Raw genomic sequence first — 121,896 nt, forward strand, 5'->3', positions numbered from 1 at the left:
CCTCAGGGCCTCCTGACTGACAGGTTAAGGGTGGCAGCTAATACTCACCAGATGTCCGCCCGCTGGTCTGGGCCAGGCAGCCTTGTTGGATTCTCGATCCATTGCTGCTGGCTCTTTTTCAGTAAACTGTGACTTATATGTGCCGGTTCGATGGAATTTTGGAGGTGACTTGGTTTTTACTCACACAATTAATGAGCTGCAGGAGATTCCCAACTGTGCAGCGGCTCCAGAGCCAGAACAGCGCCCCACCCTGCACCCGCCACCCCCGCCTCCTTCCCGCCTAAGGCGCAGCGGCGGGGGCGGAGCCTGCGTAGGTGGGGAAGGAGCCTGCGGCGGTGGGGGAGGAGGAAGAAAACCCTGAGTCTTTTAAGAAAACAAGGAATGATTGTGAAGTTGGGAAGGAGACGGAAAGTAGTATGTGGCCAGGAGACTGGGGTGGAGGAAAAGGTCTGGGGTCCCGAGGAGAAGGGATGGAAATGCTGGGCACTTCGCCCCCAGGAGCAGGGCCCGGCCTGGGGGGAGGGGCAGCCCGGAGGGGCGGGGGCAGGACGACACTCGGTGTTCATTCCCTCCTTGGACCCTATGGATGCGGCTGCTTGACACATTGGGTCGCCCTCGGGCTCCAGGTCCCCGTGGCGTGGACTGTGGGCACCCAGTTGGGTCCGGTCCTCCTGGCCCCGCTTCTACGACAGGACTGTCCCTGGGCGGAGCGCGGCGGTGAAGCCAGAATGGAACCTGCGGGGCGGAAGGCGGCGGAATGGGGCGCGGGGGGCGCACTGGGACGGGGCCCAAGGCGCCCACGGGGGTTCAGAACCTTCCCGAGGGTGGGTGCCGCCACGCCCTGTTCAGCTGCCCTCCCGTGTACCAGGCAAGGCAAGGCCAGGGACAGGAAAAGGGGACTCGAGCTACAGAGTGATGCTGGGCGAATGGGGAGGGGGGGGTCACGTGGGTCGAGGAGGGAGCAGGAAATGCTGCCAACGCCCAACCCCCACCCCACAGTCCCCGCCCTCCCTGGGAAGAGGGCCCCAGCCCAGGGTCGCCCTGTGGAACAGGGACGTTCACGGAGGGTCACGACCCACAGGTGACTGGATACCCCAACTCCGCTCACACCGCTTTCCCAGGCAAACCCTCCAACACCCCCCAGCTCTCCCCCTGGGCCTGCCCAGCAGCTTTACCAGAGGGTCACACCCCGCAGTCCAGGCACTCACTTCCCCAATGAACAATCGGACAAAGGCCACAGGCTTTATTGGAGGAGAAGGACCTGCAGGTTGGGGGAAGGGAGGATCTATCATTCTGACTCACGGAAGCCGGAAGTCGCTGCCACCGGGTGGGAGTGGGAGGGGTGGTGGAATATTACAAGAAATACAGCCCCGGGAGTGAGGGAGCCTTAACCGAGGGATGGCAGCAATGCTGTGACACTACTGAGGTGTTTTCACTGAATAAATTCCCTTCCTGTCTCTACCCCTCACCCTGCACTCCCACCCCCGCCACCCTGCCCCCCAAACGGGGGCGGGGGGAGAGGGGGTTGCAGGCAGTTGTCCGGGCCGAGGCCAAGGGTTGGCCTGATGGAAGCCCGGGTTATAAAGGAACTAGCAGTAGGGCTGGGGCGGGGCCAAAGGAGGGCCTGGCCAATGAGGTGCGCAGAAATGGAGAGGGCGGGCTGCAAAAGCTCTCAGATATAAGGGTGCGCAGTCCGCAGACTTGGAAGGAATTTGCGCGTCTTTGTCGTTGCGAGCTGCGTCTGCCTTGGAGCTCGATGGGGAGCAGCTGTCCGTCGCTTTGGAGTCTGAGGGGCTGCGCTTGCTGCCGGCACCGTCACCGGTGAGTTCCTGGGAGCCCGCGGCGGCCGCCAAGCTGGGCTGGGCCTGGGGAGGCCTTTCCCTCCTGGAGCTGTTCGTCCCAGGGTGGCCTCGTCGGCTGCTTTCTTTTTTTCCGATTTATTTTTTTTATTGGAAAGCAAGCTCTGGTTCCCGGGATCCCTGGGCCATAGCGTGGCCTGGCTGCGCCCCTCCCCCTCTATCCTCCTCAATTTCCTCCTGCGTGGAGCCTCTGGCCCATAGTGATCATGGCGCCACCTAGCGACTGGTCCTCGTTGTCCTTGTTCTGGTGTTCCAAATATGTATTCTTGTTGGGCCTTTATTAGGTAGGATAATTGATATATATATATATTTTTTGGTGCCCTTGACCGGAATCGAACCTGGGACCCTTCAGCCCACAGGGCGACGCTCAGTCCACTGAGCCAAACCGGTCAGGGCAAGTGTGTGCCCTTTAAGATAGGGTGATAGGCCATGGGGTGAAGAGCCCTGGGTGGTGTAAGGCCCACCGGGTGGGGGTGGGAGTGGGGGGGGTGAAATATTACAAGAATTACAGCCCCGGGAGTGAGAGGGCCTTAACCGTGGGATGGCAGCAATGCTGTGAGGTGTTTTCACTGAATAAATTCCCTTCTTGTCTATACGCCCTCACCCTGCACTTCCACCCCCAAAACAGGGAAAAAAACAGGCCAAATCTGTGGACGCAGACGGGGGCGGTAGAGATGCCCCGCCAAGGCAGGGTGGGGCACCTCGTCGGTCTGGTCTGCTGGGGAGGGGCATAGACAGCCCAGCAAACACCTCCTAGGCTCCGCCCCTTCCCAGACACCAAGAGATGGGGGGGGCGTGCTACACTGATCAGGAAACAGCTAGGCTCCGCCCCTGCCCAGACACCGCGAGATCAGGGAACACTCACTCGAGATCCCCGGACAGGGCACCGGCACAGTGCTGCACTGACCCGGAAAACGTAGGCTCTGCCCCTGCCCCGACATTCTGAGTTCCCGGGGAGAGGGGGGCCGGGGCGGGGCCGGGGCGGGGCGGGGCGGGGCGGAAATACACAAACCAGGAAAAAGCAGGCTGCGGCCCTGTCAGGGCCTGAACACTCCTGAGTGCGGGTCAAAATGGAGAGGTCTGGGTCTGAAGGTGTCAGCCCCGTTTTATTGCTCTTACTTCTGCTTTGGGAACCCGCCGCTACACGTTGTGAGTTGGGGAAATGGAATTTGGGGCGGGGAACCGACAGTGGGTTGGGGAACCTTCCCACCGGGTGGGGCTCAGACCCCTCCACTATCATCTCTGCTGACGCCTTTCAGTCTCGCGGCGTCTGCTTAGCTGGCTGTCTCTGTCCAGGTGAGAGGGACAAAAATGAGCCTGTGACTTGTCACAAATAGTCCTGGGAGAAGGGACCCGGAGGAAGATGGGAGAGAGGGCGAAGCCCCTTCCTCCACCGGAGCTGAGACAGCCCGCCCCACCCACCCGCCTCACTAACGGCCTCTGCAAAGTGGGAGCCCGAGCCCCTGCCATCTGCACGCGAACAGGACAAGGGCTGCCCGGCCATCAGGGGGTTCGCTTGCTGTCCAGAATGTGGGAGGGGCGCTTAGTTACCTTTATTCCCACCCCTGCGTTCCTCCCTCACAGGTGCTCCCTCTCTGGGCTACACATTCACAGTCACTCCTAATGGACAACCGTGGTGTGAAATTCAAGGCCAGGTCAATGGGAACACATTTCTTCATTATACCTGTGGTGGCGACAAGGTCAGACTCATCAGTGTTCTGGAGATGAATGCCACACAGGCCTGGAGTGAACAGAGAGACGCTCTGCAGTACGTGGTGGAAGAGCTCAAGAAGACCCTGCTGGACATTAAAGCAGAGATTCCTGCAACCAGCGGTAAGTTTACAAAACCCAGGGTGGAGGCAGAACAGAGGTGTAGGGTGAGGGATCAGTTGTGTTTATGTAAATGTGGGAAGTCCATCCCACCCAAGAGCCTCAGGAGTCAGTGTAGGACACAGAGGACAGAGCAGGACCAGGAGAGCAGAGGGGAGCAGAGGGCTGGACACCAGGTGGGGACAAAGGCTGTCAAGACCCAAGACTGACCTCTTCCCCATGGTGCTGGGGACAGGTCCTCTCTCCCTGCAGGGCAGCATGATGTGTGAGCAGGAATCCAATGTACTCACCGCTGCATCCTGGGAGTTTGGATTGGATGGACAGATATCTCTCCGCTTTGACACAAAGAATGGACACTGGACAGTGCTGCACGGTGAAGGCAGATTGTTAAAGCAAACATTGGCGAGTGACAGAGCTATGACCGGTCTCCTTGTTAGGACCTCAAGTGGAGACTGTAGGAAGTGGCTTCAACAAGTTTTGTGTCCCCTGAGCACACAAGGTAACTCTACAGAGGAAATGAAGTTGTAGGTCCCTTGAAATGACATTCACACTGTGTGTGTGTCTGTGTGTTGTGTGTGGTTTGAGAAAGTGACCCATCCACCACAGTGAGGGATTTTTGGAGAATAAGGGCCATAGGTATGTTTTGCGATCCCTCCTTTAACACCACCTCACATCAGCCCTGCGAGGATTCTCTGCCACCTCCCTCAGGTGTCACCTCCTCTTCTGTCCCAGCAGGAGTGATTATTGTAACCCTTGCTTCCCCCGTTAGCTGTGTGAGCCCCAAGGGGCCGGGGCCCATCTCCTCTCTTTGCTCCAACCCCAGGATCTCTCACTTTGGCTGCCACAGGTAGTGGGTAGAATCTGCACAATAGGATGACCTGGGACAGCAGGGGCTGAGGGGCATCTCCATGGAATTGGGTTCTGCACGGTTGTCACTCTCGTGTTTCCATTACAGCTGCACCAACCACTGCCACGACCAGAACCAACACGCCCATCCCTTCGGTCCTCCCTGTGATCCTCATCTGCGCAATCATAGTTGGCATCTTAGCCTGGGCCTTTAAGTAACAGGTACTGAGGGCTTCATTATGTGGGAAATGAGGGACAGATGGCCTGGGGTGAGGACAGGAGAAGATGAATTCCCAGCCTGACCCCTGATTCCGCCCCCCTTAAACTTCTCCCCCTGGAAATTAGACCAGGAGACTAACACATGTTATCACTTCACAGCAATAAGTTGCACAAGCTCAGCCCTGAGTGCTGCTGTCTCCTCACTGTTGATGCCAGTGGGAAGGGGAGGGGCTCCCACCAAAGCTTAAGGCCTGTAGATGCTGAAGGGGTTTAGGGACTTAGGTCCTGATTCAGGTTCTCAGTTTGGGATAGTGTTTTTGGGCCCAGGATGGGTGGTGTGGGGACAGCAGGCACGGCAGGGACAGTGCTCACGTTCAGGTGAGAGCAGCATGCTGGCGCCATGTGATGTGTCCAGGGGAAGGGGAATACCCAGGGGGCTAAGAGGAGAGTGGCCTGGGTCTAAGCCCAGGAAGAGGTGGAAGGCCTTGCAGACCCAACTCGAAAGGTGGAGTTCACAGAGAGTGGCTCTAAAAGGCCCAGTAAGCGGGGAGGCAAACCTTAAGGTTAGAAGGAGGCCTGGGATTCCTGGCTGAGCCCTGGTGTAATCACCTGACAGCCAGCCTTTTCCACATGCCAGATCCTGAGTTACTGAGGGGCCCCTATGGATAGGGCAGGGCTGGGCTGGTCATACTGAGAGCTCTGTGTGCTGCTGGGTAAGAGGCTGGGAGAGAAAGGAAGAGAAGGGTGTTTGTCTGCAACACTCCCCAAGCTGTCAGGAGTCAGGATGGGCCTTCCTGTCCATCAGAGCTCCCACCAGATCCTTAGACCCTCCCACCCCCCGGAGCATCAGATCTGAGTGAAGGGAGCAGGTTGAGTCATTACTCACTTTAGTCCTGAGCTCAAAACGTCTGTCTGTCAGGGCTGGGGTGACTCTGATGTACAAAGGGTGGGCAGAGCTTGGTATGGGCTGCTGGTCCCAGGGCAGGGGTGGCAAGTTCAGGGAAAGATGTGACTCTAGTGAGGGCAGGGCTGTGGAGATGGGGAGAGTGGGGTTCTGTAGCCCCAGATCGGACCCAAGGTTTCCTGAGCCACTGGGACCAACACTCGCCCTTTTCTGCAGGCTGCCTATGCGATAAGACCAGGAAGGCCCTGGTGTGTGGACCATCTCAGCGACTCTGCCTTTGCTTGGCTGCCTCTGCATGACCTGCTGCTCAGTTTTAGGACACCAGGAGTTCAAACCTTCCGCCCAGAGACCAGGGTCTGATCAGGATGAGACAGTAGATGCAGCATCTCACGTCCATTGCATTGCTGATTATCCTCTCTGGTGCCTTTTAAACATCATGTCACGTTCTGTGGTCCTAAGAGATGTAATTCCTACATTTAAACATTAATAGCTTCAATGAGAAATCTCAACAAAGAGAACATTTTCCATCTTCTTGTGGAAGATCAGAGACATCTCTGCATGTATTGTTTTCAAGCAGATAATATTGCCAAAAAGTGCCAGACCTTAGGGCTTCTTTCTGTATCCTCAAAACAGTCATGTAGGCAGCAGAGGCGACATGCTGGGGAAGGTGGAAGACTGTGAAGGTGGAAGACCAGTCTGCGGAAGAGACTACTTTTGTTGTTGACGAAAGAGCAACTTTGTGAAAGAGGCTAAGAAAGTGCCACTGGTGGCAACACGTATCAGCTCAGCACAGCCAATCAGTGGACCACAAATGTAGTAGTAGAACATACTTACGCCAACTCACCAGGCTGGGAAAACCATTCATATACATTGTGACCTGTATAATCATGCAGAAGAACGGAGCAGGACTACACACGGAGAGTTCTTACTTCTGAGGCAGCTCTACTGACATCCTCAGCGCCTTCGGACTGTCCATCTGACTGACCTCCTCATCCACCTGGGCTCTGTCTCCTCTGTCCCAACATTTCTCTCCGATCTTCTAGCCACCAGCCATGAATTCAGTGAACAACTTTATTTACAACTGTTTCTATTGCTAGCTTATATCAGTATGATGAAATTTAAATAAATATCTTTATATTGTAAAAAAGTTAATTACTTTGGAGTTTTGTATTCTTTTTTTAGATAATTTTTTAGTTTATCTGAGCCAAACGACAAATACCAGCAGCAAGATCTCAAATCCTGAGAATAAGGTGTTTTTTTTTTTTTTCTGTCTAATGGTCTTCAGGTCCATCCATGCTGTCTTAAAAGGTAAAGTTTCCTCTTCCTCATCCTCATCCTCCCTTTTTGCTGATCCTCACCAGAGGATATTTTCCCATTTAATTTTATAGAGTGTGGAAGGGAGGGGGAAGAGAGAGGAGAGAGAGAGAGAAACATTGATGAGAAAAACACATCAATTGGTTGCCTCATACATGTGCCCCCACCAGAGCCAAGGAACAAAACTACAACCGAGGAATTGAACCTGTGACCCCTCCATGCTCGGGCCAGTGCTCTACCACTGAAACACACAGGCCAGGGCAAGATTTCCTTCTTTTTTATGGCCAAGTAGTGTTCCATTGTGTAAATGTACCACATGTTTTTATCCCCTCATCTTCTGGTGGGCACTTGGGCTATTGTAAGTAGCACTGCAATTAACATAGGGGTGCATATATTCTTTCCAACCAGTGTTTCAGGTTTGCTTGGATAATATATTCCCAGAAGTGGAATCATGGGGTTATAAGGCAGTTCCACGTCTAATTGTTTGAGATATGGAGATTTGTTTTATAACCCAGTAGAGAACTCACAGCATTTCACTGTTCCTCCATGTTAGGGGTAAGTATTAGCAGTGATTCTGCTAGAACTTCTTGTGGAAACAGAGAATGTAAGGGTCATGTGGGGAGCTGATATAGGGTTAACCCTCAGACTGACCTGTGGGCAAAGTCACAAACAATTCCCAGCTTAGAGGGCACAGTCCTCTTAGCATAATTAGACTTGACCTTATGAGGCTCTCTAAATCTTATCTGGGAAGCTAATGGGCTGAGGGAAGTGCAGGAAGTGTAACTATGGTCAAAACAAGTGAAACTCACAAGAACTGTGTAACTATAGAAACCACTACCTTGTTTACCTCTCACTATAAAATAAAGGCTCAGCTTGCCTTGGGATCTTTCTCTGTGGCCTCAGCCAGGCACAGGGAAGATCCACGGACACTGAAGAGAGCTAGAGAGTTCTGAACGCTGTCTCCGTGTAAAACATTCTTCGCCGACTCCGTCCACACCTTTGGGAACCCCTGGACCGCTGGGGCTGGCCCCCAGCAGGGTCACTCTTCAGTTAGCAGGCATCTTGTATTGGTCTCAAACATTACCCTGATGCTTTGCATGCAAACAAATGTTCTGGGACTTAACCAATGAGAATCTTATGATTTCTCCAATTCCCCCACCCAACACAGTGACTTTCCTGTGATCCCTCCCCCTACTCACCTCCTTCAGTGAGAAGTAAGTCTTCACAACAGAAACATTCCTACTTGTCAAAGTTGTATTTCCCCACAGACAAAGGATCAGTATTCAGAATATGTAATGAACTACAAATAATTCAGTCTGATTCTCCTAAAGCATTTGGGCAAATGCTTTGAGCCATTCACAGATGATGAATAAACCTTTAAAAAGATTGAACATGCCCAGGCCAGTGTGGCTCAGATAGTTGGGCGTTGTCTTATGGATGGAGAGGTCAGGGCCCGTGCCTGGGTTGGGAGTTCACTCCAGGTGGGGGGGCACCTGTGGTGTTGAACAGTGTATTCAGTGCACAGGGGAGGCAACCAATCTCACACCAATGTTTCTCTCTTTCTCTCTCTATCGCTCTCTCTTCCTTTCAAGAATAGTATGTCTTCAGGTGAGAATTAAAAAAAAAAAGATCCCCAGCCAGTTTGGCTGAGTGGATAGAGGGTAAGCTTGCAGAATGAAGGATTCTGAGTTTGATTCTGTTCAAGAGCATGTACCTCGGTTTCAGCCCTAGCCCTGGTCAGGGTGGGTAGGAGGCAACCAATCAATGTATCTCTCATATCAATGTCTCTCTGTCCCTCTTCCTCCCTTCCACTCTCTCTAGAAATGGGAAAATATCCTCAGGTGAGAATTAACAAAAAATAATGAAAATAAAAAGATTGAAGGTGCCCCAGATCATCAAGATAAAATGAACAATGGGATATCCATCCATGGATGGATGGATACCTGACAGCTTGGATACCCATGACACTGACAAAATTTCAATATCTCTGTAAGAAGTGGTAGGCAGGAAATGGAATGCCAGCCATTCTCTTACACTGTTAGTAGGAGAATAATTAAGTCACTCCTTTCACATACGTGCATGTCACCACATCCTGATAGCGGATGAGAGTTTCTTCTGCTACTCAGAAGTGCCAGTGTTACTTCCAGGCTGGCAAATGTGGACCAAAAGCATCTAGTATGTGGTTGTTTATTCTAGTGTTATGTGTCAGCAAAGGATGAACAATAAGTTCCCTACTGAAGTAGAATATATTTTTCAATGTTGTTTAAAGATTTCTGTTTCTCCCTACTGAAGGCAAAATAACCTGAACTCTCAAAAAATAAAAAAACCAAAATGCCTAATGAAATAAACTTTTCAGATATATATTTGAGGACTACTGGTTGATGTACAATAATATTAGCCACATAAGTCTAAATGTATGCACAGACATTTAAACATTTTACAGGCCAACAAAAAGGGCAAGTAAAAAACCATAACCCACATCTTCTGAGTATCAAGGAAACAAAAAATTCCTAAAGCCATCAGTTCCTTTGAGTCTGAAGGACATTATCAGAACAACTGATGAAATTTGAATGGGGTCAAGGACTGGATTGCAGTGATGTGTTGATGCGCACTCTATCTTGGTGGTTGTGTTGAGGTGATATTGGAGAGAGTCCTGGTTTGTAGGAGATACACACTAATGTATCGGCATCAGGACATCACAAAACGGGGACCTCAGTGTGACAGGTTCCTGTCCTATGGCTCAGGAAGAGAAGTTCTCTGCACAGGACCACAACTTCTGTTCCAGTCTGTGCTTGAGAAGGCTTTATAGTTATTAAAAATGGGACCTTAAGAAAATCATGATTTTCGGAATTTGATATAAGAAAATAGCTAACTCAACAAACACAACGCAGGTCCTGTTCCCTTCTCACCTTTCTGTGCTCCAGCCTTGTCAGGGGCTCCCTCCTCCACCTCATCAGCATGGCCAGCCCCGGCCTTCTAGAGAGAAAGAAGCTCAGGCCTGGAATGGGAGGTGTGCAGACTCTCATAGATCTTGAGCCCACTGTGATGCAGGAGCTTCCAGGTAACCAAGTCAGAAAAGGGCTTTCGACCAAGTCGTGTGTATGTGTGTGTGTGTGTGTGTGTGTGTGTGTGTGTGTGTTTTCCTCCTTTTCTGACCCATTTCACATCCTGAAATCTCCAATACCCCAAGGCCAAGCCACTGCCTTATTTGCTCTTCCTACCATCTTGACTAGGCTTTCTGTTCACAGACCACAAGGATGTGAATGGATGGAGAGAGAGAGAGATGAGAGATGATAGATAGATAGATAGATAGATAGATAGATAGATAGATAGATGATAGATAGATAGATAGATAGATAGATAGATTAGATAGATAGATAGACTTATTATAAAGTATTGGCTCACCTGATTATGGTGACTGTCAAGTGTAGGCCGGCATACTAGATCCCAGGAGAGCCAGTGGTGCACAGGAATTCTGAAGACAGTCTGCTGAAAAATTCTTTTTTGGGGGGCGGAGGGGAGTGGATGGAGGGTGGAAGGAAATCAATCTTACTCTCCTTTTCAGGCCTTCAACTGATTTGACAAGGCCTACCAACATGGGGAGGACAATCCCCTTAACTCCAAGTGCACCAACTTATTAGATGTCCCCAGACTAAATTAGTCATCTCCTCTCCCCTCCCCTGTGTCCTAACACCCTAGTCCACAGTCAGAATATCACACCTGCTGAGAGGCGCTTGTATATTTTGTGTGCCATACTTCATGTAGTTATTGGAAATACAGTGTGTCCCTTTGTCAAATGTGTAAAACAGAGTACAGTAGTCTGGACATGCTGGTACTCGATCAATCGGTGCTAACTTGAATTCCCTTGGGGAACAGGAGGTGAAAGAGGGTTCTCTTCAGGTGTGGGTCTCACTGTAAACGTAATCACCCTTGGCAAACCATCCTGACTCCATGCTTACAACCCCACCTCAGTTCACCACTAACATCACTCCAGCCATCCCCAATAGGGAAACCCTAATGCATTCTTGCCTTGGCTCTTGTCATCCTTAAAAAAGTCTACCCCGTAAACACGTCTAACTGAATGATAACCAGACATCTGCTGTCCTTCTCAGTACAATATGAGCTCCATGAGGACACAGCACAACCCCTGTTCATCTTTACACCCCTGTACCTGATAGTGACTGTCACATAATGAGTCAGTAAATATGGGGGCGACATGTGCTGCCTGGGGAAAGTAGGTGCTGAGGGAGGTGTCTTTTTTATTTGACGGGGCTTTGGTTTTTTCTTTGTTTTAGTACCACCGTTACAGTCCTCAGCCATTCTGTCAAATACAAAGGTCATCATATTGATCATTTCCGTCTTCTTCTGCATCTGCCTGGGCATCCTGGTCCTTTGGAAATTAGGCATTGAGGAAGGTGAGAAGCAGGCTGGCCTCTGACCGTTGGGCAGGACATAGTCTGTTAAGGACTTTGGAGATGTGAGCCATGGTCTCCCCAAGCTCCTATCCCCTTCCCATCTCTACATAGAAACAATGCACTTTCTTAGTGCTGAGCCCCCACACTCCACAGTAGCCATTGGAAATCATGTATACGAAAGTGTAAGGGGCCCTCCGTATGCTGCAGTCCGCCATTACTGAGCCCGTCCCTGCCGCGGTGCCTCCGCCAACGAAGCAGCCCGTGCGGGGCAGGTGGCGTTTATTGGGGCAGCCAGCAGGCTGCAGCGGGCTTTGCTGAGGCAGCCAGTGCGCTGTGGGCCGCCGTCCGTGTCCCCTGGAGTCCGCTAAGAGTGCGGCATTCCGTACTCTGGAGGCCGCCATTGCTGGTGCAGAACACGAAGCCGCCATTCCTGAGGCCGGAAGTCCGTACAGCGAGGGTGTGGAGTGCTGCGAGAGGGCGCCCTTGCGGAGACCCTCCGTACGCTGCAGTCCGCCATTACTGAGCCCGTCCCTGCCGCGGTGCCTCCGCCAACGAAGCAGCCCGTGCGGGGCAGGTGGCGTTTATTGGAGCAGCCAGCAGGCTGTAGCGGGCTTTGCTGAGGCAGCCAGTGCGCTGTGGGCCGCCGTCCGTGTCCCCTGGAGCCCGCTAAGAGTGCGGCATTCCGTACCCTGGAGGCCGCCATTGCTGGTGCAGAACACGGCCCGGAAGCCGCCATTCCTGAGGCCGGTAGTCCGTACAGCGAGGGTGTCGGGTGCCGCGGGACCAGGCGACGTCTGGAGAGTCCGCTCTTATGGAGGCATTCAGTTCTCTGGAGGCCGCCTTACCCTGCCTGGTCTCCGCGAATGAGGCAGCCAGTATGGGACAGGTCGCCTTTGCTGAGGTCACTGGTTGCTAGCTACTAGGTTACTGGTTTCTAGTCACCGGGCTGCTGGTAACCAGTCCACTGGGTTAAGGATTATCACTTGCTAGTTTCTAGGTCACTAATTACCAGGTACTGGTTGCCAGGTCACTAGGTTACAAAGGTTCCTAGTTGCTAGCTACTAGGGTACTAATTACTGTGTTCCTAGTTCGTAGCTACTAGGTTGCTTGACAGTATTTACTAGGCTACTGGTTACTGGTTCCTATGTTACTGGTTACTAGTTTCCAGGTGACTGGTTACCAGTTTGTTAGGTGAAGTATTACATCTACGCATCTATATCAGTGATGGCGAATCTTTTGAGCTCGGCGTGTCAAAATTTTGAAAAACCCTAACTTAACTGATACCGTGTCACATATAGAAATATTTATAATTTTTTTTTATATTTGCAACCATAGTAAAAAAAAAAGATTCATATTTTTTTAAAATATATTTTATTGATTTTTTACAGAGAGGAAGGGAGAGAGATAGAGAGCCAGAAACATCGATGAGAGAGAAACATCGATCAGCTGCCTCCTGCACATCTCCTACTGGGGATGTGCCCGCAACCCAGGTAAATGCCCTTGACCGGAATCGAACCTGGGACCTTTCAGTCCACAGGCCGACACTCTATCCACTGAGCCAAATCGGTTTCGGCAAGATTCATATTTTTGATATTTATTTTATATATTTAAATGCCATTTAACAAAGAAAAATCAACCAAAACTATGTATAAAATGAACAAAAACAGAAAAACAATGTACATTTAGGAAAAAATAATAATAAAGACAATGATAATCAAATGGTACGAAAACTAGAAATTAGTGACTTTTTTGGTGCTGAAGTTTGTCTGCTAATTCTTCTATTGCAGGTTCATACTTGGTACACTTCAAGGCCAAGGAAGTGCCACTAACTTCATCTGTTAGCCGGTTTCTTTTGTTTGTTTTAGTATTATTTAATGCTGAGAACAAAGTCTCACAAAAATATGTTGATGAAAAAATTGTTAGCAAAGCCATCGCTAGATTTTTTATGTCCCTAAAAGTGTCAGGTACTCTGTTCCAAGCACTCAAAATTTCTTGTTCATAGTTGCACTCTTCTTCATTATTCCAACGATTTCGTTCCAGATTTTCAAGTTTCGACCTTAAGTCGACAAACACATGAGTCCAAATGCTACCTTGAAAATCTGCAAGTTGCATCTCTAAATTGTCAATTTGCATCCATTGGAAATCCTTTAATTCCAAAGTACTGTAAACAACTACATCCGGATACTTAATTATTTTAATGGTCTGTTCTAGGCTTCTAAATTGATCAAATCTTTCGCTGAACTGTTCAAATAACGAGTTTACTATATTCTGGTACATAAGTATGGACTCCATTACACTCATTGTAATGGCCTTCTCAAAAATACTTTTTTATCCGAGGAAAATACTTACAAGTTTTAGTTTCAATATCTCGCTTGAAAATTTTAAGTTTACTTTCAAAAGATTTGATGTATCCAAACATAACATCAATACTTTTGCCAAAACCTTGTAATTTTAAGTTCATTTCATTCATATGAACAGAGAGCTCTGTAAAAAACATCAAATTGCTGACCCACTTATGATCATTGATCTGAGGAAAGTTTGCCATATCCTTCTTCTCAATAAAGACTGTAATTTCTTCAAAGCACTCCACAAATTGCTCAAGTACTTTACCTCGACTCAGCCATCTCACATTATTGAACATCAGTAGTCCACTGTAGGTTGAATCAACTTCCTGTAAAAGTGCAGAAAATTCTCGCTTGTGAAGGGGTCGAGAAGCTATAAAATTCACAATTTTTGTTACAACTGACATGAAATCATTCAATTCTGAGAATCCAGATTTGGCACACAACACCTCCTGATGGATAATGCAATGAAAAGGTACAAGTGGATGTCTAATAGCTTCCATAAGCAATTTCAGGAATCCCACATTTTTTCCCACCATATTTGGTGCCCCATCTGTCCTGACTGACACAATTTTAGAGATATCAATGTTTAGGTCACTGAATGTTTTTATAACAACCTTATATATATCGTTTCCTGATGTACTTATTGGCACTGATTCTAACTTTATCAACTCTCCTCTCATTGTGAGACCATCAGGATATCTAGCAATAATGGCCAACCGTGCATTTGATGACATCAGCAAGAGAAATTGAAAAATATTTACAACTATTTAAGTCTTTTTTTAATTGATGTACATTTTTTGTTAAGATCTATTATTCTGATAGTATTTCTACTGAGTGCTAACTCAGAAATTTTTTTAATAATAATATCTTTATTTTTCATATCGTGAAATAGAGCTGGTGCACATCTTAGAATTGTTTCCTTAATAAATTCTCCGTCACTGAGGGCTTTTCCATGCTGAGCTATGGAGTGAGCAATACAGTAACTTGCTGATGTTAAATTTGTAGAGCATCTTACAAATTTAATGATGGAATTTAATTGACTTTTATAGAGGTGTAGCTGCCTAGAAATGTATTCCTTCCTTTCATCGATACTTTTTTCTAGAGCTGACAATGATTAGTTTCAAAATGTCTCATTACATTCCACGTTCTGCTTACTACCATTTCATTACACAGTATGCACAATGATCTGTTGTTTCTGTCAACAATCCCCTACATCTCGATGCATATGTCTTGAAAGGGTCGGCTACTGCTACTTCCACTTCCTTTATCATTCAATCTTGCTTTTTTATTTTTTTGATTCTCCATCACAAGGCTGCAAAAATAAATAAATATAAATCATGCGTTTTTTATAAAAGGTTGATAGGTTTCTTACCTATTAACTTTTTTGCAGTGTTGTTGCACTGACTCCTGGTGCAAAACAATTCAGAGATAGTATGTATAGCCAACAAATATATGGTGTTGTAATCAATTATCCAACACTAAGAATGTCTCGTCGAGCACTGTTGTGTGGTAAATGATTTTCCTTCCACGTCCCACGTGGTTCAGGGTTCAGGATCTGAAAGCGGAGCCGCACACAAATGAAAGAAAAGAGACAAGAGATAATTTGGAAATATTGGGGGACCAGGTGGGCAAGTCCAACTCAAGAGGAAGGACTTCCCCCGAGGACTGCCGCTGTTGCTTAGGCCTCACCAAGCTTTTATTGATTTGGGATACACCCATAGCTTAGCCCTTAGGCAGGTAAGTTCCAGTAACAGACAGACTATCTCATCGACAAGGATTTACATGAGTATCTAATCAATAAGGAATTAAATGAATTAAGGTGGGGAGGATGCTTCAGCTAGCATTACCTAGATTAACTGGGTGGTGCACAGCTCCGACCTTTGCTAGGGCTTCGAAAGTCACCAGCTTTTGGGGGTCTCTACTATGCTTTTCTGCTAGTGAAGACAATAGGTGGTCTCCCACACTGTTGCACTGTATATCCTTTTCTTCTAACCCTCCCACTCCTGTCTCCTAACGAACATGGTGATGAAGTACGTCCATTTGCCAAATACACCCAAACACACTAGAAGCTTACCCAGGCACATGTTGACAATAACGAGGTTGTTTCCAGAATCGGGCATTTTGTCACTCGAGTAAAAATAAAATGTCATGAGTAAAGATTAATCTCTATAGTGCAATTCTTAAACCTTTTTATATTAATGTCAATATTGGAACAATGTATCTTGAATGTTTTCTTTTTTTAATTAAATCTTTATTGTTCAGATTATTACATTTGTTCCTCTTTTTTCCCCCCATAGCTCCCCTCCACCCGGTTCCCACCCCACCCTTCACCCTCACTCCCCACCCACTGTCCTCATCCATAGGTGCACGATTTTTATCCGGTCTCTTCCCGCATCCCCCACTCCCCTCCCCCCCCCAGCCACCCAAGAATAGTCCGTTCACTTCCTTTCTATGCCCCTGATTCTATTATAATCACCAGTTTATTCTGTTCATCAGTGTTATGCCCAGATTTCAGGATCCCCATGAGACCACACCAGGGAGCCAGCCGAGTCTTATGCAAAAGCAGAGAGTCTTTTATTCAAACCCGGGTTTGGCTCCCCTACCCTCCTTACTGACGCAGCGGCAAGTGGCAGAGAGAGAGCCAGCCCTGTGGGGAGAGGGGTTTTATAGGGGGTTGGAGTAAGGGGAGGAGAAAAGACTGTGGGCCCTGCCGATTGGCTAGGCGCAAGTCGGTGTCTTGTTACACAGGATGTGGTCATATCTATGGCGCGCACTTCCCTTGATTGTCATTGGTTAGTTTAAAGAAGTCCTGGGTGTGGCTAGCAGAGGCTTGGACTTCCGGGAGGAAGCTTCTTGCTGAGCACATGGCTGCTGACCAAAATGGAGGATTCAGGGCAAGATGGAGGGCATAGCCTTCGCCCTTTCAATCAGATTATTTATTCACTTGATTTTTAGATTCACTTGTTGATAGATGTGTATTTGTTGCTCATAATTTGTATCTTTACCTTTTTCTTCTTCATCATCTTCTTAAAGGATACCTTTCAGCATTTCATATAATACTGGTTTGGTGGTAATGAACTCCTTTAGCTTTTTCTTATTTGTGAAGCTCTTTATCTGACCTTCAATTCTGAATGATAGCTTTGCTGGATAAAGTAATCTTGGTTGTAGGTTCTTGGTATTCATCACAGACAGTCCTGTTTCTCCTGTATGAGTCTGGGTCCCCAGAGACTCGCTTGGAACTGGAGCTCAGAGCTTGAGACTCCCTCCCGATTGAAAAAGACAACCGTGTCCTCAGCCGCCAGCCGTGTCCACATGCGCCTCTGTACCTTTGTATTTTACTTCCGCACTGTACCTCCTCTGAGTCTCGGTATGCTTTTCTCTTTCCTTCTAGTTGTAGAATTTCCACTCAGCCAGCCTTCCTGTGGTTCTGGATGATGTCCGTTCTGTCTTTTAGTTGTATTTTTGAAGTGGTTGTGCGAGGCAGCAAACTCCGGTGTTTACCTATGGCATAGGTCCTATGCCGCCATCTTGGTTTCTCTCTCGTATCTTGGATGTTTTCACTATGTATCTTTGCTATGCAACACCGATGTACACATTTAAATCCGGTTTTAGACTTGCATTATTGATCATGAGTAACGTGAGTAATAATATTACTCAAGTGATGCCCAACTCTGGCCGTTGCGAGAGACAAATATTTGAATTATGCAATTTTTTGTTTCTGTCAATCCGTGTCACCCAAAATGAGTTCACATGTCACCTCTGACATGTGTGTCATAGGTTCGCCATCACTGGGATAGAGACTGCTATTTTTCTATACAGTTATTTATTTACTAGAGGCCCAGTGCACAAATTCGTGCACCAGTGGGGTCCCTCAACCTGGCCTGCGGGATCTGGCTGAAACTGGATCTCTGACATCCCCCAATGGGTTCCAGATTGCGAGAAGGCACAGGCCAGGCCAACGGACCTGACTGATCGGCCAGACCCCAGCAGCAAGCTAACCTACCGGTGGGAGCATCTACCCACTGGTGGTCAGTGCACATCATAGTGAGTGGTTGAGTGGCCTTAGCATGTAATTAGCATATTACACTTTTATTGGTTGAATGGACGACCGAACACTTAGCATATTAGGCTTTTATTATACAGTAGGGCCTTGACTTACGAGTTTAATTCATTCCGTGACGGAGCTCATAACTCAAATTACTCGTATGTCAAATCACTGTGACGTTCACTGCGCCAACTAGCGGTGGGGTATCTGAAACTGGCTCGTAACCCGAATTTTTTTGAGCTTGCAACTCAAAGCAAAAAATCGGCCAAGAGACGGCTCTTGTCTCAAAAAAACTCGTTAGTCAGGACACTCGTAAATCAAGGCCCCACTGTATAGGATTTTTGCCCTTCTAAAAATACCTTTAACAGTGTACAATACAGAACATTCAAGTGTGCAATCTAAAACTTCCCAGGCATGCTAAAAAGTAAAAAAAAAATGTGATCCACAATCAAGAAACAAATATGAATCAGTAAGCACTGACTCAGAAATAAACAAGACTCAGAAGTTGCCATAGGCGGCAAGGACTCTCCAGTATAGCCTCCTCTGGGTGCCATTTTCATATGCCTTATTATGTCATTTAAACACCTCCTCTTCATCTTCTATAATTTAACTAAAGGCCTGGTAAATGAATTCGTACACTGGTGGGGTCCCTTGGCCTGGCCTGCATTATCTCCCAAAGGGGTCCTGGATTGTGAGAAGGCACAGGCCAGGCCGAGGGACCCCATCGGTGCACATGTGGGCCAGAGAGGGACCACTGGGGGGTTCCAGGGCATGTCCAGCCATCTTGCCCAGTCCCGATTGGCTGGACCCCAGCAGCAAGCTAACCTATTGGTCGGAGCGTCTGGCTCCTGGTGGTCAGTTTGCATCATACCTACCAGTGGAATGGTAGAACGGTTGCTTAGGCTTTTATATATATAGATGGAAGGCCACTCCACAGTCTGTAGAGATAGTTCATCAGGTCCCCATATTGGGCTGTGTTCATATTTCTAGTTTTGTTTGTGGAAACTGTTACGGAGCGAGTCCCAGAGATAGACCACTGACTCACTACAATTTCAGAGCAAGCAAGCGTTTATTGATTACAGATTCAAATCTGGGCTCGCGCCTCTGCAGACGCAGCTGCAGGCAATCACCAGGCCAAGAGCAAAAGCTTAGAGGGGCAGTCCCTCCTTTTATTTCCCTCCTCATCCTAAGGTCCACAAAGGTCGATTTGTCAGGTCTCTATTGGCTGGAGGTTTCTGCCCCGGCTGGGTGCCAGGTGGTTTGGCCCCGGCTTCAGGCCAACAGGAACTTCTCGTTATTCATCCGGCACAGGGGAACTTGCGGTTTCTGTCTGTTTATCCTCTGAGTGCCTACAAACTTGTGAATTCTTGGTTAGGCAAGTTTTCCATTCTATTCTAAGCTGCCCCCCCGCCCTTTACCGGGTAATTTTCCACTGTGACCTGAGTTGACCTTGTGTACTCAGTACTTTTCCACTACAGAGACCTGAGTAAATGTGACTACTGAATTTTATATTTTCAGCAGCACTGTGTTACCCAAATACATATCTCAGGAACCTAATATGGAAACGATCAGGGGCTGGAGGTAAAGGACTGAGGACGGTGCCTTTTGGTTCCCCAGTTGAGCTAGTCCATGCATCGGGAGCAGTCCCGGAAGTCACAAGAAATTGTGGAGAGCCCCTTCTCCCCCAGAGATCATACCCTTTGAATAGATGCCCTCAGCAGGTCCAGCTGGTTAGTAGTAAAAAAAAAGGGGGGTTTGGCTTTATTGACTGTGCCAGGCAGTGGCTAATTGGAGGCTTCAGTATAATATTGTGAAGACACTAAGATTCCAGAGTTCTCTGTTATCCTGTCTCGTTTCTGGATTGATACAACCATCATTTTCCCTCAAACCTTGTTTTCTCCTTTTGGATCCTAGAATGCTGATGCTGCAAATGAACAGGTGAGACCCCTGCATGCCACCTGTGGAAGGAAGTGCAGTGAGAGTCAGCATGCATCTGGTTAGTGGAACTGCCCAGATGAATATATGCAAAGCCAGTGCTGACCGACGCACAGCTTTACATGTCATAATGCTAGAAGTGTCTGCAGTAGGTTTACTCCCAGACGAGAGCAGGGGAGCATCTGTTGTGTTGAGGTGAGGAGTATTAGGGAGTGAAATTGAGAAGCCCTGGTAGGTTGGTAGTCGTCATTCCCATTATTAATTTATAAAGACTGAAATGAAGAAATATAACAGAATAAGTTGTATTTTTTTTAAAGAAAGTTTGGCTTTGATATAAGCCCTACACTGACTCAAGGGTGCCTGGCCAAGAACCACTGTTTAGAACACGAGCAGAGTGGGCATTTTGGGCGCTTCTGACCGTCTCATGTGGAGTCACTGTTCGCCAGGGAAGGCATGTCAAGTACTGTGTGAAGACCGAGGGAATGGTGTGTAAGGCACCACACAAAACCACAGCCTGGGCACCTGCATAAGGACTCCATCTGGACACCGATGTGAGTGGGGCCTCCGCTCCCGGTGGGCAGTAAGGACTGGGGGTCCGACCTCCCCATGCTGGAGCCTGGCTGCAGCGCGGGCAATGCTCAGAGCCCTGCGGGACTTCCCCCAGGACGGGTGCGGCCGCCTGCGGTGTGACCCCCACCTGGTTCTCTCTCCACCCGCGGACCCTCCAGTGGCTGGGAGGCTGCGCCTGATGATCGCTTCTAAGGAAGGCTCCCCCTCTGGGTGTGTGAGCTGCGTGTGATTCTATTGGCTCCCCGGGGAGGTCTCCCCTAATAAACCTGGCATCTGGGACTCAGAGGGGCCATGGGAAGACGCCCAGTGTGTGCTCATGTGCTCCAGCCATCCCGGGCACCAGTGCAGCCTGCGGGGCGAGGGCTGCCCATCCCAGGAAACAGGAGGCCCTGCAGCCTTGGGACTGGCAGTCAGAGAGTGAGGGCGGCTCAGGAGGGGACAGCTGGGCATCACAGGCAGGCCGCCCCTCGGAGGCCACATGTCCTCAGACTTGTGGGGAGCTGATATAGGGTTAAGCCTCAGACTGACCTGTTGGTAAAGTCACAAACAATTCCCAGCTTAGAGGGCACAGTCCTCTTAGCATTAGGCTTGATCTTATGAGGCTGTCTAGATCTTATCTGCGAAGCTAATGGGCTGAGGGAAGTGCAGGAAGTAGCCAAAACAAGTGAAACTCACAAGAACTGTGTAACTATGGAAACCACTACCTTGTTTACCTCTCACTATAAAATAAAGGCTCAGCTTGCCTTGCCATCTTTCTCTGTGGCCTCAGCCAGGCACAGGGAAGATCCATGGAGGCTAAGGAAAGCTAGAGAGTTCTGAACGCTGCCTCCGTGTAAGACATTCTTCGCCAACTCCGTCCATACCTTTCGGAACCCCTGGACCGCTGGGGCTGGACCCCGGCACAGACTATGCATTGAACTTGGATTTTTATAGGAAACAGCCAAGGAGCAGCAGCCCCTGCAGGTCCCTGTGAGTGAGCCGTGGGCATAGGCCCTCCACATAGACCTGCACGGTGACCCCAAACATTGGTCGTGATCAGCGTCAGAAGAAATCGGCCTGCAGCCCCTCCAAGAACTGCCCTCCCTTCCAGCGCCATCTGCAAGCCATGGCCAGGCCAGCCCGGGCCTCAGCGTTCCTGCACACATGCCCCGGGTGGAACTGGGTTCCGTCCACCACCTGGTCCTCCAGGTCGGATTGATCTCCCAGCCCGACCCAGCCTGCAAGTCCACCCTCAATGCCAGCAGGGCTCTGTCTGAACAGGCACTGGCTTTGGAAACCTGTGCTTTCGAGACACTTTATTTAATCGATTTCTGGCTCCTGGTGGGTAAAGGCAAAGTGCTCCCTGGCTCCTGACAGCTCCTCAGAATGCCCAGCGCCCCTGCTTCTCACTGCCCCTCCTTCCTGGTGACCTTGGGGTGCCCTTGAGCATGCAGCCCCACCCGCTCTCTTGCCAGCACCAGCATCAGGAGGTAACCAGGGCTCTGAGCACCATAAAGAATGTCAGGTCCCTGGAAGCCCCGGACATGAACGCTCTGCAGAGAAACGGGTAGGAGACCTCTGTGTGTGACTGTCCTTTCAGTTCAAGTACAAACCACACACGTAAAGAAGCCAGTGCAGTGAGAGGCAGGAAATAGAGCCTAGAGCAGCGCTGGCGAACCTTTTGAGCTCAGAGTGTCAGCATTTTGAAACACCCTAACTTAACTCTGGTGCCGTGTCACATATAGAAATTTTTTGTTATTTGCAACCGTAGTAAAAGATTTATATTTTTGATAATAAATGCCATTTAACAAAAATCAACCAAAAAATTGAGTTCGCGTGTTACCTCTGACACGTGTATCATAGGTTCGGCATCACTGGCCTAGAGCTTGCCTTAGCTGTTGAAGGCATGTGTGTGCGTGCAAACACATGTATAGCTGTTTGTGTGTGGAGAATGTGCGCTGATGTGCATGTGTGGATGTGTGCCTGTGTTGCTGTGTGTGTACACGTGTGCATGTGTGTTGTGCTTTGCATGTCTGTGTGTTAGAGTGTGCTTGTGAGCTGCGTGTGTTAGGTGTGTGAATACGTGCAGATCTTCCGTTCTGCTGTTTTCCTGACAGCAGCCTGCACATCGGTATGGGTCACACCGCCTCCGCTGCCCCTACAACCCAATCCGGGATCCTGGGGGAAATCCCACAGCAGCAGAGCCTCCTTCCTGGCACCACAGGCTGGGGAGCCTTGACAGGGGTCACCTGGGGTCTGCAGCTTTTGACCCAGGCCAACCTACTCCCAGCCCCAAGTCTGAGTGGGGCTCCCCTTTTCATGCTCCCCTGTCATGCAGGCGGAGGTGGGTGTTGGGTGACAGGCCTGCCCTGCGGAGGAGGCTGCCCTGCCCTGAGGAGGTCTGTCCTGCCCCTCAGCGCCCGGGCTGCTTTCCCTTTCTAACTGCATCTAACCCCTGTGCACAGCCTCTGGGTCTCAGCCCGCTCCCAGGCGGACACACACAACATCTGGCTGGCAGGCCCTTTAACCCAGGACACTGCCGCCTGTGTCAGGCTCTGGGGCTGCTGCCAGGGCTGATTCCCGCCCTGCCCTGCCCTGCCCTGCCCTGCCCCACACAGGCCTCTGTGGACAGGACAGACCAGAAGCTGCTCTGAGCCTTCCTGGGAGAGAGAGGCCAGGGGAGCCCGGAGGCCGGTGGCAGGGAGTGCTGTTGTACTCCGTCCTCCGGCACAGGGACGTTAGGGGGCCCTAGCACAGTGCTGATCTGCCAGAAGGGACTTCTCCTTTTTCAAATGATTTCACAAACAAGTAAATGGGACAAAAACTGCTTATTGTAAAGAAATACCACTGGCTCCTTGTGTGGCTCTTTGTGTCTCCCTGTTCCAGTCTCCCAGTGCTGGACCCCACTCCCTGGGGTCAGGGTGGGTCTCCCAGACTCTGCATCTCCAGCTAAGCCGCAGCAAGCAGGCCCTCTGCAGAGGTGTGTTGCACTGCTTCCCACGTGAAGGTGACCTTAGTGACAAGCTCAATGTCTGCTGCCTTCCTGGAGTCGTTGGCCAAGGATATGACTCTGCTGCCACCTGGTGGGGAAAGTTAGAATCGCATGTGATCACCTGTGGGCTGGGCACCCACTAGAGAGGGTCGATCCATCACCCTCATGAACTGGACAGGACGGCAATCTGATCCTCAGAAGGGTTGTTAAACCTGCCCGAGGTCACACAGCACTCATCAGCAGACCAGGACTACCCTGGCTTCCTCAGTGCCTCCTGACTGACAGGTTAAGGGTGACACCTAACACTCACCAGGGAGGGTGAGTCCTGCCTAGGGGTCAGGCAGATGGGGTGGGTCCTGGCCAGGCCATCACCAGTGGGGAACACCAGACAACTGACTCAGCTCTGAAACCTGGATCTCGCAGCTAACAGTCGAGCCCCTTGCAAGCTTCGGAGGGGGTTAAATGGGGGGTCACCAGGCTCCAATGTGGTTGGCACAGGACCTGGCACACAGTAGGTGCTCAGTGAATGCTTTTCCTGCTACTGCTGCTTAAGGTGGAAACCAGGGCCCACGAGGGGATGTGGTTCATTCTTGCTCCACAACCACGTGACTACATTCAAGTCTCATCTTGGGTGGGAGGAGAGGGTGACCCTGGGATCAGAGAGGCAGCTTCAGAGAGACCTCTCCCTGGTCATTCCTGTGCCCAGGGAGGCGGCCACTGCTATTCCAGAATCTCCTAAGGTTGCCTGGCCACAGGCATCACCTGGGGAATTATTAAGAGCACAGACTCCTGGCCTCCAGCCCTGACACTTCCATCCGGGGGGTCTGGGTGGGGCCTGGGAATCTATGTTTATAAAGCACTCAGGGAGGGTCGCAAAGACCAGCAGTTTTGGGGGACACTGGCCATCCTCATCTTTATGGTTTTTGTAATGGGAACAGCCAGGTACCCAAGAGGGTGTGGGGCCTGGCTCTGGTGGCCCAGGACTGTCTGGGATGCCCCTGAGGGGAGAGTGACTAGAGATGGATGAGGTGAGGGTGAGGGAGGGCCGGCCAGCTGAGACCCGGCAGCAGCAGGTGTGCAGCTCTGAACCCGCCCAGGTGATGCGCTCCAGGTCTCACCAGGGAGACTAGGTGACCTGGAAGGAGGAGGGGGAGGGTGCAGAGTGTCCTCTGGGTTCTTCCTGCAACAGCCCCGAGGACTGATGCTGGGCAGGAACCTCTGATGGTGTCAGACTCCCCGCTGGAGCTGGAAGAGCCAATGTGTGGGTCTGAGGAAGTCGGGGAGCCTTCCAGGGTTAGCGGCTCCCACGGTTCCTCTGTTTGGGCTTGGGCCCCAGCACTCCCTGCAAATCCCCAAGGAGCATGACCCAGGATTCTGAGAGCCTAGCGCCACTGTCACCAGCAGGCCCGCCCAGCCGAAAGCAGTGTCTTCAGGCCGCAGTAGTCAGCTCAGCCCCCAAATACACAGGTGGGGGCCTCAAACAGCAGACGTTTATGGCCTCACAGTCTGGAAGCTAGAAGTCCAAGATCAAGGTGTCTTCATGGCTGGTTTCCCTGAGGCCTCTCGCCTTGACTTGCACTTGGCTGTTGCCTCCCTGTGTCCTCACCTGGTTGTACCTCTGTGTGTGTCTGTGTGTGTGTCCTAATCTCTTCTTATAGGGACACCCATCCTGTTGGAATAGGGTCCACCTAGTGACCTTCATTTAACCTGAACCATCTCCAAATACAGCCACACCCTGAGGTGCTTAGGGTTCCAACTGGGGGACACAGCTCAGCCCACGACAAGGCCTAAGCAAGAACTGCAGTGACCACAAGACCCCGGGCCTCTAAGGACAGCTCAGTTATGGCTGCAGCCGGACCCAACAGGACCCCAACCCCCTACTTTTGGTTTCATGACACACCAGGCTGCACAAAAGTGAAGGCGTCTCTAAGGACAGCCAGTCTGAGGCTGTAGTGGTAAAGTGGAAAAAAGTTAACTAGAAGAGGACATTCTGCCGGGAGAAGGGGTGAGCCTGCAAGCGGGCCGCGTCAGAACAAAGTCTTGCAAGCGAGACTTATTGTTCCAAGGCAGAACTTTCCTTAACGTGATGAATAGTCCATGAGGGCATAGAAAGTTCAGGGGAGGGTGCACTGCTGCCGGTGGAAAGAGTCTTTGTATAATATAGGAAATTAATAGTGTAATGAATAACTTAGCTTTGATGATTTCATAAAGCATGTTTGTTAATCATTGTTACTTGCTGTACCCCATTGTTAATCATTGTCACCTGCTGCACTCCATTGTTGTTTGCTGTGCTCACTCTCAATAAAAGCCAGAAGGCATCAGAGGGTCTTGGCTATTCGCCTGAGCGAGCGGTAGCCCTCTGCTTCTCCGTATCCTGTCGTCCGACTCATCTCTGCGCCTCCGTTCACCAAGAACATCAATAGAGGCAGACTCGGACTCGGGAGGAGCGAGGAGGGAGGAGACTCCGGCCCCAGCCCCAAAGCAGAGGCCACTTTTGCCTCCCACAGGGGGCACCCCATGTTTTTTATGGATATGGATTAACTGGCAGGAGTGGGGGCCTTCCTGCTGGAAGGAGGGGGTGGTGGGGGTAGGAGGATTCTGGGGAAACTCCCACAGGGGTGAGGGGACCAAGCACAGAGTGATGGAGACACACGGGGTGTGTGCATGTGTGCATCTGTGTCTGTGTGTGTTTGCTGCTTTCCACTTAAAATGACAGCGCACGGTGTCACTGCGTGTGGAAAAGGAATCACTTTGGGAAATTTTTTTTCCGTGTGTCCTCCCTTCTGGGGATCTAGTTCAGTGGTCGGCAAACTCATTAGTCAACAGAGCCAAATATCAACAGTACTTCTTCAAAATAGACTCGCCCAGGCCGAAAACCGACTTCTGCGCATGAGCCATGAAGTTTCAATTGCACTGTACGTGCGCGCCCACACGTGTATTTTGTGGAAGAGCCACACTCAAGTGGCCAAAGAGCCGCATGTGGCTCACGAGCCGCAGTTTGCCGACCACAGGTCTAGTTTATTCCATAAAAAGGGAGGGCACCATCGAAGGGTTGTCTACTGGGCTCCCTGGGAGAGACCCATGTGCCCACAATGTCCCCTGGCTTCCCCATCTGGCCACCCACCTCACCCTCTCTGTGGTCACGGTGCACCTGCCAGGGCCCCTGGCTGAGCCACCCCTGCCCTGAGTCTGTGGGCCCCCAGGCCTTGTCTCCTCCCCACTTAGAGAGTCCCATGAACACTGAGGCATCTTGCTCCTGGTGGGGGCGCTCAGCTCCAGTCTCCCCAAGCCCCTGAAGACTCCGTGCCTTTTCCATTGGGGGGGGGGGAGGCAGTGAACAGCCCAGATGTGTGTTGCCTCTGCTTCCCACTGTGTGCACCCATGAAGCTGACCCTAGTGACAGGCTCAATGTGTGCTGCTCAGAGTGTCCAAGGCCAAGGAAAGGACTCTGCTGCCCCCTGGTGGTGAGTGTTGGAATCGCATGTGGTCATCTGTGGGCCGGGCACCCCTAGAGTGTCCAGTCCACCACCCTCATGGACTGGTGGGGACGGCAATCTGCTCCTCAGAGGGGTGATAAACCTGCCCGAGGTCGCACAGCAAGTCGTCAGCAGCCCAGGACTACCCTGGCTCCTCAGTGCCTCCTGACTGACAGGTTAAGGGTGGCAGCTAATGCTCACCAGATGTCCTCCCGCTGGTCTGGGCCAGGCAGCCTTGTTGGATTCTCGATCCATTGCCGCTGGCTCTTTTTCAGGAAACTGTGACTTATATGTGCCGGTTCGACGGAATTTTGGATGTGACTTGGTTTTTACTCACACAACTAATGAGCTGCAGGAGATTCCCAGCTGTGCAGCGGCTCCAGAGCCAGAACAGCGCCCCATCCTGCACCCGCCACCCCCGCCTTCTTCTCCGCCTCCGCCTCCTCCCGGCCTAACGCGCAGGGGCGGGGGCGGAGCCTGCGGCGGTGGGGGCGGAGCCTGCGGCGGTGGGGGCGGGGCCTGCGGCGGTGGGGGGCGGGGCCTGCGGCAGTGGGGGCGGGGCCTGCGGCAGTCGGGGCGGAGGCAGAAAACCCTGAGTCTTTCAAGAAAAGAAGGAATGATTGTGAAGTTGGGAAGGAGACGGAAAGTAGTATGTGGCCAGGAGACTGGGGTGGAGGGAAACGGTCTGAGGTCCCGGGGAGAAGGGATGGGAATGCTGGGCACTTCGCCCCCAGGAGCAGGGCCCGGCCTGGGGAGGGGCAGCCCGGAGGGGCGGGGGCAGGACGACACTCGGGATTCAGTCCCTCCTTGGACCCTATGGATGCGGCTCCTTGACACATTGGGTCGCCCTCGGGCTCCAGGTCCCCGTGGCGTGGACTGTGGGCACCCAGTTGGGTCCGGTCCTCCTGGCCCCGCTTCTACGACAGGACTGTCCCTGGGCGGAGCGCGGCGGTGAAGCCAGAATGGAACCTGCGGGGCGGAAGGCGGCGGAATGGGGCGCGGGGGGCGCACTGGGACGGGGCCCAAGGCGCCCACGGGGGTTCAGAACCTTCCCGAGGGTGGGTGCCGCCACGCCCTGTTCAGCTGCCCTCCCGTGTACCAGGCAAGGCGAGGCCAGGGACAGGAAAAGGGGACTTGGGCTACAGAGTGATGCTGGGCGAAGGGGCGGGGAGTCGGGGAGGGAGCAGGAAATGCTGCCAAAGCCCAACCCCCACCCCACAGCTCCCGCCCTCCCTGGGAAGAGGGCCCTGGCCCAGGGTCGTCCTGGGGACCAGGGATGTTCACGGAGGGTCACGACCCACAGGTGACTGGATACCCCAACTCCGCTCACACCGCTTTCCTAGGCAAACCCTCTGACACCCCCCTGCTCTCCCCCTGGGCCTTCCCAGCAGCTTTGCCAGAGGGTCACACCCCGCAGTCCAGGCACTCACTTCCCCAGACTCACCGAAGCCACTGCCCCTCCCTAGTCACTGCTCCTCCCCCAGCCCAGCCGCTGAATCGCTGTCCACTTCACAAGACCTCCCATGTATAAGTGGTTCTATTTGGCCTGTGGGTTCAGGCTGGAGTGAATGTGAGAAGATGTGGGACCCACAGGGAGGCCAGTGCTCCCCTCCTTTCTGTAGACTGGATTCTTTGCCCCAAGGAGCCCACCAGGGACACCCCGTGAAGCTATGGGTGTGAGCTGAGTCCTGCTGGTGCAACATTTCTGGTGTCAGGATCAATCCCCCTGCATTTGTTTTCTTTCTTTTTCTATTTTTATTAAGACACTAGAGGCCCGGTGCCCAAAATTCATGCACGATGGGGTCCCTAGGCCTGGTGGGCGATCAGGGCCAGGCCGATAAGGGCCCTGAGGCCCCTGTGGGGTCTGGAGAGGGGGTGAAGGTCGCCAGGCGGGTGCAGAAGGAACAGACGCCAGACCCAATGCTGCCCTCTGCACCCCCTATCCCATGGTTCCGAGTCTCTCCCCTCCTTCCCTCTGAGCAGTGCTTCCACGGGGGAGGGGGTGTAGTGAGGGGAGCAGCAGGGAGAGGTTTCCATACCCAGTTTGGAATGTGCAGGAGGCAGCCAATCAATGATTCTCCATCATCATTGATGTTTCTATCTCTATTCCCTCTCTGAAATCAATCAAATATATATTTTTAAATACAAAGTTTTTAGAGGAAGACAGGTAGGGCAAGGGAGCTATTGACAGGGGGCATGTGAGATCTCGCTCACATTTCAGATAGGATAACATCAGGTGGTCCTCAGGGGTGACAGGTGAGCACTGGCAGAGGGTGGGGCAGGGCACTGCGGGCTGAGGAACGGGCTGTAATGACTGGGAAGGGCTGTGACAGTGACACGGAGCGGGTGCTGGGCCATCGCTGGGACCATTCATCCCCAAGAGGTTTCGATTCCGGAAGGAGGAGCCGTCCTTTCTTAGCCTAAAGGTGAGGCAGCGGCAGGAGTGGGCTGCCTGCTCCCCCGCAAATGTAAACGCACAAGGTGTCAGTCAGCAGCCAAGTCAGTGCCCAGCCAGGCCCGGTAGCTGTGTGCTGCCACCTTGTGGCTGTGCTGCGGCGCTATTGGCCAGAGGCCGAGCCACGCCCCTCCAAGCACACTAGCACAGGAAGCAGCCGGCAGGAAGCGGGAAGGTGGCCCCAAGCCAGTGTTCCGTAAGAGGGTGTGGGGCGGGGGGGGAGGGGAGCTGAGTTGGAAGTGAGGAGGCCTGAAGGTCGCCGTTGGAGGGAGCTGCGTCTGCCTTGGAGCTCGATGGGGAGCAGCGGTCGGTCGCTTTGGAGCAGCCGTGGGCAAACTACAGCCCGCGGGCCGGATCCGGCCCGTTTGAAATGAATAAAACTAAATAAAAAAAAAGACCGTACCCTTTTATGTAATGATGTTTACTTTGAATTTATATTAGTTCACACAAACACTCCATCCATGCTTTTGTTCCGGCCCTCCGGTCCAGTTTAAGAACCCATTGTGGCCCCCGAGTCAAAAAGTTTGCTCACCCCTGCTGGAGTCTGAGGGGCTTGGCCCGGAATGGGCGCTGGGATATTCCGCCCCTAAGGAACTCACAAGTCTTGTCCCAGCACCTTGTAGCAGTGGAACGTCATTTCTGGATACGCACTTTTTCTGAGGGTCGAGATGCAGGGGTCTGGGTCTGAAGGTGTCAGCCCGGTCTTCTTGCTCGTGCTTCTGCTTTGGGAACCCGCTGCTCCCCGCTGTGAGTTGGGAAATTGAATCCGGAGGAGGAAAGCTGATGGGCGGGGAGCCCACGATGGGGGTGGGGCACAGACCCCTCGGGGATCACCTCTGCGGGCGCCTTTCAGTCCCCGGGCGTCTGCATACCTGGCTGCCTCTGTCCAGGTAAGAAGGACGGAAATGAGCCTGTGACTTGTCACAAATAGTCCTGGGCGAAGGGACCAGGAGGAAGGTGGGAGAGAGGACGAAGCCGCGACAGCACGCCCCACCCACCCGCCTCACTAAAGGCCTCTGCAAAGTGGGAGCCGAGCCCCTGCCATCTGCACGTGAACAGGACAAGGACCACCCGGCCATCAGGGGGTCGCTTGCTGTCCAGATGGGGGAGGGGCGCTCAGTTACCTTTATTCCCACCCCTGCATTCCTCCCTCACAGGTGCTCCCTCTCTGGGCTACAAATTCAGTCACTCCTAATGGACAACCGTGGTGTGAAATTCAAGGCCAGGTCAATGGGAACACATTTGTTCATTATACCTGTGGTGGCGACAAGGTCAGACTCATCACTGTTCTGGAGATGAATGCCACACAGGCCTGGAGTGAACAGAGAGACGCTCTGCAGTACGTGGTGGAAGAGCTCAAGAAGACCCTGCTGGACATTAGAGCAGAGATTCCTGCAACCAGAGGTACGTTTACAAACCCAGGGTGGAGGCAGAACAGAGGTGTAGGGTGAGGGATCAGTTGTGTTTATGTAAATGTGGGAAGTCCATCCCACCCAAGAGCCTCAGGAGTCAGTGTAGGACACAGTACAAGCAGAAGGCTGGACACCAGTGGGGACAAAGGCTGTGTCAAGACCCAAGGCTGACCTCTTTCCCATGGGGCTGGGGACAGGTCCTCTCTCCCTGCAGGGCAGCATGATGTGTGAGCAGGAATCCAATGGACGCACCAGCGCATCCTGGGAGTTTGGATTGGATGGACAGATATCTCTCCGCTTTGACACAAAGAATGGACACTGGACAGTGCTGCACGGTGAAGGCAGACTGTTAAAGCAAACATTGGCGAGTGACAGAGCTACGACCGATTTCCTTGTTAGGATCTAACTGGAGACTGTAGGAAGTGGCTTCAACAAGTTTTGTGTCCCCTGAGCACACAAGGTAACTCTACAGAGGAAATGAAGTTGTAGGTCCCATGAAATAGACAGTCACACTGTGTGTGTGTCTGTGTGTTGTGTGTGGTTGGAGAAAGTGACCCATCCACCACGGTGAGGGATTTTTTGAGAATAAGGGCCATAGGTATGTTCTGCGATCCCTCCGTTGGTTTCTCACTTCCTCACGTCTCTGCCTGCACATGACCTTGGACCACTCACCTTTTCCTTGTCCTGTTCCCTCTTCTCAGCATCATGTGTCTTCATCTCACCTGGGCTACTTCTGGAAATCCTTTAACACCACCTCACATCAGCCCTGGGAGGATTCTCTGCCACCTCCCTCAGGTGTCACCTCCTCTTCTGTCCCAGCAGGAGTGATTGTTGTAACCCTTGCTTCCCCCGTTAGCTGTGTGAGCCCCAAGGGGCCGGGGCCCATCTCCTCTCTTTGCTCCAACCCCAGGCTCTGTCACTGTGGCTGCCACACGTTGAGGGTAGAAACTGCACAATAGGATGACCTGGGACAGCAGAGGCTGAGGGGCATCTCCATGGAATTGGGTTCTGCACGGCTGTCACTCTCCTGTTTCCATTACAGCTGCACCAACCACTGCCACAGCCACAGTCCCGTCCAAGGCCACAACCAACACGCCCATCCCTTCGGTCCTCCCTGTGATCCCCACCTGTGCAATCATAGCTGGCATCTTAGGCTGGGCCTTTAAGTAACAGGTACTGAGGGCTTCATTATGTGGGAAATGAGGGACAGATGGCCTGGGGTGAGGACAGGGAAAGATGAATTCCCAGCCTGACCCCTGATCCCGCCCCCCTTAAACTTCTCCTCCTGGAAATTAGACCAGGAGACTAACAGATGTTATCACTTCACAGCAATAAGTTGCACAAGCTCAGCCCTGAGTGCTGCTGTCTCCTCACTGTTGATGCCAGTGGGAAAGGGAGGGGCTCCCACCGAGGCTTCAGGCCTGTAGATGCTGAAGGGGTTTAGGGATTTCAGTCCTGATTCAGGTTCTCTGTTTGGGAGAGTGTGTTTGGGCCCAGGATGGGTGGTGTGGGGTCAGCAGGTACACGGCAGGGGCAGTGCTCACGTTCAGGTGAGAGCAGCATGCTGGGGCCATGTGATGTGTCCAGGGGAAGGGGAATACCCAGGGGGTTAAGAGGAGGGTGGCCTGGGTCTAAGCCCAGGAAGAGTTGGAAGGCCTTGCAGACCCAACTCGAAAAGCCGGAGTTCACAGAAAGTGGCTCTGAAAGGCCCAGTAAGGGGGGAGGCAAACAGTAAGGACTACTTAAGGAGGCAAACTGTAGCTGGACATTTGTAAACAAGGATCTGAAGTCCTGCCAAGAAGAAGTGAATGTTCACCGCGTGACTTGCAAGTGAGTCACGCTGGGTCAAGATTGCACATAATCTTGAGTTCCCAGAACATTTACCTCCCTGAGAAAAGAGAAGATTAAAAAGTCCTGGGTAGAGCAGAAAAGGGAAAGCACAGCAAGTGTCTTCAATGCGCTATTGTAATATAGAACAAAATAAAATTTTGTTGATTAACTGCTGACACACTAACCTCGTGCGAAACCCCAATAAAAGCAATGGTTGAGGGTACAGAGTTTGCTACATGCCTGAGCGAGCTGTAGCCCTCTGCCCGGCATCAATCGCTTGTGTGCTCGTCTTACCTCTGCGTCTTCGGTTCATTAAACATCCCTCAACAGCAAACCTTAAGGTTAGAAGGAGGCCTGGGATTCCTGGCTGAGCCCTGGTGTAATCACCTGACAGCCAGCCTCCTCCACATGCCAGATCCGGAGCCACTGAGGGGCCCCTATGAATAGGGCAGGGCTGGGCCCGTCATACTGAGAGCTCTGTGTGCTGCTGGGTAAGAGGCTGGGAGAGAAAGGAAAAAAGGGGTGTTTGTCTGCAACCCTCCCCAAGCTGTCAGGTGTCAGGATGGTCCTTCCTGTCCATCAGAGCTCCCACCAGGTCCTTAGACCCTCCCACCCTCCCGGAGCATCAAACCTGAGTGAAGGGAGCAGATTGAGTCATTACTCACTTTAGTCCTGAGCTCAAAACATCTGTCAGGGCTGGGGTGACTCTGATGTGCAAAAGGTGGGCAGAGCTTGGTACAGGCTGCTGGCCCAGGGCAGGGGTGGCAGGTTCAGGGAAAGATGTGACTCTAGTGAGGACGGGGCTGGAGATGGGGAGAGTGGGGTTCTGTAGCCCCAGAACAGACTCAGGGTTTCCTCAGGCACTGGGACCAACACCCGCCCTTTTCTGCAGGCTGCCTATGCGATGGGACCAAGAAGGCCCTGGTGTGTGGACCATCTCAGCGACTCTGCCTTTGCTTGGCTGCCTCTGCATGACCTGCTGCTCATTTTTAGAACCTCAGGAGTTCAAACCTTCAGAGACCAGGGTCAGATCAGGATGAGACGGTAGATGCAGCATCTACCAGGGTTGCTGCGTCAGCTGCTTTTTTTTAAATTGGAAAGCAAGCTCTGGGCTTCCCGGGATCCATGGGCCTTAGCATAGCCTCCAGGCCTCCCTGCGCCCCTCCTCCTCCTCCTGTGTGGAGCCTCTGGTCCCTGGTGATCAGTGCGCCTCCTAGCGACTGGTCCTGGTCTGGGGTTCCTTGTTATGGTTGTTTGGGCCTTTATTAGATAGGATAATGGACGCTGTTATGCCCAGAGTTCGGGGTCCCCAATAATCCACCACCAGGGAGCCTTTTCCAATGCAAAAGCAAAGGGTCTTTTATTCAAGCCCAGGACTTGGTCCCCCTCCTGCCTCTATTACTGGATGCAAGAGAGAGCCCCAAGTTCCAAGAGAACAAAGAATTTATAGGGCTTGGGGTGGGGTTGGGGGGCATACTCTGACCACTGATTTGGTCAATTCTGGTTGGTTGAGTGAGGGCCAGGGGCTAGTGACACAAGGGCAGGGTGCAGCTAGGGTCTGGTTATACAAAGACAGGGGTGGCCAGCATACTCTTGGCCTTGGGCTAGTTTTCCCCACTTTCCCATTGGCCGAGATAAGGGCAGGCTGAGTAACTGATATATTCTGCAGAGGGGTTAAGGACACAGCTATCAGTCCTGTTCTGTCCTTTCAGACACAACACTGTATTCGTTTCCAATGTGTAACATAATGAAGTGTCAGATGTGCCTCCTAATAACTCTCAGTTCACAATACAGTGTTATCAGCCGCAGTCCCCATGCCCTCCCTCCCCATGACGGGTTTAGTTTATCCCTGGAGTGTGTGCCCTTTAAGATAGGGCGATAGGCCATGGGGTGGCGAGCCCTGAGTGGTGTAAGGCCCACCGGGTGGTGTAAGGCCCACGGGGTGGGGGCGGGAGTGGGGGTGAAATATTACAATTACAGCCCCGGGAGTGAGGGGGCCTTAACCCAGGGATGGCAGCAATGCTGTGACACCATGGAGGTGTTTTCACTGAATAAATTCCCTTCCTGTCTCTACCCCTCACCTGGCACTCGCACCCCCTCAACCTCTCCCCCGCCCACCCCCGAAACCGGAAAAAAAACAGGCCTCGCCGAAACCGGTTTGGAGCATCGGCCTGCGGACTGAAGGGTTCCGGGTTCGATTCAGGTCAAGGGCATGTACCTGGGTTGCGGGCACATCCCCAGTGGGAGATGTGCAGGGGGCAGCTGATCGATGTTTCTCTCTCATCGATGTTTCTAACTCTCTATCTCTCTCCCTTCCTCTCTGTAGAAAATCAATAAAATATATTTAAAAAAACAAAAAACAAAACAGGCCAAATCTGCCGTGGGGCGGGCCGGGCCAAGGGTAGGACGTGGCGGTTTCAGGCGCACAAAGGACCAATCGGACGGGAGGGGGATGGGCGAAAGGAGGGCGGGGCCAATGACGTGAGGGAGACTTAAGGAAAGTGGTTCCACCCATTTAAGAACGGCTGCGTGGAAAGGAACAAGAGCGTTTTGAGGGAGCTGCTTCTGCCTGGGAACCCGATGGAGAGCAGCGGTCCGTCGCTTTGGAGTCTGAGGGGCTTCGCTTGCTGCCAGCACCGTCACCGGTAAGTCCCTGGGAGCCGGGGTGGGCTGTGCCTGGGGTGGCCTTTCCCTCCTGGAGCTGTTCTTCCCAGGGGGGCCGCTTCGGCTGCTTTTTTTTCCGATTTATTTATTTTTTATTGGAAAGCAAGCTCTGGGCTTCGGGTTCCTGGGATCCCTGGGCCTTAGCGTGCGCCTCCAGAACCCACTGCGCCCCCTTCCCCCTTCCCCCTTCTCCTCTATCCTCCTCCTGTTCAAGTTACTCCTGCGTGGAGCCTCTGGTCACCGTAGTGAGCCCTCTAGGGGTTGGTGGTGTTCCGAATATGGTTGTTGGACCTTTATTAGATAGGATAATTGATATATAACATTGTATTCGTTTCCAATGTGTAACATAATGAAGTGTTAGATGTGCCTCCTAATAACTCAGTGTAATCAACCGCAGTCCCCGTGCCCTGCCTCCCATGACGGGTTTAGTTTATCCCTGGAGTGTGTGCCCTTTAAGATGGGGTGATAGGCCATGGGGTGGAGAGCCCTGGGTGGTGTAAGGCCCACCGGGTGGGGGTGGGAGTGGGGGAGTGAAATGTTACAAGAATTACAGCCCCGGGAGTGGAGGGGGCCTTAACCGAGGGATGGCAGAAAGATGTGTTTTCATTGAACCAAATTCCCGTCTTGTCTATACCCCCTCACCCTGCACTTCCACCCCCAAAACGGGAAAAAAACAGGCCAAATCTGTAGGCGCGGGCGGAGGCGGGAGTGGCGCCCGGGGCCTAGCGTGGGGCACCTCCTGGGTCTGGTCGCCCAGGGAGCATGCGCAGCGCTAGACAGCCCAGGAAACAGCTCTTAAGTTCCGCCCCTGCCCAGGCACCGCGAGATCCGGGTGGCGGGGCGGCACCTGGGCGGTGCTACACAGCTACGCTCCGCCCCTGCCCGACACCGCGAGATCCGTGGCGGGGCAGCACATGCGAGTTCGGGGGGCGGGGCGTAAGTACACAAACCAGGAAGCAGCAGGCTGGGGGCTCCGCCAGTGCCTGAGCACTCCTTCTGAATGAGGGTCGAGATGGAGGGGTCTGGGTCTGAAGGTGTCAGCCCCGTTTTGCTGCTCGTACTTCTGCTTTGGGAACCCGCTGCTCCCCGCTGTGAGTTGGGGAAATGGAATCTGGGGCGGGCAGCCCATGGTGGGGTGGGGAACCTTCCCGCCGGGTGGGACACAGACCCCTCCGCGATCATCTCTGCTGGCGCCTTTCAGTCTCGGGGTATCTGCTTAGCTGGCCGCCTCTGTCCAGGTGAGAGGGACGGAAATGAGCCTGTGACTTGTCACAAATAGTCCTGGGCAAAGGGACCAGTAGGAAGATGGGAGAGAGGACTAAGCTCCCTCCTCCACCCCGAGCCGCGACAGCAACGCCCCAACCACCCGCCTCACTAAAGGCCTCTGCAAAGTGGGAGCCCGAGCCCCTGCCATCTGCACGTGAACAGGACAAGGACCACCCGGCCATCGGGGGGTCGCTTGCTGTCCAGAATGGGGGAGGGGCGCTCAGTTACCTTTATTCCCACCCCTGCCTTTCTCCCTCACAGGTGCTCCCTCTCTGGGCTACAAATTCACAGTCACTCCTAATGGACAACCGTGGTGTGAAATTCAAGGCCAGGTCAATGGGAACACATTTCTTCATTATACCTGTGGTGGCGACAAGGTCAGACTCATCAGTGTTCTGGATGTGAATGCCACACAGGCCTGGAGTGAACAGAGAGACGCTCTGCAGTACGTGGTGGAAGAGCTCAAGAAGACCCTGCTGGACATTAAAGCAGAGATTCCTGCAACCAGCGGTACGTTTACAAAACCCAGGGTGGAGGCAGAACAGAGGTGTAGGGTGAGGGATCAGTTGTGTTTATGCAAATGTGGGAAGTCCATCCCACCCAAGAGACTCGGGAGTCAGTGTAGGGCAGAGGGCTTGTTGATGTTCTGTTTGTGAACGGTGACGCTGAGATGAGCTCGGCGTGCAGGATTGAGTTTAGAGAAGCAGAGGGCTATTGCTATTCAGGCAAGTGGCAAAGCCCCCAAAGCTCTCATCACTTTTATTTGGGGAGTACAGCAAATAACAATGGAGTACAGCAAGTGACAATGATTAACAAGCATGCTTATGAGGTCATCTGAGCTAAGTTATACATTACAGTATTAATTTTCTATGTTATACAAAGACCCTTTCCACCTGCAGCAGTGCACCCTGCCTTGAACTTTCCATGCCCTCATGGACTATCACCTCAAGGAGATTCTGCCTCTGAACAGTAAGTCTTGCGTGGAAGACTTTTTTCTGGTGTGGCCTGCTTGCAGGCCCCTTCCTTTTCTTGGCAGAACGTCCTCTTCTAGTTAACTTTATTCCACTTGACCAGCTACAATTCCCCCTTTTAGTTTTGCTTCAGTTTCATGACAGAGAAGATAGCACTGTGTTGACTGTTTACTGCTGCGGCTTTACGGGATCTTCTGCAGACTAGTCCCAGACACACAGGCATTCTGGCAACTCCTGTCGAATAGTTGTTCATTCTTGTTCCTTCTTCATCTGGTTTCATAGGCCCACGATCATCAAAAGGTCCAGGTATCCAATAAGAGTCATTAGTATATATAGGTACAATCACATCTCTCCAAGATACCCCTCTCATTAGTGGAGGATTTGGGATGTAGGCCCAATAAGTATAGTTCTGCCCTTTTACCTGGGTAGTAAGGATAGCCAGCATAGCCACAAATAATGTAGGGGGAGTACAGGGCCTTCCATGGGCAGTCACAAGATGCTTCCCTTCCTGGCATAGGCGCTTCACCTGTCCCCATGTAGGTGGAGGGGTGTTTCGGGTGTGAGGCAATGGCAGGCGAATTGTTTGTCCTCCCTGGATGGTTAGCTGCGCAAACCGGTCTTCCAGTGCCGCTTCATCACACTTCCTCTTGCTCGCCATGCCTCAATTTGATTCTTTTATCAGGAATCCAGAACTTCTTGGTTCCTGTGGAAACATAAGCATAACCTCAACCCCACTGATGCCCACGAGAAATGAGAATAAGTATCAATAGAATGGTGAACAAATTTAAGTTTGCCAAATTCTGGCACCTGAGTGACATCCATTTGCCAAAGGGCATTAACAGTTTCTCCTTGGGGATTAACTCCCATGGGTAAGCGAGCAGTGTGGAATGGCTGACAGTGAGGGCATGTTTTTAAAATGTTTTTAGCCTGTCTCCAAGTGATATGATGCTTTTCTTTCAATGCCCTAGCATTGGAATGATACATATTATGCTCTCTTTGAGCGGAGGTTACTGTACCAACCAATTGATCAATGTTAGCATTCCCAGCAGATAAAGGTCCAGGTAGTAAAGAGTGAGTGAATGTGTATTATATAGATAGGATCATGCTGGAGTTGCGAGAGCATTTGAAGCTGTAGAAATAGTTCATGCAAGTTAGACCCATCATCAAAGATAGTAGCCGTTTCAATGTGTTGTACATAGAGTCTTTATCTTGTAGTAACATGACAACTGCAAACAATTCTGCCTTTTGTACTAATTGGTAAGGAGATTGTACTACTTTATTTTCTTTAAAATTACTGTTTCCAGCCATTCCTTGTTTGTTTGCATCAGTAAAATAAGTTTCTGCTCCAGATAGGGGGGTGGGAGAAATTATTTTTGGCAAAATTCATTGAGTCCTTTTCAAAAACTGAATTCTTTTGTCTTTAGGATAAATATTATGAATTTTTCCCATAAAATTATTAAAGGCTCTCTGCCAATCATCTGAAATTGCCAATGGATATCTTGTTGTTTACTAAAGGGTATTATTATTTCATCTGGATTTTTTTTTAAATATATTTTATTGATTTTTTACAGAGAGGAAGGGAGAGAGATAGAGAGTTAGAAACATCGATGAGAGAGAAACATCGATCAGCTGCCTCCTGCACATCTCCTACTGGGGATGTGCCCGCAACCAAGGTACATGCCCTTGACCGGAATCGAACCTGGGACCCTTCATTCCGCAGGCCGAAGCTCTATCCACTGAGCCAAACCGGTTTCGGCTCATCTGGATCTTGTCCACATAATTGTCGCAAACGGATTCTTGCCTTTTCTATTAAAATGCAAATTTTCTGTAAATATGTAGATAATTTTTTACTGGATTTATGAGGTAAAAATACCCATTCAATTATGTTAGTATCCTGCATAAGAATTCCTGTTGGAGAATGTGTGGTATGAATAATTAAAACTTTAAGATTCTGTAATGATTGTATACGATCTAACTGTCCTGCCTGAATTTGTTGTTCAGTTCATTGTAATTCGGCTTCTGCCTCAGGAGTCAATTGCCTAGGACTATTGAGATCTGAAGATCCTTCTAATGTTCAGAATAGATTAGTTAAGTGATAGGTAGGGATGCCAATAGATGGTTGAAGCCAATTTATATCCCCTAACAGTTTCTGAAAATCATTTAAGGTGTTAAGACTATCCTGTCTAATCTGAACTTTTTGAGGTTGAATAATGCTTGCTGAAATTTTCTGTCCTAGATATAACTAGGGCTCTGTTTGCTGAATTTTTTCCTCTGCTATTTGGAGTCCATCCTCCTTAAACAATTTTCTAGCCTCATGCAACATATTATCTACCTCAGGTTTTTCTTTATGTGCTAATAAGATATCATCCATGTAATGATAACAAATGCCTGTAACAAACATCTGCCTTAGTATTTGTAAAGGTTGCTGAACATAAGCTTGACACATAGTAGGAATATTTAACATACCCTGGGGGAGAACTCGCCATTGATATCTCTGATTAGGTTGGCTGTTATTTAATGAAGCAAATTTGTCACAATCCTGAGATTGTAAAGGGATTGTATGAAAACAGTATTTCAAATCAATAATTATCAGATGCCAATTTTTAGGAATCCATGCTGGATTTGGAATTCCAGGTTGTAAAGGTCCCATAGGCTCAATAATCTCATTAATCCGTCTTAAATCAGTTAGCATTCTCCATTTACCTGATTTTTTCTTTATAACAAAGACAGGGGAATTCCATGGACTAGAGCTGGCTTCTATATGCCCTAGTTGTACCTGTTCTTTAATAATGATTTGAAGTGCTTCTAACTTTTCTCTTGTTAGGGGCCACTGCTCTACCCATACTGATTTAGTTGTTTTCCATTTTAATGGTAGGGCGAAGTGCTTTGGAGTGGCCCCCTTTATAAATTTTGTCCTGAATACTGGTGCTAGCACCAGCTTGAAAAATCATTTGTCTATGGTCTTTCTGTAAAGAAGGTATAGTAATTGTAGCCCCTCATTGTTGTAAAAGATCTCTTCCTCACAAAGATAGTGCAATGGAGGCAATATATGGCTGTATTTTGCCCTTTTGTCCTTCAGGCCCCTGACATTTTCAAGTACATTAGAGCTTTGTAAAATTTCAGTGAGAGTCCCTAAACCTGTAAAGGTTGCATTCACCTTGTGTACCGGCCAAGATTGAGGCCAGTGCAAAGTAGAAATTATAGTCACATCAGCCCCAGAATCCACCAGGCCGATAATTTTTATTCCTTCCGGGAATATTACTGTAAGTTGAGGTCTTTGGTCTCCTAAGACTGTATGCCAAAAAACCTTTTTTCCCGTGCTACCAAATCCCCCAGTTCGCTTAACTGGTGCTGTATCCCCTATTTGTTTATAGGGAAGTAATAATAACTGTGCCATTTTTTTCTTCAGCCTTTATATTTATAATACTAGGAGCAGACATCATAACTAATATTTCTCCTTCATAATCTGTATCAATAACTCCGGGAGCATGTTTAGCTTTCCCTTGTGGGACCCTTGCCTTCCAACAATCCTTTTTCATGTCCCACTTTGCCACATCCATAGCATTTAACAGGATGGGGATTGCAGTTTTTAATGCATCAGCAAGAAGATTAGCATTATTATTAATTATTTATATAAGATTTTAATAAGATTATTATTATTATATTAGTATTATTTGTATAACTTTAGAAAATGATTGGGCCAGGGTGCTGGCCTCCATTTTTGACCAAGCCTTTAAACAACAAGCTTTAATCTGTGCAATAATAGCATCCTCTAACAGCACCTGTTGCTGTAAGCTACTATGTGTCCCAGTTCCTGTTAACTGGTCAAAATTAGATCCAGGTGGATTTTGTTGGGCATTAATCGTCGCCACTCTCCTGGCTTCTTCCCACCACCAGGATTTAAATTGCAGATATTGCCCTGGGGCTAATACTGCCTTAGCTATAGAATTCCAATCATATGGAGTTAATTTATAATCTGAAGCCAGAGCTTATATTATTCCTACTGTATATGGAGCATCAGCCCCTTAATTAGCAACTGATTCTTTTAACAGTTTTATTACTCTTAACTCTACATGTTGATGAGTTAACTCTACATACCCTTGAGGGTATTGAGCATTATCAGGTCTTGGTGTCCTCAGGATGGGGAATACAGAAGGTCCTCCAGGATTCTCCCAATGAAAGCCTCCAGAAAGGGTCTCATCCCCTCCTTCCAAAAGAACCTTGTGAACCTCCTGTTGTAAAGGAATAATAACAGTATGCCCTACACTCGGGCCCTCATAGGGAGGTGCTGTTGGCAAAGAAAGTGGTGGAGGTCAGCCATGAACGCCGGATTAATAGCTAGTGCCGTTTTACTTTCGATTTTTGGTGGCAGCGCAACCAACTCCTAAGGACTTTTATTCTCTTTCTTTCCCTCTACTACTGTAAGTAATAACTCTTTTAGACTCCATAAAAGCTCCTTCATCTCCGTGTCCCTTCTCGCTACCCTTCTTTTCCTTAACTTAGGGCAAGTATAAAAATCATCATCAGTCTCAGCGGAAGATGAAATATCCAGCTCTGAATCGCTGGCTGAGGCTATTCTTTCATAACCTTCTAATTTATTTTGACAGCTAGTTTTCTGTTCCTTTCTTGACTCCCCCGGTTTTGCGACCGCACCCGGGAGCGGCACAGAGGGTAGTAATCTCTCAGGAGGGAGAGGCTCAGGACACCCAGCTCCTGGAGCAGCACTATGCAACCTCAAAGGAATTTTTTCATAATCTTCAGAATCAGACTGAAAAGGCTGTAAAGCTAACGTTACTAAATTAAAAATAGCACATACATCAGCCTCTATAGCATTTGCCTGTTGATGAACCTGCCTTAATGCCTTTCCGACTTGTTTCCACAACTTAAGATTTTTTTTTATATATATTTTATTGATTTTTTTACAGAGAGGAAGGGAGAGGGATAGAGAGTTAGAAACATTGATGAGAGAGAATCATCGACCAGCTGTCTCCTGCACACCTCCTACTGGGGGTGTGCCCGCAACCAACGTACATGCCCTTGACCGGAATCGAACCCGGGACCCTTCAGTCCGCAGGTCGACGCTCTATCCACTGAGCCAAACCGGTTTCAGCGCACAACTTAAGATTTAACTGCTATTTGCCTTCTGGGTGAAACCAATAACAGTGCTGCTGGACTGACTTAAACAATTTTTTAAAAGCCTCATCCTTCACTTTTAACCCTGAGCTCTGTAATAATGATCCCAAGACGGCGATGTATTGACGCTGTAGGAATGGGGAGTTCCCCATGACTCTGTCTTCTATTGCCAAAAGTTCTGCATACTCTGCACTGGCAAATCCTTTTCGGTCCTGCCCGATCCCGATTACTCACCTTAGGGTCCCTGTTCAAGACGCCATTTGTTGATGTTCTGTTTGTGAACGGTGACGCTGAGATGAGCTCGGCGTGCAGGATTGAGTTTAGAGAAGCAGAGGGCTATTGCTATTCAGGCAAGTGGCAAAGCCCCCAAAGCTCTCATCACTTTTATTTGGGGAGTACAGTAAATAACAATGGAGTACAGCAAGTGACAATGATTAACAAGCATGCTTATGAGATCATCTGAGCTAAGTTATACATTACAGTATTAATTTTCTATGTTATACAAAGACCCTTTCCACCTGCAGCAGTGCACCCTCCCTTGAACTTTCCCTGCCCTCATGGACTATTTATCACCTCAAGGAAAGTTCTGCCTCTGAACAGTAAGTCTTGCTTGCAAGACTTATTTTCTGATGTGGCCCGCTTGCAGGCCCCCGCCTTTTCTTGGCAGAACGTCCTCTTCTAGTTAACTTGTTCCACTTGACCAGCTACAGGGCTGGACACCAGGTGGGGACAAAGGCTCTGTCAAAACGCAAAGCTGATCTCTTTCCCATGGGGCTGGGGACAGGTCCTCTCTCCCTGCAGGGCAGCATGATGTGTGAGCAGGAATTCAATGGACGCACCAGCGCATCCTGCGAGTTTGGATTGGATGGACAGATATCTCTCCACTTGGACACAAAGAATGGACACTGGACAGTGCTGCACGGTGAAGGCATTCTGTTAAAGCAAACATTGGCGAGTGACAGAGCTATGACCGATCTCCTTGTTAGGACATCAACTGGAGACTGTAGGAAATGGCTTCAACAAGTTTCGTGTCCCCTGAGCACACAAGGTAAATCTACAGAGGAAATGAAGTTGTAGGTCCCATGAAATGAGATTCACACTGTGTGTGTGTCTGTGTGTTGTGTGTGGTTTGAGAAAATGACCCATCCACCACGGTGAGGGTTTTTGGAGAATAAGGGCCATAGGTATGTTCTGGGATCCCTCCTTGGGTTTCTCGCTTCCTCACGTCTCTGCCTGCACATGACCTTGGACCACTCACTCACCGGGGATTCTTGCTGACTGCAAACCTGCGGGCTGTTCTGTTTCCAGACCTTTTCCTTGTCCTGTTCCCTCTTCTCAGCATCATGTGTCTTCATCTCACCTGCTCTATTTCTGGAAATCCTTTAACACCACCTCACACCAGCCCTGCGAGGATTCTCTGCCACCACCCTCAGGTGTCACCTCCTCTTCTGACCCAGCAAGAGTGATTGTTGTAACCCTTGCTTCCCCCGTTAGCTGTGAGCCCCAAGGGGCCGGGGCCCATCTCTTCTCTTTGCTCCAACCCCAGGCTCTGTCACTGTGGCTGCCACACGTGGAGGGTAGAAACTGCACAATAGGGTGACCTGGGACAGCAGGGGCTGAGGGGCATCTCCATGGAATCGGGTTCTGCACGGCTGTCACTCTCCTGTTTCCATTACAGCTGCACCAACCACTGCCACAGCCACAGTCCCGTCCAAGGCCACAACCAACACGCCCATCCCTTCGGTCCTCCCTGTGATCCTCACCTGCACAGTCATAGTTGGCATCTTAGGCTGGGCCTTTAAGTAACAGGTACTGAGGGCTTCATTATGTGGGAAATGAGGGACAGATGGCCTGGGGTGAGGACAGGGAAAGATGAATTCCCAGCCTGACCCCTGATCCCGCCCCCCTTAAACTTCTCCTCCTGGAAATTAGACCAGGAAACTAACACATGTTATCACTTCACAGCAATAAGTTGCACAAGCTCAGCCCTGAGTGCTGCTGTCTCCTCACTGTTGATGCCAGTGGGAAAGGGAGGGGCTCCTACCAAGGCTTAGGGCCTGTAGATGCTGAAGGGGTTTAGGGATTTCAGTCCTGATTCAGGTTCTCAGTTTGGGAGAGTGTGTTTGGGCCCAGGATGGGTGGTGTGGGTAAAGCAGCACACGGCAGGGGCAGTGCTCACGTTCAGGTGAGAGCAGCATGCTGGCACCATGTGATGTGTCCAGGGGAAAGGAATACCCAGGGGCCTAAGAGGAGAGTGGCCTGGGTCTAAGCCCAGGAAGAGGTGGAAGGCCTTGCAGACCCAACTCGAAAGCCAGAGTTCACAGAAAGTGGCTCTGAAAGTCCCAGTAAGGGGGGAGGCAAACCTTAAGGTTAGAAGGAGGCCTGGGATTCCTGGCTGAGCCCTGGTGTAATCACCTGACAGCCAGCCTCCTCCACATGCCAGATCCGGAGCCACTGAGGGGCCCCTATGAATAGGGCAGGGCTGGGCCCGTCATACTGAGAGCTCTGTGTGCTGCTGGGTAAGAGGCTGGGAGAGAAAGGAAAAAGAGGTGTTTGTCTGCAACCCTCCCCAAGCTGTCAGGTGTCAGGGTGGGCCTTCCTGTCCATCAGAGCTCTCACCAAGTTCTTAGACACGCCGCCCCGCCCCCCCCACACACACACCCCCCGGAGCATCAGACCTGAGTGAAGGGAGCAGATTGAGTCATCACTCACTTTAGTCCTGAGCTCAAAACATCTGTCAGGGCTGGGGTGACTCTGATGTGCAAAGGGTGGGCAGAGCTTGGTACAGGCTGCTGGCCCAGGGCAGGGGTGGCAGGTTCAGGGAAAGATGTGACTCTAGTGAGGACGGGGCTGGAGATGGGGAGAGTGGGGTTCTGTACCCCCAGATCGGACCCAGGGTTTCCTGAGCCACTGTGACCAACACTCATCCTTTTCTGCAGGCTGCCTATGCGATGGGACCAAGAACGCCCTAGTGATATGGACCATCTCAGGGACTCTGCCTTTTGCTTGGCTGCCTGTGCATGACCTGCTGCTCAGTTTTTGGACACCAGGAGTTCAAAGCTTCCGCCCAGAGACCAGGGTCAGATCAGGATGAGACAGTAGATGCAGCATCTCATGTCCATTATTTCATTGCTGATTATCCTCTCCGGTGCCTTTTTTTAAAAAAATATATTTTATTGCTTTTTTACAGAAAGGAAGGGAGAGGGATAGAGTCAGATACATCGATGAGAGAGAAACATCGACCTGCTGCCTCCTGCACACCCCCCACTGGGGATGTGCCTGCAACCAAGGTACATGCCGTTGACCAGAATCGAACCTGGGACCTTTCAGTCCACAGGCCGACGCTCTATCCAGAGCCAAACCGGTTACGGCTCTCCGGTGCCTTTTAAACATACCATGCCACTTTCTGTGGTCCTAAGAGATGTAATTCCTACATTTAAACATTAATAGCTTCAATAAGAGATCTCAACAAAGAGAACATTTTCCATCTTCTTGTGGAGGATCAGATACATCTCTGCATGTATTATTTTCAAGCAGATAATATTGCCAAAAAGTGCCAGACCTTAGGGTTTTTTTCTGTGTCCTCAAAAGCAGTCACGAGGGCAGCAAAGGTGACATGCTGGGGAAGGTGGAAGACCAGTCTGCGAAAGAGACTACTTTTGTTGACGAAAGAGCAACTTTGTGAAAGAGGCTAAGAAAGTGCCACTGGTGGCAACACCTATCAGCACAGCACAGTCAATCAGTGGACCGCAAATGTAGTAGAACAGACTTAAGCCAACTCACCAGGCTGGGAAAACCATTCACATACATTGTGACCTGTATAAGCATGCAGAAGAACGGAGCAGGAGTACACACGCGAGTTCTTGCTTCTGGAACAGCTCTACTGACATCCTCAGCGCCTTCAGACTGTCCATCTGACTGACCTCATCAACCTGGGCTCTTTCTCCTCTGTCTCAACATTTCCGATCTAGCCACCAGCCATGAATTCAGTGAACAGCTTTATTTACAACTGTTTCCATTGCTAGCTTATATCAGTATGATGAAATTTAAATAAATATCTTTATATTCTTAAAAAGTTAATTACACCGATGGAGTTTTGTATTATTCTTTTTTTAGATAATTTTTTAGTTTATCTGAGCCAAACATGACAAATACCAACAGCAAGATCTCAAATCCTGAGAATAACAAGGTGGTTTTTTTTTCTGTCTAATGCTCTCCAGGTCCATCCATGCTGTCTTAAAAGGTAAGGTTTCCTTCTCTTCCTCCTGCTTTTTGCTAATCCTCACCAGGGGATATTTTCCCATTTAATTTTATAGAACATTAAAGGGAGGGGGAGGAGAGAGAGAGAAACATTGATGAGAAAAACACATCAATTGGTTGCCTCATACATGGGCCCCTACCAGAGCCAGGGAACAAAACTACAACTGAAGAATTGAACCTGTGACCCTTCCACGCTCGGGCCAGTGCTCTAGCACTGAGACACATGGGCCAGGACAAGATTTCCTTCTTTTTTATGGCCAAGTAGTGTTCTATTCTGTAAATGTACCACATGTTTTTATCCACTCACATACCGGTGGGCACTTGGGCTGCTTCCAAATCTTGGCTATTGTAAGTAGCACTGCAGTAAGCATAAGGGTGCATATATTCTTTCCAACCAGTGTTTCAGTTTTGCTTGGATAATATATTCCCAGAAGTGGAATCATTGGGTTATAAGGCAGTTCCACGTCTAATTGAGATATGGAGATTTGCTTTGTAACCCAGTAGAGAACCCACAGCATTTCACTGTTCCTCCATGTTAGGGGTAAGTATTCCCAGTGATTCTGCTAGAACTTCTTGTGGAAACGAATGTAAGTGGGCTCTTTTTTTTTTTTTTTTTTTTTTAATTCTCACTTGAGGACATGCTATTCTTAGGAAGAGAGAGCGAAAGAGAGAAACATTGGTGTGAGAGATTGGTTGCCTCCCCTATGCACTGAATACACTGTTCAACACCATAGGTTCCCTCCACCTGGAGTGAACTCCCAACCCAGGCATGGGCCCTGACTTCTCCATCCATAAGACAATGCTCAACTATCTGAGCCACACTGGCCTGGGCACTTTCAATCTTTTTACAGGCTTATTCACCATCTGAATGGCTCAAAGCATTTGCCCAAATGCTTTAGAAGAATTAGACTGATGCTTATTATTTGTAGGAGGTCATTACATATTCTGAATACTGATCCTTTGTGGCAAAATACAACTTTGAGAAGCAGGGATGTTTCTGCTATGAAGACCTCCTTCAGTGAGAAGTGAGTCTTCACAGCAGAAACATCCCTGCTTCTCAAAGTTGTATTTCCCCACAGACAAAGGATCAGTATTCAGAATATGTAATGAACTCCTACAAATAAGGATCAGTCTAATTCTTCTATCCTTCACACCCATGACAGACAAAATGTCAGTATCTCTGTAAGAAGTCGTAGGCAGGAAATGGAATGCCAGCCATTCTCTTACACTGTTAGTAGGAGAATAATCAAGTCACTCCCTTTCACATACGTGTATGTTACCACATCCTGATAGTGGATGCGAGTTTCTCCTGCTACTCAGAAGTGCCAGTGTTACTTCCAGGCTGGCAAATTGTGGACCAAAAGGTATATGGTTGTTTCTTCTGGTGTTATGTGTCAGAGCAAAGAATGAACAATAAGATACCCTACTGAAGTAGACTATATTTTTCAATGTTGTTTAAAGATTTCTGTTTCTCCCTACTGAAAACAAAATAACCTGAACTCTCAAAAAATAAGAAAACCAAAATGCCTAATGAAATAAACTTTTCAGATATATATTTGAAGACTACTGGTTGATGTACAATAATATTAGCCACATAAGTCTAAATGTATGCACAGGCATTTAAACATTTTACAGGCCAACAAAAAGGGCAAGTAAAAAACCATAACCCACATCTTCTGAGTATCAAGGAAACAAAAAATTCCTAAAGCCATCAGTTCCTTTGAGTCTGAAGGACATTATCAGAACAACTTGAAATTTGAATGGGGTCAAGGACTGGATTGCAGTGATGTGTTGATGCGCACTCTATCTTGGTGGTTGTGTTGAGGTGATATTGGAGAGCGTCCTGGTTTGTAGGAGATACACACTAACGTATCGGCATCAGGACATCACGAAACATGGGACCTCAGTGTGACAGGTTCCTGTCCTATGGCTCAGGAAGAGAAGTTCTCTGCACAGGACCACAACTTCTGTTCCAGTCTGTGCTTGAGAAGGTTTTATAGTTATTAAAAATGGGGATTTAAGAAAACCATGGTTTTCAGAATTTGATGTAAGGAAATAGCTAACTCAACAAACACAACACAGGTCCTGTTCCCTTCTCACCCTTCTGTGCTCCAGCCTTGTCAGCTGCTCCTTCCTCCACCTCATCAGCATGGCCAGCCCCGGCCTTCTAGACAGAAAGCAGCTCAGGCCTGGAATGGGAGGTGTGCAGATTTTCTTATAGATCCTGAGTCCACTGTGATGCAGGGGAGCTTCCAGGTAACCAAGTCACTAAAGGGCTTTCGACCCTCCAAGTTGTGTGAGTGTGTGTGTGTGTGTGTAATCCTCCTTTTCTGACCCATTTCACATCCTGAAATCTCCAATACCCCAAGATCAAGACACTACCCTATTTGCTCTTCCTCACCATCATGACTAGGCTTTCTGTTCACAGACCACAAGGATGTGAATGGATGGAGAGAGAGAGAGAGAGAGAGAGAGAGAGAGAGAGAGAGAGAGGGAGAGAGGAGAGAAAGGATAGATAGATAGATAGATAGATAGATAGATAGATAGACTTTATTATAAAGTGTTGGCTCACCTGATTATGGTGACTGTCAAGTGTAGGCCTGCATACTAGATCCCAGGAGAGCCAGTGGTGCACAGGAATTCTGAAGACAGTCTGCTGAACAATTCTTTTTTGGGGATGGAGGGGAGTGGATGGAGGGTGGAAGGAAATCAGTCTTACTCTCCTTTTCAGGCCTTCAACTGATTTGATAAGGCCTACCAACATGGGGAGGACAATCCCCTTAACTCCAAGTGCACCAACTTATTGTATGTCCCCAGACTAAATTAGTCATCTCCTCTCCCCTCCCCTGTGTCCTAACACCCTAGTCCACAGTCAGAATATCACAGCTGCTGAGAGGGGCTTGTATATTTTGTGCGCCATACTTCATGTAGTCACTGGAAATGCAATGTGTCCCTTTGTCAAATGTGTAAAACAGAGTACAGTAGTCTGGACATGCTGGTACTCATCAATCGGTGCTAACTTGAATTACCTTGGGGAACAGGAGGTGAAAGGGTTCTCTTCAGGTGTGGGTCTCACTGTAAACATAGTCACCCTTGGCAAACCATCCTGACTCCATGCTTGCAACCCCACCTCTGCTCAGTTCACCACTAAGATCACTCCCGCCATCCCCAATAGGGAAACCCTAAAGCTTTCTTGCCTTGGCTCTTGTCATCCTTAAAAAAGTCTACCCAGTAAACATGTCTAACTGAATGATAACCAGACATCTGCTGTCCCTCTCAGTACAATATGAGCTCCATGAGGACACAGCACAACCCCTGTTCACCTTTACACCCCTGAACCTGATAGTGACTGTCACATAATGAGTCAGTAAATATGGGGGTGACATGTGCTCCCTGGGGAAAGTAGGTGCTGAGGGAGGTGTCTTTTTTATTTGACGGGGCTTTGGGTTTTTTTCTTTGTTTTCGTACCACTGTTATAGTCCTCAGCCATCCAGTCAAATACAAAGATCATCATATTGATCATTTCCGTCTTCTTCTGCATCTGCCTGGGCATCCTGGTCCTTTGGAAATTAGGCATCGAGGAAGGTGAGAAGCAGGCTGGCCTCTGACCGTTGGGCAGGACATAGTCTGTTAAGGACTTTGGAGAGGTGAGCCATGGTCTCCCCAAGCGCCTATCCCCTGGCCCATCTCTACATAGAAAGAATGCACTTTCTTAGTGCTGAGCCCCCACACTCCACAGTAGCCATTGGAAATCTTGTATACGAAAGTGTAAGGGGATAATAGGGGAACATATGTAATACTTTCAACAATAAAGATTTAATAAAAATAAAATGCTTTTACTATGAAAATGTCAAATTTAAAAATCATACATAATTGTTAGTTAGCATTATATCATATTATCATGTTTATTTTTCATATTCATAGTTATTGTAACTAGTATTTTCAGTTTGATACCTTCAGGGGCCATTCTTTTCACAAGTGAAAGTCTCTCCTCATAACCAGCCTCCTTAAGCTCTCTGAGGCCTAAGGCAAAAAGAAATCCTTATGTTGCTTCAAGGGCATCCCACAGTGACTACTGTTGTTGGAGTAAATACCTCAGAGGTGAAAGAGCCTGCAGCCCATGGTGGTAGCCTTTAGGGCTAAGAGGCCACTTTTTTCAGCCTCAAAGTCACTCAGATACAGACCCTAACATTTTTTTAAATTTCTCCTTTTCATTCAATGACAAGAAATATTGGGCTAATTTTTTTTTTCCTTTTTTCAATTTTGACCTTCTAGTTCTTCCTCCTACACTGTTCTGCATCTGAAATCTACAGGTTCCTAAATGTCAACTCTGAAAATAAAACATGAGGGTAGAGACTGCTATTTTTCTATACAGTTATTTATTTACTAGAGGCCCAGTGCACAAATTCATGCACCAGTGGGGTCTCTCAGGCTGGCCCATTGGGATCTGGCTGAAACCTGCTCTCTGACATCCCCCAAGGGGTTCTGGATTGCAAGAGGGCACAGGCCAGGCCAATGGACCCCAACGATTGGCCGGACCCCAGCAGCAAGCTAACCTACCGGTCAGAGAGTCTGTCCCTGGTGGTCAGTGCATGTCATAGTGAGTGGTTGAGTGGCCTTAGCATATCATTAGCATATTACCCTTTGAAAGGTTGAATGGACAACCGGACGACCGGATATTTAGCATATTAGGCTTTTATTATACAGTGGAGCCTTGACTTACGAGTTTAATTCATTCCGTTATGGAGCTTGTCACTCAAATTACTCATATGTCAAATCACTGTGACGTTCACTGCGCCAACTAGCGGTGGGGTATCTGAAGCTGGCTCGTAGGTAACCCAAATTTTAGTTTGCAACTCAAAGCAAAAAAAATCAGCCAAGAGACTGCTCGTATCTCAAAAAAACTCGTTAGTCGGGACACTCGTAAGTCAAGGCCCCACTGTATAGGATTATTGCCCTCCTAAAAATACCTTTAACAGGGTACAATACAGAACATTCAAGTGTGCAATCTAAAACTTCCCAGACATGCTAAAAAGCAAGAAATTGTGTCCACAATCAAGAAAAAATATGAATCAGTAAGCACTGACTCAGAAATAAACAAGACTCAGAAGTTGCCCATAGGCAGCTAGCACTCTCCAGTATGGCCTCCTCTGGGTGGCATTTTCATATGCCTTATTATGTCATTAAAACACATATCCTCTTGATCTTGTATAATTTAACTAAAGGCCCAGTGCACAAATTCGTGCACTGGTGGGGTCCCTCGGCCTGGCCTGCAGATATCCCCAAAGGGGTCCTGGATTGTGAGAAGGCACAGGCCAGGCCAAGGGACCCCATCAGTGGACATGTGGGCCAGGGAGGGCTCCAGGGCGTGTCCGGCCATCTCACCCAATCCCAATTGGCTGGACCCCAGCAGCAAGCTAACCTACTGGTTGGAGCGTCTGCTGTTTGGTGATCAGTGCATGTCGTACCTACCAGTGGAATGGTAGAATGGTTGCTTAGGCTTTTATATATATAGATGGAAGGCTGTAGAGATAATTCACCCCATAATGGGCTTTGTTCATATTTCTAGTTTTGTTTGTGGAAACCTGAGCAAATGTGACTACTGATTTTTATATTTTTGAGCAGCACTGTGTCACCCAAATACATATCTCAGGAACTGAATATGGAAACGATCAGGGACGCTGGAGGTAAAGAACTGAGGATGGTGCCTGTTGGTTCCCCAGTTGAGCTAGTCCATGCATCGGGAACAGTCCCGGAAGTCACAAGAAATTGTGGAGAGCCCCTTCTCCCCCAGAGATCATCCCCTTTGAATAGATGCCCTGAGCAGGTCCCGCTGGTTAGTAGTAGTAAAAAAAAAAAAAAAAATGTTGGCTTTATTGACTGTGCCAGGCAGTGGCTAACTGGAGACTTCAGTATAATATTGTGAAGACACTAAGATTCCAGAGTTCTCTGTTATCCTGTCTCATTTCTGGATTGATACAACCATCATTTTCCCTCAAACCTTGTTTTCTCCTTTTGGATCCTAGAATGCTGATGCTGCAAATGAACAGGCGAGACCCCTGCATGCCACGTGTGGACGTGCAGTGAGAGTCAGCATGCATCTGGTTAGTGGAACTGCCAAGATGAATGTATGCAAACCCATTGCTGACCAATGCACAGCTTTACAGGTCATAATGCTAGAAGTGTCTGCAGTAGGTTTACTCCCCGACGAGAGCAGGGGAGCATCTGTTGTGTTGAGGTGAGGAGTATTAGGGAGTGAAATTGAGAAGCCCTGGTAGGTTGATAGTCGTCATTCCCATTATTAATTTATAAAGAATGAAATGTAGAAATATAACAGAATAACTTGTATTTGTTGAAAAAGAAAGTTCAGCTGTGATATAAACCCTGCCCGAATCAAGCGTGGCTGGCCAAGAACCACTGTTTAGAACAAGAGCAGAGTGGGCTTTGGGGCACTTCTAACCATCTCATGTGGAGTCACTGTACACCAGGGCAGTCATGTCAAGTACTGTGTGAAGACCGAGGGAATGGCGTGTAAGGCACCACACAGAACCACAAGCCTGGGCACCTGCATAAGGACTCCGTCTGGACACCGATGTGAGTGGGGCCTGCGCTCCCGGTGGGCAATAAGGACTGGGGGTCTGACCTTCCAATCCCGGAGCCTGGCTGCAGCTCAGGCAATGCTCCAAGATCATGTGCTCCAGCCACCCCAGGTACCAGTGCAGCCTGCGGGGCAAGGGCTGCCCATCTGAGGAAACAGGAGGCCCTGCAGCCTCAGGCACTGGCAGTCAGAGAGTAAGGTGGACTCAAGAGGGGACAGCTGGGCACCACAGGCAGGCTGCCCCTCGGAGGCCACGTGTCCTCAGACTACGCATTGAACTTGGATTTTCACAGTAAACAGCCAAGGAGCAGCAGCCCCTGCAGGTCCCTGCGAGCGAGCCCGGGCGTCGGCACTCCACACAGACCTGCACGGTGACCCCAAACATCCGTCGTGATCAAGGTCAGAAGAATTCAGCCTCCAGCCCCTCCAAGAACTGCCCTCCCTTCCAGCGCCATCTGCAAGCCATGGCCAGGCCAGCCCGGGCCTCAGCGTTCCTGCACACATGCCCCGGGTGGAACTGGGTTCCGTCCCCCACCTGGTCCTCCAGGTCGGATTGGTCTCCCAGCCCGACCCAGCCTGCAAGTCCACCCTCAATGCCAGCAGGGCTCTGTCTGAACAGGCACTGGCTTTGGAAACCTGTGCTTTTGAGACACTTTTTTGTTTAATCAATTTCTGGCTCCTGGTAGGTAAAGGCAAAGTGCTCCCTGGCTCCTGACAGCTCCTCAGAATGCCCAGCGCTCCCGCTTCTCACTGCCCCTCCTTCCTGGTGACCTTAGGATGCCCTTGAGTATGCAGCCCCACCCGCTCTCTTGCCAGCACCAGCATCTGGAGGTAACCAGGGCTCTGAGCAACACAAAGGATGTCAGGTCCCTGGAAGCCCCTGACATGAACGCTCTGCATTCAGTTCAAGTACAAACCACACACGTAAGGAAGCCAGTGCAGTGAGAGGCAGGAAATAGAGCCGAGAGCAGTGCTGGCGAACCTTTTGAGCTCAGAGTGTCAGCATTTTGAAACATCCTAACTTCACTCTGGTGCCGTGTCACAGATAGAAATTTTTTGATATTTGCAAACATAGTAAAACGAAGACTTATATTTTGATATTTATTTTATATATTTAAATGCCATTTAACAAAGAAAAATCAACCAAAAAAATGTGTCGTAGGTTCTCCATTACTGGCCTAGAGCTTGCCTTGGCTGTTGAAGGCATGTGTGTGCGTGCAAACACATGTATATGTGAGTATATGTGTTTGTGTGTGGAGAGTGTGTGCTGATGTGCATGTGTGTGGGTGTGTGTGCAATGTGTGCTTGTATTGCTGTTGTGTACACGTGTGCATGTGTGTTGTGCTTTACATGTCTGTGTGTTTGAGTGTGCGTGTGAGCTGAGTGTGTTAGGGCATGTGCATATGTGCAGATCTTCTGTTCTGCTGTTTCCCTGACAGCAGCCTGCACACCGGGTGTGGGGCTCGCCGCCTCCGCTGCCCCTAGAACTCCATTCCCGATCCTGGGGGAAATCCCACAGCAGCAGAGCCTCCCTCCTGGCACCACAGGCTGGGGAGCTGGCCTTGACTGGGTCACGTGGGGTCTGCAGCCTTTGGCCAGGCCACTCTACTCCCAGCCCCAGCCTGAGTGGGGCTCCCCTTTTCATCCTCCCCTATCATGCAGGCAGAGGTGGGTGTTGGGTGACAGGCCTGCCCTGCGGAGGAGGCTGCCCTGCCCTGAGGATGTCTGTCCCAGCCTGCCCCTGAGCGCCCGGGCTCCTTTCCCTTTCTGACTGCGGTCTAACACCTGTGCACAGCCTCTGGGTCTCAGCCCGCTCCTAGGCGGACACATGCAACATCTGGCTGGCAGGGCCTTTGACCCGGGACACTGCCGCCTGTGTCAGGCTCTTGGGGCTGCTGCCAGGGTTGATTCCCGCCCTGCCCTGCCCTGCCCTGCCCATCCCCAAACAGGCCTCTGTGGACAGGACAGACCAGAAGCTGCTCTGAGCCTTCCTGGGAGAGAGAGGCCAGGGGAGCCTGGAGGCCGATGGCAGGGAGGGCTGTTGTACTCCGTCCTCCGGCACAGGGACGTTGGGGGGCCCTAGCACAGTGCTGATCTGCCAGAAGGGACTTCTCCTTTTTCAAATGATTTTACAAACAATAAATGGCACAAAAACTGCTTATTGTAAAGAAATACCACTGGCTCCCTGTGTGGCTCTTTGTGTCTCCCTGTTCCAGTCTCCCAGTGCTGGACCCCACTCCCTGGGATCAGGGTGGGTCTCCCAGAGCTGTGCATGTCCAGCTTTGGGGTCAGGCAGATGGGGTGGGTCCTGGCCAGGCCATCACCAGAGGGAACACCAGGCAAGTGACTCAGCTTTGATACCTGGATCTCCCAGTTAACCGTCGAACGAGCCCCTTGCCAGCTTCTGACGGGGCTGGATGGGGGCCACCAGGCTCCAATGTGGTTGGCACAGGACCTGGCACACAGTAGGTGCTCAGTGAATGCTTTTCCTGCTACTGCTGCTTAAGGTGGAAACCAGGGTCCACAAGGGGGTGTGGTTCATTCTTGCTCCACAACCACGTGACTACATTCAAGTCTCATCTTGGGTGGGAGGACAGGGTGACCCTGGGATCAGAGAGGCAGCTTCAGAGAGATCTCTCCCTGGTCATTTCTGTGCCCAGGGAGGCGGCCACTGCTGTTCCAGAACCTCCCAAGGTTGCCTGGCCACAGGCATCACCTGGGGAATTATTAAGAGCACAGACTCCTGGCCTCCAGCCCTGACACTTCCATCCGGGGGGTCTGGGTGGGGCCTGGGAATCTATGTTTATAAAGCACTCTGGGAGGGCTGCAAGGGCCAGCAGTTTTGGGGGACATTGGCCCCCTCATCTTTATGGCTTTTGTAGTGGGAACAGTCAGGTACCCAAGAGGGGCTGGGGCCTGGCTCTGGTGGCCCAGGACTGTCTGGGGTGCCCCTGAGGGGAGAGTGACTAGAGATGGATGAGGTGAGGGTGAGGGAGGGCCGGCCAGCTGAGACCCGGCAGCAGCAGGTGTGCAGCTCTGAACCCGCCCAGGTGATGCGCTCCAGGTCTCACCAGGTAGACTAGGTGACCTGGATGGAGGAGGGGGAGGGTGCAGAGTGTCCTCTGGGTTCTTCCTGCAACAGCCCCGAGGACTGATGCTGGGCAGGAACCTCTGATGGTGTCAGACTCCCCCTGGAGCTGGAAGAGCCAATGTGTGGGTCCGAGGAAGTCAGGGAGCCTTCCAGGATGGGAGGCTCTCACGGTTCCCCTGCCTGGGCTGGGCCCGGGCACTCCCTGCAAATCCCCAAGGAGCATGACCCAGGATTCTGAGAGCCTAGCGCCACTGTCACCAGCAGGCCCGCCCAGCCGAAGGCAGTGTCTTCAGGATGCAGTAGTCAGCTCAGCCCCCGGAACAAATACACAGGCGGGGGCCTCAAACTGCAGACGTTTATGGCCTCACAGTCTGGGAGCTAGAAGTCTGAGGTCAAGGTGTCTGCAGAGATGGTTTCCCTGAGGCCTCTCACCTTCACTTGCAGTTGGCTGTTGCCTCCCTGTGTCCTCACCTGGTCGTACCTCTGTGTGTGTGTGTGTGTGTGTGTGTGTGTGTGTCCTAATCTCTTCTTATAGGGACACCCATCCTGTTGGAATAGGGTCCACCTAGTGACCTTCATTTAACCTGAACCATCTCCAAATACAGCCACACCCTGAGGTGCTTAGGGCCTCATCTGGGGGACACAGCTCAGCCCATGACAAGGCCTAAGTAAGAACTGCAGTGACCACAAGACCAGGGGCCTCTAAGGACAGCTCAGTTATGGCCACAGCTGGACCCATCAGGACCCCAACTCCCTACTTTTGGTTCGATGACACACCAGGCTGCACAAAAGTGAAGGCGTCTCTAAGGACAGCCGGTCTGAGACAGACTCGGACTTGGGAGGAGTGAGGAGCTCAGAGACTTGGGCCCAGCCCCAATGCAGATGACACTTTTGCCTCCCACACGGGGCACCCCATGTTCTTTTTTTTTTTTTTTTTTTTGAAGAAGCAGATCTTTTATTAAGTAGCTACTAAGTACCAGGTACCAACCCCAGCACTTTCCAGTATGTGTGGCCTCATCTAGTCTTCACCACAACACTGTGACAGTCGTATTATGCTCCTGTCTTAAAGATAACGAAACTGAAGTTCAGAGATTCAGTTGCCTGCACTTGGGCACAGAGCTACTGCTGAGCCAAACAACTCAGATCTGTCTGAATCTGCAGCCCGTATCCTTTCTATCAGATGCCATATAGTTACAGCTGGCCCGTGCTGAGTCCTATATGGGAGAGTTTTCTGGACAAAGAAGTTCATCCCTTTCTTGTCACTCTAAATGGGTCCTACTTGCCTGCAGGTAACCATGCTCGCCCAGGTCTGTGGATTCGTCCTCAGGATCCATCAGCCCCCATTTGACTGTCTGCTCTTTTCAGCTCTCAGGGTTCTTGGTTCTCCAGCTCCTTCTTCCGGTTGTTTGGATTCTGTGTCTTCGCTACTGTTCTCTGTGTCTGTGTCCCAACAACCTAGGGACTTCCTCTCTGGTGCTGACAGTCCTTGGTGTCTGCTCCCAGGTCTCTTGTGTGGCTACGATGGGCAGGTGGTCCTGGAGGCAGCTGCCTGGCCTCCCTCGTCAGTGGGAGCACAGGATCGCCCTTTATCTGTGCCTTAGCTTTAGTGCAATAATTCCCTTTTAAAGTAGAAATATCCTGACGGCACAATACTACATGTTTCTGTTTTCTCAAGTAGTTAACTAAACATTACTTAATATGGCAAAGCTGTCAGGCCACTGAAAAGGTCAAGACGGAAAATCTCTTGACAGTTCTATTTTGTTTGTTTGTTTACCTGTTCCTGGCGTTTGCAGTTAAGGCTGGTCTTCTCCCCTCCCCATCCCCAATCAGCGTAGCCTTTTTTTTTGTTTTTTAGAACATCTTAAATGTTTAATCCTTTCTTTACAGGTTACCTAAGATCACTTTTGATTAAGAAAACTGTAGCCCTGACTGGTTTGGCTCAGTGGATAGAGCGTCGGCCTGCGGACTGAGGGGTCCCAGGTTCAATTCCGGTCAAGGGCAGGTACCTTGGTCGCGGGCACATCCCCAGTAGGGGGTGTGCGGGAGGCAGCTGATCGATGTTTCTAACTCTCTGTCCCTCTCCCTTTCTCTCTGTAAAAAATCAATAAAATGTATTTTAAAAAAATGTATCATTTAAGAAAACTGTATTAAGTTAGTCACTGCCACAAGCAAACACCAGGTGGTGGCGTTGTTCATTTCCCACGGAGCCCTGCTTTGCAGGGTGTCTGCAGGGCCTGGGGTCTCTCTCACTTGCTGAACTCCAACGCGGCAGGTTTTAGTCCACAGGCCGCTTCTCCCCGTATTTCTTGGTGAACTCCTCGGCATTCGTCCAGAACTGTTTTCGGTCCTTGGCGTATTCCTCGGCCAGGTCGGCGCGAAGCGGGTGCTCAGGCTGGGGCTCGTTCACCAGCGCAATGAGGGCCTGGATCACCTGGTGGGTTTTCATCGCTGGCTTCCAGTTTTCGACGCTGATCACTTGCAGGCAGACCTGGCCCTTGTCATCGACGTTGGGATGGTAGATCTTCGCCTTAAAGGTGACCTGCGGCGGCTTGAATGGGTATTCTTCCGGAAAGTTGATTCTGAAGGCCCCCTCGTCATAGGGAGGGTTGTCAGGAACAGTGAGCCCTTGCTACGTCAGTGCATTGGCTTCATCAACCTGGATGTTACGGAAGTTTTTCATTCCGCGTTTGCGAGTTTCTTCCAGCTCCTTCACCAGCCTCCTGCAGGCCGCCATCTTGCATCTGGCACTGCTTTCCCAGGGTGCCCCCATGTTCTTTATGGATATGGATTAACTGGCAGGAGTGGGGGCCTTCCTGCTGGAAGGAGGGGGGGTGGGGTAGGAAGAGTCTGGGGAAACTCCCACAGGGGTGAGGGGGCCAAGCGCAGAGTGATGGAGACACACGGGGTGTGTGCATGTGTGCGTCTGTGTCTGTGTGTGTTCGTTGCTTTCTACTTAAAATGACAGCGCACCGTGTCACTGCGTGTGGAAAAGGAATCACTTCGGGAAATTTTTTTCTTCGTGTGTCCTCCCTTCTGGGGATCTAGTTTGTTCCAGAAAGAGGGAGAGCTCCACCCAAGGGCTGTCTACTGGGCTCCCCGGGAGAGGACCCTTTACCCGGCCTGACCACACAGGCAGAGCCCATGCGGCCACAATGTCCGCTGGCTGCTCCATCTGGCCACCCACCTCACCCTCTGTGGTCACGGTGCACCTGCCAGGCCCCTGGCTGAGCCACCCCTGCCCTGAGGCTGTGGGCCCCCAGGCCTTGTCTCCTCCCCACCTTAGGGAGTCGGGTGAACACTGAAGCCTCCCGCTCCTGGTGGGGGCGCTCGCTCTGGTCTCCCCAAGCCCCTGAAGACCCCATGCCTTTCCATGGAGGGGGAGGCTGTGGGGGCGGTGCCTCCCCTGCGGGGGCCAGGGCCTGGTGCCAAATAGAGGTGGACGCGTCCTGCCACGCCTAATGCTGTTTCTCATCCCTTAGGGACCTAGGGGGTAGGATCCCTACAGGACACCCCAGGGGAGCCCGGAGAGCAGCCCCCGGAGGGTGGGGGGCGGGGAGCCAGGCCGAGGGCGAGGCCCCGCCTGGCACCCAGTTCCCAGGAGCACTGGGGAAGGAGCCTGAGGCTCTCCACCTCTTCCCTCCTCCCTCCTTCCCTCCGAGTTCTGAAAACCTCTCCCCTCCTGCGAAGCCGGTGGAGGGACTGGAAGCGAGGACGTGACGTGTCACTTAGAGACGAGGTGGGACAGGAACAGGCGAGCCCCTGTCCTCCCTCACACCCCCACTCTGAGCCGCGGCGCCCCTTCTCCGCGACTCCCCATCTGCGCATGGACACGGCAGGGCCACCAGGCGCAGGGTGTGTGTCACCTGCTCTTTATTGACTGCCAGGGGCTGCATTGTCAGGGGCGGCTGGACGCCCAGGAGTGGACTGCAGAGAGGAAGGAGGAGGGAGGGCGGTCTGAGAGACGTGGGCTGCTGGGGGCCAGGCACACAGGTTTCCAAGGGACGGCCCTCGGGGGCCGGGGACACGGGGGCAGGCCCACAGCCCGGCCCCGACGCAGGTGCTGCTGCCCCATCAGATGTGCTGGCTGGGAGGCAGGGCTGTTCTCTGGCCTCTCGGTCAGCCACGGCGGGCCTGCGTCCCCCAGGAGGACGGGCAGTTGTCTAACGAGGCTGGGAAGGCTGTCACTCGCACCAACTGGCCGGTGTTGGGGTCTGGGTCACCCTGAGGTCGCAGCACCTCGACCTACGCCCTCAAACCCTCATTCCCTCGGAGAGGAGGAGAGGGAAACGAGAAAGAGGAAAGAGAAGGAAGACAAATGCCCCCGTTCTAGGGCTCCCCCGATGGATGGTCGCAGGGGCAGCAGCGGGTGGCAGCCGACGGGAGGCCCAGCTCAGGACGAGGGGGCAGCGCCGGGCTTCTCCTCCCGCGACACGGGGATGGCGCGGTCGCTGTGGCTGGCGTCCCCCCCAGATGCGACCTTGGGGCCAGAGAAGGTCAGCATGCCGTCGGCAGACAGGGAGCAGGAGAGAGCCGACTGGTCCACGCTGGAAGGCAGGCGGGTAGCGGCGGTGGAACTCGCGGGAGATGTAGCCATGATCGTCCTGGGGGGGGGGGGGGGCGGGGGGACTGTCAGAGAGGCCACCAGGCACCACCGTGGGGCAGCAGCCCCAGGGAGAAGGGCCTCCTGGACAGCACGAGGGTCAAGCCCATGGCCTCTCCCAGATGGGAGCGGGAGGCGGGGGTTCCTGGTGAGACCCCCTCCCCGCCCCTGACCCCCACTCCCCCACCCCTACTGCCCTGCACAGCGGTCCTGCCCTGGCCGGGCCCTTCGCTGCTGAGGAGTTGGCTCCTCTCACTACTCTCCCTCTGAAATCTCATGGAAGGTTCTGTTCCTGCCCCGGGTCAGGGTGTCCCTGTACCAGTGACCCTACAGACTGCTCTGGCTCGGGGTCCCTGGATCCACCTGAGGGTCAGAAAGCCCACCTGAGCTCAGGAACCCACTCTCCCGGATGCGCTAGCCCACATTTGCCCCCTGGGCCGCGTCCCTCCTCCAGGTGGGAAGGCTGAGAACCCGCAGGGGAGGGCGTCCTGGGCTGAGCCGGCTAAACAAGTGGCATGGACAGCGCCTCCCCTCCTCCCCCAACACCCACGGCTCCTCCAGCCGTTGAAGTCTTCCTGCACCTTCACGGTGAGGTCCTCCGGGTGCCTCCCAGCCAGGCTCATCTGACCGGGACAGCAGCACCTGCATCAGGGCCGGGCTGTGGGCCTGCCCTCATGTCCCCAGCCCCCGAGGGCCGTCCCTTGGAGACCTGTGTGCCTGGCCCCCAGCAGCCCGGTCTCTGACCCCGGCCACAAGAAGCTGGTGCTGCCAACATGGTGCCCGCAGGCCCCACGTCCTGTCCACTTCACGTTGGGACAGTGCATGCCTGTGACCGCCCGTGGGCCCCTCCTGGCTCTGCCAGAGACCCTGGCCCCGCCAGGTCCAGTGCCCAGGCGCCCTTACACCCCAACCCGCCTTGGCTATGGGACTGGGCAGGCCAAGGGCCTCCCTGAGCCTGGCCCTGCCACCAGCCAACTCAAGATAACGGAGCGCTGGTCGTGAAGGGCTGCCAAGGGGTGACAGTGTAAACACACACAAAGCATCTGCAGCACCGATGAATGCCAGTTCCACTGTCGTCACCGCTCGCCCTCCAAAGCTGGGCGCATGACAAAACCTGAGCTCGCCAGCTTGGTGCTCGGAATTTCAGCGGGTCCGTCCTAATCCCACCCCATCGAGCGCACAGGTGGTCTGAAGGGAGCAGGACAGCCCCAGGGTTGGGCGGCAGCTACGCTGAGGACAGGACACCCCTCCTGGAGAAGCCTGGATCCCAGAGCCCGGGGGCGGCCCTCTCACGGCTCGGGGCTCACCTGCCTCTCGCTGTGCTTGCCGTGGATCTCCACGAAGTCCTCCTGCACCTTCACGGTGAGGTCCTCCGGGGAGAAGTGCTTCACGTCCAGGAAGATGGCAAACTTGTCCCGGTCGGATCGGACCTGGAACCCAAACACTCGTGTGGGTCTCCCTGGGCCGAGGCTCGGGGAGGGGACTGGCTGCTGTGGTCCCTGCCGGGCCGGCCAGAGCGGCCAGGGTGGAGTGGCCGGCGGCTCCGTCCCCAGTTATCAGGACAGACACTGCAGGTCACAGCGCTGGCCTCTCCTTAGACCAGGGGTGGGCAAACTTTTTGACCCGAGGGCCACAATGGGTTCTTAAACTGGACCGGAGGGCCGGAACAAAAGCATGGATGGAGTGTTTGTGTGAACTAATATAAATTCAAAGTAAACATCATTACATAAAAGGGTACGGTCTTTTTTTTTTTTTTAGTTTTATTCATTTCAAACGGGCCGGATCTGGCCCGTGGGCCGTAGTTTGCCCACGGCTACCTTAGACACACACAGGGGACCAGGGACTGGGGCTGTGTGGACACTTGGCTGACAGCCAGACCTGGGTGCAAGGCGGTGGTGTCTGCGGATGTCTGGTTGGTAGCGGGCCCGCTGGCCGGTTGCAGCCGGGCAGCTGCTATGGGATGGCCGGCTGGTTGGCTACTGGTTGGCTGGCTGGCTGGTTGGTTGGGTAAGGTTGGTTGTTGGCTGTCTGGGTGGGTGGACCTAGCACCTGGACTAAAGCCCTGGCTTCCCCTGACCACCGTCAACAGCCTGGGGCCCTGTCCTTTCCCGTCGACTGGCCGAGCCCAACAGCCCACGAGGTGGCTGACACCTGCACACAGAGCACTTCCGGGCCCTGCTCCTCCTCACGCAGAACCTGTGTTTAGGCTGTCCTAGCAGCTGGGGTAGATCCGCGTGTGTCAGCTCTGGGCAGGCCTGCGTTCAGACCAGGGTGGGGACTGCCCAGCCCTCGGGCCGCATAAGGCCCCTGGAATCGTTTGGTCTGGCCCTGCCAAGGCATTAGGGGTGAGGTCATGAAACGTTCGACCAAATAGAGCACGCTAATTTTTAAGTTGATCGTTCTGTATGGCCGAGAGTGATGTTATAAATACCCAAATGGCCCCTGGCAGGAGAAAGGTCCCACCCCTGGTTTAAAAGGTGGGCAGACCTGGCACCCAGCACTCGGGGCCTGGGGTCCGTCTTGGGGAGGGAAGACGGGTGGCTCTCGCTGCCTTTCCTTTGGGCCTGGCCTTGGGCACCTGGGCCGGTGCGGGATGAGCCCACTCTGCCTCTCTGCTGGCCGACCAGGGCTTCCCATAGGCCCTCTGCTGGGGACCTGGGCAGCACCCCCCCTGTGGGGAGCCGATATAGGGTTGAGCCTCGGACTGACCTGTTGGCAAAGTCACAAACAAGTCCCAGCTTAGAGGGCACAGTCCTCTTAAACATAATTAGGCTTGACCTTATGAGGCTCCCTAGATCTTATCTGGGAAGCTAATGGGCGAAGTGCAGCAAGAACAAAAACAAAAACAAGTGAAACTCACAAGAACAGTGTAACTATGGTAACCACTACCTTGTTTACCTCTGACTATAAAATAAAGGCTCAGTTGCCTCCGGATCTTTCTCTGTGGCCTCAGCCAGGCACAGGAAGATCCACGGAGACTAAAGAGAGCTAGAGAGCTATGAACGCTGTCTCCGTGTAAATCATTCTTCGCCGACTCCGTCCACACCTTTGGGAACCCCTGGCCCGCTGGGCCTGGACCCCGGCACCCGAATATTTCCAAATTATCTCTTGTCTCTTCTCTTTCATTTGTGTGCGGCTCCTCTTCCAGATCCTGAACCCTGAACCACGCGGGACGTGGAGGGAAACATTTACAACACCCCCCCACCCAGGCTTCTGCTGCTGAACACACAGCTCGCGTCGGCCATCGAACTTGCCTTGGTGGGGTTGCTCTTGGGGCTTCCAGCATGTGGTTGGTGCATTACAAACCACATATGAGTCATGAGCTGATGGAGGAAAAGACAGCGGTCGGGTCCAGGCTGGCTGCCTCTCAACCCCTCTCCAGAGGCACAGGAGTCTCTGCTGTAGGGGGCGCCCAACGGGCCTCTGCCATCAGGAGGGACTGGGGCGAGGGGGGAAGCGCCCCGCGGCTGTCGCCATGCACTCCACACAGTGAGAGGAGAGTGAGAGGAGAGCTCGGAGCTCCAGGGCAGCCCTCAGAAATCCCAGCCACTGGTCCTCCAGGTACCCCCGCCCAGCCCTCCCCGACCACCTGCCTCACCTCAGAGATGCCAGAGTCCAGCACGGTGCGGAACAGGGACTGGCGGTAGTAGGGGCTGACGGTGGAGGACAGGAAGGGCAGCAGGTCGCACTCGAAGAGGCCCTCGCCAAAAAACTGGTCGAAGAGCCGGCTGGGGTGGAAGGGGCCCAGGGCGCGCCTGAACCAGGGGTGCTGGATGGCGATGTCCATGGTGGGCGTCGGGGCTGCAGGACCCGGGACTCAGCAGGCCTCTGGGTGGCACAGTGGGGAGCCGGGCGCGGGGCCTCCCTATATACGCCGGGGACAGGATGCAGGCGTCAGGGGATTCGTCCGAAAGCGTGAGCTCATGAGGGAGGCTGTCCAGTCAGCAGAAACGGGGCCTGGCTGAGAGCCCAGGCACTGACCTGCAGGCACCCCCAGCAGTGGCTCTCCTAGCGGCTCTCGGCCACCCCTCGCCTGGGGGACAGTGAAGGCTCATCCCTGCCACCGGATGCATTCCCGCTGTCTGCCTGTGTGGTCCTGTGTGGTCATGGCCACCCTCCTTGTGGGTCCTCAGACCCGTGTCACAGACAAGGAAACTAAGAAACAAGGCTAGACACGTGGTCCCCGACCCCACAGCTACAAGCTGAGGGCACAGTTTTTCAAAACAGAATTACCTCTATCACTTCTTCCTGCCAACAAAAGTTATGCGCATTTGTAATTTCTGTCTCAGGAAAGACAGGAAATACCACGCAATGAAAGGGCCTATCATTCCAGCTCGGGGGGTGGGGGGGTCCCTATAGTGGCATCTGTGTGCATCCAGAAGGCCGGCAAGTTCACTGTTACAAACGTGGAACACCCCTGGACCTTCCTCCATGGGTTCACCCTGGTGTCGACCCTGCTGATGTGTCCTTCCTGGGCATGATGTCCCTTAAACCAGGGCCCTGTCAGGCCTGCCACTGTCAGCCGACACAGTGATCGGCAAGGCCTGGCCCCTTCTTGGCTTCTCTATGGCCTGTCCACTTATCACTGAGGATGCCTTCCCTGAGGGGACCTGCCACCCATCAGCTTTTTTAAAAAAATATTTTTATTGATTTCAGAGAGGAAGGGAGAGGGAAAGAATGATAGAAACATCAATGATGAGGGAGAATCATTGATTGGTTACCTCCTGCACGCTCCCTACTGGGGATCGAGCTTGCAACCCAGGCACATGCCCCTGACTGGAATCGAACCCAGGACCCTTCAGTCCACAGGCAGACGCTCTATCCACTGAGCCAAACCAGCCAGGGCCATCCGTCAGCTTTTAGACTTTTGATGTTTCCTGGTGTTAAGGCTTTTGGTGTTTGTCGGTAGCGTGGCCTCTGGGGAGCGTTGTACTAACTCACACCCACCCACAGCAAAGGAAAATGCCGTCCCCACCCCCTGGGAGCTTGGTGATGGGCAATCCAGACGGTGAGAAGTTTCTTACTCATCTTTGTGCCTCCCCAGGTCAATCCATGTGTGTAGAACGCACGCACCCTCACAGCCACCCTCGCAGGCCGTCCCCGTCGCAGTGTCTCCCAGCCCCGCTTAGCCTGCCCTCAGCAGCTTGGCATTCTGCAACCTGGGCGCTGACTCGGTCCCCCTCACACAAAGGCTGCTATGTGCTTGGTCTGCAGGATTCCCGTGAGGCCAGCAGTCTGCTGCGCAGGCACAAAGCCCAGCACCTGATTTTCCACCCCAGGGCCCAGCAGGGCTCACCCACAAATCCGCACTCTGTAAGCAATGGGCATTGCTGTGGGTCAGCGGGAATGCATTCAGCTAACCCGACTCCGTGAGGTCGGCAGGCTGTCTGGACAGCCCACTGCCAACCCTACCATGACCCACCATGTCCTAGAAGCCGGCCATGCCCTGCCAGCCCCTTCCAGGACAATCATTTAGCTATTTATCCATCTATCTTTCATCTATCTATCTATCTATCTGTCTATCTTTCATCTATCTATCTATCATTTGTCTATCCATCTGTCTATCATCTGCATATTTACCATCTATCTATTTATGTCATCTAGCTAGCTAGCTGTCATCTGACCTCCTTCTTTGAGAAACTCAGTCTTTGTTCTTGGCCTTCCACTGACTGAACGAGGCCCACCCATCATACGGATTATGGCGGGGAATCTGCTTTCCTTGGAGTCACTGACTTACACGTGAATCTCATATTACACACCTTCACACGGCAGCATCTAGACGTGTTCGACCACATAGGTGGGCCCCACGGCCCAGCCAAGGTGACACATAACATTAGCCATCACTCCTGGGGGACCTCATTGCTGTTCTCAAAGCCGTGGGGAAGGTCAGTGCTAGAGCTGAGGACAGGCCCCCTATGTTACGACTGCTGAGAAATCACCAGAACCCACAGCAGCTGCGGAGAGATGACGGTGATTCTCGGAGTAGTCGGTGTCAACCTGCTCGAGCTGGGAGCTGTCTGGAGACTCCCACGTGAGGAGAAGAAACACAAGCGGCCCCTGGCGCCTGGAACCAACATAGCCCTCGTGGCCAGACCCAGTGGGTTCCCTGGATGAAACCTCCCAGACGCAAGCCCAGACAAGGCTGCTCCAGACGTGATGGAAGGAGGCATAGCTGGGCCGCTGGTGATTGTGTCCAAGCCCAGAAGCAAGGTCACTGTGCATTCACAAATCCCACCCACCTCCTCTCTTTCTAATGACGACCCACACTTCTGCTTTACCCGGCAAACTTGCCATCGTCCAGTCAGGTCGCCCATGGCCCCACCCGAACATCTCTCCATGTTGCTAAGTCCAGCGTCTGTTCTCAGGCCTCTCCTGGTCTGGCCCCTGGGCAGCTGACCAGCTGGTCACTCCCACTTCTCAACGTGCCATCTCCACCAGGCTTCTTAGGGCCCACGGTGTCCTGCTCCTCCTCCCACATCAGAGCTCCCTCCTCAGGGTCTTCTCCTAGTCCCAGCCATCAATATTGGGGTGCCCCAGGGATCAGTGCTTGCACCCCTCTCCTTTCTATCCACACTCCTGCCAGGTCAATCTCATCAAGTTGAATTCTCCAAATGCTGCTGGATTCTGAGCTCCCCACTGTGTGTCTGTCTGGGGTGTTTGTTATGCAGCATTACCACAGGAATAGCTGACTGATACACAAGGACTTCCTCCCATGACATTTCACATCCTCCTTCCCTGTTTTAAGTTTATTCCCTAACATGCAATATACTTATTATCTGCCTTCCCTGCTAAGAGGTAAGCTCCATGAGGACAGCAACTGTTTTGTTCACCACCAGATCTCTGACACTCCACAGAGGAGGCATTGATTGGATGGATGACTAAATGGATGTGATGGGTCTGACATAGAAGTCTTGGGTGCAATGGGAGCCTATAGGGGAGCCATTAACCAGGTCTTTGAGGTCAGGGTGGGATTTCCAGAGGAAGCAACAGCAATCTCAGGGGCCACAGGACCCACCAAGAGGAGGGTCCTAGAGATTATTCCTGTCACCCAAGTGGGAAAAGCCACCTGGAGTAGGTAGGAGTGGGTGATGGTCATAAGAAGAAGGGGAAACAAAATGACCCATGTACATGATCAAGGCTCATTCATCAGGCCATCAGCACAGTGGGAGAGCTCTCTCCCATGAGTCTGCCTTTCAAGCCACTTCTGTGTAAATACTGGTGTAACTGCATTTTTATAAGCAGCTACTATGCACTATGCTAACTGAACACAACCACAAAAAAGGCAGCTCCTGCCTTCAGAGAGCCTTAGCCCCATGGGAGAGGCAGACTGTCAGTCAGGGAGAAACATAAGCAATGACAGAGACAGGACAGAGACAGATGGGTGCCGAGTCCACACTTTGCAGGGCAAGTCAGTGGGCCGGAAGATCAGGCTGAATCCATGCTGCAGGCTTGAGGCAGAATTTCTTCTTCCCCAGAAGAACTTGAGTTTTGATTTTAAGACCTTTTTCTCTTTAAAAAAATTGTTTTTAATTGATTTAAGAAAGGAAGGGAGAGGGAGAGAGAAACATCAATGAATGATGAGAATCTTTCATTGGTGGCTTCCTGCACTCTCCCTACTGGAAAATTGAGCCTGCAGCCCAGACATGCGCTCTGACCAGGAATCAAACCATGACCTCCTAATTCATAGGTCGACGCTCAATCACTGAGCCACACCGGCCGGGCTTAAGACCTTTTCGACCAATTGAATGAGGCCCATCCAAAGAACCTAGATTCGTCGCTTTCACTTAAAGGTGGTAGATGTTAATTAACCACATCTACACAAGACCTTCCCAGCAACATCCAGCTGAGCGACTGAACCACTGGGGACGGTGTAGCCTGACCCTCTGTGGTGGTGATGGTCACACAGCAATGTGACTGCACTTTGTGCACAGAACAGTACACTAGAAAGGGCAAAACACTGCATTTTACATCATGCATATTTTACAATTTTGAAACACTGACCATCACAGCTCTGATCCACGAGTGCGGATGCCTGGGGACCACCCAGGAGGGTGGAAAAACTCACCAGGAGCCCAGAAGACAGCCCTCACGCCAGGGATGGTTGTGGCTAAAGTCAGTTCCACGTTGCAAACCTCATTTTGCAGCAACTGCTGAGCTGTTTTCAGGAGACACAGCGATGGGTGCCACAGCCCCAGCGTGTCCCCATCTTCCCCTCACAGCACAGCCACAGCTGGCTCTCTTTCCCATTTTTAACCAGCTGTTCAGCAGACTCATGCCCCCTCCTAGACGACTGTGCCCTCACCCTCCGACCCCTCCGATGCTGGCGCCTTCATTCTGCTTTGGCAGCTCTCCCGAGACAGAGTCTGGCTGGCAGGGGTGCCGGTCCTTGCCTTTGACCATCTCAGGACATAGTTTAGGGCCAGAGAGGAAGGGAGGGAGAGAGATAGAAACATCAATGATGAGAGAGAATCAGCTCAGGTCAGGTCAGATTTTGCAGCAACTTAAATCTTAGCACCAAACTTATAAGGGGGAAAAAAAAAACCCTTTCCGTATTTATTTATTTGTTTGTTTGTTTATTTGTTTTTAACGGGGAAAGGAGCATTAATGTTGTTTATATCAAATGTCAGATCTGCAATAAATTATAATTACAAACAGGAACACCATCTCATTTATACAAATGGAATTTGAAGTTACTGGGGGGAAGGACATAGAATTCTTTTCCATTTGGAATGATAAGGCTTATCTATAACACTTCAACAATTCCGGCGACTCTGAAATTTGTAAATAGCAGGGGAGTTCACCATTTCTTTCTTCACCTTCACCTTCCGAGTTTTATCCAGAAGATCTTTGCGTGTTTGAATTTTCTGTGCAATGATGAACAATTTCCTCTCGCATTCAATTCGCTGTCAGGCAGTTATATTGCTTTTGCTTTCTTTAGCTATCCGCTTAAGTCGAGTCTGATGAGTAACTCCTTTCATTCCTCCTTCTGCAAGATCTCTATGCGGGAGAGGGGGTGTCTATTAAAGACTCTGTCCACTAACTCCAGGGCAGTTCGCAGGCGAGTTGCAATGTCAAACCGTCCAAATTCCTTTTTAGTGTCAAAAAAGAACACATGCTTATTCTGTTGCTTCCCCCTGGAAATCCAGCAGGTGGAGCTCTTTGTCTTTTGATTTTCTTAGCTTCCACAACCCTTTTCATTTCTATATATTTGACATCCTGAGTTCTCCTCAGTTTCAGCTGTTCTGGAGTTACTTCTTCCTTCGTCTCCGGGATAACATGACCTCCATCCCGGAGTTTAACTTGAGTCATTTTATAGTAGAATTCATCTGGATTTTTTTCAAGAGCTTTCTCTCGAAGAGCTCTGAGGTATTCTTGCTTTTTCCAGGGGTCATTTGCACGAAGTTTGAAATCTTTCTTTTTCTCCAGCAGGCCCAGATGTTTTCAAAAGCCAGGCTGGCTTCGCTCTTGGTGTTCCAGCTGTCGGGACGGCTGCCTTCCGAAAAGCTGATGACATAGCTGCTCACGCCTGGGAAAGTTCAGTAGACAACGCTGGTGCCTCACCACTTCAGTCTCGCGGTCCACTGAACCTACAGGAAACAGGCCTAGCCGCCCCTTTCCGTTTTTAGAATTTTTACATTTCAGAATTCCAAATAAGGGACTGTGGATCTTTTCTACCAGAAAATCAAGGAAAAGATAGAACTGTTGTCTTCAAAGAGCCCACAGTCAATATCTAATTAGAGCCCAATTCAGTGATAAAAGTAGCTATTGTTAAGTGCCAAGCTATGTACCACTCTCAAAGGCAGAAGTTACTAATCCCATTAGTAAACTAGAGGCCCAGTGCACGAATTCGTGCATGGGTGGGGTCCCTCTGGGTGGCCTGCAGGGATCAGGCCAAAACCCGCAGTCCAAAGCTGCCTGCAGCTCCTACCTGCCGCTTCGGCTCATCCAAGCCCCACTGTGCCTGTCGCAGGCTCATACCCAATCAGTTCAGATCAGGAGAGGCTCACACTCCCACAGCAGCACTCGCCAGCCATGAGCCCTGTGTCTGGTGCCCTCCCAAGGGGAGTGGCCTGCAGGATTGGGTTGAAACCGGTGCTCTGACATCCCCCGAGGGGTCCCGGAATATGAGAGGGCGCAGGCCAGGCTGAGGGACACCACCGGTGCCCGATTAGCCAGGGAGGGACCATGGAAGGGCTACAGGGCATGTCTGGCCCATCTTGCTCAGTCTAGGTCAATCAGCCAGACCCCAGCAGCAAGCTAACCTATCAGTTGGAGCATCTGCCCCCTGGTGGTCAGTGCACATCATAGCGACTGTCTGCCCCCTGGTGAACAGTGCATGTCATAGTAAGCAGTTGAGCAGCCATAGCATATCATTAGCATATTATGCTTTGATTGATTTTTCAGTTGTTCTGCCGTTCAGTCTATTTGCATATTACCCTTTTGTTATATAGGACTAGAGGCCCGGTGCACGAAATTCGGAGGGTATGTCCCTCAGCCCAGCCTGCATCCTCTCCAATCTGGGACCCCTCAAGGGATGTCTGACTGCCCGTTTAGAGATGTCCGACTGGCCAGTGTGGAATCGGGCCTAAATGGGCAGTCAGACATCCCTCTCACAATTTAGGACTGCTGGCTCCCAACCACTTGCCTGCCTGCCTGCCTAATTGCCCCTAACGGCTTCTGCCTGCCAGCCTGATCAGTCCCTAACCACTCCCCTGCCAGCCTGATCGACACCTAACTGCTCCCCTGCCGGCCCGATTGCCCCCAACTGCCCTCCCCTGCTGGCCTGATCCCCCCCCAACTGCCGTCCCCTGCTGGCCTACTTGCCACCAAATGCCCTCCCCTGCTGGCCTGATTGCCCCCAAATGCCTTCCCTGCTAGCCTGGTCCCCAACTGCCCTCCCCCTGCTGGCCTGGTCCCCCTCAACTGCCCTCCTCCTGCTGGCCATCTTGTGTCCACATGGGGGCGGCCATCTTTGTGTTGGAGTGAGGGTCAATTTGCATATTACTCTTTTATTAGATACGATGGAAACTAAGTCCAGAGAAGTGCATAACCATGTGCTATAGACGGACTGTTTATAGCCCCAGAAATTTATTTGTTAAATTCTAACCCCCAATGTGGTGGCATTGGAGGTAGGGCCTCATGAATGGGGTTACTGCCCTTGTAAAAGAGACCCAGAGTGTTCCTTTGCCCCTTCTCCCATGTGAGGTCACAGTGAGAAGAAGAGGGAGGAATCTGCCGGTGCCTTGATCTGGGACTTTCTCCAGGACTGGGAGAAATCCATGTCTGTTGTCTAAGCCCTCAGCCTGAGCTAAGACAACAGTAGAGAGGGAGGGAGGGAAAGAGGACAAACAAAAACATCGATTGGCTGCCTCTTGCACATCCCCTTCTGGGGATCAAGCCCACAACCCGGGCCTGTGCCCTGACCAGGAATCAAACCGGCAGAGGGGCTGCTGTAGTCATGCAGGACACCCAGCATGGCCAAGAGGAGGAAGAAGAGCAGAGATGGTTGAAGCAGCCAAGGAATTAGAATGCGTGAGGGAGTAAGGGAGTCAGAAACCCAAGGACAACTCACATGGTTGAGGACCTTGTCAGGTCAACACAGCCCTAATCTCCTCTTCAGGACGCTTGTGAGGTGGATGACTGACATCCACTCCATCTGTTGTCAGTTGATAAGCAGTTGGCATCCCAGCTGCTGAGAGCCCCCACTGGGGCTCATGGATGAACAAGTGGAGAAGCAACTGCGGCAAGGGGACACTGAGACCCCAAATACTGAGAGTGTGTGCAGACCACTGGAGAGGTTCGGTTTGGGTGAGGACTCTTTGCTAACTAAAATCTCTCCCAAGACCGCTGGGGCACTCATTCCTGTCCTGGTGAGGCATTCTCCCTCTTTGGTTGGTCGCCTCCTGGTATAAAAAGGTACGTTTCGTATTAAATTTGGACTTTATTCCTCCATCTCCCCTCACCTGGAACAATGGTGCCATTAATCTGTCAGTCGTTTGGAGTATGTCTTGCTAATTAAGAGACATTATCCTGCATGCTATTGGCTTGTGAAATCCCCACAGTGAACCTGCGCTAAATAAATTGCTGGCAAAGACAGATTCGGTTCCTGAGCATAACACTGACTGCCTCCCGAAACAAAAACGAAACAAAACAGGCTACATCTGGGACCCTGAGGGACCCAAGGAATCCTCTTAACTTTGGGGGCTAAGATCCATTTGGGAATCTGACAAAATTATGGATTATATTTGCCCCTAGAAAACAGACATACACTGAAATCTTGTATACACATGCCAGGGTTCCATACATACTTACATAAGTTAACTCTACACTTATGAATCCCAAATATGCCACTCCACTGGGCCTCTCCCCTGAACTTCAGATGCCCCAATCCGGTAGCCAAATGTGGCTATTTAGATTTAAATCTAAATTAATGAAAAGTAAATAACATTTAAAATTCAGGGCCTTCATCATACTAGCCACATTTCAAGTGCTCAAGAGCCATATGTGGTCAGTGGCCATCATATCACTGGACAGCACAGATATAGAGCATATCTGTCATCACAGAACATTCCAGTGGACACTCTTATATACTAATGGTGGCTGGTCACGCCTACCCATGCTGTATTCATACCCATGCTGTATTAGTCAGAAGAGCTACAGTGAAGATCCTGTTAGGGTGCAAATGAGACTTGGTTGGAAAGTTTGTAAGAAGGACATTCGAGAAAAGGGAAGTGTGTGAAAGGCCACCTGCCCTGTTTATCGGAATTCCGACTCAGGGGCATGCCAAAGGCAGTGCCCCTAGTTAGCTGACCTTTCCAAACAAGTCTGTGCACATGCAGACCCCGGTGTTTACTAAAATGCTTACGCTTAATCCTTGGATGCCCTTGCCTAGAGGATAATGTAAACACGTGTGTCCTCCAAGATTACTCACCCTATTGATTGTATCTAAAGATAAACTTTATCTCAAACTGCAGTTACAATAAAAGGCTAACAAAGCAGGCAATTGAGGCTGTCTGGTTGCTATAGCCAGGCCGTCCCTTAGCCTCTCTTTCACAGCAAACTCATCCGTTGCTCAGGGTCTGCTGGCCAGCCCCGGCATCTTCCCAGCCCCCTTGCCTGCAGGGCAGTTCAGGGAGCAGACACTCGGAACCTGCTCTTTCAGAAGTGGCTTACATAACATCACCTCATATTCCACGGTCAAAGCAAGGTGCAGGGCCAAGTCCCAAGCAGTAGGTGGGTCATCACATGGCCTCTGTCTGTGGTGACCCAGGGGCAGGCAGGACAGGAAGGAAAGGCTGTGAAAAATAACACGGTCCACGCAGAGGCCAGACTACCCAGATCAGTTGCTCCTCAGCCATTCCCTGCCTTGGTAGGTGCTGACTCTCCCTTGGCCACTGGAGGAGCAGTCTAGAAGCACGGCCAAGACCTTGCCAATGCACTCACCGCCTTGCCAGCAACACACAGAGGCAGTGACGGCGAGATTCCACTCAGACAGCAGAGGTGGGCAGCCACCCAGAGTTCCTAGTGTCACTGGGGTGCATGGGGTCAGAGTGCAGCAGGAGGACCAGCCATCTCAGCAATTTCCTTGTGAAGGGACCAAAGTTTTGCCACCTGAAGCTGCCTTTTGGGGATATTGATTTAAGCTGTTTGTTGTTGAAAGTATTACATAGGTCCTCCATTTCCCCCCATTAACTCTTCCAGCCCGCTCCTACCCTTCCCACCCCCCGTCGCCCCCCGCCCCACACACACACACCCCACCAGGCCCTCACCACCCCATAGCCTGTATCCTGGGTTATGCATATATGCATACAAGTTCATTGGTTGATCTCTTCCCACGCACCCTCCCCTGCTTTCCCTCTGAGAGTCAACAGTCTGCTCATGCTGCTGTGTGTTTGGGTCTATTTTTGGCCATCAGTTTATTGGGTTCATTAGATTCTACATATGGGTGAGATCATGTGATACTTGTCTTTCTCTGACTGGCTTATTTCGCTCAGCATAATACTCTCCAGTAAGTGGTTTATAGAAACAAACCTTTCACTCTCCCCCGTTTCCTGCCCAAGAAATTCAGAGAAACCTGCTTCAGGAAGGAGTTGTTGGGCTGCTGCTTAGCTTAACTTTTTTTTTTTTTTATAGCTTAACTTGAATTAAATATGGTAAATAAGAGGGCGTCAGGCAGGTGCCTGTTGGCTGGATATCTTGTCTCATTGTTTCTGAGTTGCCTAGCAAGGATTTGCCTGCCATGTGCGTTCTGCTCTTCAACTCCCTATAAACCGGCCACTCTCATTTCTGAAATCTAATCCCCCGTTCCCACCCACTCCCCCTCCCTCCTTTGTCCAAATAATGTCTTATATACCCAATGTCGCCTCCCTGTCTTTGGAATTTTCCTGGCATTATCATGCCTAGGAGAATTCCCCCTGGAAATGTACATTAAACTTTGACTTTCTCCTGCTAATCTGTCTCTCTGTTCATCTGATTATTAGCTCAGTCTAGAAGTTAAACGGTGGGAGGAAAAGTATTAATATATATATTTTTAGCTCCCACGACTTTAAAACCCCTTTTAAACAGAAATGCATTCCCTCGCAGCGCTGGAGCCCGGGAGTGCGAGCTCAGGGTGTCTGCAGGGTGGGCCTCGGAGGTCTCCGCAGATTAGGACCCTGTCCTCACACAGCCCTACCCGCCTCTTCCCAAAAGGACACGCCCGATCGGACAGGGCCGCTCTATCAGCCTCATTCCAACCAATCACCTCCAACTGGTCACCGGCGGAGGTGCTGGGCGTCAGGTCTCCCACATGAATTCGGGGGACACCGGTCTGCAATCAGGAGGGGTGATCCTCTCTGTAGCCTGACCCCCAGGACCCTGAGCACTACCCCTGCCATTCGGCCCCGAATCCGGCCCCTCGTGTCTCACCACCACCGCTCCTCCTCTCACCGCCATCTCCCCTCTGGTCTGGTTCCTCTCAAACCCAAGCAGGACTCTAAGGACGTCCCCCAGGATTCTCCTCCCTCCCCGTGTTCAATCAGACACTCAGCTTAGCACTGCCAGGAAGAGACCGTTCAGACCGCCTTAAAACAGGATGATCCCGGTCAGCCGGGTGGGCCCCGCTTAGGAACCGGAGCCCTGACAAGGCCGAGGCCCCACGCGGCGCTCCTCCTGAGACCGGGGGACGGCCGGGGGCGCCCCTACTCTATTCCCCGCTTCCGAGGGCACTGGAGGAGGGGTCTTCACCGAGGAAAGGTTCCAAAGGCAGTGCGGGTTCCCCGGGGAGGAAGGCGCGCCTGCACCTCTCCGAGCTCCGCGGACCCAGCCCCGCGCGACTACGGAAGAAGCCTCGCCCACCGCCTTCCCCTCCAGGCCGCGGTTTGCGCGCTGGGCATGCCGGGGCCGGGGTCGGGGTGGGCGCGGGACCGCAACCCGCTGACAGGGGGCGCCGCTGGCGCTGGGCATGCCGGGGCCGGGAAGACAGTCCCTCTCGCGAGCTCCAAGCCCCGCCTACACGCAGGCAGCGTTTCGCCCGATTGGGCAGCGCCGACATACGGGCAGGGCGGGGCGGGGCTAACGTCGTCGCGTCAGGGTGACGTCTCCCGCAGGCGTCGGGCAGTGTCGGAGGCGTCGGCAGCGCTTTCCGCGGCTGCCGGTGGGAAATGGCGGAGTATTTGGCCTCCATCTTCGGCACCGAGAAGGACAAGTGAGTGAGAGCCGCCCTTCGGGGCTCCGGGCCGGGGAGGCGGGCGGGCACGGCGGCGGGCTGCGGACGGCGGCGGAAGGCCCGGGCGGGGGGGAGGGGCGCGTCGGTCTTTCCGGCCTCGGGAGCCGCGCGCCACCGCCGCCTCGTGGGCGCGCGGGCGGGCAGGCCGGCGATGGGCCCCCGGGCGGGCAGCGGGCTTCCGCCCGCGCGGCGCGACCTTTCCCGCGCGGCGCTCCTCCGCGGCCCGCGGTGTTCCGGTCCGTGGGGCACCCGGATCCCCGTGGTCCTCGGCAGCCGTCTCGAGTTATGCTGAAGCCAACGTTAGACAATCCCCCCAACTTTAGTCTCTAGGGTGTTGGGCAAGCTCTGGTGCACGTCTCGCCCGTGTTTATTTATCCTCAAATAACGTAAGGTCGTAATTGTTGAGGTCTTTAAATACTTGAAGACTGAATTCCAATATTATAAGGGAAAAGGTGGGTCCTTTTCCTCGTTTTTAAGGTTGCATGCTTCCCTAATCAATTGTCAGGTTAAAAGTGAAAAATTTAATTCTGACTTTGCCACGTCTGCACGTATTGAAATTTAGACTAACGAAAATGTCTTCAGACACTTAGGGGATAATTCTTTGAAAACTAAAGACTAATGTCTGGATTAATGTACCTTTCGAATTAATGTACCCTTTATTTGGGATTTTTCAGGGTTAAATAGGCTTCTGTGAATGTATGTTTTTAAGGGTCAACCCCTAAGTTTGTCATACATGTTTTAATGCCACTTTTCCAAACACTAGTTGAATTGTTTCTGTTTTCCAGGACACATCTTGTAAAATGTCTTTTTACACATGATAGAACTTCCTGTGCAATTAGTTATATTTTTTCCTACCAAAATTTGCGAGACAAAATGACAGTTGTAGTCACTTGGGTGTCAACCCAAAGGCAATCTCTGGAGACTCAAAGATGGATAAAATTTAGATCTTGTTCTCAAGGAGGGAGGGGTGCGTGCATGTAAAGGATCATTAAAGTAAAATGCATCAAAATGTCTTAAATGCAATGGGAGAGGGGTGCACCCTGAGTGCTTTGAGCTCAAGGAAGAGCATCGTGGGGGACTTGCCTTTAAATAGGATCTTGATTGAATGGGCCAGCTCTGCTGGAAAAAGAGGCTTCTCTGAGTGCATTCTAAGAACATGCATCATTAATTTCATTCGTTAGCTTCTATCAGTGTGGTCCATGACTTCTGTGTCAGGCAATTTTTTTTTCTATCATTTGGTGTCTTCACTGTTACTCTTCAAAACTTACTTTAGGGGTTTATTCCAGTAACCACCTATCCAAGCTGTTTTGTAAAAGCCATGGCTTTAATTCAAGAAATTTAATTATTTAGATTAGTCATATTCTCATTTCAGAGAGACTTGGGAGGTTGTGTTTTAACTGGGTATAATCAAATGAAAGCCATCTCTGGAAGTTAAGGGACAAGGATTAATTATGGAATGGTTGGGTAGTAATTGTTCAGGCAGGCGTTTTGCCCATTCTGAGATTTACTTAAAAATAAGCTCTTCATTTTCAGGTGACTTTCTGAAGATAAAATGTTATATATTCAAGTTAGAAAATCTAAAGTAAGATTTAAGTTTGCAAATATGTATAGTAATGTAATCATTTTCCTCCCCTGGTAAGTTCACACTTTTCCAAGTTGATTGCTACCTAATAGTAAATCCCTGGCTAATCAGTTTCATAGTCTATCAGATTTCATTGAGGTCCTTTTATCTTAACTCTTGATTGGCTGTCTAAATATATGGCACTTTTTAAAAAATATGCTTTTATTGATTTTAGAGAGAGGAAGGGAGGGAGAGATAGAAACATCAATAAGAGAGAATCATCGATTGGCTGCCTCCTGCACACCCTCTACTGGGGATCGAGCCTGAAACCCAGTCATGTGCCCTGACTGGCACTGGAACCAGAGATCTCTTGGTTCATGGGTGGATGCTCAACCACTGAACCACACCAGCCGGGCAAGTGAGAATTTGAATGGGACTCATCTACTAAGATTTCATAGTTCATCACAGATCTGCTAAGCCACCTGGCATTGCTATCAAGCTGGCTGGATTGCTAGTTTTAATTTGTTCTGGGACATCCAATATTTGATTGGAATTAAGGGAGAGCTTTGCCATAGGGACAGAAGTGCAGGTTGAGTTCCCCAATAGCTTGTTTTCAGTATATGGAAACCAGAAGAATTATTTACTTCAGACCTGTTTTTGGAAATTTCCTGTTGGTCTGGTATCATGGGTGAGAGACCCTGGACTTTGTTTTCTGTTTTTGTTGTTGTTTTTTTAATATATTTTTATTGATTTCAGAAAGGGAGAGAGAGTTAAAAACATCATTGGTCAGCTGCCTCCTGCATTCCCCCTACTAGGGATGGAGCCTTAAACCCGGGTATGTACCTTGACTGGAAATCGAACCATGACCTTCTGGTTCATAGGTCAATGCTCAACCACTGAGCCACACCAGCCGGCTTGGCTGGTTTATTTAAATAATGATTGCATTTAAATGAGCGTTGTGTATGGCGCACACCTACTTTACAGCTGATGCTTGGAACAGTGCCAGGTTGGCATTTTCCTCATTTTTTCAAATGAAACCCTGAAAGGTGGGGTGATTTGCCCAAGCCCAGGCAGCTAGGAGCTGAGTCGGGATCTGGACCTTCACCTCATTACACTGTGTTGGTGTCCTCAAGCGAAGTCATTTCATTGTGGAAAACGAAAGAACCAGATACATTTTAAGTTAAATTTAGTTTTAGACTAATATTTCATTTACATGAAAACAGGTTGAAAGTGGAGGGGATTTGAATAAGGAGGAATTGGGTCTGAGTGTTCTTCATTGAAGGAGTTTACAGAGGAGCAGATTGAAACTAGTCCTAAAATATTGCCAGGAAGGGGGAGGGGGCCCTGCTACCAATCAAAAATAATGTGCCTATATTTTGGGGAAGTCATTTGATAGCATGTCTCATGTTGATGACGTAGTTCCATCTGTTTGATATCTTCCCAGCAAAATAATCTGCTCTTATTTTTCATTACAGAGTCAACTGTTCATTTTATTTCAAAATTGGAGCATGTCGTCATGGAGACAGATGCTCTCGGTTGCACAATAAACCAACCTTTAGCCAGGTTTGTTTATTTTTTCTTTTTTTTTCCTGTTTTCACGTAAATTATCAAAACTTGTACTTTACAGAGCCAGTTAATAATTTCCATGTATAAAGGGACCTTTATTTCTCTAGTTGTTTTATTTCCTATTTATGTTCATAAGTGAGCATAACATGTTCGTTTGTTTCAATGGATGAGGCAGGTGAATCACCCCAGTGGAAGGTCTGAGAGCATCATCCCCTGTTTTTATCACTAGAGAAACCTGTTTAAAAGAAGGTTTTAGTATGTGCATGTGGGCTAGGACAGGCCCTTGCCCTACCACCCACCCTCCCTGCAGCCTTGCCAACATTGACTGAGCCTCTTCCAGGCACGGGAGATGCAAAGCGGGCTTTCTGCTCTTTGCTCTCCCGAGGCAGCCACCTTACAGGAGAGGCTGCGGTGACTGCCTTGTCCTCGGTTCTCCAGGCCTGGTGTGTTCCCTTTCTTAGACCCTTAGTCAAGGCAATAGCAAGTTGCATCATGACATAGAAACATTAAAAATGAAACTTAACACTAGAAGATGGGCATTCAGTTCAGTGTTTTGTGGCCAGTTTTATTCAGTTAATTGAGAGATGCCTGTTATCTTGGGTTTAGGTTGGCTATGATTTGGTTTAATTTTAAACATTTAGATTTTTGATATTTTTGGTAACCGAAGAAAAGGCAAGACTTTGTACCCTGTAAGTGATCACTGATGTATTAAAGGGAGAATGAATGCACCTCTAATACTAACAGAAACTTATGGCCATGTTTACCAGAATGTTTGGAATTTGAAAAATTTGTTGATCTCCTTCTGACCGCCCATGAAGTCTGAACATGCAACTTCTATTTTTTTATTTTATTACTATTGGGTAACTATTGTATCTACCTCTGGAAACTGCTAGACTCTACTTTGAGCTCACATCTTTCTGTTCAATTGGTATAAGAAAGAGACATTGGTATTTTCTAATTTAAGCCCATAGAACACCCCACAATTTAACTTGCTTTTAGAAGGGGAGTGTGATGGCTTCCCTCCCCCCATCATTCCTGATTACCAAGTGGTTAGTATAATAAAAATCTATCATAGTAGCTTTGAACATGTCTCAAGTTTCAGAATATTGGAGAATTTGCTTTACATTTTCTGTTCTAATTTTTTTAAGTGCTTTAATTTATAATTGAATTTTGCCACTAAGCCAGTGGCCATAGATTGGGCAGTAACCAAGCACTTTAAGTATCCCCTGAGTATTTTATTTTGGAGGGCTGCTTACAGATGTACCAAGTGTTGGGTTGAGAAAGAAATTGTCCCCTGTTACAGTTCTCTTTAAGCTACCAAGAGACACCTGGCTTCTTTTCTTTCTGAATCATTGGTTGTGGGGAAGCGTAGGACTTGTTCGGAAAAGTCAAGGCAGGGGTTGCCACCGTTGGCCATCTCTCCCTGGAGGCCCCCGGCCTTTTGGGGGATTTTTCCTTATAAACTTTCCAACCAAGTCCAGTGCTTCCCCACAGTTGATTACCTCAGTATGTTAATGTCAAGTTAATTTGAGCACTTTGGATCAAAACAAGGCAATGATTCCATTCAAGTTTGATGGGGTCAGCTGTATTTGTTAACTTGAGTGTCGTATTTTGATTTGGTTGGCTGATTTTAGATAATCTTAACCACCCCTAATCTTAGTGGAACTGCATTGCCCCTTTTAAATGACAGTTCTTCCTAAACAGCCACTGCCAGGTTACCTCAGTGAAACTTAACATTAATTTTCCTGTTGAATAATTGGGCTCAGTATAGCTTCCCATTATTGTCATACTCTGGTAATTCCAGTTGAAAATATGAAGTTGGCTTTGGGAAACATCCGAGGCCTGGGATAGGTTATCTTGGGCAGTGCTCAGGCCCTGAGTGGAGGGGCTGCATGTCACAGGGGTGCTGCCTGCTGTGGGCAGTTCTTGCAAGTGGGTTTCCCAGCAGCAGGCCTTTGACTGGGGAGTGTTTACACAATCCCTCCCCTTTAAACATAGCTGGAAATGGAACTGGCTCATTCTGTAAAACCACTTACAAAACTGCTTTGGACATATGTTGAAACTGAACATTTATTTTTCTAAATCGTGTTTTATTGGTTCAGCTTGTAAATATCTAGCATAATTCAATGTGGGTTTCTTTTTACGCTTCTTACAGTGATGTGGACATTAAGATTCATGTAATATATTAGTCTACTAACTTAAACATGGTTTGTTTTTTCAGACAACTTGATTTTAAGAAGAACGGTACAATGTAAGGTTTCAAGTCTGCCTGATCCAGTTTAAAGCAGAAGGGCTAAAAAGGATTTTATTCGCTTAAGAAGGATCGGAAAAGAGCAAATGTTTTAAGCTATTGTATTATGTAAACAGAGATCCCACCAAGAAAATGTAAATCTGATAGGTGTCCGGGACAGTTAGGAAACCATTTGGTGTGCTGTTTCCTACGAGACCAGAGAGCTGGATGGACTGCATACAGTTGGGTTATGCATTTGTTTTTTTAAAAGGATTTTGTATGGGGAATATGATTATAATGTAAATTTTTCAACATCTTAGTGTCTGCTAACTTGAAGTGTAGGAAAATGCTAATGTCCTGTTATTTATCTTGCATTAAAACATTTTTAGAATGTGGGACTACTCAAAGTAACAATTATTTTTTCTTGGTTGCTGGCTGACTTGACCTAAGTCACTGCTCAAACTCTGTTTTCATAATATGATGGTTTGGGTGTACTCTTCAGAAGACAATTGTGTGACTTGCGGGAAACAAACATACAAGCGTTGAGCCATTTGCAAACAAGTTGTCTCTTTGCAATTGTCTAATATATGCACAGCAGCCAGTAGAATTCCCCTTTTTATTTTTTTTTCCCCGCAGACCATCTTGATTCAAAACATCTATCGTAATCCCCAAAACAGTGCACAGACGGCTGACGGCTCACACTGTAAGTCCCACAGTTGGAGAAATTTTTTTAAAACAATGGTGTTAAAGAGCCCACTCTTAATTGAGACACATAATGTTGGCTTCTGAGCTGCTGACATAGAGCTGTTGCAAACAGGACAAGGTGGTGGAAGTCCTTGGCGTATACAGCAAGGACTTGATACTTGGCTGCGTTCAGGAGGCTGTCCTAGGGAAGGTCGCTGACCAGGTCTCTTCCCTTGATTGACATTTGTTAACAAGAAGGGATCTGTCCATGTGACATTTTAACATTATCAGCCATCATTGGTCTTTACAATGACTGAACCCGGGCATTTATTAAGTTCTTTCTATAAAACTAATAATTTTAGGAATATTTAGGAATCAATAAGGTAAGTTGCCCAATAAGTGTGGGTTTATTTCAACTATGATTTTTCTTCTAGGAAATGGAGATTTCATGATATGTAATTATTGTATTTCTCTAATAGAGTAATTGTGTCATTGGTTCATATGAGCACTTTTCTTTCCCAGTTGTCCATTGAAAGTTTTTCTAAGAATGTTTTGGTAGTAGCCTGCCGAGTTATTTGCACTCTTACCTGGCTTGGAACTTTGAAATGGAGAATGTTTACGCTCTGTGAACAGAAATACAATACTGGCATATCATGAGATCTCTGCATTGCAGTGCTAGGGTGCTCCGAGACCGCCATCAGCTACGAAAACATCTCTCCATCGAAAGAAATAACTTGCTTTTTTTCAGCACTGAGTCTTGACTGAAGCGATCGCCACAGGAAGCCGGTTAAGTGTTTACATTTAATTTTCCATAATATAAAGTTGTTGCGTTTTGTATTTCAGACCATTGCCCTCTTGAACATTTACCGTAACCCTCAAAACTCTTCCCAGTCTGCTGACGGTTTGCGCTGTAAGTTCATACAAGTTCCTTCCCTGGTTCCCTGGGCTTACGTGTCAGAGCTCAGCGTCCACTCCACCTGGTCTGCCGCTTCCACTAGAAGAGTCAAGAGCTTTTGTCCCACTGACCCTGACCCCATGGAAACCTCTGTCAGAGATTTGAACTGCTGCCCACTTACTTAAAAAGCAAAAAGATGACTGTGAAGGGCACCCTTTACAATAGCTTGGAGCTGCCGCTCTCTCCTTCACCTTGGCTCTCATCCCAGGGGAGAATTTCCGTGGAGTTAAGTGTAGAGTTGTGTTCGTCCCTCTGAGAGCAACAGTATTTGAAAGTTTCTCTCTCCTAAAAAAAATTGTTCTGAAATTACTTTTCAGATTTTTATTTCTTATTAGACATTTCCCCCTTAAACTCTATTTTGGAGCTCATACTCTGAGAGCATTGTTCTGGGAATGTTTCCAAAGCAAGGGTCCCAAGTTGCAGTGACCCCTAAGTTTCCTCAGCATCAGCCCTGTGCTCACTCAGTCTTTAACCGGAGTACTTTATGTAGGTATCTCCAACTTCAGGAGGTAGTTCACTGCATTTGGAAAATGTGGGGTACTTGGTGGGGAAATAGATCTAAACTGGGCACTCAGTAGACATTACTGATTTCTTCTTTTGGTAGACATTAGGTTAAGTTTTGAACGTTGTCAAGAACAGGATATATATTAGAATCATTGGAAAATTCAAAAAACTAAAACAGATTTTTAGAATTGTTGAGCTGTAGATCAGTGTAGTCACCTGGGGGTAAATTGAAAGGAACATCCTGGCCTCCTATTAAAATCAAGGGGTCCAAGCCACAGTTTGTTTGAAAGCTGTGAACATTAATAGAAGATGCTAGCAAAGGTAACGTGGTAGCACAGACCTAACTCCAGTGCAGCCTTGGCCCAGAGCCGTCCATTTATGGGTGGCCTGCACTGGGTGGGATGGTCCCAGCAGCCACCACCCACGCTTCCTTGCCCCACACTGGAGGTCTCCCAGTTATATACCTGCACGCACAGGAGCTCCCATGTCTACGGGGTGGGGCTGTCTTGTCAAGTTTTTCTTCCCAGACACTAAATGTTTTGTATTGCTAATACTGACCTGACAGTAGAGAAGTCTTTTCCCATCTGAGGGTGGCAGGATTGATTAGTAGCCAATGGTTTAAAATACCTGGTTTTTGTTTTGTTCTCTTAAGAAGTAAGATCAATTAGATGGAGGGAAATGTTTATATATGGACTTAAAATTAAATGAGTGACAAGTAGATAATGGAGTAACAACAATTCACAATTCTTTGCCCTACTTGTTTACTTGGGGACTGCGGGTTCTTTATTGGCAAAAGAATGTTGTGTTAGTTTTCTTGGTGTCTTTATTTGTGATTCACAGGGCTCTTGTTCTGCATATGCTACAAAATAAAAGTTTAGCTATATTGAATATTCCAGTTCTGGGGTCCAGATTGTATAAATTAAATGAAATTCTGGTTCTGCAGTTTAAAAAAAATCAATTTAAGTTGATAAGCCTGAAATATTTGGCATCAGACCCTTTCAGTAAATTTCAGTCAGCTGGGTTCATCAGTTTTCCTAATACTAATGGTTCTTTTAACCATATCCATTCATCTGTAGAAAAATAAGTTTTCTGTGCTTTGGTTACACTTAATAATGAATCCCAGTTTGAGAATGTTTCTGTACAAAAATTCAGTATTTTTCAGGTTGTATTACTTAAAGTAGATTGAGTCATGTAAATTATGTTTTAGTTTATTAGTTTTTAATCACTCGTCTCTGCCTTTCGAGTCATTTTGATTGACTCAAAAATTTATAAAAGAAAATATGCCCACATTCAAGCATTTTTAAATAGTTTCCTAGAAGTTACGGAAATATAACACTCCATGTTATAAAGAACAGAATAGGAGGGTCATGATCAGCTGGTACTAGAGCCGCCACCCGACTGGATTGTCAGTGCTCCTCAAGCGGAGGGTGTAGAGGCTTTCCCTCTGTTCTTGCTTTTCTTGATGTGGGGAAGGAGTGAGTTTAAGCACTGCCTGCCCTTTGGAACGGCTCCTCTGTTTGGAACCTGTCTCTCCTCAGGGAGGAGGTATGTTCCTGATTGCCTCCCACTGGGATGGGCCATCAAGAGTAGTAGTAGTTGCCTGTGCTCAGTAAGTGTGGGTTCTAAACTGAGCTGGATTCCATAAACTCAACCAATATGCAGGGGGGCTAAGTGTTAGAAAGTAAACTTAAATCACTTTCAGAATCGAAAGATTAAAGTTCTTACCATCAAAGATAAAAAGGTTTTCCAGTCATGTAGGAACCGGCTCAGAGACAGCAGTCTGGGTAGAGAGCCCTGTGCCACAGCTCAGGTCCCTCAGTGGGTTCCCAGGGGAGACCACTTGTCCAGGAGCCTGGCCCAGCCTAACAGCCTCTCGGCTTCCTGGGCTCCCTGGGCCAACTGTTTGGAATATCAGTTTATTGACACACCAGCTCGGTGACTTCTCAGGTTTAGGTTAGGAGAACTTTAAAAATTGATAAAAGAGGTGATAATGGAGATAGAATGGAAATGTGTAAAATCCACCCACAGAATATGCATGATTTCATTTAGTGCATGTAGGTTATGAAAAAGTAAATGAGGAAAATAGAAAATAAGAATGCTTTCTTCAACAAAGTATTGTAATTTTCCATTTACTCAAGGGGCATTCAAAATACTGTAATGGAACTTGGTAACTGTCCTACTGAGTATTTATGGTCATTTGGGTTTTAATCGCATCAGAAATAATTTTATAGCATCTGTGTGGCTGATAACCACTGAAAGAAACGAGTCGAGTCAGGAGCATAAGCTTTTAATCACTCACCCTGATTCAGCTTTCATTGTAACCTAATTGGGCGGTGGGGGGAGGAGCATTAATTGGCCTCTTTTTAAAATTTTTTCATTAAAAATTTTTTTGAGCGATTTTTCCTTAAGATACTGTATGAAAATGTGACCCTTTGATGCTGATTAAAACTTGTGTGGTTTTAATAGCCAGAATGGAGACTGTCATAGGGCATTTAAAAGTCTCCCCACACTTTAAGATTTTAACACTTGACCTTGTGATGCAGTCTCGTCAGTGCTCCAGTAGAACGCACTTCTGTCGGGTTCTCTCTTTAGATAATCTAATGTGTGTCACTGTAGCAGGTTGATTTAAGCACAAGTTTTAATTGGTCACAGTCCCTGCGCTAACCGGCAAGATTTCTGTTGTTTGCAGGTGCCGTGAGCGATGTCGAGATGCAGGAACACTATGATGAGTTTTTTGAGGTGAGATTGACTATTTGAGACTGATAGACCTATTCACCTTTATCTGTTTGGGGGGAATTAAAATCTGTCTCTATTAATAAAAATACTAAAAGATTCATTGTGTTCAATTCGTCTTTTATCTTTAACACGATCATGATCCTGAAACCACCGTTTTTCTTCCAGGAGGTTTTCACAGAAATGGAGGAGAAGTACGGCGAGGTGGAAGAGATGAATGTCTGTGATAACCTTGGAGATCACCTCGTTGGAAACGTGTATGTGAAGGTACGTGGAAGGTGACAGGTGGGAGTTTGGGGGAAGGATAAGGAATGCTCACCTTATTGTTTTAGCTTTTAACTTTGCCTGAATGCTCCTTGCTCTTGAACTTGTGCACATGCTGGAGCCGGCCTGTGGTTGCAGGGAGGAGGGCAGACTGCCAGGGTCCTGCATCATCCTTTCAGGTCGGGCACCTTCATACCTGTTGGTTAGAGGCTGTTTGAACTAGGGGGAAGTCAGTTTATATGGTTTCTTTTTTTTATTGATTTTAGAGAGGGACAGAGAGAAATATCAATTGGCTGCCCCCTGCACACCACACCCCCACTAGGGATTGAGTCCGAAACCTGGGCAAGTGTCCTGACCGGGAATCAAACAGAACTGGTGACCTCTTGGTTCATGGGTCAATGCTCAACCACTGAGCCACACAGGCAGGCCTTTTTTTTTTTCTTTTTTTTAAATAATGTTTATTGCCTACACAAATCATTACATTTGCTCTTTTAACCAATTGAATTGGAAAATCAAGATAACGTATTTGGCATGATTTTGGACCATCACAAGGTTAAATAGTCTAATTGTTAATTGAGGGTTGTCTGATTTTAATTGCACTATATTATTCCACCTTAATTACTTTATCTGCATAAGTGCACAGCATGTATTTGGATCAATGATTAAAAATGTGTTATTAAAGTGTGACGGCAAGCATTTTTGTTGTCTTTTCAGTTTCGCCGTGAAGAAGATGCGGAGAAAGCTGTGATTGATTTGAACAACCGCTGGTTCAACGGGCAGCCCATCCACGCTGAGCTTTCCCCCGTGACCGACTTCCGGGAAGCCTGTTGCCGCCAATATGAAATGGGGTAGGTATGGACAGCCTGCCCGCTAGGGAGGTAGAGGAAGGGCGTGGTTATGCGGTGTGATGTTCATCTGGTTCTCCCCTCCAGAGAGTGTACACGAGGCGGCTTCTGCAACTTCATGCATCTGAAGCCCATTTCCAGAGAGCTGCGGCGAGAGCTGTATGGGCGCCGGCGCAAGAAGTGAGTGTTTCAGTGTGTCCATTCTGTCACTTCCTTTGCGTGTATGTGTGTGGGGGGGCCCCAAATATATATATTATTTTTACTTATTAGTTTTTAAGTAAAGTTTGGCCTGCATGTCATCTCTGTTTAAAATGGAACTGCTTAGGCCCCAGCTGATTTGGCTCAGTGGATAGTGTTGGCTTATGGTCCAAAGGGTCCTGGGTTCGATTCTGGTCAAGGGCAAGTACCTTAGTTGCAGGTTCCCAGCTTTGGTCAGGGGCATGCAGGAGGCAACCAGTCGATGTTTCTCACATTGGTGCTTCGCTCTGTCTCTCCCTCTCCCTTCTACTCTCTAAAAATCAATGAAAAAAATATCCTTAGGTGAGGATGGATGGATAAATAAATAAATGGCACTGCTTAGAATGTAAAACAATTTTTTAAAATACATTTTTATTGATTTCAGAGGGTAAGAGAGAGGGAGAGATAGAAACATCACTGATAGAGAATCATTGGCTGCCTCCTGCACGCCCCACACTGGTCATCGAACCCGCAGCCCAGGCATATGCCCTGGCTGGGAATCAAACTGTGATCACTGAACCACACCAGCTAGGCATGTAGTACATATTTTAAATTACAAAAATGTACTCTATATTAAAATGTGCTCTTTGAAGAATATTCTGTGCGCATATTTTACTGCTTAAGGAGAGATCAAACCTCAGCAACTAACCAAGGAAATGGCTAGTGGGATCGATGAAAATGAGTTCCTGTGTGCAGTGTTCTATTCTTTCGTCGAAAGTCATCACTTCCTTCACATACTGCATGTCTCCATTGGGATGCCTTGGTTTTGGTGGGTTTGGTAGGTTTCTTGGCATTCCCCTGTGGACCACTGGCAGAATCTAGCAGTCGTATCTGTCTGGTCCTGGTATTTAAATGCAAGCGGTCATGTCATAAAACAGAGAGGACCCTGATGTCAGAGGGTGTAATGAGTCACTTTTCCTATGAAGATTGAGTTCTGACCCCAGAGGGATTTTCACCTAACAGACGATAGGAAATGCTGACATTGTGACTCTGTCCTATTATCAACAAAAACAAACATAGAAGAGGAAGAACCCTGCCCTCCCCATCCAGAAATCAGCTTGATGGCCACCGTACCTCTCAATTCTGAGATGCCCTTTTCCCCCAGACACGTTATTATCTGAAATTAGGGCTCATATTATAGTTGCAGCTTGCAGTTAAATTGACAGCATTTTTCTTTTTTTATTAACATCTTCGATTCTGTGGGATACAGTACTTGAAAATGTCAGTCGCTGTGGTTTTATGTTGCATGTTTTCATTTTGATGCCAAGGTTTTGTTTCTTTTCCTTTGTTTCAGGCATCGATCGAGGTCCCGGTCCCGGGAGCGTCGCTCTCGGTCTAGAGACCGTGGTCGTGGCGGTGGCGGAGGTGGTGGCGGAGGCGGTGGGGGACGCGAGCGTGACAGGAGGCGGTCAAGAGATCGTGAGAGATCTGGGCGATTCTGAGCCAGGCCATTTTTACCGTATGTCTACTAGAAAGTGTTGTAGTTGATTGACCAAACCAGTTCATAATGGGAATTTTTTTAAAAAACAATTTAAAAAAACAAAGATGGGTTTCTGAATAAAATTTGTAGTGATAACAGTATTCTTGTAACTTTTTTCTTGTGGAAACTCCACTTTAAATTTCTCTTCCTTTACAGACCTGCACATCATCAGCCCTTGAAGTGAAGATTAATCTACATCAATCACTTTGGGTAGAAATGAGACCATACTTTTTCTTGTTTTTAATGTTTTTATTGATTTCAGAGAGGAATAGAAATATCAAAGAGAGAGAATCATTGATCAGCCATCTGCACACCTCCTACTGGGTATCAAGCCTGCAACCCAGGCATGTGCCCTGACCAGGAATCTGACCATGACCTCCTGGCTCATGGGTCAACCTTCAACCGTTGAGCTACACCAGCTGGGCTGTTGATTGATTTTAGAGAGAGGAAGGGAGAGGGAACAAGAGAGAGACCTGGATGTGAGTTGCCTCCTATACCCACTTGATGGGGTATTGAACCCACAGTCTGGGCATGTGCTCTGACCTGGCATCAAACTGGCGACTTTTTGGTGCATAGGATGACGCTCAACCAACTGAGCCACACCAGCCAGAGTTGAAACCCTATTTTAAATTTAGGTTCTAAAACAAAACACCAGTTGAAGTAAAATTCACATGGGAAAAGGCCAGATCTGTTTCTAGTTAGGTACATATTAACCAGTAGCCCAGAATTTCTCTCCTGAGGCTGAGTAGAGGTGAGGAAAGCCTGTGAGGCCCCTTTACTTACTACTTAGTAAGTAAATGCTTAGACGTCATTCTCTGTAGAGTACACTGGCGTTGATAGGGAAGCTAATCTTGGGATGCAGTGAAGTCAGCGTTACATCTCTCCATTGAGTTGTCTAGTGTTGCTTTGAGAACCACCGTGCACTCCTAAAACATGGGTGTGCATAAAACAGGAACGTGCTTGTGCAGCCCAGGAGCTAGTGATGGGTCACCTGTCATGTCACAGCTGACTATGTTGTTAAACGACTGGATTCACGTGGACTCAGAAGCCTACGGTGCAGACCTGCTTTTCCACGTGCCCAAAGTGAGCAAGATGGGTGACTGCCTCGTCAGCATTAGCAGAGTCCAGCTGGCATTTCAGGAGAGAAATAAGCAAGGCCTCTCCCCTTGAGATGTGGACGCTTAAGTAGGAGAGGTGTTCAGAAGACCAGGCCCACTGTGAATTCTTAGGTCTGGACAAGCAACTTGGGAAGAAGGCTAGGGTCCATCCAGGGTGTGGGCTCAGATCTGAAGTTTTTGGAAGTGGCCAGATGAATTGGGCCATGGAGGTTGAGCTCCATTGCCAATCCACACACAGGCAGAGGGCCTTGTAGCAGACAGGGAACAAAGGAAGGAAGGGGGCCTCAGGGGATTGAGCTCGCTCCCTGCTAATCCACTTGGCCTTTTGAGAAATAGAAAACAGCATTGGAAACAGCAGGTCAGTTGATCAGGCTGTCCCAGTGCAGGCAGCATGAAATGCGGTGGTTTCAGTCATCACAAAGATGTATTGACTATGTTATTAGGAGTGGCTACACAAAGTATCGCCTTGACACTGGTCAGAATGGCTAGCACCAAAAAATTATGTGATGGCAATGCGGAGAAAATAGAACTCTCATGGAATTGTAAAACTAGATTCCTCAAAAATTTTAAAAATATAAAGACCACATGATGCATCAATAACTCATGTATGACTGTCCAAAGAAAACGAAAACACTAACTTGAAAAGATGTGTACACCCCAAGTTCATTGCAGCATTATTTACAATAGCCAAGAAATGAAAACAGCCTAGGTGTCTATAGATGAATGGATAAAGCAGATGTGATACATATATACAATGGAATGTTGTGGAATGTAAAAACAAAACATGAATAAACAAACACCCATAGATACATAGGACAAACTGGTGGTTGCCAAAGGGGAGAGGGATTGGGGGGGTGCTAGGTGAAAATTGGAAAAGATGAGTTCAGTTTTAGAATAGTTGAGATGCATGTGAAAAGTGTGGCCTACAAGGTGTTAGGTCTAGAAGTAAATACAGTATTCATTGGAGAAAACAAAGGCCCACACAGCAACCACCTTCATGGGTCAGCCGTGCTTGACGCTTAAGTCTGGTTTAAGGAAGAGTTCAGAGGCACACATCCTGGTGAGTACTGCCAGAACCCAGGCCGGCCCTCCGGCCAGGAAGCCCTTTGCTGCAGGAAACCAGTCAGCATTAAGAGCTACATAGACTTCACTGAACAGTCTTGCCTGTGTTTGAATTTTTATGTAGATGGATTTATATTATTTTGTCTTTGTTTTGCTCAGCTTGTTCGTAACATTCAGTATGTTGTTGGACACAGCTAACTTGAAGTTTGCAGCTTGAGGGATAGCAGTGTGGTTAGAGAAGAATAGAATAGTTAATACGTGGTGCTGGCATAACTGACTACCCGGAAAAACAGGAGAAAGAAGGAAGAGGGCCCTCCTGGATGGCAGAGGGAACTGGAGGCAAATTCCACGGCCAGAATGAGCTTGGGCTTGCAAAGCTCAGGATAGGCTGGGACAAGGGCGAGGGTGTGCTGTGGAGATGTGACCCTGCCGCCTCGGCAGCTCATTCCCTCGGGCGCCCAGTGGGGCAGCCCTTCTGGGATGGAGCCTCTGATCAGAAAGACTCAGATTTCGGTTTTGCCTTTTCAGTCCTGGAGTGGGAGGCCGGTTACTCAGGCTTCAGATGAACAATGAGGTTGGGCACCTTGTTCTGGTCGTTTGTATGTCGATGAAGCCTCTTCAAGTCTTTGCCCATTTTCCTTCCCCTCTGAGCGAGTGGGCTGTCTTTTTTTTATTTCTAGGAGTTGTGTACATAGTCTGGAGGGGAATCTTTTGTTGATGTGTATTTGTCCCAGTCTGTGGCTTGCCCGCTCCCTCTCGGTGGTGGGTTGGATGACTGTGTGTCCTTGGACATAACCTGGTCCAACTTACGCATCTTGCACGTGTGGACAGAGCTTTCTGGGGCCTGTTTCAGGAGAGAGGGCTCAAGGCTGCCCCCAAAGGCGTTAACCATGGATTTTTTTCACTTTATAAACTTTACTATTGATAAAGCTGATTGGAGAACATGAATTTGGATTTTGAGGTCCAAAAAATTTGTAATGTCATCTCTATTCATGGTTTGACCTTGGGACAACCCATCTGAAGGACAGCCTAGGTCTGCAGAGCAGCACGGCCCCCAGGATGGCCCCCTTGTATCAGACGGGAGGGGAGAGAAGAGAGCAAGTCCCCAGAGTTGGGCACCTTGTGAACAAACCAGTGTCCTGCAGCCAGGACATAGGGGCAGGTTAGTGTCGGAGCCTCATCACCCGCCCAGCAGACACTGCACACCTGGCGTGGAGGGGCGAGCACCTCTGGGTAGATGTTGCTTCCTCTTGGACTGAACGGAAGGCCCCTCCCCACCTGTGTTCCCTGGGGTCCTCAGCCCACTGGATGGAAGCCAGGGTGGGCTGGGAGGACACCAACCCTTGTCAAGGCTGTCCCCTCACCCACTGCTCCTCTGGCTCCTGGTTCCATGACTTCTGGCTTCCACCCAGGAAGGTTTTGAACAGCTGAGAACCCTGCAATAATTAACCCAAGGGTTCAGTCTCCCTGGCCAGGGAGACTCCCCAGCAGCTGGGCAGGAGACCAAATGAGAACAGAACCAGCCATCTAAACTGCTGGGCTTGGGAAAACACAACTTCTAGGTCGAGCTTCTGAGACAGAACACAGTCCCTGTCTACAGCCCAAGGCCTTGTTCCCCCTCCTGTGGCCAACCAGGTGGCTGCCTTCCCGTGCACCTGTGGCAGGAGTGACAGGACAGGCCTGAAAAACAGCCACTGAAGTCCACGTAGCCATTGGGAGAGGTCCCTGCCCAGAGACCTGTCAGACTGTGTGAGGTCACTTGCTCGGTGCCTGCGCCTGGTGGGTTTTGTCTGGCTGGATGACTCGGGGAGATGGGCTAGCATGGCCCTTAGGGAGGGGACCTTCCCTTTCTCCCTCGTAGGACTTATTATGAGAGCACAAGAGTTCTCACGCCCACCCCCCGGGTCCCCCGTCTCAGGACAGACTGCAGTCTTTTGCTCAGAAGATGCCACACCATCCAGGTGCACTTGGCTCCCCCACAGCCGGTGTGTCCTTGGGGAGCATGTTCAAACCTGACACAGCAGAACCTGAGAAAACCCCCATCTGAATCTGGCGACAAATATTCAGGCACCTGCTTCAGATCTCAGGCCTTTTTTTTTTTTTTTTTTTTTAACAAGTTGGGTCACATGAATTTACCATTTTTTTTTTGTGGGTCACAAAAGTTCATTTCATATGGTTCAACCTAACATATCCCAGGATAGGGCTGATGGCCATTGCAGGAGCGGTGAGAAGCTCAGTGGGAGGGGCAGGGCAGGAGTCGAATCCCAGGTCTGAGTCCTGGCTCCACTCTTCACTGGCTGCAGACTGGCCTCTGTGCCTCATTGTCCTGCCCTGCAAAGTGATGATCAAATAGCACCCACTCCTTTGATTGTTATGAGACTCCACTAGTTAATACAGGTACAGCTTCCAGAACAGTGCCTGGCACGTGCCTAGTGAGAGCTCAGTAATGGTTAGTAGTTTGTGGGAACAGTGTCAGTGACTGAAGGCAGGTCTGGGTGGCGGAGAGAACAGCAGAGGAATAAGTAGCCACCCTAATAGTCCTGTCTTACAAAGCGAATAGTTGACAGATGGTGTAAAAAGTTGCTGAGCACAAACCTTGTATTCTAAAAGTGACAAAACCGGCCGAAACCGGTTTGGCTCAGTGGATAGAGCGTCGGCCTGGGGACTGAAGGGTCCCGGGTTCGATTCCGGTCAAGGGCATGTACCTGGGTTGCGGGCACATCCCCAGTAGGAGATGTGCAGGAGGCGGCTGATCGATGTTTCTCTCCCATCGATGTTTCTAACTCTCTATCTCTCTCCCTTCCTCTCTGTAAAAAATCAATAAAATATATTTAAAAAAAAAAAAAATAAAAGTGACAAAACCGTCGGAAAAATAAAGTAGACCTGCCCTGGTTGGTTTGGCTCAGTGGATAGAGTGTCAGCCTGTGGACTGAAGGGTCCCGGGTTCGATTCCAGGCAAGGGCATATGCCCGAATTGCGGGCTTGATCCCCAGTAGGGGGTGTGCAGGAGGCAGCCGATCAATGATTCTCTCTCATCATTGATGTTTTGCTTTCTCCCTCTCCCTCCCTGAAATAAATTAAAAAATGCATTTTTTAAAAAGTTGGAAGACTTCACTTCCTGATTTCAAAACTCAGTGCAACATTAAAGTAATAAAAACACGGTGTCACTGGCACAAGACAGGCATGTAGATTCATGGAATAGACTTGAGGATCCAAAAAGAAGTTTTTACATCAATGGTCAGTTGATTTTTGACAAGGGTGCCAAACCAGTCCATGGGGAAGGAAAGTGTCTTCAACCAATCTGTGCTGGAACAGCTGGCTCTCTACACACAGTAGAATGAAGTGGGATTCTTACCTCACAGCATCTACACTGCAGTAATTCAAAATGGGTCAAAAGCCCAAATATAAGAAATAAGACTTATTTAAGAAATCATTGGGGTAAATCTTGATGACCTTGGATTTGGCAATGGTTTCTTAGATCTGATCTCAAAAGCACAAGCAACAAAAGAAACAAATAAATGGAAGTTCATCAAAATTGAAAGCTTCTTGTATCAAAGACACAAGAAAGTGAAAGGACAGCCCACAAAAAGGGAGAAAATATTTTCAAATCCTATATCTGATGTGTCTAGTGTCCAGAATATATAAAGGACTCCTCCAACCAAGAGGCCAATGGTTCGAGTTCCAGTTAGGCCACATGCCTGGGTTGTGGGCTCAATCCCCTGTGGGGGGCATACAGGAGACAGCCGATCAATGATGTTTCTCTCATCGATGTTTCTATCTCCCTCTCTCTCTCAAAAAAAAAAATCAATGAAAAATATATTAAAAGACTCCTCCAACTCAACAACAAAAAGACCACCCAATTTAAAAATGGGCAAAGGATCTGAATCTACATTTCTCCAAAGAAGATACACACTGGACAGACAAGTACATTAAAAACACTTAACAGAACTTGCCATCACACAAATGCAATCAAAACCACAATTAGGTCCTACTGCACACCCACGGGGATGGCTGTGAGCCAAACAACCAAGTGAGAGCAAGTGTAGGCGAGCATGCGGACAGCCCGGGCTCTCCTGCATTCCTAGAGGGAGGGAATGTAAACGGTGCAGCTGCTGTGGAAAGTCTGGCAGCTGCTCACCAAGTCAATCACCATGTGGCCCAGCAGTTCTATTCCTAGGCATGGACCCAAGAGAAAGGAAAACGTATGTCCACACAAAAATGTACATGAGTGTTCATTCACAGCAACGTTAATCATAACAGCCAAAAGGTGGAAACAACATAAATGTTCACCAACCGATGAGTGGATAAATAAAATGTATTTCACACAGTGACATTTTATTTGACAACTAGGGGCCCAGTGCACGAATTCGTGCACCTTGAAAGGAACTGTGGGCTGAGAGGCTGTGGTAGGCACAGAAGCAGATCTCAGTCCATCCTCCTTGTCCCTGCCCAGCCCCTCCCTCTGTGGCCCCCAGTTCACTGTCTGCCATAAGCCCCACTCCTGCTGCCGCTCACATGTGCTGACGGTGTCAGCCCTGCTCTCACCCGCTGATGGCGCCAAGCAATCAGGACTGACGCTGGGCACCAGCAGCAGGTGCAAGTGGCGGCTCCAGCACCACCTGTGGGTGTGAGCGGTGGCTCTGGTGCCAGCAGCAGGTGCAAGCGCCAGGTGGGACCACAGTGCGCAATAGCAAAGAATTTTCAGTAACCACCAGAGGCTCGCTCCATGACAGCAACCAGTGCCCTGCCTTGGTCTGGCGCCCCTGCTCACCTGCTCCACCATTCTGCCACTGCCGACATCCACCATTCTCTGCATGTGCTCCCTGGTGGTCAGCGCATGTCATAGCGACCGGTTGTTTGGTTCTGTCTATTTGCATATTCGCCTTTTATTATGTAGGATAAAAAGAAGCAAGCATGTTACTACATGGATGGACCTGAAAACATGCCAAGTGAAGGAAGCCAGTCATAAAGGACCATGCATGATATGATTCCATTATATAAAATGAGGCCCAGTGCATGGAATTTGTGCATTGGTGGGGGCGTGGCATGCGGGGATTGGCCCGCTTTGGGAGCACCGCTCATCCTGGTCATCTGAGCGGCTGTGGACCCGCCCTCTGAGTGGCTGCTCCCACTGTGGGAGCACACTGACCACCAGAGGGTAGCTCCTGCGTTGAGCGTCTGCCCCCTGGTCGTCAGTGGGGTCATTCTGATTGTTCTGCCATTCGGTCGATGGGTTTTTACTATATAGGATGTATAGAATAGGCAAATCTAGAGAGACAGGAAATGGATTAGTGGTGGTCTGGGGCTGGGGAGTGTGGAAGCATTGACGTGGGGACTGATGGCTAGAGGGCGTGAAGTTTCTATGGTGATAAACATATTCTAAAATTGACTTTTTGTGAATGTACTAAAAGCAATTGAATTGTACCCTTTTTAAAAATATTTTTTAATGATTTTAGAGAGAGAGAAACATTGATGTGAGAAAAACATCTATCGCTTGCCTCCTGCAAGTTTGCAAACCAGGCATATGCCCTGATCAGGAATCAAACTTGTGAAATTTTGGTGCATGGAGTGATGCTCAACCAGCTGAGCCACACTGGCCAGGGCTGGATTGTACACTCCAATGGGTGAATTGTATGCTATGTGAATTGTATCAATAAAAACTGTTACAAATAAAAAGTCATTTAAACAAACATTGGATTTAATTTCATTGTATAACATAGATACTGTTTTAAAGGTCATAAATCAAGAAAGAAAAATGCAAAATACTGCCTACATTATGAAGATGGACGCCATGAGAATAAGAAGTGAGCTTGTTGCCCTAACCGGTTTGGCTCAGTGGAGCATCAGCCTGCGGACTCAAGGGTCCTGGGTTCGATTCCGGTCAAGGGCATGTACCTTGGTTGCAGGCACATCCCCAGTGAGGGGTATGCAGGAGGCAGCTGATCGATGTTTCTCTCTCATCGATGTTTCTAACTCTCTATCCCTCTCCCTTCCTCTCTGTAAAAAAATCAATAAAATATATTTTTTAAAAAAGTGAGCTTGTCTGAGGGATTGCCTCCGGGACCTGGATCTGGGGTGGGAAGAGGCAGAGGCTGCTCTTCTCTGGCCATCACTTTGTCATCCTGTGGATGAGGAGACGTTTCCTCCCAGTGTCCTGGACCCAGAAGACCCACCGGCCAGTCCCGCATCTCCCAGACTCGCCCCATTGTCTGTTGGATCAGGTGCCAGTTCCTGAGCTGCAAACCCTCAGCTGGCTTCGAGGACTCGGTGAAGTGGCAGCCAACGTCTCCAAAGCAGAAGTGTATTTCCTCACAGCCTGGAGGCTGAAAGGCGGAGATCCAGGCGGGCAGGGTTGGGTCCTCCTGAGGCCTCCCTCCTGGGCTTGTAGATGACCACGTTCCCCCTGTGTCCTCACGTGGTCTTTCTTTGGTGCAAATGCATCTCTGGTTTCTTCTTATAAGGACCAATCATATTACGTTTGAACTTGCTATGGACTGAATATTTGTGTCCCCTGACTCCTGCCACACACAAAAAATATGTATGTCTAAGTCCTAACCTGCAATATGATGGTATGTGGAGGTGGACCCCTCACGATGAATTAGTGCCCTTAGAAGAAGAGACAGGAGAGAGCTTGTCCACCCCCTCCTCACACTCCATTGTCTACAAGCCAGGAAGCAGGCAGTCACCTTAAACTTGGACTTCTAGCCCCCAGACTGTGAGAAATATGGGTCTGGTGTCTAAGCCAGGGCCCCACTCATGTACAAGAAACACTTACTCTGAACCCTGGCCAGTAGCTCAGCTGCTTAGAGCGTCATCCCGATATGCCAAGGTTGCAGGCTCAGTTCATGGTTAGGACACAAACAAGAATCAACCAATGAATGCATACATAAGTGAACAACAAATCGATGTCTCCTCACCCCTTTCTCTCTCCCTTCCTCCCTCGCTAAAAATCAATTAAAAATTTTTTGTAAAGGAAACCTTGCCTGGCCAGCATGGCTCAGTGATTGAGGGTCAACCCATGAACCAGGAGGTCACAGTTCAATTCCCAGTGAGGGCACATGCCTGGGTTGTGGGCTCGATCCCCAGTAGGGGGCGTGCAGGAGGCAGCCAATCAATGATTCTCATCATTGATGTTTCTATCACTCTCTCCCTCTCCCTTCCTCTCTGAAATCAATAAAAATATTTTAAAAAGAAAAAGAAAACAAAAAGAAATACTTATTCTGACACTTGTTAAAATAAGAAAGACTTATTGCAGACTACGGATGGGAATAGGACAGAGAGATGGCGCTGAACTCTGAATACAACAAAGACAGCTGAGGAGCAGAGTGTAAGTGTGGTGTCATGCAGGATGGACAGAGTCTTGCTGAACTCACCTAACCTGATTCTAGCTTAAGGCAGGTCAAAGCGGGGGGTGGGGGAGTGGGGGGGTGTCTTTAAATTGATTTAGCAGGAGCATTCTTGCTAAAAGTTGGCTGGGCAGGCTCAAGATAAGGAGGTGCATGGAGGCCTGTGGAAAATGGGGCTGAGGAAACTGAATAAAGTTTAATCAAGTGTAGAGTCTTGGCCACCCTAATAGCCTCATATTCACTAAGTCTCCCCTTCATTTATTTTTAAATTAAATCTTTATTGTTCAGATTATTACAGTTGTTCCTCTTTTTTCCCCCTAGAGCTCCCCTCCACCCGGTTCCCACCCCACCCTCTGCCCTTACCCCCCACCCCCACTGTCCTCATCCATAGGTGTACGATTTTTGTCCAGTCTCTTCCCGCACCCCCCACACTCCTTTCCTCCCCGAGAATAGTCAGTCCACTCCCTTTCTATGCCCCTGATTCTATTACATTCACCAGTTTATTCTGTTCATCAGATTATTTATTCACTTGATTTTTATTTTTATTTTTTATTTTTTAAATATATTTTATTGACTTTTTACAGAGAGGAAGGGAGAGGGATAGAGAGTTAGAAACATCAATCAGCTGCCTCCTGCACACCCCCTACCAGGGATGTGCCCGCAACCAAGGTACACGCCCTTGATCAGAATTGAACCCGGGAGCCTTGAGTCCGCAGGCGACGCTCTATCCACTGAGCCAAACCGGTTAGGGCTCACTTGATTTTTAGATTCATTTGTTGATAGATGGTATTTGTTGTTCATAATTTGTATCTTTACCTTTTCCTTCTTCTTCCTCTTCTTAAAGGATACCGTTCAGCATTTCATATAATACTGGTTTGGTGGTGATGAACTCCTTTAGCTTTTCCTTATCTGTGAAGCTCTTTATCTGACCTTCAATTCTGAATGTTAGCTTTGCTGGGTAAAGTAATCTTGGTTGTAGGTTCTTGGTATTCATCACTTTGAATATTTCTTGCCACTCCCTTCTGGCCTGCATAGTTTCTGTTGAGAAATCAGCTGACAGTCGTATGGGTACTCCCTTGTAGGTAACTGACTTTTTTTCTCTTGCTGCTTTTAGGACTCTCTCTTTGTCTTTTGCTCTTGGCATTTTAATTATGATGTGCCTTGGTGTGATCCTCTTTGAATTCCTTTTGTTTGGGATTCTCTGCGCTTCCTGGACTTGTAACTCTATTTCTTGCACCAGGTAGGGGAAGTTTTCTGTCATGATTTCTTCAAATAGGTTTTCAATATCTTGCTCTCTCTCTTCTTCTGGCACCCCTATAATTCTGATGTTGGTACGCTTGAAGCTGTCCCAGAGGCTCCTTACACTATCTTCATATTTTCGGATTCTTTTTTCATTTTGCTTTTCCGGTTGGGTGTTTTTTGCTTCTTCGTATTTCAAATCTTCTACTTGATTCTTGCGATCCTCTAGTCTGCTGTTGGGAGTCTGTATAATATTCTTTATTTCAGTCAGTGTATGCTTAATTTCTAGTTGGTCCTTTATCACAACGTCGAGGGTCTCACTAGATTTCTTGAGGGTCTCATTAAGTTTATCGGCGGTTTCTAGAGAATTCTTGAAAAACCTTAAAAGTGTGTTTTTGGCTGAGGCCGGTTTGGCTCAGTGGATAGAGCGTCGGCCTGCGGACCGAAAGGTCCCAGGTTCGATTCCGGTCAAGGGCATGTACCTGGGTTGCAGGCACATCCCCAGTGGGGGATGTGCAGGAGGCAGCTGATCAATGTTTCTCTCTTCATCAATGTTTCTAACTCTTTCTCTCCCTTCTTCTCTGTAAAAAATCAATAAAATATATTTTTTTAAAAAGTGTGGTTTTGAACTCTATATCCAGTAGTTTGCTTTCCTCCATTTCTGTCATTTGTGACCTCTTTCTTTGTCTCTGCATTTTTTCATGCTTCGCTGTGTGGATAGAGTGGCTTTCTGTGCAAGGTGTCCTATAGGGCCCAGTGGCTCAGCCTCCCCAATTACCTGAGGTAGACACTCTTGGTGCACCCCCTTGTGGGCTTTGTGCACAGTCTTGTTGTAGTTAAGCCTTGATTGTTGTAAGTAACACTGGGAGGGATTGACCTCCAGGCCAATTGGCTGTGAGAATCAGCTGTCTGCAGTGGGAGAACGTCTGTGCTGGAGACACCCCTTCAGGGCAAGACTTGCTTCAATGGGGCTTTGGTGCTGACTGAGTCTGCCCCCTGAGTGTGTCCCTTATGGATTCGAGGAACTGAAATCTGGATGGTCCCACTCTGACCACCAGGCACACTAGCTCCTGGATCTCTAAGGAGGTGCTAATCTAGCCTCTGCCTGAGGCTATCCAGCAGGAGCCAGCTGTGAAGCAATGCAAGCTGCTGTGGGACCTTGGGCCTTCTTTTGGAAGTTATGGGTTTCTCTGACCCAGCTGCAGTTTGTTAGGTAATTTTCAGATTGCAAAGGGCCAGGCCTTTCATATGCAAAAGCCTCTGCACACAGCTTGGGTGGGGCGGGGTCTCTGGGGATCAACAGGGCGGAGGAAGCAGCGATGGCTGATCCTCAATCTACCCTAAGAGGTAATCGCTGTAAGTACCTCTGAGAGAAAGCCGCCCTCAAGTTCCAACCAATGCCAGACCGTCCAGTTTCTCCTGTATGAGTCTGGGTCCCCAGAGACTCACCCGGAACTGGAGTTCAGAGCAGTCAGGAGCTTGAGACTCCCTCCTGATTGAAAAAGACAGCCGTGTCCTCAGCTGCCAGCCCTTTCCACGTGCGCCTCCATACCTCTGCACTTTACTTTCACACCGCACCTCCTCTGAGTTTCAGTGTGCTTTTCTCTTTCCTTCTAGTTGTAGAATTTCCACTCAGCCAGCCTTCCTGTGGTTCTGGATGATGTCTGTTTTGCCTTTTAGTTGTATTTTTGAAGTGGTGTGCGAGGCAGCAATTTCCGGTGTTTACCTATGTCGCCATCTTGGTTTCTCCCCAGTCTCCCCTTTAAAGACCTTTATCTGCAAGCACAGTTACATTCTTTGATAGGGAGGCTTGGACCTCAACATAAGGATTTGGGGAGGACACAGGTTAGCCCATTACAGGAACCTGTTGTAGAATGTCTGCTCCCAAGTCCCTAGTAGGGGGAATGAGCCGGAAACACCTGTTGTGCCCCAAATAGGAGGTGCTCAAAGAATGATGGGGAAGTGACAAAAAGACACAGGATCCAGCTTGAGTCCTGGCCTAGGGCCATTTTAGCATCAAAATAATGGTAGTAGAAGATGATGACCTATTTCATAAGGCAAGTATAAATATTTCTCTCTTTTCCACATCCAGTGTGGCTAGAGAGCGGGTCCGATTCCTGAGTAGGAGCGACTGGGATTGTGAAAATAAAAGAGACAGACACAGAGGTGGAAGGAAAAAGCTGGGGCCGGGTGGGACCACTGTCCTCTGATGGAGAGATAGAGACCCAGAGCCAATACAGCGTGTTTATTTTATGCAGCAAAACCCAGGAAGTTTTACTAAAGGTCAAGACAAAGGAGATTATGTGCATTTTTGGGTGGGCCCGAGTCCTATTCATTCCTGCTGCTTGGCTGGATTTAAATAACAAAACCCACACCCTGGCACCTGGGCTGAAGGTCAAGCTGACAACACTCCTGCCTCTGGCAAGGCGTGTTTCCAGGATGTGGCTCTGCCAAAGCCACTGGATTGAGCTGACAATAATGAAAGAAATGCCCATGTGCCTTCCCAGTGCTCTCTACAGGCAAGACTCCATGAATCCACCTGACGTAAATAAGGTAAAGGAGGGGTTTACCCAATGCTGCAAGGTTGCAGGGGGTTGGTCAGGGACTGCTAATAGAAGCAGGGTTTCTTTTTTGAGTGACAGAAATGTTCATGTATATTGTGATAACTGAACAATTCTGAGTACTAAATATTGTTTGTATACTAAAAACCATTGGATTGTGCATTCTTTTTTCCCCCAAAATGTATTTATTTTAGAGAGAGGAAGGAAGAAGGATAAAGAGATAGAAACATCAATTGGCTGCCTCTTGCATGCCCCCTATCAGGGATCGAGGCAAACCCTGGGCATGTGCCCTGACCAGGAATTGAACTGGTGACCTTTCAGTTCATGGGTCAATGCTCAACCACTGATCAACACTGCTGCGTGGATTGTGCACTTGCAATGGTAAAATGTGTGCTTTTAAAATAAAAGGATCTTGGATCTTCACTGGTATAAATACACGATTAGATAAATGAGTGGGCGAGAAGAAAAAATCTAGTGGAATGCCAAATAATAAAATGTAGAAGGAATGATGAGATTAGAAAAATCACCCTTTGGCCACCAATTTAATGGAACTTGATTCAGGCCCACACAGATCATCAGTGGAAGCTAACACCAGAGAGGGAGATTTGAGAAGGGTATTTCCGTAGTTTCAAAGCATCTCCCCACAAGATACTTGTTCATTACAAAGGGTAAAGATAGTAACTTTACGGTGGAGAAAGCAAATGTTCAAAGTTACCAGTGCCAGAGAAGGACACACAGATGGCATGTGCCCCTGACAGGTCACAGACACTCACTCCGCATGGCTCTCGCGAGCATCAACAAAAGTGCACCCCCCTGAGACTAATCAGAGGAACATCAGGCAAACATCTGGCCTGGGCACTAAAAAAACTATTCACCTTGGGCCGCACCTGCGTGGCTTAGTGGTTGAGCATTAAAAAAAGAAAAGAAAAGAAAACAAACAAACAATGTTTTCATACATAGAGTGGGCAGGTGGCAGGGACTTGCTAAATAATGGTGGCTCAGTGTGCCCACCTGTGTCCGAACCTGGCAGTACTGCCTTTGACTGGTCAGGTGCTGAGAAAGTCGGGGTGTCAGGTGCTGAGAAAGTCGGGGTGAGGGGTTCTCCATTCAGTCCTGGGGACTCCAGAGCACACCTTTGCAATAATGTTAGGCGTGGCCTCCCAGGGGCCCCTAGGCCCCTCCGGGCCGGCAGCCCATTGCTGGGGACCGCCTGCGTGACCTCTGCCCTGGCCAGTGGGAGAGCCCCCCGCTGGGCGGACCGGGGCGCTCAGGGAAGCCTGCGTGTCTGAACCCCGGGGCCAGGAGAATCAATCCTGACAACCTGCCCGCCAGTGCATCCAGATCCCAGGCGCCCGGCGCCCCCGGTGCGCGAGGGGCAGCCTCAGCTTTTGGCCCTGCAGAGCCCAGGCCCCCAGCGAGGCGGTCCCCGGGCCGTGGGACCAGGGCCGGCGTGGGGTCCCCAGGGCGGGACGTTTGCTGAGGCTCAGCCTCAGGGTCCTGCAGGCCTGGCCCGCACCAGACCGCACGCTTAACTGCATCCACGCCGTTCATTACGCCGCCAGGCGAGCAGTGACCCCAGCAAACGCCTCGGGACCTCGGGGAGTGAGCGCCCGCCAGCCCGGAGGCCGCGGTTCTGGGAAGGGCCCGGGCCGGAGCTGGGGGTCCGAGGCCGCAGTTGCGCCCCGGGGAGTGGGCGATGGGGCGGGGCAGCGGGGAGGCGGGGTCCGCCCGCGGCCGAGCAGTGGGAGGGGGTGGGGCGAGCGCGTTCAGGGTCGGGCGTAGGGTGGGACCCCCAACCCGCGGGGCCGCCAAGGGGGCGGGAGGAGAGGAGCGGCCCTACCCCCACCCCTCCCCTCCCCCTCCCGAGGGCGGGGGCGGGGGCGGGGCGGGGGCGGGGCGGCGGGAGGGCGCTCCGCACTCGGATAGGTCGGGCGCTGGGCCTCGCCCCCGCCCTCGGCCAATCGTCCTCCAGCCACGCTCGGCCGCGGGGTCAGAGCCGCCGGCGCTGAGGGTCGCGTCTTCCAGGCCCCGCTGGTCTCGCCGCCGCTCGCAGCGATCGGACGCGCCCCACTCGCCTCCTCCTCGCGCTCCGTCCAGGTGAGCTCGGCTCGGCCCAGCCCGGCCCAGCCCCGGGGTCCCAGGTCCCCACCCCCCGCCGGAGTTGCATCATCTGCAGCCGCTCGCGGCGGAGCTGAGCTGGCGACCCCTCCCCGGCCCCCGGGACCGCCCTGAAGCCGGGGTTCAGTGCCCACGTGGCCCCGGCCCGGACCTCAACTCCGACTGCAGAGGGTGCGGGGCCGCGAGCCTGGGAGCGCCCCGCGGGGACCCGGTGTGGGGTGTAAAAGACGAGTTTGCTACCATCTGCGCCCTCGGCCCTAACGCGCCCCCGGGGGGCCGACGGGTGCGCGAGTGCGGAAGCCCTTGGGTGCACCCGGACTGTCAGGTCCCCGAAGGAGGAACGCGGGAGGCCCGAGTGGTGCGGGATTTCGAAGTTATCCCATCATCCGCACACCAGGTGGCCGGGCCTGGATGGGAGTCAGCGGCTTTTAAAGGACTTTTGGCGGGCTTTTTCGGGGCGGACAATTCTCTGTGCAGACTCGGAATGTGGTCGCAGCAAAGGGAATGTCCATAGTGAAATGGCCTGAAAAGCCAGTTGTGGGGGAAGTGTATCCATTCGATTATTTGATCAGACCTAACGGTGACCCCGAAGGGTCTGCGGTTTCAGGTGAGAGGAGTGAGCCGCCTCCCCACCACGCACGTGCGTCCCCTCCCTCGTCCGCAGCAGCCCCCCCGAAGCTCAGTCCTGCAATGCAGGGCAGAGCCTGCGGGTTCAGACCCATGTTGCCAAGCAGAGTGCCTTTGGGTTCTGCGGACCAGATTGATTTCAATCCATTTCCCATCAGCCCCTTACCTTGCTGGAGGTTGCTCCAGGGTGAGGCCGGTTGCCAAGAAGGAGGTGCCTGTGTATGCTGGGCCGGTCTCCGTGGGATTGTGGCCAGGGTGCTGCAGGCTGTGAGGTGGGGAGGTTGGTCTACCACAGGGTGGGGGGCTTCCGGCAAAATGGAAGAATCACCTCCCCAGGGGCCGGGTGCAGGACAGAGGGACATGACGGTGCAGGTGTTTACCTCTGTCCGGCCTTGGCTTTCACTAGTTAATGAACCAACCCCGGCGTGGCCCCAAGAACCTGTTCCACTTATCAGCCAGGGCTTGGCCATAGAATACTGCATTGTGTGACTATTCCACACATTGTACAGCCATTCATTCATAGACGGCCCCTTGCTGTGTCTGCGCATTTTGACTGTTGTGAATAGTGCTATTATGAATGTGGTGTGCAAATGTTTCCATTTTTTTGGATAGATGCCTAGGAGTAGTAGAATTGTGGGGTAGTTAACTTTATTTATTTGTTTGTTTGTTTGTTTATTGATTTCAGAGAGGAAGGGTGAGAGAGAGAGAAACATCAGTGATGAGAGAGAATCATTGATCGGCTGCCTCCTGCACGCCCACACGGGGGATGGAGCCTGCAAACCTGGGCATGTGCCCTGACTGGGAATTGAACCGTGACCTCCTGGTTCATACACAGGCCGACTCTCAACCACCTGGCCATGCCGGCCAGGCTACTTAACCTTTTGAGAAACAACCACACTTGTCCGAGCACTTGGTGCCTGTGCTCTTATGCCTGTTCTTGCCGAGCCCCTGAATGTGTGGAGCCCTGCACCCAGAGAGGGCGGGCGGGCCAGCAGCAGTCCCTGGGCCCAGCCGCATCAGAGCAGGCTCTTCTGCAGCGCTTGGGAACGGCCTGAACTGATGACTTCTCTTTCCCATTCCTCTAATAGAGTGAAGCATGTCTTCTGAGACATTCCAAGCAAAAGAGGGGGTGGCAGGGTGCCCCCACCTCTCCGGGACACACTCAGCAAAAAGGAGCCTGGAGCAGGGGCCCGCAGGGGACAAGGACACCAAGGATCACCTGTGGATCCGGCCTGATGCCCCGAGCAGGTGCTCCTGGAAGCTGGGCAGGCCCATCACTGACTCTCCACATCACCACACGGCCTTGTAAGTCCCTGTTCCGACCGGGAGGGGAGGAGCCATGTGCACCTGGGGTGTGACCCATCCCCCTTGCAATCACTGTGACGGGTGGTGAGCTGCTGGGTGGGGGTGCTGTGTAGATCAGTCCACCAAGGCTCGGAGCCCAACAAGAGTAGATGCTGAACACATAGATGGAAGTGCCTACGTCGCACACTCTGGGTGACGGGGAGCGGTGAGGCTTCTAACGCAGGGCTGCCGGGCTGCACACTTGGGTTTGAGGCGAGTGTGCATGTCTTCAGCAGTTAGGTTCACACCGGCACCTCTCTTCGTAACTCTAAGCCGTACACATTCCTCCTGGCCATGACTGTTTTTTCAATAGTGACCTCTTTTTGAGGTTGGACAGAGACTGTTGGATGCATAAACCACAATTTTTTAAGCCCTCCAACGGGATTTAGATGTAGCCATTATTTTGTTCCGAACAACTGCAATAGAAACCATATACATTCATGTAGTCAGTCCATCTTTATTAATCACCTACTGTATGTTGTGCCCTGTTCTAGGTGCCCTGATCTATCCGGCCAAGGGAAAAAAGAGAACCCCCCCGACCCATTGGGAAACTTAAATTGAGCTCACTAAGTTTTAGGGTTATCTTTATTTCCATAGTATAATCTTTCAGAGTCAAAGACTATGTTTTTTAGATGTTTGATTCTTCTTTTTTTAAAATATATTTTTATTGATTTCAGAGAAGAGGGAAAGGGAGGAGAGAAACATCAGTGATGAGAGAGAATCATGGATCGGCTGCCTCCTGCATGCCCCACACTGGGGATTGAGCCCACAACCCGGCCATCGGACCGTGACCTCCTGGTTCATAGGTCGACACCCAGTCACTGAGCCCTGCCAGCTGGGCTTTAGATATTTGATTCTTATTCCGTATAACCCGCTATACCAACATTCACGGTTATTGATTTTAAGATCAGAACTGGGGGTGGAGAAAGGGGTGTGCTCCTCTGTGGGGCCAATAAATAGGAATGGAAATTTACAAACCCAGAAGCTCAAGCACTAAACAGACCTCAATGCTGGGTGCTTAGGAGGCCAAATGGGCCCCTGGCCAAACAGGATGAGCCCTCGGTGCCAAAACAAACGAAGCAGTGAGTGACGGCTGGGGTGTGGCTGTGGGGGCGGGCCGGGAAGAGACCGGGTTTTTGAGGGTGGGTGACCTCACCCGGGATTCTGGGGCCGAAAGGACACTCTTCTCTCCAGGTTGTGAGACAGCTTGACACCTGCCCCTCCCACCCTGGCCTAGTCACCCGTCCTGCAAAGCCCTGAAGGGCTAGTCCCATCAGGAAGCTGAGCCCTACGCCCCTGTCCTAGGTCAGGTACCCCGTTATAAGGGACCTGGCCTCGGGCCCAGGTCTGGCAGGAGCTTACCTGCTAGGGGGGACACCAGACCAAGGTCCCCCAGAGGAAACGGCCCTTGGGGTTCCTGATTGGGAGGCAGAGGTGACCTGGCTAGGGGAAGGCCTTGGAGCTGGTACCTGCATAGGCAGAAGGTGCTGGAAGTGTGGGTATCTGGGAAAGGGGGTTCTAGGAGGTTCCGAGGTGGGTGGGCTTACAACGAGGGCCAGAGTGGAAGCAGCCAAGTGAGTGGAGGGGCCTCAGGGGGTGGGGCAGGCAGGTCCCTGGCTCTGGTAAGGAGTGTGGGGTTATTCTAAGCACCCGTGGGGTTGTCCTGGAGGCCTCTGGGGCTGTCACAGTGAAAGCCATTGAGAGGAGGTGACCCCAGGGCCAACTGCGGTAAACACTCTCCCCCGGGGCCTGCCCTGATCACCGCAGGCAAGATTCTCAGGTGACGGAGGCAGGAACCCGGGTTCTCTGCCTGCCCACCCCCTGCCTAGTGGTGGGTGGGCCTCAGCCTGCTCTGGCCGCCACAACGCCTGCTGGGCTGGTGTGACCTTCGCCACCACACGTGACGGTGCAGGTGTTTACCTCTGTCCGGCCTTGGCTTTAACTAGTTAATGAACCAACCCCGGCGTGGTCCCAAGAACCTGGCCTCCAAAGTGGGGTCAGGAGCCCTTGGCCCCAGCCTGGCTCTCCCCTCACCCTGACACCTGCCTCTGGCCTGGCTGTCCCTTCAGCCCCTTCCACAGTGGAGGGAGCAGCTGGATGCCAGCGTGTCTGCGTGGCTGCGTGTTTGATTCCCGGGTGGAAGGCAGCATGTTTGACCTGTCTCAGGGCCCCTGGGGATTGAACCCACAACCTTTTTAAAAAATATGTGTATTTTTAAAAATTGCTTTCAGAGAGGAAGGGAGAGGGAGAGAGAGAGAGATAGAAACATCAGTGAGAGAGAATCATTGATCGGCTGCCCCTTGCACTGGGGGTCGAGCCCACAACCCAGGCATGTGCCCTGACTGGGAATCGAACCATGACCTCCTGGCTCATAGTCTGATGGTCAGCCACTGCACCACACCCACCGGCCTGGCCCAATCGGCAACCTTTTGATATATGAGACGACACTCCAACCAGTTGAGCCACCGGCCGGGGCAGTTCTTCGATTTATTTAAAAGAATGTGCTGTCCTGCCACGGCTGGTATCCTTTTGTTTTTCTGAATAATCATGGGCTCTTCTGTTTTAGGGCAAAGTCGCCCAAAATCTTGCCAAATATCCTGAAGAAAATTGGAGATACCCCCATGGTGAGAATCAATAAGATCGGGAAGAACTTTGGCCTGAAGTGTGAGCTGCGTGAGTACCTGCTTCCCCCTCCTGCGCTCGCCCCACAGGGGCTGGGGGGCTGGGGGGCTGTGGGTGTCGTAGGCTGGCCCAGGTCTTCAGAGTCTTCAGATCTCTTTTGGGGCAGCACCTTCCTCCTGCAAACAATACAAACTCTTAGGAGGTGGGTGGGAGTCGTCCTAAGGAAAGAGCAGAGCAGAGGCCTCGGCCCATGAAAGGGCAGCGTGTTTGCTGGGCTGGGAGCGTGGCAGAGGGTAGGAGCGCCTGGGCGGTGGGAGGCGGGGGTGGAGGGTTTGGGGGCCTGGTCCGGGGTGTGATCCGGGTGCAGTGGCTTCGGGGCACAAGTTGTCTGGCAGGGGCCGCTGGGTGTGGCTGGGCCTTACGGGCACATGGGGCTCAAGTGAGCCGACGGCTGTCTGCCCAGCAAGCTCCTGTTGAGACTGCTGGAGGGGGTCTGACCCATCCGCCCAGTGGGGCTCCTGCAGGCGCCTCTATCTCATTCCCTCGGAGTTGCCACATGGTCCTCTGCCTGGCACTGCCAGCTGGAGTGGTTGGTAGGAGGGGAGAGGGGCCGATGTATAGAACCAGCGAAGAACAGGCCTCGCCCTGCATCAAGGTGGATCAGGTAGTGGGGAGGGGACAGAGAGGGATCCGGGGCCTTCCGGTCTCACGGTTCGTCTCCGGCTCCCAGTGGCCAAGTGTGAGTTCTTCAATGCGGGCGGGAGCGTGAAGGACCGCATCAGCCAGCGCATGGTGGAGGAGGCCGAGCGCGCCGGCATCCTGAAGCCCGGGGACACCATCATCGAGCCGACGTCTGGGAACACAGGTGAGCGCTGGGACAGGCCCGGACCCCGGGCTGGGGTGACCCGCGGCTGCCGCGCTGGCCTGGCTGGTGGCTCTTCCCGCCATTAGCTCAGCACGAGTGCACGCGAGCAGCTGCGTGTTGTGCCGCTTCCTTCACCATCTCGCAGTTGGGCCTGCGTTGATGATGTCGGATGCTCCCGTGAGCGGCTGCCCCTGAGAGTGCACATCTGTCTTCGATTCCTCCAGCTGCCATAACAGATACCACCGAGGGGCGGCTTAACCAGCACCTCAGTCCCTCCCCGTCCCGGAGGTTAAGGCCCAGGTCAGGGATTTGCAGGGCTGGCTCCTCCTGAGGCCTTTCCTCGGCCTGTGGACGCTGTCTCCTCCCTGCGTCCTCACATGGCCACCCCTCCATGCCTGTGTCCTCCTCTCTTCTTCTGGGGACGCCTGTCCTATGGATTAGGAACCACCCCGTGACCTCATTTAACCTTATTACTCCCCTCTTCAAAGACCATCTCCAAACACAGTTGCTTTCTGAGGTGATGGGGGTGGGAATTTCAGAAGATACAATTCAGCCGATAGCGCTGCCACCTGCCCCCAAATCCATGCCCTTCTCACATGCAAATCATCCCAGTGGCCCCAACAAATCTGCCCCTTCCAGCATCATCTCTGCAGTCCGAGGTCCCATCTCCACCAGGCGTCAGGGAGAGTCCTCCTGGCAGGGTCCTCTCCAGCTGTGAGCCTGTGAAACCTGACAGGTCATGGCTTCCAATGCAGCGGTGGGACAGGCATAGGACGGACACCCCTGTTCAAAGGGAGAAACCAGACAGAAGGAGGGGTGCTTGGTCCCCAGCCAGTCTGAAGCCCAGTCAGGCAAATTCCATTGGATCTTACGACTCCAATCCCCTGGACAGTGGCCCTGACCCCTTTGTGACCAGGGAGGCCGCCTGCTGGTCTCTGCCTGCCTTCAAGCCATCCTCCTTTTCCTTCAAGGACCACTGGTGCCCACCCTCAGCCCACAATGTTTGCTCTGCCCGCTGTGGCCCTCACGCACCCACATCGAGCCGTGGGCACCCAGCAAAGGCTGGAGGAATTGGTGCTTGTGTTTGCACCTGGCTTTTCTTCCTTGTGCGCACACTCCCTGTTGTTTCGTCTCCGCACTCTCTCTCAGCCCTGAGGACAGAGGGGGCAGTGTGGGGCTTTGGGGAGTCCTGTAGTGCCCTCTCCGTGGGCTGCAGGTGCACAGGGCAGGGTCTCACCATGTCTTCGCCAGGGATCGGGCTGGCCCTGGCAGCCGCGGTGAAGGGCTACCGCTGCATCATCGTGATGCCGGAGAAGATGAGCATGGAGAAGGTAGGTGGGTGGGCGGGCCTGCCTCCCGGGGCCCCTCCCCCAGCTCGGGAGGCCTGGCAGGTGGGTAAAGGCTCGATGTTGCTCGGCAGGTAGACGTCCTGCGGGCGCTGGGGGCGGAGATCGTGAGGACACCCACCAACGCCAGGTTCGACTCCCCCGAGTCACACGTGGGGGTGGCATGGAGGCTGAAGAACGAGATCCCCAATTCCCACATCCTGGACCAGGTGAGGCTCGGGACCTGGGGCGAATGTGCATTCAGAGTGTGGACCCAGGGGGGCACTCCTGGGGGCTGTCGGGGGTGGGGTGGTGCCACGTTTGCAGCAGGAATGGGGGCGGCTGAGATGACTGACAGTGAGTGGCACGTGTCTCGGGCTTCTCCCGGCTGGAGAGGACCTCCAGCGTGCGGCCAGCGCCTCAGTTCATTGCGTTGGGTGGGCATGCCCTTTGCTGAGGACCCCAGAAGCCCTCTGAGGGTCTGAAAACCTTTTTTACTGGAAGCTCTTCTGTCTCACTTATTCGCTCCTGGGTTAATTCAGAAATCGCATCTGAAGAGCTGGGTTTAATGTTTTGTGTCTGTTGAGGCTCCTAAACTGCCTGCAGCCCTGTGCCTGCTGCCATTTCAGTGTCTTTGACATCCTCTCACAGCCCCTTTGCTCTCTCCCTGCAGTACCGCAACGTCAACAACCCCATTGCTCACTACGACAGCACGGCCGAGGAGATCCTGCAGCAGTGTGACGGTGTGTGCGTCTATCCTAACCCCTCTCCCCACTCCACTGCCGTTCTCCCTGGTGGCCCGGGAGTGTACAAGTCACTTACCCACTCTTTGGTAAACTCCTATTCATCCTTCAAAACCCAGATCAAATGTCCCCTCTCTGTGAAGTGCTATCCAGAGCATTTCTCTAGAGCGGTTTCTGCTTCCGTTGTGCTCTCTTGCACAGTATCAGGCAGGCATATTTGTCTGCCCAGCTGCAGAACCTCCTGAGTGCAGGGAGTGAGGATGTCCTTGTCTGGGCTGGGCTCACAGCTGGGACTTCACGTTGCTGAATGGCACTAGGCGTCAAGCCCTGACTTGGGCCTTGAATTCCACGTTCAGGTTTTCCCATCTCCGAGCTTGGGTGGTAATGCCGATGATTAGCTTACTCTCCATACAGAGGTGAGGCTCCCTGGAACGTTGCCACGTAACTGGTGCCAAGGCCGTGGGGCTGTGATGCCTTCTGAAGGGCTGTTTCCCTAAGAGATATGAGGGGATTCTGCCAGGGGGTTGGCACCCTGGACTCCAGTTGGGAGTCTAGTGCTGGCATTGGCTTAAGTGCAGCCTCCTCCATGCCCAGGAGCCAGGTAGGGAGATCCAGGCATTTGCTCACCGAAGTTTTATGTGTGAGAATTCTCTCATTTGGCAAAAACAGCCCTCCGCCTCGGCATGGGGCCCGCGTGGACTTGTCTGCAGGATGCCTGGGCTGGCGCTCAGCAGCGAGAGAGCCCAGATGATTTCTGAACCAAGCCCAAGTGGTTTATTCTGTTTCCTGCATAATTTAGTTACCTTTTTGTCATCACCCAAAAGCAAACAGCATAAGAAAGTGCATCATGCCTGGCCGGTGTGGCTCAGTGGTTGAGTGTCACCCTATGAACCAGGAGGTCTTGGATCGATTCTGGGTCAAGGGCACATGCCTGGGTTGTGGCTCGATCCCCAGTGTGGGGTGTGCAGGAGCAGTCAATCAATGATTCTCTCATCATTGATGTTTCTCTCTCTCCCTCTCCCTTCCTCTCTGAAATCAATAAAAGTATATTTTTTAAAAAAGAAAAAGAAAGTGCATCATGAGGAGCCTCCCTGTGCCCCGTTCCCCCCAGGCAGCCACCGCACCTGTCCTTCCTGCACCGCCTGGCGGGCCTTACACCACACCGGTCCCGGGGCCAAGACGCAAATGTAGCTCTCGGCCCTGTGACCGGTGATGGATGCTGCTTAAAGATAAGGCACTGTGATGAGAGCCGTGGGAACGGAACAGTTTGACCTTTTTGATAACCTGCCTTCATCTCGGTTGAGGAAGTTTTCACTTATTATTAGAACGTTCTTCCTGATACGGCTTCTCCCCCATCAGGGAAGCTGGACATGCTGGTGGCTTCGGCGGGCACAGGTGGCACCATCACAGGCATCGCCAGGAAGCTAAAGGAGAAGTGTCCCGGATGCAAAGTGAGTGCCCCAGGGCGGCCAGGGGGTTGCGGGCCCTGCCCGGGCACGAGGAATCCAGCGACCAGATGACGGGGTGGGAGTCCTTTTGGGTGGCCCCCAAGTGTCACTATGAATCTAAGCTTTTAGGCTCAGGTCCTGCATCTGCCCCATCTGGGGCTCTGAGAGGGAGGGGCCTGGAGTTGAGGGGCCCAGGGTGGGGCTCCTAGAAATATCTGGCGGCTGGTGCTGAGCCCAGGAGGAGGTCAGTGCCCAGCACTGCGCCTTGTTCTCCAGGCCCCACTGCCCCCAGGGCCTGTGCCAGGCTGTGTCCTGGATGTTCTGTGCAGGGGAATTGCCCCAGGAACCCCTTCCCCCAGCTGCCCCTGAGTTGGAATCAGCCTGGCTCCCAGGTTTCTGGGTTTCCAGTCTTGCCCCGGAGCCGGGAACGAGACCTGCATCCCACGGGCAGATCATCAACAGGTGCCCATTCGGGGTGGTCTTGGCCCCGATGAGGGCGGGAACATCCACAGTAGACTTGCTGGGCACGAGCCCTAACGGTCTCCCCGCTGTAGATCATCGGGGTGGATCCCGAAGGCTCCATCCTTGCTGAGCCTGAGGAGCTGAACCGGACGGAGCTGACGGCTTACGAGGTGGAAGGCATTGGCTATGACTTCATCCCCACGGTGCTGGACCGGACGGTAGGTGGGGCCGCAGTGATCGCTGCCAGTCCTCAGGGCTCGCCCTTTAACCAGCTTGCACGTCTGCATGGCTGGCTGACCCCCGGCACCGGCCTGGTTTTCCTGTTGGGGCAGGAAGGAGAAACATGACCCTATACAAGCAGGTAGAGGAAGGGTAGGTCCAAGGTCAGGACCAGGTGGCATGCTCCACCATATCCAAGTAGCGACATGAACCCACTGGGCAAAGACTCCCAGCAGTTTAGCTCTGGCCGTGGGCACAGATCAGGCCCCTGCAGGGGCGGAAGCTCTGGCAGTTGAGCGGGGGAAACGGAGAGGTAAGGACCCCAGAATGGCCTCCTACGGACCCACAAGGGGCTTCGTTCTGAGGGACACAGAGTCCAGCCACAGGACATACGGCTGTGCCGCGGGAGCCGGCGGGCAGTTTAATAGCCACATGCACAATGTGTTGGACCAGGGAGAGGTAGAAAGTTCTAGGTTTGTAGACATGAGTCTCAGACTCTGGAGCTTGTGCAGGGCTGTGCCCGTTAAGGGTCACATCTTCCTGGACTGAGGGCATCCGAGAGGTTGTGAACAGGGCTGTGAGGCCCCCACCCCAACCGCACACCTGCCCGAGCGCCTCCTGGAGCCGGCAGTCTGGTCCTGCCCGCAGGTGGTGGACAAGTGGTTCAAGTGCAACGATGAGGAGTCCTTTGCCTTTGCCCGCATGCTGATTGCGCAGGAGGGACTGCTGTGCGGTGAGTGGCGGGCAGGCGCTGGGCGGCCGGGGTGCCGAGGACACGGGGGCGCTTGCCTTCTGCCAGCTTCCAGTCCAGATGTGTAAAGGACACCCTCATTCTGGGGCTGCATGGCGGCTTCCGGGTGCCGTCTGTCCACTCCAACCCTAGGAGGTCAGCTCCACAGGCGGGTAGGAGTGCCCCTTCCCCATGTGGCCAGAGGTCTGGGGTCCTGGGGTCCCTGCAGCCTCATGCTCTGTTTCCTGTGTTTAACCACCAGAGCGCGGGGCGTGGCACGAGGTCGTGGAAAGGGCCTGGGGAGCCCGAGAGCTTGACGGAAAGAGGAAGCAGCTGTTGGCTTCGCTCCCGCAGTCACTGGCGTGGGCGGGGGTGGCCGCCGAGAGGAGGCAGCACTGTGATTGGTGTATTTTTTGGGGCCAGAGATCTCAGGACACCTGGCTTTTTCAATCAAGACCAGCATTGTCCTTTGGGGGGGCTCCCCATCAATGGGGGTCCAAAGCAGGGGCGGGTGCTGGGAGAGGCTGGAGGGTGTCCATCTCCAGGGCTTCATGGCGAGGAGATGGGACCAGGCTCCTGCCGGCCTGGGTCTGACTCCGGCCCTCTCGGCAGGTGGCAGCTCCGGCAGCGCCATGTCGGTGGCCGTGAAGGCGGCCCAGGAGCTGCGGGAAGGCCAGCGCTGCGTGGTGATTCTGCCCGACTCTGTCCGCAACTACATGTAAGAAGCCTCCTCCCTCCTCCCTCCTCCCTCCTCCCTCCTCCCACCTGCAGGCCTGTCCCTCCCTGGCTCCGCCAAGGGGATGCTGTGGTTACGCCACTGGAATTCCCCTGAGATCTGACAGCCGGGATTCGGGGTGGGGCCAGGGGCCCTGCAAGCTCTGCACCCCCCTCTCCCCAACGAGGCCTCCACCCACGGCTCCCGAGCGCATGTTGAGGAGGGTTAGGGAGGAGGCGCCCAGGGAGCATGACGGGGCTGACAGCAAAGGTTCCAGGACAGAACCGTCTGCTCTGAGCGCCTCCTCCCTGGTAGACCAGATGCCCCTGGACATGAAATTCCCACGGGCGCTCTACAGTCTGGTTCCCAGGCCTCTTCCTGGAGCTCCAGCCAGCCATGGGGTCTCTCCTGGACTGATGGGGTCGGGGAGGGTCCTGGGCTTTCTGTGGGGACTGTGCCCCTTGGTGTGGGCAGAGACGGTGGTGAGACCCTCTGCCAAGCCCTGCTGACCTCCTGACGCCTCCAGGTCCAAGTTCCTGAGCGACAGGTGGATGCTGCAGAAGGGCTTCCTGAAGGAGGAGGACCTCACCGTGAAGAAGCCCTGGTGAGGACATCTCTGGGCAGGGCCGCACCCAGAGCCACAGTGGCTGCAGAGCGCAGGTCCCGGGACCTGGTGCCTGTGCTCTGTCCCACACCTGGCTGGTCGGCCCCACGGTCTCCCTGTGTGATGTTGCCCTTGACGCCCACCTGCCGGCTCTCAGCCCTCCCTGCCCTGCCCTCTTCCCTCAGGTGGTGGCACCTCAAAGTCCAGGAGCTGAGCCTGTCCACTCCGCTGACAGTGCTGCCCACAGTCACCTGCAAGCACACCATCGAGATCCTCCGGGAGAAGGGCTTCGACCAGGTGCCCGTGGTCGATGAATCGGGGTCAGTCTCAGCCACACCCCAGGACAGGGCTGTCTGGCTGTCTGACCTCAGTCCCTCAGGGATGTCCAGAGCGCCGGGCCACCCGCTGGACATGTTCCCAAGCCCTGGCTGGGCGGGGGGGTGGCCGTGTTAACCCGTGACCCACCCACTGCACTGGGCCTGGGAGGAGACGTCTCATAGCCCCCTGACTGACACTTGTCAGATGGAAATGCCCAAAGGACTCATTGGCTTACTGTCTGCCACTGGATGGGCAGGTCCAGGGCAGGGCATCTGATCACTGTCCTCCTGCCACGCGTGGGCACTCGGCCGGTGTCTGCTGAATTCTGAGAGGAATTCTGCATTCTGGCGCGGAGGGAGGACGGCTGTGGGCGGGTCCTGCAGTCTCAGGGAGGGCCCTGCACTGACCCTCCCCCACCCCTCACCCCCAGAGTGATCCTGGGGATGGTGACTCTGGGGAACATGCTGTCATGCCTGCTCGCTGGGAAGGTGCAGCCGTCAGACCAAGTTCACAAAGTCATCTACAAGCAGTTCAAGCAGGTATGAGCTCCCATCCACTGGGGCCGTGGGTGCCAAGACCCGCTTCTGACCTTGGAGGTGGGGCACAACGCTTCCTGGGCAAGGGGGCCAGGTCCCCGACCCTCTGCACCGCTCCTGTGCCAGCTGGGCCAGTGCTGGCTGCCCCTCTCGAACCTGTACACCTGAGAATTCGCCCAGCTTTGCAGGGAAGCCGGTGGGGAAAGGCCCATCCGCGAGGGCTCTCCCACGCCCGCTGTATTTTGGCCACACCTGGGGGTCGGTTTCCTAACATTGGGCCCTCATTTCCCCGTGAAGCATTTCATGTGTGCACTGGCACACACAGTGATTTAATAAATAGAATGTTCTGGGAGAAGCCTCCGCTTCTGAGACAATGTTGGCCACCCTCCGACAGGCTTGGGCAGAGCCGACTGGACCCTGCTCTCTGTGTCCCTGAGGGCAGTGCCATCGGGGGTCCCCTCTCCCTGGTCCCTGTTTCACACCTGCCTTCTCCAGCCTCCCAGTGAGTGGGACTAAAAGTGCCCAAACCTAGGGCCTAGGAGATAGCTTGACCTTCCTCTCCCCTCCCCCCTCCCCCTCCCCCCTCCCCCCTCCCCCCCCTCCCCCCTCCCCCCCCCCCCCCCACAGCTGACATGTCACCGGAATCCGTGTATTTGCCATTTCATCCCCAATGCCGTCACCTGTCCTGTGGTTCCTGCAGCACGCCCCCCCCCCCCCCCCCCCCGCCCCCATAACAAGGAGAGACCCCAGGAGAACGTGCTGTCCAAACAGTTCAGGTTCCATTGTGCTCCTCTCCGCCGAGGGCCTGGCTGGGCTGCCTGGTGAGCGCTGACCGCGGCCTCTCTTCCAGATCCGCCTGACTGACCCGCTGGGCATGCTCTCGCGCATCCTGGAGATAGACCACTTCGCCCTGGTGGTCCACGAGCAGATCCAGTGTAAGTGGGGCTGGGGGCAGGGCTGGGGGAGCCCTGAGGGCCCTGGCCCCTGAGGCCCGGTCCAGGCTGCCACCTGTGCTTTGCAGCCGAGTGCCTGTGGGGCAGCAGGGCGCTGGAGCCTCACAGGCTTTTGGAGTCAGTGGCAGTGACTCAGCCATCCTCAGCCTTGGGCACGGTTCTCAGAGGAACCCCTCTGTGGGCCAGGCCTGGGTGCCCACAAGGGTGAGGGTCGTAATCAGAATTGGGAGTGCCCTGGAGCCCGCCCCCCACCCAGCTGAGGGCCGTCTCGGGGCCTGAGTGGCCAAGCCTAACCCCTCTCCCGTCCTTGGCTCCACAGCACGGGACCAGGCCTTGGCAGGAGTGGTGGGGGGGCCTGCAGGTATGTACGCCCGCTGTCTCCCTTTCGGAAATGGCTCTGCGGCTCCGAGGGTAAAGGAGGGCATCCGGGCTCCCAGACCCCAGAGCTTGGGTGGGAGGTTCTTCCTTACCTCACATTTACTCATATATGATCACCCCCCAGAGTGAGTCCCAATTTCAGGGTCAGTACACTTGATACCGTGTCCACTGCTGCCTTCGTGCTGTTGGCAGAACTGCAGGGTCATAAGAGACTCTGACCTTTACAAAGGTGGTCAACTCCACTGTGCATGAGTCTCCGGGGTTCTGGAGGGCCAGGTTGCAGAGGCTACACAGACCACCCTCTCCTGCAGGGGACACGCTTCTCCAAAGTGCCACTTTGCCTCTAAGTCCCTGAAATGTGTGGAGCTGGTCTCCTCTTTGTTCCCTGTGTTTTTTTCTGAGGTGCTCCGAATAGGCCAGCAGGGTGCCTGGCTTCTCGGTTTCGCCGCACCCCCACCCTAGGGACAGATGGCCGTGAAGTTGCTGGGATGGGGTCTGGCGGGATAAAAATGTGACCTGGGCATTTCCCTTCCACCCCTCAGCTCCACCTGGCTTTCTGTGCTTCGTGATGACCAGTCAAGGGTCTCCAGAGAAACAGAACCAGTGGGATGTGTGTATAGAGATTTATACTTTACTAGGACTGGCTCACATGACTAGTTTGGCAAGTCCCAGGATCTGCAGGGGGAGTGGGCAGACTCAAAACCCAGAAGGAGCCAATGTTTCAGTTCAAGTCCAAAGGCTGGAGAAGTCCCCTCTTACATGGGGAGCCTTTTTTTTTCCTATTCAGGTCTTCAACTAGATGAGGTCCACTACTCACACCAGGGAGGGCAATCTGCTTTACTCAGTCTACCGATCCAACTGATGATCTCATCTCATCTAGAAACACACAGAATAGTGTTTGACCAAATCTGGGCATTCCACAGGCCAGTCAAGTTCAACTACCTCAACAATCCTCACTGCTCTTTGGGGGGCCAGGGGCAGGGCCAGCATTCGTTCTAAGCCCCAGAGAAAAGCATGGGTTTGAAGATAATCACAGGCCATAGATGTGTGCTGATGTAGCTTGTGGGTGTGCTTGGTGTTGGAATCTCATGCCAAGACTTGAGCGTTGGGCACCCAGACAGACCACAGGTGTGGCCAGTGGGCATGGCTTGGCGAGGTTAGCACCCTGCTCTCTGCAGCTTCGCCCAGATGGCTCCTGTTAGCAGAAGGCATCTGTTGGTGGGCTTCTGTGGGTGCTGCCTGGGTTCCCACAATACACAGGTGCCTGTAGGCACTGGGGCAGGCTTAGGGCTGGTCCCCCAGGGCCACACTCTGGTTCAGCCTCTGACCGTGTCTGGGCGTAGGTGCAGCTCCCTGCGGAGGTGCCGTTAACCTACTGCCTTGATTCCCTCCTCAGACCACAGCCCCGGGAAGTCCAGCAAGAGGCAGATGGTGTTCGGGATCGTCACTGCCATTGACCTGCTGAACTTTGTGGCTGCCCGGGAGCGGGACCAGAAGACAAAGTCAGCAAATGCCTTGGAATCCAGAGTAGTCCAGCTCTGACCCCGCACATGCCGCCTGCTCTTTTGCTCCCACAAATACTAAACAAGAAGCCTGTGTGCCTTGTAACTGCCCAGGGCTGGGCACTGCCCTGTTGCTATGGGCAGCAATGAGCAGGTTTAGGGTACTCAGCCCAATTCCAGCAGAAATGTTTCCCTTAACACCTGACACTTGGACGAATCTATGGTTTATTAAAATGTGCTTTTCTTTTTAACTTTCTCTTAAAAAATGTTTCAACAAGGAAACCTTATTAAAAGGGAACTCAGCCAGGTGGATGAACCCATGCATGATGGGGGCAAATGGACTGGAAGCCGGAGGAAGTGCCTTTTCTGGAGAAGAATCCAGATGGGGAGCAGCAGAAGGGGCTCAGGAAGTAAGGATCATTCAGTGACCCTCACACAGCAGCATGCTCTGCGCAGGGATGGGCTGGTTAGAGTGGCTTGAGTATTTTGGTTTTTAATTGAGGTGAAATTCACATACCTAAAATGAACAAATTTTAAATGTACAATTCAGTGGCATTTATTACATCCATCTCTGCCAAGTTCAAAGCATTTTCATCACCCCCAGAAGCAATCTTTCCCCTCTCCCCCTTCCCTCCTGGCAGCACTAATCTGCTTTACTAGTATGTCTCTGTGATTTACCTATTGGGATATTTCAGATAAATGGGATCATACAATCTGGCCTTTTGTGTCTGGCTTATTTCACTTAACACGTTTTCACGATTCATTTTGTAGTAGGTATCAGTACTTTATTCCTTTTTATGGCTGAATATTTCATTGTGTGGATATACCACATTTTGTTTACCTGTTTATCATCGATGGACACTTAGGTTATTCTCTCTCTCTGGTTATTGTGAATTGTGCTGCTATAAACATTCATGTATGAGTATTGGTTTGAATAACTATTTTCAATAATTTTGGGTGGATACCCAGGACTGGGGATGCTGGGAAGTGTCATTAATTCTATGGTTAAAGACCTGCCTGACTGTATCCCATAGTAGTTGTACCATTTTATATTCCACCACAATACATGGGGTTCCAGTTGCTCCTTGTCCTTGCCAATACTTAATTTCCTTTTCTTTTTATTGCTCGGGTAGTGGATATGACATGGCATTTCATGGTCTTGATTTGCCTTTCCCTAATGACCAATGATATTGGGCTTCCTTTCATTTGTATATCTTCTTTGGAGAGAAATGCCTAGTCAAGTTCTTTGCACATTTTTAAATCGTCTTATTCAGTTGTAGGAGTTCT

At 51.0% G+C, this 121,896-nt stretch overlaps 5 protein-coding genes and 3 pseudogenes across 8 annotated transcripts; 5 read left to right on the top strand and 3 right to left on the bottom strand.

Annotated features, from left to right (window-relative positions):
• The first annotated feature begins 2,909 nt into the window (after positions 1 to 2,909).
• LOC139004252 (UL-16 binding protein 5-like) lies at positions 2,910 to 6,805 on the top strand. Its single transcript, XM_070407112.1, has 5 exons — positions 2,910 to 3,008; positions 3,444 to 3,692; positions 3,925 to 4,188; positions 4,645 to 4,757; positions 5,875 to 6,805. The coding sequence occupies exons 1-4, from the start codon at positions 2,930 to 2,932 to the stop codon at positions 4,752 to 4,754; spliced, it is 702 nt and encodes a 233-aa protein (XP_070263213.1). The 5' UTR covers positions 2,910 to 2,929; the 3' UTR covers positions 4,755 to 4,757; positions 5,875 to 6,805.
• A 22,989-nt stretch (positions 6,806 to 29,794) lies between these two features.
• On the top strand, positions 29,795 to 32,640 carry LOC139004251 (UL16-binding protein 1-like; annotated as a pseudogene).
• Positions 32,641 to 35,006: 2,366 nt separating this feature from the next.
• On the top strand, positions 35,007 to 46,545 carry LOC139002714 (UL16-binding protein 2-like). The gene is made up of 6 exons (XM_070403790.1): positions 35,007 to 35,071; positions 35,907 to 36,010; positions 36,618 to 36,866; positions 43,245 to 43,508; positions 44,139 to 44,269; positions 45,400 to 46,545. The coding sequence occupies exons 1-5, from the start codon at positions 35,007 to 35,009 to the stop codon at positions 44,264 to 44,266; spliced, it is 810 nt and encodes a 269-aa protein (XP_070259891.1). The 3' UTR covers positions 44,267 to 44,269; positions 45,400 to 46,545.
• Positions 46,546 to 58,684: 12,139 nt separating this feature from the next.
• Positions 58,685 to 59,143, bottom strand: LOC139002328 (ubiquitin-conjugating enzyme E2 L3 pseudogene; annotated as a pseudogene).
• Positions 59,144 to 60,799: 1,656 nt separating this feature from the next.
• CRYAA (crystallin alpha A) lies at positions 60,800 to 64,796 on the bottom strand. The gene is given in 4 exon segments (XM_070403672.1): positions 60,800 to 60,967; positions 60,969 to 61,010; positions 62,317 to 62,439; positions 64,608 to 64,796. Coding segments are annotated over 4 exon segments (522 nt in total).
• A 4,808-nt stretch (positions 64,797 to 69,604) lies between these two features.
• Positions 69,605 to 70,710, bottom strand: LOC139002329 (probable U3 small nucleolar RNA-associated protein 11 pseudogene; annotated as a pseudogene).
• A 5,885-nt stretch (positions 70,711 to 76,595) lies between these two features.
• Positions 76,596 to 94,063, top strand: U2AF1 (U2 small nuclear RNA auxiliary factor 1). Of its 3 annotated transcripts, XM_070407114.1 has the most exons (9): positions 76,596 to 76,694; positions 79,752 to 79,839; positions 83,600 to 83,666; positions 86,905 to 86,954; positions 87,117 to 87,215; positions 87,927 to 88,060; positions 88,145 to 88,237; positions 89,589 to 89,753; positions 89,931 to 94,063. In XM_070407114.1, the coding sequence occupies exons 1-8, from the start codon at positions 76,651 to 76,653 to the stop codon at positions 89,734 to 89,736; spliced, it is 723 nt and encodes a 240-aa protein (XP_070263215.1). In that variant the 5' UTR covers positions 76,596 to 76,650; the 3' UTR covers positions 89,737 to 89,753; positions 89,931 to 94,063. The 3 variants fall into 3 exon arrangements, with proteins under 3 accessions (XP_070263215.1, XP_070263216.1, XP_070263214.1); XM_070407115.1 differs by lacking the exons at positions 83,600 to 83,666; positions 89,931 to 94,063 and adding an exon at positions 82,709 to 82,775 and having other exon boundaries at positions 89,589 to 89,875; XM_070407113.1 differs by lacking the exon at positions 89,931 to 94,063 and having other exon boundaries at positions 89,589 to 89,875.
• Positions 94,064 to 105,083: 11,020 nt separating this feature from the next.
• On the top strand, positions 105,084 to 121,322 carry CBS (cystathionine beta-synthase). Of its 2 annotated transcripts, XM_070407116.1 has the most exons (17): positions 105,084 to 105,197; positions 106,934 to 107,150; positions 109,756 to 109,862; positions 110,542 to 110,676; positions 111,928 to 112,007; positions 112,097 to 112,231; positions 112,675 to 112,744; positions 114,104 to 114,195; positions 114,747 to 114,872; positions 115,522 to 115,606; positions 116,216 to 116,321; positions 116,845 to 116,922; positions 117,108 to 117,242; positions 117,671 to 117,779; positions 118,627 to 118,711; positions 119,049 to 119,090; positions 120,504 to 121,322. In XM_070407116.1, exons 2-17 carry the CDS (start codon positions 106,942 to 106,944, stop codon positions 120,647 to 120,649), a joined length of 1,740 nt encoding a protein of 579 aa, XP_070263217.1. In that variant the 5' UTR covers positions 105,084 to 105,197; positions 106,934 to 106,941; the 3' UTR covers positions 120,650 to 121,322. The 2 variants fall into 2 exon arrangements, with proteins under 2 accessions (XP_070263217.1, XP_070263218.1); XM_070407117.1 differs by lacking the exon at positions 119,049 to 119,090.
• The last annotated feature ends 574 nt before the right edge of the window (positions 121,323 to 121,896 follow it).

Source organism: Myotis yumanensis, unplaced genomic scaffold (assembly GCF_028538775.1).
Source record: "Myotis yumanensis isolate MYYU_CA2020_CCGP unplaced genomic scaffold, mMyoYum1.0.hap1 SCAF_2, whole genome shotgun sequence".
In the NCBI taxonomy this organism is placed as follows: Eukaryota; Metazoa; Chordata; class Mammalia; order Chiroptera; family Vespertilionidae; genus Myotis; species Myotis yumanensis.

Coding starts and splice junctions, on each gene's coding strand:
- U2AF1 (XM_070407114.1), top strand. CDS start 76,651: ATGGCGGAGTATTTGGCCTCCATCTTCGGCACCGAGAAGGACAA. Junction 83,667..86,904: donor GTCTGCTGACGGTTTGCGCT/GTAAGTTCATAC, acceptor TGTTGTTTGCAG/GTGCCGTGAGCGATGTCGAG. Junction 86,955..87,116: donor ACTATGATGAGTTTTTTGAG/GTGAGATTGACT, acceptor TTTTTCTTCCAG/GAGGTTTTCACAGAAATGGA.
- LOC139002714 (XM_070403790.1), top strand. CDS start 35,007: ATGGAGAGCAGCGGTCCGTCGCTTTGGAGTCTGAGGGGCTTCGCTTGC. Junction 35,072..35,906: donor TGCTGCCAGCACCGTCACCG/GTAAGTCCCTGG, acceptor GCCCCTGCCCAG/GCACCGCGAGATCCGGGTGG. Junction 36,867..43,244: donor AGAGATTCCTGCAACCAGCG/GTACGTTTACAA, acceptor GGCTGGGGACAG/GTCCTCTCTCCCTGCAGGGC.
- CBS (XM_070407116.1), top strand. CDS start 106,942: ATGTCTTCTGAGACATTCCAAGCAAAAGAGGGGGTGGCAGGGTGCCCC. Junction 112,232..112,674: donor ATTCCCACATCCTGGACCAG/GTGAGGCTCGGG, acceptor CTCTCCCTGCAG/TACCGCAACGTCAACAACCC. Junction 119,091..120,503: donor AGTGGTGGGGGGGCCTGCAG/GTATGTACGCCC, acceptor TTCCCTCCTCAG/ACCACAGCCCCGGGAAGTCC.
- LOC139004252 (XM_070407112.1), top strand. CDS start 2,930: ATGGAGAGGTCTGGGTCTGAAGGTGTCAGCCCCGTTTTATTGCTCTTA. Junction 3,009..3,443: donor GGAACCCGCCGCTACACGTT/GTGAGTTGGGGA, acceptor CCTCCCTCACAG/GTGCTCCCTCTCTGGGCTAC. Junction 4,189..4,644: donor GTGTCCCCTGAGCACACAAG/GTAACTCTACAG, acceptor TTTCCATTACAG/CTGCACCAACCACTGCCACG.